The 144179-nt window shown below is 42.4% G+C and overlaps 1 protein-coding gene across 1 annotated transcript; it reads left to right on the forward strand.

Moving 5' to 3' along the window:
- Positions 1–56810: 56810 nt before the first annotated feature.
- Positions 56811–117888, forward strand: LOC147425856 (protein TIC 20-I, chloroplastic-like). Its single transcript, XM_086498710.1, has 2 exons — positions 56811–57010; positions 116912–117888. The coding sequence occupies exons 1-2, from the start codon at positions 56875–56877 to the stop codon at positions 117550–117552; spliced, it is 777 nt and encodes a 258-aa protein (XP_086354836.1). The 5' UTR covers positions 56811–56874; the 3' UTR covers positions 117553–117888.
- Positions 117889–144179: the final 26291 nt, after the last annotated feature.

Here is a 144179-nt window from a genome sequence, read left to right on the forward strand (position 1 = left end):
TGCAGTAGCTAGATCGGAGCTAAAAAAACCCCAACCAATCCTCAAATGTTGTCTCACTTTACTCTGTCGGAAAAAACCAGTACCCCATTAATCAGTATTCGTGTCCAGATGTAGCAAATGTTGAGAACGGCCATGCTATCAAGCCAAACCATCATACTCACACACACATACACACACTCACATACATACAAAAACTTATGCAAGGGTGAAGTCCTGCAGCGGCTAAAAACAGAGCCACTTATACCATTCTGTAGCTACCCCCCGATTTATGCAATCATTCCCTTCACTAATATAGTCAACAGAAAAATTACAACCAGTCCTCGCTGTTTATGCACAAGCTATCCTAAGGCCAAACATAATGCCGAGGCCTAGCAAATCTTACTATGTACAGTGGTTATACACTATTTAGACTTTCAATAGAAACAAACGAAAGCTTGGTACACCACAGTACCTGAGATGTTTGAGCGGCAAGCTCCATAGCTTTAGAAACTTCAAGCAGTAACTACACAGAGAAGAACAAAAAAACTAATCCCAGGCTAAGTGAAGGCCAAGGTGTGCCCTCACCTTAGTTTATATAGGTTGGTTTGCACACATCCAGAGCAACCGAAATGAAAGGGCCAAGCCGCCCACTACTGTGTGAGCACCTCTCATGTCAGCAGATACCATCGCCTGGGGAGAGAGGGGGGGGGGGGGGGGGGGGGGGGGTGTTCATGGTCCGCGGGTGGAAGGGGCCGCCTTCCCCATATGATTATGGCAGAATATTTCCATGCCCTTTTACAAGGCACTTACAATTATTGTACAAGGACATTGTCCCATTACAAGGCAGGTTTTTTATACCAGCACAACAAGAAGCCCTATCATGCCAATAGGGGGAGGGGAAAAACTATAGGGGGAAAAAAAATTGACTTGTAGTAAGCATTCTCTAGTACCTTTGTGTGTGTGTGTGTGTGTGTGTGTGTGTGTGTGTGTGTGTGTGTGTGTGTGTGTGTGTGTGTGTGTGTGTGTGTGTGTGTGTGTGTGTGTGTGTGTGTGTGTGTGTGAGAGAGAGAGAGAGAGAGAGAGAGAGATTTAAACTAATGCTCATAATTTGTTATTTCTGTTCTCTCTCTCAAAGAGATTTAAACTCACTTCATAATTTGTTATTTGCTATTCTTTCTTATAGAGATTTAAACTCTCATAATCTGTTATTTGCTAATGCTCATAATTTGTTATTTCTATTCTCTCTCTCAAAGAGATTTAAACTAACGTCCATAATTTGTTATTTACTATTCTTTCTTATAGAGATTTAAACTCTCATAATCTATTATTTGCTACTCTCTCTCTCTCTCTCTCTCTCTCTCTCTCTCACACACACACACACACACACACACACACCCCCCAAAAGTGTTGCAATGAATGCTCCAATGTGAGCGCTTTGCTGGGCATGGGCGGTCACCACATTTGTGATAAAGAGGCCATGTTTTTATATCCAAGTAAGCTTTTGATGGTGTGTATCGTGTCAATGCAAAGGGGCTAATGCATGTTAGTTCTCTATGCTCTCACTTTACACCATTCCAATAAGTTCAATGCAAAAAAAGAAAAACATGTCTTCTTATTTTCATAAGAACCACTATGAAACTTGTCAACTATGCTCTTTAATAGTAAAGAAAGAAGATGTGCAAGAAAAAATGGTATTTTTAGAGGGTTGCATGCTCTTAGGTACTATATTGTCAATATCTATGAATAGCATATTGTTTTATATGATTCATATCTCAATGGTAGAGTTTAGTGTTCTACTCTTTTTGGCTTTCTAAAAGAAACCCTTACTGTTGTGTTGGGTTAGGAAGACTTTCGTTGTTTTCTGTGTATGATGGAGACTTACCTTCATTTCACAGCCTGAGATGTCTTTACTTTTCTTGTATTCTATTGTTTTACAATGCTAAAGTGAAGTTTTACCTTGCATAGTTTTAGTAAATTTTACACGCACACACACACACACATATATATGTTTTTTTTTTCATTCTATTGTTTTAGAATGCTAAAGTGAAGCTTCACTTTGCATAATTCTAATAAATTTTATACACACAAATATGTTAATTAGTTCTTTTTATTTCATCTTTCATTTCACACCTTCACATGGCTTTTTACATTTCTTGCATTTTATAGCTTGATTCCAGTCAGTGTTAACGTTTGAGAAAGTCTCTTTTATTAAGAGACTGTTGATTGAGTTTCCTCCTCACAAAGAAGAAAACCAAAAATACTAGCAGAAATTTTGAGATTTGCAAAATTTTGGACGACTTTCTCACATGTTTTATCGGTTTTTCTTCGGTTTACTATGGTTTGCAGCTAGCTAGTCTCGATTTTCAATTGGCTCAAGACTAAGTTGAAGCAATCCTTTCCCAAACACTGATACCCAGTTAATTCAACCTAACAATTTTATCACTTTCTTATCGTTTTTGTTAGCTGTCGTGACCCTTTCACTTGTTTAGGGATGCAATAAGTCACAACCTATGATCCTTTGTGAAACATCTAGATCCCAGATCCCAGATTCCCACCAGTTTATCTGATTCACACATGTTATTGCAATGCCAAGAATATTCTAAACCTTCCTCACACTATATACATCTTGATCTCAATATCGCAGCTTTGATAAGCAACAAACACAAACTTTATCAGGCTTGCCACTATTGCTCCTTCGTGAATTTGTCTTTGCCACATTCCATTTGATGGATTGTACTCAATCTTTATGGCTATATGGACGTGCACATCCACGCTTTGCTACAATTTAGTTTATTTTGATTATAAATTAAACTACCACAAACCTGCTTTTCCATATGTTTTCCCTCTTATGCCTGCATCAACATGCATTGGCCTCACTATTGGCTTGAATATGTCACCATGCCTCGCATGGACCCCTTACATATTGTCATAACCAATAGTGACATCCTTCTTATTTTTTCACATATTGACATAGTGCCATATGAGGTATCTTTTTGGTTAGCTCCCTACCGTATCTAATCCCTTATCCCTTTTACTCAGTTCCCTTTTATACATACATGATCTTACTATTATCTTCGAGTTATCTTCCCCTTTCTTGAGATAGTACCTAGGTGTAGGCACCAAACTTGGTTTTTCACTTTTTAGTTTGTAAACAATTCCAAGTTCTTCAAAAGACACCTCAAATCCCAACGGAGTCTAACCTCGCTCTTCATCACATGAGTTTTTTTTATTTTAGGGCTTTCTATACCAATAGGGCCTGATCTTTCTATCGTGGTAACACATAGACATTTGCATATCTTGCTTCCACTTCTAAGTAGGTGTCTATTTGCTTGGAAAGGTAACATAATTGGTTTCATTTTTCCTTATGAACTAAGTAGTTTTCATAATATTTCTATATTTTTCAAAACCTTGAGCTTACGCGTTCCAATGGAAGATATGTTGTGAGTGTGTAGGAAGGACCTCCTCCGCTCCTAACGTCCATCACGTACCTGAGCAAGGCACAAGAAGAGTAGCCACCAATGACACCAATTATGTGGCAGGGAGCTGAGAAATGAAAGGTCGAAAAGCATAGTCGCAAGCCTATTTTCCAACTTCATTCTCCCTAACCAATAGCAGCATGGGAATAGCGGAGACATTCGTCTCGATTGTCGATGCCCGTGAGGTTCTACATTCCTAAAAAAAGTGGTGCTTCACCCACGCCTGCGCGTGGGTGAAGCGCGTGCAAGAGAGAGAGAGAGAGAGAGAGAGAGAGAGAGAGAGAGAGAGAGAGAGAGAGAGAGCACTTTTTGATGCCTGGAAGGCTTCAGTGCTCGAGGATTTCTCAAGCTCAATAAAGAAGTAGTATAGATATCAAAGTATTGAATTTGAGGGTTGGAGTTACTTTATGGCCTTCAAAAGGAAAAGTAGAGTAACCATTTAAGTGACACATGGATGCCTCTAGGGCTCTCTCTCTCTCTCTCTCTCTCTCTCTCTCTCTCTCTCTCTCTCTCTCTCTAACACACACATACCAGTGCCCCATGAAAGGGTGTAGCAGATTTTCATTAGGTGTGCTCGAGTGGTGAGAGAGTGATCGTGGATGTACTGGGAATTCAACTTTTCTACGTCTATCATGCTCTTCTATTTTGGGGCTATTTTAGATTCCCAATAATTGAAATAAGCTAGGTTTAGTGTATTTTTGCCACTAAAATTGCAAATTTATGGCTAGATTTTAAGCTTGCCAATGAAGAAAATTGACAAAATTTTGCAAGTCTTTATTCTTATTTCAACCCCCCCCCCCCCCCCCCCCCCCCCCCCCCCCCCCCCCCCCCCTTGTGTGTGTGTGTGTGTGTGTGTGTGTGTGTGTGTGTGTGTGTGCGTGTGCGCACCCCCCTCTGTGTGTGTGTGTGTGTGTGCGTGTGCGTGCGCGCACGCACACACTGTCCCACATAAGGTGTAGGTAGTGCCAATCGACTCCGAGATCTTCGACTCTGACCCTTTGTGCAAAGCTACAACATGCAATGTGCACATTCTCGGGACTAGAAGGAAAATTATACATGAAGGTGCTAGGTGCGATATTTTACCTCAATATTATACAATGTGTGAAATCTTTGAAAGCTCTATATTTTTTGAAGCTCAAGTATAAATTTCAAGGCTAGAAAGGAAAAGGAAGTTCTTTATGCTTTGCACAATCTAGTCCGGGCACATCCCAATGGGATCGACATTGAGGGTCATTTGATCATCGAATTTGGATTATCGAGTAAATTTAAGATTGTCTCTCACCTTGCACATCAAAGCCACGACCTGCCCTATTCAAGGCATGGGTTCTAACCACCATGCTCACATGCTTTCATTGAAGATCATGGTACTCCTATACATTACATTGTAAGTGCAGACTGATTTGTAAATTTGGGTGCCAATCGCATGGTCTACAATGCATGTGTGTCATGATCTATCACCTCCACCCTTGATCTTATTTAACCACGCCCATGCCATTTAGTGCTCGGTGTTTTTTACGGCCTTCAAAATGCGAAGTAGAGCCACCATTACAAAAACGAAAGTAATCACTCTTCAAAATTGAAGGTTGGACTGAAACTCCATGGCCTTGCTAAAGAGTTTAAATAATATAAATATAGATATAGTACTAAGTATTGTGACTTTTTGACAGAACTGAGATGTCAAAACCAAGTCTTTTCATTTTCTACCATCGCAGTACTTGCTACTTATCCTTCACTTTTACATTTCAAACCAAATGTTTCTTAAAGTTCTTGAAATGAAGGAGAGAGTGACACATGGATGCCCTTTCGTTCCTTGAAAATTTTCAGCTCAATTATATATAGTATAGATATAGATTGGACTCATCTTTTCATGCCATATGATATGATGTGAAGCATTGAAATTTTCTTTGGATTTCGTTACCTTAGTCTCATAGCCTTACACAACTTGCCTTGACTACGGATTGATTTTATTGCCCTTACATGACTTGACTTACTTAGGATTTGATTGTTTTGTAATGCCAACAAGATTCATGAACGGTCACCTTGTTAAAAGGGTGGGTTCTTGACTTTGCCTTTAAGATCTATCTCCTAAAATTTCATTCACTTTCTAGTTGTCTAAGTAGTACTAGTATGTGACCCGCACTTGTCGTGGCTACATGTGCGTCAATTGAAGCAACCATTATTCCCTCCCTTCACATGGAGGAAAAATGTTGACAAATGCCTATGATTCTCATGTAAGATTTTATAGCTCTTTAATACACTTGTGCATCAACCACCGCTATAACTACTTTCTAGATGACAATGTATGACAACACACAAGGTCTAAGTGCCACCCTCCACATTCACATCTATAAAGCACAAATCTATCTTTTGGATCAACAATATGTCTACCTTTTTGAGTGTAAGATTGAACAACTACTGAAGTGTAGTTATTCTCCATATTCTTGTGGATTGACCAAGGACAAATCTCCTTCTAGTTGGTCATGCCAAGCTCCAACATACTCCTCCTAATCATGGCAAGTGTGTCGCTCCCCCCTACCCGCACACCCCCCCCCATTGTCTCTGTGTGTGTGTGTGTGTGTGTGTGTGTGTGTGTGTGTGTGTGTGTGTGTGTGTGTGTGTGTGTGCGCGCGTGCGTGCGTGCGTGTGTGTGTTGAGTTCAAGAATTATGAAGTCAATTTGAGGTCTCTTGGGAATGAATTAAGTAATGGGCTCCTTTCACATGATGTCTTGTCTTAACATCCTATGTTACTCTCTAAGGAGGCAGCAAATTTGCGATTAGGCTAGAGACATCCCCCTCATACAATTGATATTGGACCCTGGTGAGTGGTAGTGGCCCTCTAAATAGAATAATAGAGAGCTGGTATCCTTCTTTGGATATAGTGTTTGCATTGAATGGCGAATTCTTTAGATGCATTACCATTCCCTCTCACCATCCTTACCAATCAAGGTATTGGTCATGATAACAACTCTCCCATGCTTCTCTCGTGTAGTTTTGGTCTTGCATTTGGGACATCATAGTCAACTAAATCATCAACTGCTATTTGTTGGCACTTAGGATGCATGTACCAGCCATGACCCAACATGCCAACATTACACCACATAATAGTAGAAGAAACTTTGCCATTGGTATGCACAACTGATTTTGTGAGCAGTGTGTCATTTGCTTCTTCTCAAAGGCAATATTCATGATGGGTTTCTGACATGGGGCTGATTGCATGGCTATAGCAACTTTGTCTCTAAATTTCAAAATTTACAGGTTGGATGGCACTCATCTAGCTAGCATGTACACTTGCATCTACCAAGACTCGTTGCATAGATGTTGAGGTCTCTTGCAATTGACCATAAGCAGGTTAGTAACATAAGGTGCATGTTGTTTGTTTGTGTACATTTGGGCACAATTGGCACCTTAAAATGTGAGGGCAATGAAAGCAAAAACGTTCACTCAATCTTTGCAAGAGTTTTGGGCATCATGTTAAAAGAAAGGGCGTCCTGCAAAACACACACACACACATACGTACACACATGGAGCACACATGCACGTTCTTCTTTGAGAGAGAAGACTGTATTCAACCATTCACATGCTTTCCCTTACCCATATTTTATACCATAGCAGCCATTTGGCTTAGCTCCCACTCCCTTAAATGTGAGACAGGGCATTGAGGCACTCCATGGAGGAGAGTCTCTTTTTGTACCCATCCCTTAACAATTTGAGAGTGCGATCATAATACCCTACATGAGTGCTCAGCTTCTAATCACATCCAACTTGCTTTACCCACATTTTAGCCCATACCATCGCCTACATACGTTTCTCTCCTAGCCACCTTATGGATTCAACTTGTCAGTGGTGGCCACCCTTATATCCATAGTCTTCAAGCATGTTACATGTTGTATTCGATCCCAAAGGTCAATCTGACCTTTAAGGATTCCCTCTCTCTCTCTCTCTCTCTCTCTCTCTCTCTCTCTCTCTCTCTCTCTCTCCCCCCTAACTTGCTATGCAACATGATGACTTGTTGCCAACAATGTTTGGATTGGATAAGGTTTGCCTAAACTTAATAGCTGCGAGTCGAGATTAGTCGGCGGTCTCAAGATTAACGGGTCTCAAACCAGAAGGAAGAAAAACATCTCTCTCTCTCTCTCTCTCTCTCTCTCTCTCTCTCTCTCTCTCTCTCTCTCTCTCTCTCTCTCTCGCTCTGGTTGCATGTCTAGTTTGTAGTATTAAAATGAAGCATGTGAGAGGCTAAGAGCCTAGTCGCGTGTACCAACGAGCCTACTTTTTGCCCGATCACGAGGCGGCTCTTCTCTCTCTACCTATCTAATCGTTGTAGTTAAGAGCCCGGGCATAGCCTTTCACATGGTTGACTTTTGAGGCCCTCTTGGTTAGCAGGAACCTGCTCAATATCTATCTCATCACTCAGTCAAATCAAACATTTATCTTTAAAGCCACCGATTTTCTTGACTTGCAAACAAAGCTGGAAGGCTATTTAGCCGTTCCAAAGTGACCAGGCTCTAAATGTAAGTAAAATGACATGGAGGTAGTCCTACAATGGAGGCACATGCATGGAAGCAACCCTAAATAAAAGACCGGAGTCGTCATTTATAGGGGGAGGCAAAGGGCTCACATTAGATATGCAACACCAAGGAATATCCAAATGAGCAAAGGATTGCTAACTCCAAGACCAATGCCAATACCCTCAACAGGCAATGATCATCCTCTAATGCAATCACATCAATGTTTTGGAAAAATCATTTTTCAAACATACAAAATTGCTGCTTTAATTTTCCAAGAGGAAATTTAGAAAATTAGGTTTATTTTGTAGGTTTTTACACTATTTTTCTCTATTTTAGGGCAGAATTTTTCCTTTTCACCTTGCCCTCAACCGGCATTTTTGAAATTGAAATAGCAGGATATTAAGCTGAGACACATTTTTCCCAAACATTGAATCGAAGACCCACCTTGCACGACCGTTGTCGTGAGCACTGTAGCAGCAGGCAATGCCACCTATCCCCTTGCAGAACCCCTTTTTTCTTGCCTATGTCAGGAGTTCAAGATGTGAAAACTTGGGAAAGCTAAAAATCTTGGATGGTCACGTTGGAGCTCTCAACATTGTAGCATCTGCTGACTGGCCTAAAAAAGACGAAGAAGGTGTGGAGACGGATGTGGGACTCTCTCTCTCTCTCTCTCTCTCTCTCTCTCTCTCTCTCTCTCTCTCTCTCTCTCTCGGTGTGGAGGGCCACAGCTAGGCAAAAATGGAGCTCGTTGGGATCAAGGGTGGCGGACATGTAGTGGTAGAGGAGTAGGTGGCTCAGCAAGTGCTTGTGGCGAGTGGGACATGTATTGGATCCAGACTCTTGGCCTCCTGGTCAATAGAGGATTGAGGTTGTATAAGGGTGTGTGGATCAACTGTTGGCAGCCTGGGGTGTTGATAGAGGAGACTACATGTGGTGGGTTGTATTCATGATCAAGATTGGTTTGGGGGGGGGGGGGGGGGAGGCATTCTCTGTCAAGCACTTAAGCCAATCAATGGCACTCTCTCTCTCTCTCTCTCTCTCTCTCTCTCTCTCTCTCTCTCATAGAAATAGACACACATACTCCTCAGCAAGACTGAATGGGATCTCTCTCTCTCTCTCTCTCTCTCTCTCTCTCTCTCTCTCTCTCTCTCTCTCTCTCTCTCTCTCTCCTTCCTACTCCTACTCCTACAACACATAGGATGATGCCGTAGAAAATGAAACATGATCTCTGTCTCAGGCCTGCGGTATGCTGCACCTCTCTCTCTCTCTCTCTCTCTCTCTCTCTCTCTCTCTCTCTCTCTCTCACACACACACACACACACACACACACACGTGCGCGCACGTGTGCATGTACGTTTGAGACGTACCAACTTATTCATGCATGGCATAGCTCGTTGCTCGCTATTTTTCCAAGCTGCGAAATAGAGACACCCTTTACAAAAACAAAAGTAATCACCTTTCAAACTTGAAGGCTGGAGTCAAACTCCATGGCCTTGCTAAAGAGTTTAAATAATATAAATATATATATAGTACTAAGTATTGTGACTTTTTTTTATAGAACTGAGAAGTCAATACTAAGTCTTTTCATTTTCTACCATTAGAGTACTTGCTACTTACCCTTCACTTTTGCATTTCAAACCAAATGTTTCTTAACGTTCTTGAAATGAAGGACAGAGTAACACATGGATGCCCTCTGCTTCCTTGAAAATTTTAAGCTCAATTATATATAGTAAGAAGACTAACCTTGGCAAAGAAGCGAGGGGATGGCATAACTGCTTTTGTAGTGGTGATTTTTTTATTGTGATTTTTTCAAACCTTGATTTTCAAGGTAAAAATTGGGCATTTTAGTTATAAATTTTGATAAATACCTTAAGTTTTGGCAAATCTTAGCTTTTACATTAGTTTTTCCTTAACAAATAAGCCCAGCAAATTGCTTTTTTCAAGCAATCAAAAGGGGGTCATAATATGTTCGACATTTGCATATAAAGCACTGAACGATTGAAATCTTCTTTGGTATTTAGTTTGTAAACGGGTCCTTTCATTCATGAGTCTGTTATGCTCCTATTCATTTTTTTTTGGCTTTCTAAAAGAAGCCATAAAGGAGGGCTAAATTAGGCATACTTCAATGTTTTCAGTGATGATGATTGAAACTTACCTTTTTTTTCTTCTTCTTTTTGCAAAACTTACAATTGTGAGTGGATTATATTAACACAACCAAAATTATAATTTTTTGTCATGCTTGAAACGAGCCATGACATCATACCGGACATAGCAACATCGGCTGACAGGGGAGCCATCCCAAGGAAAGGAAGGAGTCTGCCTCTTCACCCAAGTATGTTAGTCAAGGTCTTCTTCCATTCACCAGAACTCGTTTGCTTCTCAATTGCGATGATCGCCCCCCTACTTTCTTGGATTCTCTCTGCGAATTTAGCTGTTATAATGGTGTTCTCAAAGATGCAAGAGTTTCTTCCAAGAATTTTAAAGTCATGATTGAAACTTACCTTAAATGTTACTTCGGTTTTTAAATATTCAATGGATCTTTTTATTTCACCTTTCATTTCACATCCTCACATGGCTTGATTTCTCTTCCATTCTATTCTTTTAGAATGCTAGAGTGGAGATTTTAAGACCTTGCATGATTCTAGTAAATTCTATACATACATTTACATACACACACAGAGATATATATTTATATTTATATATATATACACACACATATATAAAGATTAATCATATATATATATATATATATATATATATATATATATATACATATGAGCAAACCATGGTAAAGGGAAGAAAAACCGATGAAATATGTGAGAACTTAGTTCAAAAATCCACAAATTTTATTATCGGTTCGCTTCTTTGTAAGAAGGAAACTCGATCGCTTAATAAAAGAGACATTCTTGAACAATGCTCCACCTTATTTAATTCTAGTTAAACTCAATGTAATGATTTTATCACTTTCTTAATGTTTTAGAAAGCCACCATGACCCTTTCACTTGTTTTAAGAGAGATACCTACAACTTTGAAATTACAATGCAAACACCCAACCCCCCAACCCCCGTATGCTGGAGGCAGCCAAACCCCTTAAGGTGGAGTCATCCCGGTCGGATAGTGTAGCTCAATTGGAAGAGTCATAACCTATGAAATCAAAATGGTGGTGGGTTCAACAACTCTTGACTACTTGAAGACATCTTTTAGCCCTTAGGAGCGTTTCCCATGTGGTTTGGCCAATCAATAATTCATCTTTGATATATCAATGGAGCACAATTCTTCCAAATATTGAAACCCGTCATATCCAAGTAATGATTTATATAACTTAATCAATGGTCAAATTATTGTGAGATGCTGCTTTGAAATAGGTCTACTAAAACAAATTCTAACTTTTCCACGTCCTAAAACATCATGAAACCATTGTAGTAAGACTTTTTTTTTTCCAAAGATTCCTTTCAAGGAAAGTATCTCATTTTATGAGGTGTGTAATTTAATACAATGTGTAAATTTCCCTTTTGAAATGTGTGTGTAGATCAAAAAAAAATCTAGAGCAGAATGAACTAGTATGCCTTGATTGCCAAGCTGTGGTGGAGAAGGCATAAAGTAGGAGAAGGCATAAAGTTGGAGAGTGCCAGAATGAGTTCTGATATGTATAGTTCATAAGTTATTGAGAAGCAATAGCAAGGAATACTATTAATTTGTGCTGAAGGCAAGGTGTAGCATTTCTACATGTAAGTTTGTTGTAAAATATATAAGTTGTTGCTACATGGTTTGTTTCTTATTAGTTGATCATTTTTTGTAGAAGTATTAGACATGGGGTTGTTGGAATGGATTGTCTATTTCTCTTGATGTTATTGCAAGACATTTAGGTAATGTGGACGGACTAGTATCTTGATCAGTCATTGAGCTGCAGTACATGTAGCGGTTGAATCCTAAAATTTGAAAGCTGAATGATGTTCTTGTAGAGAAAATTGAACATAAGCTAAACATGATATAACTTTAAGAAAAAAATTACCGAACATAAGCTAAACAGAGCATAACTTTAAAAAAGTCTCACAGATAATAGAGAAACATAACATAAAAATTATCACAGATGTTAGAGGAAAAGACTCTTGAGAAGTAATTTAATATAGAAGAGAAAAGTGAATGAGAGTTGGTACCCTAAAACAAAGATAAATTTCATTGCACGCTATATTTTTCTACGGTGTTTTAAGTAATAGTATTTCTTGCAGTTTGGAGGATGTCCCTTCAAATTATTGTATCCTTTGGTGGACATTGCATCTTGAGTAATTATCTCTTGTGCTTCCAGTGCAATAGCAGTGCTCCTATCGTGTGTATTGTGCAGTACATGAAACTCGAAGTTTTGACAAAATGGGGGAAAGGACGACACATCATGTTCCATCCGTTTTGGTGGATTTGTCATGTGTGCTCTTTTTCTAGCTTCAAAATCGGATGTCATGCCTATGTAAACACGGTCATTGATTTTGCACCTAATAGAGTAAACTATGTAGTTCTCTTCGTCTGTCGTTGTCTTTTGGGAGTTGGAGCAGCGTCGAAATGTGTTGCTTCCTCTTGTGAAGTTGTTATGTTGTTGGGGATCTCCTTGTTGGTTTCGTTGTCGATATCCTACACTGAAGTGATGTGCTCAATTAGTATGTAATCAGATAATTATATTCTATAAGGGGTGCATATGGTTACCATATAGCGGTTCAAGCTTTTGAAATGGATCAGTTGTCTCAGCAAACTGGGCATCAAAAAGGTCTCTATTAAAATGCCATGTGAATTTCTCATCAGTCAAGATTGCTCTCTAGTTCCCTTTGAATTCATTCCCAAACTCTTTGACCATGTTGGAAAGTGCCTGGCTTGCTGTATTCTTGTCGAGAACGACCAATTTGTCAAGGGCAATTTTGTAACTGTAGTGCAGCATCTCGATTGCGTAGGTGCTGATTCCAACAATCTTTGTGTTCAGTATTTCTTGGGCTTCTGTGTCTAGCAGTAGTTTGTTTGACTCATCAAAGTCAATGCCCAACGATAGCAGTATCTCTTTTTGTAACCCTGTAGAAAAAAAAGATAGATGTTGTAGAAGCAACCAAATTTGTAAATGTTTAGTTTTTGCAATACAAGAATATGAAGAGCTCAAAGTACCTGTTGCCAATCTTTAGCTCGTTATTTCTATATTATTTGTTTCGATTGCTTCATTTATTGATGTAGGAGTGGAGGAGCTGAGTCGTGCAGAACCCTTTCAATGAATGAACTCGGGGCCTCGCCAGCCATATTTGCTAGTCGCATTTGATTTGAAGATGGATATATAGAATAATTGTTTTTTGGTTTTGAGGTAGCTGCGATGTTGATGAATTTATCAAATATCTGAATGATAGAGAAAGAGGAATATGATGGTTGAGTTTTCTATATATTGAATGGCATAAAATGTAGCTACAAAATAGATTAGTTCAAGGAATGGTTACTTGATCGGTGTCCATGAGGAGATGCTGGAGGTTGTTACTTGCCGTGAAGGAAATCTGCAATCAAGAAAACTGCCGTCAAAGAATTGATTGTGTAGTCCATGCACCTTACGAGATGAAAGACTGAAAGAATTAGAGGGCTTGTTTGTGAAAATAAGCGAGGAAATGTCTAACCATTGGGGGAGTGTTCTACTGGCCGGCCAGAACATCCTTGGGGTTGGGATGTTCAATATTTTGAGATGGCGTCTTTCTATCACACGAGAGAACATGACGTATGCCAATCCTAGGGCGAAAGCTTTTTTTATAATTAGGATGGCTTTCTTTGATATCGTAGCTCCTTGAGATTTGTGTCCAATGATTGCGTACGCGAGTGACAAAGGGAATGTGTTTTTGTGGAACCATTTGCAATTGATTGCTCTTGTAGCATGTTTAGTCCTTCGTATTGTCATGGTGGTATCAGTGGAAAGTAACATGACTTCTATAGCAGCAATTTGACCAGTACAGCCGTATGAATAGGAAAGTGTACAACAAGTGGATCCATTCGCGGCATCTATAGCCAAGTTAATGTTTTCTGTAATCATACATCTAGCCCCAATTGCAGTATTGTCCATCTCATGGAATGCCTTGTCTTAGAGCCATTCCTACAGGAATGGTTCGTCAAGAGCATTGGTCTTCAGTGGAATGGTTACAATATTGGATGCTGAGAAGGAATTTTGCAGAATCAAGTTGTTGTACTTACATGTGTCCTCCCTATGAGTACATATCAGTGTAGTAGCATCATCAATTACTCTTAGGAGTTCAGTTTCATTAATTACACATTGTGAAAGCGTTTCTGCTATCTTTTGTTCTGTTGGTTGCTTGACATGGATCGTATCCAAGAATTGGACGTAAGCAGGGTCTGCAGCATGGCGAACTGAGAAGGTCATGTTGTGGGTAGTGGTTGCAGCGATGTAAGCTGAGTTTTGTGTGTTGAAAACATGGCATAATGGCTCCTGGTGATGGCAGACTGGAGGAAGTTGCGCCAAATCGCCAAAAAGCAAGATGAGCTTCTGACTGAATGGGTCAAGGAGTGTTCCGTTGCTGATGTTAACTATCTGGAAAACGACCATATTGAAGATTGTACTCGTTAGCATTGATATCTCATCTATGATGATGGCGTTGGCACCATGTATATTGTTCTGTTGGTTGCTTGACATGGATCGTATCCAAGAATTGGACGTAAGCAGGGTCTGCAGCATGGCGAACTGAGAAGGTCATGTTGTTGGTAGTGGTTGCAACGATGTAAGCTAAGTTTTGTATGTTGCAAACATGGCATAATGGCTCCTAGTGATGGCAGACTGGAGGAAGTTGCACCAAATCGCCAAAAAGCAAGATGAGCTTCTCACTGAATGGGTCAAGGAGTGTTTCGTTGCTAATGTTAACTATCTGGCAAACGACCATATTGAAGATTGTACTCGTTAGCATTGATATCTCGTCTATGATGATGGCGTTGGCACCATGTATAGCGATAATTTTTTCATATGTGGGATGAATTGCTTGTGGAAAATGATGTTTGCAACAAGGAATCTTGAATTGATAGTGGAATGTAGTTGCAAGGCTGCTAAGGTAGGCAGCCACTGCTCCAGTTGATGCAGTCAGGATAACGGTCTTATTATTCTTTATGAAGCTTGAGGTGAAGAATTTTGTGAGGAATGTTTTTCCACATCCTGGAATGCCTGTAATGACATGGAGGCCATTACTTAGGCATGATATATGATTGAATATTTCTTGCTATTGAGAGGTCAGAACTGCATTGTTGGTCTCAGCGAACTCTTGCAGTAGCTTTAGCATTCTAGCACGACTTTGAGATACTCCTGGTTTGACTGTGTCATTCACTATACAAGTGAGTGGATCTTCACGATTGAGGATGAACTTTTGTTTTATGAGGTTTAAAGTGTGTCATGTATTCTCAGAGACGAGCATATTGCGTTGGGTGTGCTCATTTATGTACATCTCCAAGTCTTTATCATCAAGAATGATCCGACGGATTTTGCACTCCAGGAAGTAAGAAGAGGGTGTGTTGGTTGGTGATAGAAGTTCCATCTCATTCGTGAAGGGAAGTTTTTGCAACAAGACATTGAAGAAGAATCCCTCTGTTTGATGGCCAGGATCATATTCTGTAAATCTGACGAGGCATTCTTTTTGTATGATTTTGTTGTTGTACGCATCACAAAAACTCACTACAGGAGTATGTTCGTGTGGCTTTAGAATTTTGTATCTTCTATGGTAGTCATACAATGTAATCTTTTCAAAATGAAGGGGCCTTGCACAATATAAATCAATTGGATGCATGACTATAGTCTGGCTACGAGATAGCAACCTTTGCCGTAGTGATGGTGGAGAGGAGTCGATGTATTCAACCCGTTCACTCCTTGTGATGATTGGAATCTTCAAACAGTTGATTGCTGCCTCTGTTACAGATATTGGCTTTGATAATAGAGAGGTTGCAATTAGTTGAAGCTTTACTTTATCCAAGCCGTGAAGTCCTGCATCATCTATGGAGAGGTTCAGTTTTCCAAGGGCTTCTGGTTTCATTGCATATTTGAGAAGGTAATGCGATATAGATGAATTTGTGACTCTTTGAATATTCATGTGTAACTTCCATAGGAGCAAGATTGTGGGATGGTACGGGACAACATTTCGATGGTCATACCCAGGACGGTAGTAAAGCCATCTAGCGGTATAGGCATCCACAGTTAAAGTCGTGATGTATTGTGGTTCGAACGGGAAGCCATATTTGCACACTCTAGCTGATCCCATAACTCTGCAAGAGTCTCTGCATCTGTGTATCTGTTTTGTGGTAGCGAGGTTCCGCAGCTCGGTGGTGAAGATGTCGTGTGATTCTGCTGGTCTGTATGCAAGAATCTCGTTTGTAACTCGGCACAAATCTTCGTTAGAGATCCACAGTATGACATGTGCATGCAGTGAGCCTCGATTTTGCACTTCGTAGGCACCATGTGATGCTCTACATGGCCAAGTATGCTGCTTCCATTGATGATGTATTTATTCAGGAAAGCGTGCAAGCGAAGGTGAAATAGTGTTGCACAATCTACATGGCAATCATTCCACTTGAATTCTTGGTTGTAGCCTTGAGCAAGTTTTTCAATTGTGATGACTTCTTGCCATCTTGTTTGGGAAACCTCATCAGCAGAAGGCGAATGTCAAGAACAGATGTGGTAGTCCCCATGTGTCCACCATTGTTATGAGGTCTCTCAAGTTTCGTCAATGCCATGGTGGAGTACGTGGCATTGTGGCTTGGAGATTGTATCGAATAATATGATTTATTTCATCATGTGTAGATGCCGCAGTGTGTGCTTGTTTGTAGTTATCAATATCCCTTTGTGAAAATGTACTATTTGTGGAGTTTTCAATTATGATAGCTTGTTTCAATTGGTACATCATGAGCAAATATGGCTAGTACAATGTGTACACAGAGAAGGAAGTTCCGATTCTCATTCTAATGTATTCACTAAAGTCGAATTCTCCTTGGTAGTTTCTTTTTCCTGTGGAAAAGAGGAAAGGAAATATCCCTGATTCTAATGTAATATCCTGCACTTCAGATTCATGAGCCGGAAGTCCATTATATTGAAAGCTGGCTATCCGCTCACTTAGATAAGAGGTATCGCATAATTGTATGGAACCAAACTCATGTTTGTCTTTAGCAGTAAATGCAGTTCTATTTGTTTGTGCTGAACAAATTTTGCAATATGATAATTTCATGCTGTGCTTCTTCTTGTTGCATAAGTTCAAATGGATTGTTCTCTGAGTGGTCCCTTACCCGATATTCTGTATAGTTGTTGCTGATAGAATACAAATAGATGTCCCTTTGTTTGGCTGCTCAGCGATGCACCGGTACCTCTGGAGAATTGGATTATTCTTTATGTTGTATGCTAGCACTGCTGCTAGCGGCGTGTTTGCAAGTAACGAGGTTGGCCGAGACATGTTTTGCTTTGTCGACCAGCAGATTAGTGGATTGTCGAGTACCAACCTTCTATCAAGCAGGCCTTTTGCAACCACAGTTGTTGTTTTTGTGATGTTGATTGTGACATCGATGACGCTAAGGAGTTGCACAATTAGTTGATTTGTGTTTAGGAATATGGCTTGTATGTAGTCAGGTTGCAAGATGACAACGATGCTTGCTCTTGAACTTTTCAGGCAAGCAAAACAACAAGTCCAATTCATTTTGAGATTATGCATTGCAGTTGTTTGCAATAAGGTTGCGTTTGCTAGCTTCGTGAGTGTGGTATCAAGACCATCGTTCTTGGTTTTTTTTTTTATAGATTGCAAATGCCACACCTTCCGCAGATGGAAATGTTGTGAGCTGTGATGTTGCATTCCTCTTGCCAAGCCTCATAAATATGGTGCACAACCATGAAGAAGCAACAGGACAGAGTAGGACTTTTCGTCTATTCATAGTTTGAAAAGTGGCATATTCCCGGCGTCTTTTGCGGGTAGCACGTAGCGTAGTAGCGATTGCCATTGAGAAGGCCTACACTTAAATGCAATTGTGAACACAACAGATATAAATTAGCCCGATTCAAATTAGAAGGGACTAATATAATGAAATTGGACGACAAAAAAAAAAGTAGAAGGGATGAATATAATGGAAGTAGGCAACAAATCAATGTTCAAAGAACTATTGCAAACCATAATAGAACTTTTAGCTAATACTGAAGAAGGGCATGCTAATGTTGGAGACAAGTTGGAAGAAAAAAATAGAATCTCTATAAATAAAAAGAGCTTGGCAATTGCGATAAATTTTCTAGGCTCGGTGGAAAAAAGAAATACACATTTCAGAGATGGGACGCAAGCATTGTTCGGAGTGCATATGCAGATGTTCCAGATCTTTATCTAAATCAGCGAGTGTTTTTCTTTCAGACGGATTCTCCAAAAGGTAGGTATTGTTGATTATTTTCTGTATGGCTTCAACTTCGATAGCAGTGCTTGTTTGCATCAAGTCAATTTTGTAATACACACAAAATTCTTTGCAAAAAATACCGAGCTGATTGATTACCCATGCAAGTGCATATACATCGGTTGATTTGCTCCAAGGGCATGTAGATCTGGTATTCAATAGTTCAGCTGCTCGCCAAGGCCTTTTGGCATGCTCTTTTGGCTTGCGAATATTTGTTGGTCTTCTCTCATACGGTGGTCGAAGGGCAAGACCCCAATCTATAATGCCTACTCTTGGTATTCCCTCTCTAGTGAAGTCTAGCATAATGTTCCAAGGGTGAAGGTCATTGTGAATAGCTCCATTGTCATGTGCAAATGCCAAAGCTTTTATTAGTGCATGAATCAAAGATGAAGCATGAGTGATGATAAGCCTGCATTGCTGCAACACCAGTTCAGTTGGTTTTTTGTGTTTTTGATCATCCATGGCAAGTACAATTTCATTGATGCTTCCAGAAGGTGTAGGCACACACTCCATCAAATCGCCAAGGGAAGATCCATTGAAATAAGGAAATATAAGGTGATTGAATTGTATGTGCAAGAGCACGCAGAATCCCTCGGTGATTGAGGTCAACATTGCTCTCGATTGCGAATGATTTGAATTGTTGTTTGGCTTGACCTTTGAATTCCTTACAGCAGTACACATTGTTGGACGGAAGGAAAGAAATCCCTTCCATCTTGCATTCATAAGTGTCTCCATATGACCCAGATCCTAGTTTCCTTCCTTGTTTTATAGACTCAAATGGAATGCCCAAGGTGACAAAGCAAATTGAGTTGAATATAGTTTTCTGAATGTGCAAACTAGACATCGATCCTCTGGTATCTCGAAGGGTCTCCTTCCGCAATTTCTTATTGAATATGTTCTGTGTGTCAATATTCCTTGCACAAGTGGATTTTTCTTTTTCAACCTTCCAGCAGTTATACCAATGTTGTAATTTCTCCATTTGTATGTCCTCTGGTAAGTCAGCTCGCAGGTCGATAGCACATTTTGGCATGTCTTCAAAAATACTAAAGAGAAGGTGTTGCACGTCACTAATATCTGTACCCTCAAACTTCAACGTTGTTGAGCGGACCACTTTAGAGAGCAAGGCTTGCAAGCGTTGCTCATCTCGCAAGGTTGTTGTTATCTCGTCCAATGTGAGGGCATCCCCTACATGCACTAATTGTGTGCGTAATCTCTTTTTCAATTGCACTGCTTGTTCGGGAAGCATTTTACCTACAACCATTGAAATGACATTATGATGTATTGGCGAGAGCAGTTATCGCTTCACAGCTCAAAAGGGGGGCTAGATTTCTTGCAACAATGACAAGTATTGTATGGACAAGGAGGAGGGAATGGAAATCAATAAATTAGTGTATATAAATAAATTTTGTAAATGACATCAAATAGTTGATAAAGCAGTGCAATATGTTTGGTCAAGATCCATGCTCGTAACCTAGGATGGGCCCTCCACGTACAAACTAATAGGAAGTACAATTGTTTCACATTGGATGGCCTGCTAAGGGTAACAACTAATGGGAATTGTGCTCCTACAATGTCACAACGATATGGGGGGTCAAAATGATAGCCAATTTTGCAGTACAAGATCCGTTCTGGATGGGAGACAACGACATTTGCAATCGAGAGGATGATTGGTATCGAAGTAATCATGCTTTTGGTATGTGATAAGTTTTACAGTTCAAGACTGCGACGTACACAAATGAGAGATGACGACATTTGCAATCGATAAGACAGTTGATGTCGAAGTCATCAGGCTTTTGGAGTGTCATATAGGTCTCTATATTTACGCCACAATAGAAGTAAACTCAATTTTACAGTTTAAGACGGGGCGTGCACAAATGAGATGATGACTATAGTGTGTGAATGGGAGAGCATGACATTTATAATCGAGAGGACGATTGATGTTGAAGTGATCAGGCTTTTGGAGAGTCATACAGTGAGTGCTTCACATCTACCCAACAACAGAAGTAAAATTCAGTTTTCTTCTTAATACCCTAAATTCATATGTACACCAAAAAAAAAATTCAGTTTTCTTCTTAATACCCTAAATTGATATGTACACAAAAAAAACGATCTCTAAACTTCGAACCATAAATTGATGATACTAAACAATATACTAGCAATCAATTGATCCCTAGATTTTCAACAACAACATCATAGTATTGCATAATAGATGAGCAACCTTGATCACTAAATCACCAATAAAGAAGGCAATGCAGAAGTTTTACGTTAATTGACAGCATGGAATTATTTGTTGCAGTAAACCGTACAATACAGCAACATGCACGTGCAAAATGCTAGTGTTTTTTGTGCAAACATTGTGCACAGAATGCTGGTGTGTTGTGGAAAAAAAAACCATACATAAGTATGGTGTGGAGTTGGCACAATTCTCCACATTTTTTATAATACCGTAAGGAATGTGCCTTCCCCCGCCACTTTTATCCCCTCCAGTGTTGAGGGGAACTTATGCTTTTCCTCTAGTGTTAGAGGGGCTAGTTTTTCTTAGTAAAATCTTGTTTTTATAAAAATGACGATAATTTGTTAGCTTTGCTTTCCTACGTTTGATTCAAGGAACAAGCATGCATGCAGTACTGTCGATATGCAGCGTACAAAAATTTGAAGTACGGATTCTATTAAACAACTTTTTTAACACTAGGTTGGTAATGGGACACTTTTATGTCCTGGGACACTTTTATGTCCTGTTAAGTGACCATTTTCCTTGAATTATGTCAAGAGTTTCAAAATGGATTTTGAGGTGCTATCTGTCTAGAAAGTTGTCTCATGAGCTAAAAAAAACTCGACATTTTTTTGCAATATCAATTCCATCTTTAACCTTGTCCTTGCACAACATTTCACAACCTAAACTGTGTGAAAAAACGGGTCCTGTTTTTGGCTTTTTTCAACTTTTTGCAACTATACCACTCTAGAATTCATGTTTGTGAGGTCTATAATGCTAGAGAACTATCTTTAGTAGTCCTCAACATGTCCTGATACTTCTAGAGATAAATAAATGTTAAAGTTGTAAGTTATGACCAAATTACAAAAATTGTGAAATCCTGTTTTTTAGCCAATTTTAGCTCTTCTATGATTTTTTTGGTGGCTTTCATGATATTCAAATGCAGTTTTGATTTTCTATGTCGCATATTGTAACATAAAGCTAATATTCCTTGAGTTTTGGGGCACCTAATACCTTATTTTGCATAGTAGACAACGATGGTTGATTTTTTCGATTATAGAAGAAAACAAAACATTCTAGTATATCAAGTATAGCTTTTTCCATATTGTTAGTTTCTTGTGACAACTACATGCATTTTGTAGGTAGTAACCATATCTAGTCATAAGGATCAAATTTGGCTAGATATTGAATAGTTTCTATGGGATTCTACAACTCATAATGTTGAACCCAGTTTTTTCATGTTTGTTGTACTTAGCACTTCATCTTTGTCCCCAAGATTCCCCTTGGTAAGAGATGTATTATTCTTTTGACATGCTCCATGGCTCCTTATGAACCTAAAGGACAATAGGGAACTACGAAATCATGCATATATTATTTGTATTGAGCGTGGCTATAGAAACTTTGATGATAGGTTTGCAGAATGGTAAAAATTCAACTTTTTTGTACCTATTTCTTTTGGCAAAACAAAAAATACTGAGTGAGAAGCAATCATATGTTCAGATCACCAACCCATTGAAGTTAACTAGGGAATTTATCTCAAGTCGTACAAAAATCCCTAATCTTATTTTTATGCAACAAAACATAAGAAATGACTGTTTTGATGAAAATGTACTCGTCCATCAACTTTGGAGGCTTGGTGTGACCAAAAGATGAGAAATTTTACAAGTTTCTTATTTTTTCCATGTGTAGTAGTCCTTGAACTATAACCGCATGAAAGGATTTTACAAAATGAGTGGATCTACTATGGTTTTGGAGGTTTTTTTCAAAACCCTAAAAGGACACTTTTATGTCCTGTTAGGTTACCAACCTAGTGTTAAAGGAAAAACCCAAACATTGGCTTAGACAAACCGCACCACGTTTGGCATACATATCGACCAAGGCATTGCTAATCAAAACAATTTTTTGCAATATGATCGTAAATTTTATGATGTCTCTTTCTCTCTCTCTCTCTCTCTCTCTCTCTCTCTCAAATTTCAAGGTTTCCACCACCAATCCCCCCACTTTGATATCAATTGAAGAGCACGCCAATGCAAAAGAAGCTGTATAGTGTGGGTGCGTGTGCAGTGAGTGTATAGAACGTGTGTGGGTGGCTCACTACTAAATGAGTGAAACCCCTTATGCTTTTATGTAGAAATAATAAGGTCATTTGTCAATGAGTTAGTGAGTAGTTGGACACCAAACATCCAGCCTCAAGACAAGGCACATGCCGCCTTTACCCAAATACTTATTGGCATAGCTCTTAAGTAAATCCAAAACAATGGAGTTAACAATTTCACTTTGTCCGTGGGTGATAAGCAGAGGAAATTTTTAACCTTGTACTTAATTTTCAAACAATCCTCTTTAGAAGAGACTTGTCATAGATGGGTTTCTATCAAAGACAATTGATTTTGTCATGTCATGATACTCTTGTTGACAGGAGTGAAATGTGCTTGTATGAAAACAAAGTCAAACTCTTCCATGGAGTCTCGGATATGGCCAATGGTAATAGAAGACATGTTTGCTTCCCTCCATCATATTTCACTTTTTGGCACCTGATGCATGTGTAGCATAATCATGATTTTTTTTTTATATTGATGACGAGTAAAAATGTGTCTCTATAGCATGAGTGGTAACCCCTATTCCATAGTGTTCTGTATGAGTCTTACCAAATGGTGATCTAAGCAAGGCAAAAACCAAGCAACTTGCTTCCAAACATAAAGCCATGAAAGAAAGGAGGGAGAAAGAGATAGATACATAGGTAGAGAGACTTCATCCAAGTTTGCAATAAGTTTAGGCACATGCCAACCCTTGCTTTGTGGTACCTCCAAACAAAACAAAACACCTATGTAAACATAATCACAAAACAACCATGCACCCAACATGGTCAATGTGTAGTCTCAGTCTATTCAAAAAAGCATACTAAATTTAGGTTTGTCTAGGTTCATATCTATCATGAACAAAAATAGTATGCCATGCAACACCAATCTTGTACATCATAATCAAATGGAAGAGGCCAAAGGGTGGAGACTAAGAACTTCTTCATCCATAGTTTTTGTCTCTACTACAACCTCCTCTCAAAAAACATAGAATGCAATTTGAAGATTGGCCTTTGTTGGGGCACGAGTCTCATCAAGGTCAAGGATGAAATCCTAATCTAACTTTATGCCCTGCATTTATTTCTCTTACATGTTAGAACTTTTGTTAGCTCGGTTTCCAACAAAGATAACTTATTTGATTGCTTTTTCAAGCATACTTGTGGATCTTGAGGCAAGCCTTCTACATTTCCTTGGGATGAAGGACTTGTAAGGAGAAAAATTTAGATATTCATCACCACATCCAATCAAGTAATTTCTTAACTAAGAGATGAGTATGAGGCTTGAGCAAAAGTGGATTTTATAAACAAGACATATAAATATTCATACTCAAGTCTATGGAGCTTTACATTCGACAAATAAACGGTGACTCAAACACAAAAACAAAGATCGATAAATCTGTATAATGAAATTCTCTCAATGGATACCTTTAAGTCCTTTACAATCCCATTCTTGAACTATTTGGTGAAAGCATTGCAAACGTGGTAGATAGCTTGCACTTTTGGAATTATTATGTGAATGTTCTATACTATCAAACGACTACAAAGACAAAAGCATGGTCATCTAAGTGAAGAATTTATCAAAAACATATTATTATCAAACTAGTTGCTGACACTACCCAATCAATTTGTGCTCATAACTGAACATACTAGAGAAGTTTTATAATAAACAATTTATAATCCAACCAAAGATTATAAAGTGGAAGGTTGTTCTGCCTTAAGTATTATGTAGCACCATGTTATGCTATATGAAGAATCCTTGCTCCTCATGCTATAAAAACTCTCCTCTATTCCTCAAGCTACACAAAAGGTCCTCCTCATTTAAGTTATCAAGCTACAAAAAATCTGTAGTCTTCTTGTATTCTTTCGTACATATTTAAAAGTAACACTACAATGATTATAGATGGGAAAAGGCGAATTAAATGTAAAGGGAGTAGAATCATATAGAATCATAAATCATTCGTGTAGCACCATGTTATGCTATATGAAGAATCCCTGCTCCTCATGCTACAAAAACTCTCCTCTATTCCTCAAGCTACACAAAAGGTCCCCTCTCATTTAATTTATCAAGCTACAACAAATCTGTAGTCTTCTTGTATCCTTTCATACATATTTAAAAGGAACACTACAATGATTATAGATGGGAAAAGGCGAATTAAATGTAAAGGGAGTAGAATCATATAGAATCATAAATCATTGGCAATATCAATTGCATTTCTAAATAAATATTCCATAAGCTCTTCATGTCCAAACTATTATCATGAGTAATTTAAAATAAAACCAATCTTGTAAAAAAATTATGACATCACTCCGATTTAGGTTTAGAGACCAAACATAACCATCCTATTTTTTAAATGATATCTAACTTCAACTTATTTGTCTTATTGATGTACCTTTTGTCTCCTCTTAGCATTACTTTAGCCATCTGCATTGGTGTATAATTGCTATGGATGCGAACCTTATAGAATGTCTTTCAAATTTAGAAAGTGTGTAATTACCATGGAAGGAAATTACATCACACAACCACATTCAGTCTGATAAAAAAGATCTTGAACATCAACATACATTACCTCTTTTTTTTTCCTCTCCTAGCCCCACATGTCTTGAATGGCAACAAGATGCATTTCTACACTCCTACCTTACTCCTTTGAGGCATCAACAATGAACTAAAAGCCTAGTCAGTTTGAGCATTTATTTGGGTGCATAAAGACCCAAATTTGATACTTTTAAGCCATGTTCTAAGCAAAACATGTATGCAATAGGAAAGTCTACTATGTTGAACACCATAATACTTAAAGCTTGGAGAAAAGAGAAAAGACTGATCAAAGATACTGTCTTACTTAAGGGTTCTCTTTCTATCTTTCTAGGGGATTTTTCACTTGATTTGGCATTAAATGAATCCATATGTGTCGGTATGGATGGCTACGGGCAGTGTAAATCCATAGCTAAATGAAATACAACTCTCTCTCTCCCTCTCTCTCTCTCTCTCTCTCTCTCTCTCTCACACACACACACACACACACACACATAATCAATGATCATGTAGAGTAGACAATCCTTTGGGGGTCTTGCTACCCATCATGAAGGAACTAATTGGCTCCTCTACTCTCATGACAATTGCGACTAGCCATTTGCATTTCCACGGATGGCTATACACAGCTACCAATGGGTCAAAGGGGAGCCATTAAGTATTCAAAATCACAAGTGGAGATTCAAACCCAGCAACACAAAAACACCCAAATCATTCAATGTGCTTCATGTAGAGGCATTAAAGATAGTAGATGATGAGGCAAAAAGATAGTAGCAAGTTGGCTTATATGACTGCTGCAAAGTTGAGGTAGATCAAAAGACGACAACAAGAAGTTGTAAGTTTGTTGGGAAGAGCTTAAGGTGTGCTTCTATATTGGGTTGATGGCTAGCTCACTAACACTAACCTTGGGCTGCAACACTCAAGGGTTGGTTCATGCCAATTAGGAGGAGGTCGTATGGAGCACTACATGCTTAATCTTAGAAACAATGATATGATTGGGGCAAAGAGGTCGACTGCTCCGTCAATTGACAAATCAAAGCTTAAATACAACACTTGATCGTTTCCAATTATTTTGTTGAGGGGGAAGCCTTTATTGAAGGAACCATGTTTTGGAGCTACACAAGGCTTGTTAACCATGGTGAGGACAAGGAGGTGAAGCAGTTGCACTTAGCAATGTCAGCTCTACTTATTGTGGTCACTATAGATGGTGGACAGACATCAATGAACCAACGAGAAGACCTGAAGTAGTAGTAGCCAAACTCCAATCAATTCAAACTCTCTCTCTCTCTCTCTCTCTCTCTCTCTCTCTCTCTCTCTCTCTCTCTCTCTCTCTCTCTCTCTCTCTCTCTCTCTCTCTCTCTCTCTCTCTCTCTCTCTCTCTCTCTCTCTCTCTCTGTGTGTGTGTGTGTGTGTGTGTGTGTGTGCGTGTGTGCGTGTGTGCGTGTGTGCGTGTGTGTGTGTGTGTGTGTGTGTGGCCAGGGTGGCATGCCTCTGTCAAGGCATAATAGTCCTCTACTATCTTTTGCTTGATCAAATTCGAGGGAAGCAAGGACCTAAAGTTGTCTTGGTGGTCATAATGAAATTGGTTCCTTGTAGTCCATATGAACCACAATATCCAACATCTAAACAATGTTGCACGGCTAGGTCTTGGGACATAAAAGTACCAAATGTGACTGTATACATAGACATCTTGCAATCCACTTTACATTGCCATAGAGGGAGAATGAAATGCCACTAGTCCTTGGCACTTCTCCAATTCCAAAAGACATGCTTCACATTTTCAAAACCTTTACACCTGCTACATTTACCATCACATATATTCTTGTTTAGCAGCATGAAACCCATAGGTAAGGCACCAACAATACATCTCCGCAGAAAATGTTGGTGTTTAAAGGAGCAATTCATAGGCCATACATTTGCCAATACATGACACCACCAATCCTCTTACCTGACCATGTTCCATTGCTTACTACATCTAGCAGTCAAATCGTACTTGTGAAGCAATAATCGATAAAATTTGTTGGTCGAAGCCTTCCACCAAAGACCTTGAAAATTGGGCAATTTCCAATCTTGGTGTTTGTCCGCTTGCGTTGTGTTGAGGGCAACTTGGAGATGATTAGCAGTAGCTCCCAGAGTGTGTCAGGCCACCCTGTAACCCATTGACAACTTGTACAACCTGCTAGCTATAGAACATGAGAGGAAGTCCCTCTTAAAGTATATCGTGAATCTCCTGAACTCCTTTTCTATGCAACATATCTAAATCTACCATTCCAAAGTAGACAAGCGCCAATCTATTTCCATGCAACAATCAACAATTGAGCAACAAGAGATTCTACATTTGATGGTGCATGAGAAAATAGTTTGGACCATTTATCCAGTAGCCAATAACCATGATATACAACTACAACTTCCTCTACAAAGTGTCAAATGCATTCAGACCAAAATGAGTTACCCACAAAAAAAGAGTTCAACGGTGTACATCTTCTCGCAACAGTATGAGCCTAAAGCTGCAAGATTCCCACGGCACTAGCATTGATAGGCTGACACATTGCATCCCGGCAAATGAAAGCACAGGGTTTGGTAGATGAGTCCTAATAAAATCTAACCAATAGAGAAATAAATGCTTGAAAGTGGGTTTTCTTCCAATCCAACAAAAGCAGTTAGTACATAATGTAAGGAATGAATATTGCTTGTATAATTCTGAGCCTTGTGTGAATTGGCAATTCATCACAATGCCATTTTGCCAAGTTCTGATGCAGCTTGTTCATTATCCGCACAATTTTAGAGACCTCTAAACCCAAATGGGTAACCTAGATACCTAAATAAAAGATCTTTAGGTAGTCTTTCCCCAACCCAAATCAAGGAATCAAAACTTTCAATAGATATGTCAATCAAAAGAGATTTATGTACATTCACATTCATCCCAGGTGCAAGAGAAAACTAAGAAAAATAGCTCATACATTTCATAACATTCACATTCAAAGCTTTCAAAAAATGTTTGTGTCGTCTGCAAAGCCCAAGCCCATGAGTTTCCCGCTACCCAATTTAAGCCCCACCAGGCAACCAATTGCTACTTGGGCATGTAAAAAACTAAACAAGGGATGTGTAGTGACAGCAAAAAAGAGGGGACTTAGTGGACAGACTTGCCTTACTGACATGGCTATATGCATTGCCTGAGAAAGCCTACCATTGAACAAAATAGAGGAAGCACCTCCAGCTCCTAACATGTGAATGCATTCAAATATTCTAGGCCCAAAGCCCAAGGATCTCTCTCTCTCTCTCTCTCTCTCTCTCTCTCTCTCTCTCTCTCTCTCTCTCTCTCTCTCTCTCTCTCCGTGTGTGTGTGTGTGTGTGTGTGTGTGTGTGTGTGTGTGTGTGTGTGTGTGTGTGTGTGTGTGTGTGTGTGTGTGTGTGTGTGTGTGTGTGTGATGACCCTTGTATGCAGTGTTTGTCACAGCTTGGTTACTGTTGCCTTGCTAGAAGATAAGGAGAGTGAGACTTGAGAAGGCACCAAGTGGGAGTCTAGAGTCAAGAATGTATCATGCATGGTTATCACTATAAGAATGTAAGAATATTAAAGCAGTATGATTGGAGCTGAGACACACTTTTCCCAAACACTATAAGATACCTAGACTACCATTCTAAATGCAAGGGATACAAACTTTAAGGGCACTTTGCAACAACTAGGTGCATAGTCTTCAAATGGTATGAACATGGTTTAGCCAAGGCAAAGCTTGATCAACATTTATTTCTTCATTTCTCATTGTCACAATATGAGAGGCAAAATCCTCTATTTCTTGACAATGCAACCCCACAATCAGCATTGCTACTCTGAGGACAACTCCTCACATTCTAACTTACGCTCACTGGTTATCTTTGATGTATAAAGCATGTGCTCTCTCTCTCTCTCTCTCTCTCTCTCTCTCTCTCTCTCTCTCTCTCTCTCTCTCTCTAGATAGTTCAAATTAACTCATTTCAATATCAAGTTAACAATTATTGCAACTTTTTTTGCATAGGCTTCTCTTTGGAATTTTTAATATATAACCATAGAATCAATTTATTGGTTGGTTCTCTCTCCAAGGAGTAATGCTTTGTTCCTACCTATGGTAAGGAATTTATTTTGTGCATATGATTAGTTGCATCTTTGTATTCCATTGGAGAGGCATCTAAAATCAATAAAAGAGCTCCAAAGTGGAGCTACTTGGGTAGAGCCATGGCGTTTACCAATCCTATGACAATTTTAGATTGTAAGAACAAAATCCATAACATGCTCTTAAAAGTGCTTTGTTTGGACTCTCAAGCTCATGAGTTCATACATTAGGCTACTTTGGCAGAGGGTGAGTTGTTTTAAGGCTTTAATTTTTTTTTAAAGACTTTCCTATACACAAATTATCTTTAAAGCCTACCACTATTGTAGACTAGTGGCTTAATTTACTGTGATGTGGTTAGACAAATGTTTCTCGAGTTTGCATAAGCTCAAAAAAGTTCACTTGGGAGTGTCGGTTTCCTCTTTTTCATAAGGAGAAGATGTGATTTTTGCATTATTTTCTCGGGTAGAGCTTGTGTAGCACATACTCTATTGCCATGGGAAAAAAATTCCTTCTTTTGTGTGAATTGATCTTGTGCTCTTCCATTGGTCAACGATGGCATAACATCAACATATTTGGATCTAGAACATATTGATCCATCATTATGGTAAGATCATTGTGATATGCAATAGATACAATATTAACTTTAATTTTACGAGAAAGTGCATTTTCCTACTTGATTGTGCTTGCTAGGAATGTGAGCAATATGAAATTGCAAAAGGATTTTCTCACCTCATTTTTTTTGTTGGATAGTTTTGTTTGAGTCATGAAGTATTTGATACTCTAATGGTTTGTCCAAATTACTATTGAAGTACACAAAATATAATACTTCCATGAACTAAGAGAATGCATTACTGCAATAATTTCTTTTTCATATATGCCAAGAATACACTCATCTTTATGAAGATGGAAACTTTCATAGGGTATAGCATGGATCTCTTGAAGTAGGAAAACACCTAAACAATCTCCACCACACAATGGATCCCAAAGGCTTGGAGATATCATGTAGTATTAACACAGGCTGATTAGTAAGATTTTACTTGAGATTATTAGAGGCTTCTTGTTCTCTCTATGTCCATTGTACTTAACCTTTTCTTGGTTAAAATCTTGTGAAGGTCTTGCTAGTGCTAAACACTTCTCTATAAATATCATACAATAGGAGCACATACTGAAGAAAATTTGAAGCTCATAGGAATTCTTTGAAATAGGCCACTCTTCTATGATTTTCTCTCTATAGAAGGGTTGACCGATAAGATTGAGTTAGGTCTTCGAGCGAGCTCAACGAAGCGAGCTTTTTTTGTTTTTTTTTTGGAGTTCCACCTTCCCTACGTCCCCTTCCTCCTCTTGCAGCCCATGTGCTTCCTCTTCTTCCCTTCCTCCTACTCCTCAGCCTCCTCCTCCAAAATCCTTCCTCTCCTCCAACTCCTCTCTCCATCTACTCCTCTAACCACCTTCCCTTCCTCCAGTTCCTCCTCAGAAACCACCATCCCTTTCCTAAAGTCCTCCTATCTCCTACTCCCTTCTTCCTCTCTCTTTTCTTAGTCACTTTATAACCTCCCTCTCTCTCTCTCTCTCTCTCTCTCTCTCTCTCTCTCTCTCTCTCTCTCTCTCGTGATGTCTTCCTCTCTGCGTGTGTCTCTCTCTCACCCGCCACCCCTCTCTCTCGTTGTCTCCCCCTCCCCCCCCCCCCCCCCCCCTCTCTCCTCCTCTCTCCTCTCTCTCTCTCTCTCTCTCTCTCTCTCTCTCTCTCTCTCTCTCTCTCTCTCTCTCTCTCTCTCCCCCCCCCCCCCCCCCCCCCGCCTTCCCTCCCTTCCTGGAGTGAGCTCCACCCCTCTCTCCCCCATGTCTTCCTCTCTCTCTCTCTCTCTCTCTCTCTCTCTCTCTCTCTCTCTCTCTCTCTCTCTCTCACACACACACACACACACTGTGGTACTTAAGTTATAGGTTTTGGGATTTTTTTCACCTTCTCACCATGGGACTAGGCCCGTATCTATTATCTACAAATAGGGTTTCACTTAAAGGGTTTTTACTACCCTATTACCATCTACTTGCCGTGATGGCGCAGTGGCTCTCTCTGCAAAACGTAGGTGGCCTCACCATCGTGTAATGCTGTCGATTCACTCATGGCAATTGTACTCATGACCAGGATCTGCTGGCGGGCCGACTCCATCCTTCCTCTACATAAAGAGGTGAGGGCACTTCTCAAGCCCTCACTTAGCTTTGCTTGGTTGTTACTATGCCTAGTGTAAACTCTGTTTGTCTTGACATTGAAGCATGGAACTCACCGCTTCTAATACACAGGTCTGCTCTCTTGGCCTCTTTGGTTTTCGTTGCAGTTTTTTTTTAAAAGAGTTGGCTACTCTGCTTGACTATCATAACTCTTTCGTTGCAAACCGATTGTTTTACTGTAGAACTAGTATGGCATTATCAGCTTCATGCAATGGCTCAGTTTTTACTCAGCATGGTAATGGTTGTTAGAAATTGGATGGTCGGTAAGTATTGTCACTTTACATCCACTGGTAGTTGAAAATGAAACCTGGGGTTGTTGCCGCTTGGCTTGGCTTGGCCTAGGTTACACTTGTTTTAACCTATTGTGCACTTATATTGACAGTTTCTTCAATTAGGACTGAAGGGGTGTTTGCCTCGGGTGCTAACCAATGTTGTTCTGCTTCATTACTTGACTAGCTTGAATGAGGTAATACAATATTTGCATGGGCAGGTGTAGTTTGGGATTGGCTTGATACTGTTGCATAAGCATGGCTTCACAGATCACTATCAATTAAAAGCCTGGTAAGACCTATCGGGTGGGCTAAGTATTTATAAGGACTGCTTTTTTGACTTACTACGCACTGTTTATTATGGTTTGTGGGGATGGTTGCCTCGCTTGCATACTAATGCTGTACCAACTCATTAACTAGGTAGTTTAGATGAGATAGAGCAGTACTTTTGTGCATTCATTTGGCGGGTGTAATTTCTTAAACAATAAGTAAGTTTTTTTTGGATGCCCCTATCGCTTAAAAAAACCTTATTCATGCCAATGAACCTCTACCAATAGAGGTAAGTATACACTGGGGGACCTTTTGTTTTTAAACTCAGTACTAACTACAACGCAGTCATAAACAAGGTGGACTGCATTATTTTGTGCACCATAATATGTGGGTATATGGTATGATATCTGCCTCTTGGCTTGGCATAGGAGTAATATGGTGCCGGGTGTCTTCTTGTTTTAGAATCGGTACTGGTTACAATGAACGCTCTGTTCTGGCATATGGTAAAATTTGGGAGGCTTGGCCTGCCGGCTGCATATGGATATTGGATTGTTTTTTAGTTATTTGGTTTTGGATTTTGGTTTGAATGCTTACGGATAGTGGGCCTATTTCGTTACTGATTGTCTTGTTAAGGTATTATAGTACTTTTTGCAATCACAAAGACAGATAAAGTTGGAAACTAAAACCATAAGGGCACTTATTTCTCTAAACTTCATGGTTTGAATTGAGGACTGACTTAATACTGCAAGGGCTCCTTGCTACTTGTTATGCTAAAGATATATAAGGTAAGTGATATACAAACTAAGGGAAGTTTTGGATTCCATGTACCATGATGGGCATAAACTTTATTTGACCTAACAAACATAAACAAGCTTGATACTTTTTTGAACTATAAAGGGAATTTTCTAAAGCTTCTTTTATAGATTGATATGGTGGAGTTTCATTAATCTAGAAAGATATTTTAAAAAACCGATAAAGATGTTGATGGGGGATTAAGACACTTGGATTAGAAGGGGTGGTGGCCTTCTAATCAGAATAATATTTTTTGCTAGAAACTTGAGTGTATAAAAAAGAGAGAAGAAGAACACTTTTTACACATAAATTACTTTGGACTAATCTTGTAAAGGTTAGAGAAAAGTTTGTAAGATGGACATGAATAACAACTGGTATAGTCCATTGATACCTGTAAAACACATCCAAGGCTAACAAACCTGTTGTGTTGTTTGGATGGATGCAGGTAAGGACTCTATCTTTTTTTAACTTTGGCAACTTGACCTACACTAGATGGAACACTCACTTATGATTTGGGAAGTTCTTTTACTATTTGTATATTGGAAGGGCACCTCTTCCCTACAAACATTGTTCTTAAATAATTCTAATACTGAGTTGTTTATGTACCTAGCTATTCTTTGTTCCATTGCCAGCTCTCTTTTGAATGTAAAAGTTCAATTATGTCTTATTATCTAAGATTAAACCGCTACACACACAAGGACGAGAGGGAAGGGTGGCAAGGGTAGAGAGAGAGAGAGAGAGAGAGAGACAGAGAGAGAAAGAGAGGGTGGAGAGAGCTATTTAAAAAAAAACAAAGCACTAGCAGTATCTTTAGTGCCTCCCTTTTTTTGTAAAAGAGGGAGAGAGGGGGAGAAAAAGAGAGAGTGATAGTGGGAGGGGAAGAGAGAGGGGGGGGCGATTGGGAGGGAGAGAGAGATAAAGAGAAGAGGGGTGGCAGGTGGAGAGAGAGTAGGAGAATGGGAGAGAGAAAGAGAGGGAGCGTGGGGGGGGGGGGGGGGGGGGGGGGGGGGGGGTTGTACAAGGTGAGCCCGTCTTTCTTTATAAAAAAAACAATACACCTTCACCTCTCTCCCTCACAATTTTGTCGCCCCCTTTTCTTTTTCGCTCTCTCTCTCTCTCTCTCCCTCTCTCCCCTTATCAATCTCTCTCCCATTGCATCTTCCTTTTTCCTTTCTCTGCCTCCTGTCACACTGTCGGTTGAGTCCCTCCAATCCCAATGAGAAATGAAATGAAATGCTATGTTAATTATCTTCAAAAGGCCAAAATGACCCATGCGACCAAATTGATACATTCTTGGTGGATCTAATACAATATCTAGGTACAAAATAAAATGAGAGAGAAGGAGAGAGAGAGAGAGAGAAGGGGGGAGAGGGGTCCGCAAGGGAAGGGAAGGGTTGGGCGGGCGAAGGGGGGGGGGGGGGAATTTGTGAGAGGGGGAGAGTGGAGTGTAGGTTCTTTTTTTTCTTTTTAAGGGAAAGAAAGGGAGTGCAAGGGGTGCTTAGGCCAAAAAAAATTTTTTAAAAATTCATCCAAAGCAATAGCGATATAGCTAGCATCCAAAGCAATAGCTATATCGCTATTGCTTTGGATGACTTTTTTTTAAAAAAAAATTTGCCTAAGCACCCTTGCACTTCCTTTCTTTCCCTTAAAAAGAAAAAAAAGAAACTACGCTCCACTCTCCCCCTCTCACCCCTCCCTTGCCCCCCCCACCCTACCCCCTCCCCCCTCTCTCTCTCTCCCTATCTCTCTCTCCCCCTTTCACTGCAAGTTCGAGAGTCTGAGTACCACACACTTCGTGCTCAGCTTTTGGTCACATGCAAACTTACTTACTTCACATTTTCAGCCATGACCTAGACCTACACACTTTCCTCTCCCAGCCATAGTGTGGGCTCTCCATTGCGACTCTCATCACCACAATTTTGGACCATCAACAATCACTCATCAGCGACACAAATACTACATCACATGTAACTTTGGTCCCATATGTCATATTTGACGTCCGAGGATGATAATAAAATCTATCTATCTACCTCTCCCTCCCCCGTTGGCCCCTCCCTTCCCTCTCTCTCTCTCTCTCTTCCCCCCTCTTTCTCTCTCTTTCTCTCTCATTTTCCTTTGTACCCATGCATTGTATTAGATCCACCAAGACTGTATCAGTTTGGTCTCATAGGTCATTTTTACCTTATGAAAATTCTTAATATAGCATTTCATTCCTTAATATAACAATTTATTCCATTTCGTTTCATTTCTCTCTAGGGTTGGAGGGACTCGAGGGGTGGTGTGGTGGGAGTAAAGAGAGAGAAAGGGAATAGGGGGTGGGGAGAGGGGTGGCAAGTGGAGGGGAAGAGAGAGAGAGAGAGAGAGAGAGAGAGAGAGGAAGGGATAGGGAGAGCAGGATAGGAGGACATATATATATATATATATATATAGAGAGAGAGAGAGAGAGAGAGAGAGAGGGAGGGGAAGGATCGGAGCTAGGGAAGAAGTAGGGGTGGACGTAGAGCAAGAGGTGGGGGCCAGAGAGAGGTAAGAGGTGGGCTAGAGAGAGAGAGAGAGAGAGAGAGAACAGGGGACAAGAGAGGGAATGGGTTGGAGGGATCATGAGAGGGAGAAAAGGGGAGCGGTGAGAGGGTATGAAAAAAAAAAAAAACAAAGGCACTAGCAAAATCGCTAATATTTTTGGGTTTTTTAGAGAGACAAAGAGAGGAGAATTTTAACGTTATAGAAAAGTAGAGAGAGAGAGAGAGAGAGAGAGAGAGAGAGAGAGGAGATCCTTGGCTACTCCACTAAAGGGAGGGGTGTTGGGATTAAAGCCCAAGTGGCCTCTTATACAAATATGGCCGGCCGTCCGCTTAACTCGCTTATCACTAACTCTTTGTATATACTCACTTATACTTGTGTAAATAATAAGATTTGGGTGATAACCCTTCAACGAATTCTTTGTGTACTGTGTAAGCTCTTTGTCTGTGTATCTGTGTGTGTGTGTGTGTGTGTGTGTGTCCGCCCCACGACTTAAATTGGTATCAAAGCAAGGTTCAGTGCGTTTTTGCGTAATCGCACGCGCGCACTTTTTAGGCAGATTTTGGATTCGAAGCTTGGAAATTCACACTCGGCGCTCCGAGAGTATTTCCAATATGTGACCTGAAGTTTTACCCCCCTTTCGAAGCTGTTTATGCCCTCGGAATTTTGTTCTGAGCACTACATCAAAAGATAGGTTTCAGCCGCAAAGAAACCCGTCTTGTGTAGATTGGCAAGCAGGAGGTGGTCGGCATCAATATCGGCATCGACATACATCACTCATTAGTCTTCAAAGCATCATCTACAGACCAGGTACACATATATATCATCATATATATATATTGCAGTCTGCATTGCTACTTCTTGTGCTTGCCAAGTTCCAGGGGAGGTGTGGCCATACGACGGCTTGACACCATGAGCATGTATTGCAGATTGATGTACTGTGATTGTGGGTCTGCTAGTCATGAGTCATGCTAGCAGATAGACCGCCGCAGCGGTCATAGGACAGTGATTGGTCTATTGTAGAATGTATGCTAGTTCTGGGCAGTTTGTTGAGCCATCTGAGAGGTTCGTGTGTGAGGTTTTTTGAAGCCAAGCACTGGGGGCTGGGTTACCCAATGTGAAGTGGATTAGGTTGTTGGAGTTCCCCTCTACACGCATCCTCTTCGGCGAATTTTATCCCATAGGATGTATGACTTTGTGTAGACATTGGATTGCATCTTATGCGTCAGGCCGTTGAGGCATTGTTCAGGGTTCAGTCTTGAGACAGATACAGGTTCTGTGATCGCCCAGACAGGAGACAATGTATGCTTACAGGATAGCATATTAGAGAGATTTTTAGATTTGTCACTAGTCAGCTATTTATGGTTGTTTTTGAGCTATCTTTTGGTTTCCAGAGCTCAGTTTACAGGGGAGACTCTGTCAAAAAATTTCAAAATACTGACAGTTCTTGAGAAGAGGTGTTCAGCTTGTTGTTTACAGCTTGTTTATTGTGTACAAAGGCCAGTTTACAGGGGAAAATCTACCGGATTTTTCCCAGGAGTAAACAATTTGGCAAACATGGCATCTTCTCAAAGTGAGACTCTTTACAGCATAAAGAAGCTGGATGGCACAAACTTTCCATTCTGGAAGAAGCAGATTTGGCAGGTTTTGGTGCAGAAAAAACAAGTGAATCCACTGAAGCTCAAAGGGGAGAGACCAGAAGGTATAGCTGAAGATGAGTGGGAAGAGCTTGACGAGTTAGCTTGTTCCACAATCATGTTGAAGCTGGCAGAAAATGTTTACTTCAACGTAGCAGAAGAGACTACAGCGTATGGCAAAAGCTATGTGGTATGTACGAGAAACAAAGTGCTGCTTCTCATATTTACTGGCTCAAGAAATTGGTGGATTTGCAGATGAAGGAAGGGATAGCCATGTCAAATCATCTCAATGAATTTCACACAATTTTCAGTCAGTTAACAGCACAGGAGATAGTCTTTCCAGATTTAGTGAAGGCTATGTTTCTCTTAATCACTTTGCCAGACAGTTGGGATACTTTTCGCACGGCATTAAGTAATTATGTTGCACCAGAGGGTCTTACAAGTGCCAATGTAGAAGACATCTTGCTTACATAGGAAGTGAACAGGAAGAACATTGACAAAGGCAAAGGCAATAGTGCTTTGCTTGTTTGAGGGAGACAACAGTTCAAAGAGAAGAAGGGTAAGAAGGCACAAAACAGAAGTAAGTCTCGTGACTCTAAGTCAAATGATGACATTGACTGCTATCATTGTGGCAAGAAGGGTCACATGAGAAAGGACTGTACAAAATGGAAACAAGAAAATGGCAAAGCTAAGAATTCTGAGCAAGATGATAAGAAGAAGAGTTCAGTGAAGATTGAAGAAGTGAATGTCACAGGATCTGGTTCAGACAGTGATTCCGGAATTGTAGCTAGTGACATCTTTCTCACAATTAGCTGTGATTCTGCTTTCTTGACTGTAGAAGATGGTTATGCCATGAGTGATTGGATTATCGACTCTGGGGTATCTCTACATGTCTCTCCTTACAAAGAGTGGTTTACATCATATGTGGCTACTAAGGATTATGTCAGACTTGGCAATGAGCAGGTTTGTGACGTACTTGGAGTGGGAGATGTGCAATTAAAATTTCAGAATGGTTCTTCTTTATTGCTCAAGAATGTCAAACATGTTCCAAAAATTCGAAAGAGCTTGATCAATACAGGGAAGTTGGATGATGCGGGTTATGTGACAGTTTTTGGGAACAGCGCTTAGAAGATCTCCAAAGGTTTGATGACCGTAGCACATGGCAGCAAGTCAGGAACTCTGTACACTTTACATGTTTCAGAGGTTAAAAACCATGTAATTAATGTGATTGAGCAGCCAAATGTGTCACTGTGGCATCATAGGCTGGGACATATGTCAAAAAGAGGAATGGAAATACTTTCTCGTTATTGTTATTTGCCTGGCTTTTCATTTCAAGATTTCGAGTTTTGTGAGCATTGTGTTTATGGTAAGCAAACACAGGAACCACACAGATCAAAGAGGAATCGTAGGGACGAACGGTTAGCTCTTGTGCACAGTGATCTATGCGGACCAATGCCTAGTTTGTCACTAGGGGGAGCAGCGTACTTTTGTACATTCATAGATGACTATTCTCGCAAAGTATGGGTTTATTTTGTGAAGCACAAGGATGAGGTGCCCAAGGTCTTTAAGACATTCTTGCAACTTGTGGAGAATCAGAGTGGTCAGAAGCTAAAGTGCTTGAGAACTGCTAATGGTGGAGAGTACGTTTCCAAAGCTTTTCAAGACTTTTGCGAAGCAAAAGGGATTAAGCAGGAACTTACTGCACCATATAATCCTTCACAGAACGGGGTTGCAGAACGTATGAATAAACCATTGTCAGATGCATGTTGTCAAATGCTGAGTTGTCTGATGGATTTTGGGCGGAAGCAGTGGCTACAGCAGTCCATTTGATCAACAGATTTCCTAGTAGAGTTCTAGGGAGGGAAGCAGTGGCCGAGATGCTATGGACAGGAAAGGTTCCTTCATATAAGCATCTCAGGATCTTTGGTTGTGAGGCTTATAGCCATATTTCTAAGGATTTGAGGAATAAGTTAGAACCAAAGAGCAGAAAGTGTATATTTCTTGGCTACGGAGAATCGAGCAAGATGGGTTATCGGCTTTGGGATCCTGAGTCCAAAAAAGTTATTCGTAGAAATGATGTGCATTTCAATGAAGCCAAGTTTCACGCTAAGCCAGAGAAGACAAAGGAAATCAGAAGAGTTGTCTTCAGGGAAGATGGACCTAGTGCTAGCACATCAAGACAGCATGGTCAGGCTCAGGAACAGCCTATAGTGGCTAGAGAGGCAGAATCAGTTGTGGTGACACGTTCTGAGCGTGTCTCCAAACCACCTAATCGTTATGTGCCACCTCTAAATTATGTCATGCTCACGGATTGCGGAGAATCATCTTGTTACAAGGAGGCATTACAAGTGGTTGACTCGAAAAAATGCCAGTTGGCCATGCAATCAGAGATGACGGCTCTGCATAAGAATCAAATGTGGGATTTGGTTCAATTGCCAGAGGGCAAGAAAGCTCTACCTTGTAAGTGGGTTTACAGGTATAAGCTTACTCCTCATGATGGACAACCAAAATACAAAGCACAGTTGGTTGCTAAGGGTTTTAAGCAAGAACACGGAATAGATTTTGATGAAGTCTTTTCACCAGTTGTCAAGATGACAACATTGAGAAGTGTACTTGCTTTGGTTGCCAAACATGATCTGCATTTACATTAGATGGATGTGAAAACGGCATTTCTTCATGGAGATTGCCATGAGGAGGTTTATATGCAGCAGCCAGAAGGGTATGTTAAAAAAGACAAAGAGAAATTGGTATGTCGTTTGAGAAAGAGTCTCCATGGCTTGAAACAGGCACCAAGAGAATGGTACAAGAAGTTTCACCAATTTATGCTTTCTCAAGGATACAAGAGAAGTGAGACAGATCATTGCCTGTATACTCGACAAGCTAAGGATGGTAGCTTGATAATCCTCATCTTGTATGTGGATGACATGCTACTTGCTGGTAGACAAATGGCAGAAATTTTAGCTCTTAAGTAAAAAATGGTAAAGGTTTTTGACATGAAAGACATGGGTGAGGCAAGTCATATACTAGGTATGCGTATCGAGCCAGATAGGTCAAAGATGCTTTACTTATCTCAGGAAGAGTATATTGACAAGGTGTTGCAACGTTTCCATATGTACAGGGGAAAGGCATCGATGACACCATTGCCGTCATATGTGAAACTAAGCAACCAATATTGCCCACAGTCTGAGGTGGAAAAGGTTGAAATGGATACGGTGTCGTATGCGTCTGCATGTGAGAGTTTGATGTATGCAATGATTGCTACACGTCTGGATATTGCATTTGCAGTGGGAGTGGTTAGAAGATATATGTCAAATCCCGACAAGAAACATTGGGAGGCAGTGAAAAGTATCATGAGATACTTATAACATACAAAGAGTATGCGCATATGCTATGGTAGTCAGGATTTGAGTTTCAGAGGATACACTGACTCAGATTATGCTGGAGACTTGGATAAGATAAGATCTACATCAGGCTATGTCTTTACATTGGCTGGAGGTGCCATATCATAGCGATCTCGATTACAAGATTTTATTACACAGTCTACTACAGAAGCTGAGTATGTTGCAGTAAATGAGGCATGCAAAGAAGCTATTTGGCTCGGTAGATTGGTAGCAGACTTGGGAATCAAAGTAGATATGCCAGAGTTATATTGTGATAGTCAAAGTGCTATACAATTGGCAAATAATCCAGTGTTCCATTCGAAGACTAAGCATATTGATGTGAAATATCACTTCATTAGGGAAGTACTTCAAGACAAGCAGATACAACTGATGAAGATCCACACCAAGGACAATCTTGCCGATCTACTCACAAAGGGACTTCCAGGAGAGGGCTTTGTGCAGTGTCGTGAGTCATTGAGCATTGGATAGACGGCAGCCATGTAAATCTTTGTACATTTATGTTCATAGATTTATAGTTACTTAAAGTGCCACATTGGACTTTAAGTGGAAGGTTGTTGGGATTAAAGCCCAAGTGGCCTCTTATACGGATATGGCCGGCTCGCTTAACTCGCTTATCACTAACTCTTTGTATATACTCACTTATACTTGTATGAATAATAAGATGTGGGTGATAACCCTTCAACGAATTCTCTGCGTACTGTGTAAGCTCTATGTCTGTGTGTGTGTGTGTGTGTGTGTGTGTGTGTGTGTGTGTGTGTGTGTGTGTGTGTGTGTGTGTGTGTGTGTGTGAGTCGATCTAAGCTCCGCTCCGCGACTTCAAGGGGCAGCAATGGGCGGTGGTGGTAGGAGTAGGGGTGGCACATGGTGGTAGTAAGTTAGCACCACTAACCACCATTGGTGGGCTAGGGTGGTGGGTGGTGATGGTTGCTAAGGGGCAACAATGGGAGGTAGTGGTGGTGGGATGAAAAAAAAAAGGCTTGCTTCGTTGAGCTCGCTCCTTAACCGTCCCCGATAAGATTTTGCTTGAGATTATTAAAGGCTTCTTGTTCTCTCTATGTCCATAGTACTTAACCTTTTCTTGGTTAAATCATGTGAAGGTCTTGCTAGTGCGAAAAACTTCTCTATAAATCTCCTATAATAGGAGCACATATACCAAGGAAACTTTGAAGCTCATGGAGATTCTTTGGAATAAGCCACTCCTCCATGATTTTCCATTAATGTGGATCCATCCAATATACCATATTTAGAGATGATATGACCCAAGTCTTGTATCCCTTACAAGAAAAATTCACTTTTCTTGCCACTTAAAACTTATGATCATGAAATTCTTGAAAAATTTTCCCTTAGATGATCTTATGCTCTTCAAGAGTCTTTCAATAGATTATGATGTCATCACTGTTTTGTAAGCTCAATGCGTACAAAATATTTTATCCATCATTCAGATGTAGCTCTTTCTCTCAGATGTCTCTCCCTTTTCCCCCCCTTTTTTTTATCACCCAATGTGGTCTCAAGTAGCTGAGAACCGCCTCAAAATAGTACATCAAACATAGTAAACAATAGTACTACTCGTGTTTCACATACTATGAATAGATTGCCTTGCTGACGGGCTTGTCGATGGTGCTCACCTCATCCTCGACCTCGTCATGAGAAAATCCAAATTACAACAAAGGATTTGATAAAATCTTGTGACATCAATCTAAAGGATGAAGTAAGCCCCCATTTCAATGGTTTGTTGTACATCTGAATGATTTATGTGAATATTCAAGAGCATATGTATGCAACACAACCATACCCACAAGCAAAGCATCCAATAAATGTTTTAGCCAAAACACCACATCCACATGTTGCCTCTAAGGTGTTGTCAATTGATTACAAAGCCTTACTCAAGCTAATCTTCTCATCCCCCTTCTGTACACCAATCTCACCTTACACACAATTCTCTTTTGATTGCAAGATGGATTGTGAACTACAAGAGCATATCTACGATGACATCAAAGCTCCATTGGACAAGCTATTGGTGCATTTTGCCAAAAATGTTATTGTGTCTTACTCTTCGTCCGAAAATATCCTTGCCGTGACAAAAGAAAAAATAAAAGCATCATATAGCTATGATTATGCAGTTTCCAAAGGGCTAACTGCAGTGGTAGAGGGTTCCAATGGCATTGTAGATGCTTCCACTACTACATCATGCGAGGGAGAGATCTGCGCACATGTGACTAGGTACTTATAGGGATGGGATCGAAGCGAGCTTTTTGAGCGAGCTTTGAAGAGAGCTTTTTTAAGCCTTTTCTTAAACCCTTTTTTTGTGAAAATGCTTCCTTAAGAGAGTACCAGACGGAGCCTTCTAGGGGGAGTTTTTTGTGTTATTATTTCATTTTTTGAGAGCCTCAAACAATGTAATAAATATTTTAGCTTTAAAAATTGAATGCTCTCTCTCTCTCTCTCTCTCTCTCTCTCTCTCTCTCTCTCTCTCTCTCTCTCTCTCTCTCTCTCTCTCTCTCTCTCTCTCTCTTTTCCCTATATCACATGGTGACAAATCAACTCGCTCAAAACACATCTATATTATCATGTAACACAATGTCAGCCTGATTATTGCAACTCTATGTCCGACCATTCTCTCCATAATCCCTCTACATCATGCCCTCTATCAAGGGCAAATAGACTTTCTATAGAAGATACCATTTAATTGAAATTTTTGCATATACAAGCAACCAACAACACAATAAACATATAATTTTTTTTTATTTTCTCAGAAAGGAATTAGAATATAAAATGAATTTCAGAGGGCAAGGAGATTCTTGGGATACAATAAGGACACTTCACTCTTTGTTTAAGTGGTACGACGATAATTGAACACTCAAAGTAGATCCTCAGGTGTTAGCTTGCTCTAATGGATAAACATGTTATCGTTCACATCTAAGCCAAAGTAGCGAAGGAAGAGAAAGTAAATATGCTTTCATGCCATGTACGGTTTGCCCTGTGCCACTCGATCTACAAAGTCTCCACATGTACACACCACACTACTTGCAATATGAACTTCATACAACTCTCCTTGGAGGTGTGAATTGGTTGTTTCAACCACGAATTTTTTCATGCATTTTTGTCTTAACAATAGTATGGTGCACAATTTGAGCTTCCATGGTGACTGTTAGAGAGAGAGAGAGAGAGAGAGAGAGAGAGAGAGAGAGAGAGAGATTGATATAAATTTCTTTGAGAAGAGTGATGTAAGGGTCGACTACCTGAACTGGTGCAAATAGATGATACACTTTGATGAATTGGTATAACAAGTGCACACAACTAGATAGGCATAAATTTAGAAAAAAATGGTTTGTAACCAAAGAGGGGGAGAATCAATATTATGACGAGAGCTAATCGAGAGAGCTTTATAGAATTATTATTTAGATTGAGCTTTTTGGAGAGAAATTTTTTGAGTCAAGAATATGGGAAGGGCTACTCGAGAGAGATTTACATCATTATTGTCTAGAGCGAGCTTTTTGGAGTAGTTTAGCATTCGGTTCAATATCTTAAAAAAGCTCTCTTTGAAGCTCGCTCGGTACCTCAACTTGGTACTTCTCACCCTGAAACAATACAAGTAAGAAACATGTATCATTTGCTCGAGCCACTTGAGGATATATTTCAGGTGCTTCTTCTAGCTAGCACTAGAAAGGGCTACCACACTGGTATTCTTCCAATCATGTTGGGTGATAGACCTAGTCTAGCAACACTCCACATTGGTAGGCAAGTTTTGAGAAGAGAGACAAGTCGAAAAGGTTTCTTGAAAATACTCATGAACTGTGGTACTTGAACAATTTGTTCCACAGCTGTGAGAGCTCATAGTTGTCCCATTGTCCCAATTTCCAAATTCCCAACCCCATTCATTTATTTTTCAATGGGCTTGAAAATTAAACTTTTTTCCTAACCCAAGAAAATAAAGCACACTTAAAAACTCTTTTGTTCTTTATGTTGAAATTTGAAGCATTTGTTGGTATTGACACTAAAACTTGTGAAATTTTGTTGGATTTCTTCAAGGCAAGCTTGGAATCTAGCCGGTATTTACAAGGGGGGAGGGGGGGGGGGACACCATGATGCAAGGCTATTTGGATGAAGTAGAGCATTATATGAGTAATATAACAACACTATAAAGTTCCAAGTGAATCTCATGTTTTGTCAGGACAGGCTTTGCTAGAAAGGCCTTGGAGCAGTCGAGGAAACTTAGTGTCATAGCTATGCAAAACTAGGCAGGTGGAACCATGTCTGAGGTACTTTAGTTGTGTGGAGTTCTGGAGGACCATGTCAAAAGCACAGTTTCAAGAAACTCTCCCTTATATTCTACAAAACTTTTGACTATAGAGAAGCAGATATTGCCACATGTCATCTGTCATATCTAGCAACAACTATTCTACCCAATTCACCTTTTTCTTGGGGTCTAATCAAATGGGCGCACACTCATAGGTGTCAAGGGTGAGCAAAGATAGACTTGGACGTGTTCAACTTGCCATATAAGTTAAAGAGTTTTAATGCCTATTCAAATGGGTGCAATCGCTCATAGATGTTAGGGGTATTTTGGTCAGTGGTTGCAAAAAGATCTCATATCTAGTCTTAAGTGTCACCAAACTACATTTTGTTGTCATATTACCAAACTCTTAGAATAATTTTCACACAAAACAGCTAGAAGAATGTTAGAAAAATATTTAGTATGGGGTGAATGTTGCATCTAATAACTGCAACAAAGAGCACTTATAAAGAGACATTGAGGTTTCATGACTCATACTCACAAAGAGCTCAATCACATCTTGTGCCATTTTCAATATATATGTTTTAGATCCTATCAATTGGTGGCAGGTCTTGATCCTTGCTTAGTTTCCCTCGAAGGTGTGGGCTGAAAAAAATCTTTTTCGAGCGTGGCCTGGTTTGGAGTAGTGTCGCAAGGCTCACACATCTCGGTTGAAGTGCTCCGCACTTTACATTATGATTTCATTGGAGCTCAAACCTCATTGTCCATCGTGAAGTTGTGGTGAGGATTCGAATTGTGAAGTTAGAACCAAGGCAAAAGGAAGTTAGGAATGGATCTTGATCAACTTCCAAAAGGCCTTTTGAAATCATAAACACGTCATAATGATATATTTGCTTACGAGATGATAAAATTGTGGGAAGTGGGATTTGGCTCCAATTGGATATCCTACAGCAGGACTCAGGAGTTGAGAGATAGGTAGGTTGTTGCAGGTTGTAGCTTTTCCAGCGACAACTCCTGGTTGACTCTTGAGGAGTGGTGTTGTGCACACCAGAATTGCAGCATTTTTAGCTCATTAGAATGTGATTTGAAACTAATATGCAAGGTCCAGCATGGAGCGAGCACTCAACATATATTACGAGTCAGCTCAGGCGACCCTACGAGCACTTGCAATCCCCATATCTACTACGACCTTGATACAACAAGAGAGGAAAAGAGCAAAGAATAGCCATGCCTTTTGATGTCCACTTCTACTCGCACATAAGAGAACAACTTTGACTCCATTTTGGTGCATTGCAAGCGGCAGCATGGAAAATCTCTCTCTCTCTCTCTCTCTCTCTCTCTCTCTCTCTCTCTCTCTCTCTCTCTCTCTCTCTCTCTCTCTCTCTCTCTCTCTCTCTCTCTCTCTCTCTCTCTCTCTCTCTCTCTCTCTCTCTCTCTCTCGCGTCAAGTGGGCGCTAAGAGGTAGCAATGCTTTGTTTCCTTGTACTATTACTCGCCATCTTCGTCTTTGCCTTCTTTGCCCCGAACCCTATAGGTCCAACTCCTATTTTTTAAAGCATGGTACTCCCCTCTTCATTCAATCTTGATCTAAGAGGACAAATTGTACATGTGATTCCTCGAAAACTTGTTTAAAAAATCAAGGAGGAGCTGCTTACTAAGTGCCTTGTGTGGGTAGAATTTGTGGATCTTCCCTCTTTCCTTTGGCCCTATTTACCTGATTTGACTGCTTCTCTAGGCAAGCTTTTGTTTTACCCCACCCTTCATTGTCCTAATCGCAACAAAGCTTGCATTTTGTGTCAGACAAACCAAAGATTCCATGAAACCCTAGAGATTAGGTTGGGCAATTGGTTATCTATCTTAAATGGGGCACACCTACTTGGGTCTTGCTAACATTGTGGTCTTCTTGGCCACTTTTTGAAGAACTTCTCCACTGTTACTTTTTCTCCAGGAGAGCTTATTCTTACATATCCACGTAGTAAAAACCTCATTCGAAAGTAATATTTTTTTGGGAACTCCAATCTGGTCATGAGAAAACCTTTGTCTCCACTCCTTCTAATACACCCTCTTATGCTCTATTTCCTAAAAACCCTAATCCTCCTACCAAGTTAGGTTAGGATGAGGGAAAGAGATCTATTGATTCTCAAGGATTTACCCCATCTAGGAAGACCTTTAGGGTTAAACCCTCTGCCTTTGACTAAGATAATGATAATCACTATGATGCCCTTCTACAGGACATGCCCTCCCCCAAAACTATGGCAATTGTGGACTCCATTATAGAAGAGCATGAATCTATTAAAAAAACTCAAGTAGATCGGCCTAAGATACAACTTGAAGTGAACATGGTTGAGGTGGACAGTGATCAAGATACTCAAATTATTCAAAATACTCCTCAATGAAGCTTTTTACTTTTAATACTAAAGGGCTTAACCATCCCGCTAGGTTATTTTCCTTCCATCAATGGCTTCATTCATCTGATGTTGATGTCTGTTGCATTCAAGAGCATAAGATGCATGTTAGAGCCTCTATAACCTATTTCTAAAGAGGGTATTTGTGCTTTTATGAAGGACATGCTGGTGGGTACTTTGCTACAATGACTTATATTAAAGATTCCTTTAATCATCAATGGCTCATGGACCACAAATCTAACCATGCTTATGTGTTTTTGATCGAGTCTCCTTGGGGACCTCTACATGTAATTAATCGTTATGTTGACAACAACCCTAGAAAGCGCATTGGACTTTGGAATTGGCTCTCCTCCCTGGATATTCATTCGCTCGGGCCTAGTTTTGGGTGGCTCTAATATGGTATGCTCGGCATGTGATACTACTTCTCCTAGTATTGACATCCCCAAGTCTGAGAGAGACACTTGGGATGCATTCATCTCCGAGCATAATCTTACAACTCATTTTCACTAGTAGATTAAGGTATACATGTCATTCTTGGGTGCCAAGAATGTATTTTGGAGTCATGTCTTTTTTGTTCCACCTGCTATGCTTTTGGGAAAAAAAGCTTTCCTACTTTTTTAAAAAGGAGTCTACGCTATTGAACAAGTTATGGACTCTGACAATTAGTTAGTGACCTCTATGATTGCCAAGAATCAGTTTCAATGTGGACACGGCCTGTGTATTGCATGGAATCTCCTTCCAGCTCATGCACACAAATTTTCCATCTCTTGCAACACAAACACAATTGACAAGCATAAAGATCGGCAACTTCCTCGGAACACAGGACCCTAGTGACAACTTAAAACTATTGAGATGTATGAGGTACTTGTGTCTCCCTCCTTGATTGCTGATAAATGTATTCGCATTTGGGGCATACATAGGCTGTTCATTGGTGGATTTTGAGATTGCATAGAATTTGGCCTTTGCCTATCTCTTTCAAGCATAAATTTTTCTTGTGGAGACTTACTATTGGAGCTTTAGCTTTACTCATAGGGAAGATTCTTGCCAAGAAGCAAATCACAGATGGGACATGTACATATTGTGGGAAGCTTGAAACTAGTAAACGCCTGTTTTGGAACTGTGCAGATGTTGCTCAATGGTGGAACGGATTCAAAATGAGTGACATCTGAATGACTCTAGGCAAAACTGCATAGCTGGGTCCTACGAGAACTCGAAACCAAATGTAAAGTGAAATTTGGTGATGTGAATTTGCCATATCTTCATTTGGTTTCTTTACTTCATTTGGTCCCTTAGAAACTCTGCAAAATTTGATCATTCTATTAGTTTCAGACATTCATTGTCATGGCAAGTGATTGTAGACAAAGTTTGTGAGGATGTTATGGCCTTGGGAAAGGACATGGCCCTCAATATAAGAGGATCCTACAAAGGATTTGATATGTAATACATGTAGATTTATTAAATAAAAAAAGATAGATAGAGAGAGAGAGAGAGAGGGGGGGGGGGGGGGGGGGAGAGAAAATGAAAAAAAAATCTCGCTCCAAAAACTCGCTCCGTATCAATCCCAAAAGCTTATCGAGAAAGCTATGAAATGTAAGCAAAAAGAGGAAAAAAACACACTCCAAAGTTGCTGTATCAATCCCCGAGCATCCTCATGCTTTAGAGAGAAGTCTTCCTAATGAACATATCCTTGGGTGTGAACATGTAGTTTATCGAGAAGAGAAATAACTTGAGCTTCTTGTCCTTCAAACTGCTTCTTTGGAGGCTCCCAGCTCAGAAAAGGGAATACCTACTTGATAGCCATATCTAGGGAGATGAAGAGTGGGTAGAACCAAGATCAAATAGAATGAGGATATCTTGATCCTAAATCTTGCCCCATTGCATAACATAATGGAGCTCCTTGTTGTTGACCTGAGATGTTATGTGTGAGAACTTGAATGGCTTGGGGATTGTCCTTTTTGGTTTGTTTTTTAGGGCAATCACAGTAACTATGACCAATTTCCATGCATTAAAAACACTTACGCTCCTTCTTGTACCTTTCAAGCTCCGTAGAAGAGAGTTAATTTCTACCTTTGTAAACTCCCTTCTTCTTCTTCTTATGGTTTTTGGATTTGGATGGATTTCTCTCCTCCTTGATATTTATCCACCTTCTCAAAAAGCTTGTGAGCATTTTTCCAGAAGGAGGAAGACTTTGGAGGTATACATAGTGTACTGAATCACCGGTGATATAGTCTTTGGCCTCTACGCTTTGATATATTTCCTCATACCCTTAGGAAGTCCTGCACTTTTTTTAAATTTTTTTTTTTTTTGTAGACAATGGCTTTGAGATGCAAATCTTAAAACTTGTCCATAAACTTTGAATAGACTCACCTCTCTCCAACTTGCGACTTCTCAAAAAAATTAGGAGGTCATTTGTCGCTTGCTTCGTGAGAAATTAGGATAGGATAACAAGTCAACACTCCCTTCAAGTCTTTGGTGCTTCTCCGAGACTAGCCCACCATTACCTGTTAATCATCTAGAGGTACATAGCTACATGGTGTTGCTTGGACCACTTCATGAAATTCTCTCCACCAAAAGCCGCATCATATTGCTGAATAAAATTCATCAATCCATAAATATTACCATAGATTCCATCAAAAGAAAGAAAAGAGATGTTCTATGCCTTCTTTAAATGTTTGCATACTATGGGCTCTCTTCAATGAAAGGTGAGAATGATGGTGTCCTCTCTTCCTCTTACCTTTAGAGACATGATCTCTGTTACCATATACATGTGGTAGTGATGTGTGTGAACACACTAGGACCGCCGGGGCATTTTTTCCCTCTTTAGGAGGTTTTTTCCCCCGTGCATTGTATATACGCCCATCACTCTAGGGCTATCTATCTTTCCATTGCACACTAAGTAACACACTCTCTATTGTGTGCCTTGAGCTTCCTTCGTCTTCTCCAAGCTGTGTGTGTTTCTCTGCAACCCTAATTCCAACAATTGGTATCAGAGCAGGTCACGTCCTCCCGGGCTTAGTCGCCAGCTGCTCCAGCACACGCCTGCTCACTTTCTCCAATTTCAGTGAGCTTTGGCGAGCGTTCGCAGGTCGACAAATATTTTGGGAGAGCTCAAAGAGCTTGGTCTGCCCAGAATTTTGATTTGGGCTCATTTCGGCCTCCGTTTCCACTACAGGCAGTACTGCACAGGCTATTTCGTCATTTTGTGCAGATTTTTTGTCAGTGCCGTTTTCTGCATAACAAGTGCCTTATAGTCTTCTACGGTTTGTGCTATATAGCACAAGTTGTTCCCACTCCATTTCTCCTATTTTCGGGCAGTTTTCACATCAGGTGCAGCATTTACCATGGCTGACAACAACAACACAGATGTGTTCAAGATGTTTGCTGCTGAGGACAGGTTGGATGGGGACAACTACCCTATGTGGGCTTATATGATGCAACATGTTCTTGTGTCAAAAGGTGTCTAGAACATTGTGCAGGGCATTGATGTACGTCCTGGTTCTGAAGATGTAGGCGATGTTGAGGATGTTGCAGGTCTTGCTGCAAGGATTGTAGCTGTTAGAGCTGTTTTGCCTACGGCAGAACAAGCTCGTTGGGATGTTAAGGATGCGCAGGCTCATGCATTGATTGCGTTGTCTGTGAAGCGCACCATTATTCCTCACATCCGTTCAGCAAAATTTGCAAAACAGGCTTGGGATATTCTAGCAGGTCTTTATGCAAGCCGCAATGAGGCTAAAATTGCTTTGCTGCGTAAAGAGCTAGAGTCGAAGATTATGCATGAGGAAGATGATATGGACACTTTCCTTGCTAGTGTCAAGGATATCAATGAGCAACTCATTTCTGCAGGTGAAGTCATTTCGGACAGTTCCCTTGTGCAGACTGTTCTTGATGCCTTACCAGATTCCTACCAGACTTTTGCTAGTACTTGGAGACTGATGACCCAAGGAAATCCTGAAGTTGTCAAGTTTGATGCATTATGCACATTGCTGTTGCAAGAGTCACTTTCTAGAAAAAACAGGACTAGGCAGCGTGCAGTTGAACAGGCTTTTATTGCTTCTCAAAGAAAGGGTGGTAACAGTAATGCAGCCACTTCTTATGGTTCTGCTGCGAGTGGCAAAAATTCTGTTCCTAATGCTTCTGCTGGCAGCACTTCGTTTGGCAATTCTGGTGATAAGGGCAAAAAGAAGATGCGTTGCCATTATTATAAAGCCAATGATCACTTGATCAAGTCATGTCCTAAGTTGAAGGCCAAAGAGGCTAAGAAGAAAGAGGGTGGTTCCACTGCAAATGCTGGATCCACTACAAATGCAGCCATTGTTGAGTCTTCTGTGAAAGGAGATTGTGATGCTGATGTTGATGCAGAATGGGCTTTTAGCGCAGAGTGCACTTACAATCCTGCTGTCCATGATGCATGCTTGTCAGTTGCTGCAGATTCACATGTGTGGTATTTCGACAGTGGTGCTACAAAGCACATTACCTCACATCGTGAATTGTTTACCTCTCTCGAGTCTGTCCCTCATGGGAATTCAATCACTTGTGCCAACAACGCCTCTTATCCAGTTCAGGGAGTTGGAAAGATAGTGCTCACTGCTGCTAATGGCAGTTCCTTCACACTTGTTGATGCACTTTATGTACCTGGGATCAAGAAGAATCTCTTGTCTGTATCCGCACTTGCTAGACTTGGACTTGTAGTCAAATTTGTGGATGACAGATGTATAGTTCATGATCTCAGTTTTGGTGATGAAATTGTTGCATATGGGCTTTTGTGCCGTGGGCTGTATAAGCTCACTTTGTATGACAAGTGTGGACAAAATTTTGCAAATGCTGTTGTAGATTCAAGGGCTATATCAGATGCAAAACTTTGGCATGCACGTTTTGGTCATCTGAATTTTGCCAGTTTGCTGCGTTTGCAGAAATCTGATATGGTTGCTTCTTTGCCGCCTCTTGAAGCACCTGTCAAACATGTTTGTGAAGGCTGTATTCTGGGTAAAATGCAGCGTTCTAAGTTTCCAAAGGATGGTTCAGTTAGGGCCACATGCAGGTTGCAGCTTGTGCATAGTGATGTTTGTGGGCCCATGCAAACTCCGTCCTTGGGCAATTACCTGTACTTCGTGACTTTCATTGATGATTACTCCAGGCATGCATGGGTATTTCCGCTTAAACCGAAGTCCGAAGTTTTTATGTGCTTCAAACAATTTTTGGCTATGGCTGAAAATGTCTCAAAATGTACTATGGGCACCCTCCGTTCCGATCGAGGGGGGGAGTATATGTCTCATGAATTTAATGCATTTCTGGCTAGTCGTGGGATAAAACACCAATGTACAGTGCCTTATACACCTCAGCAAAATGGTGTTGCTGAGAGGAAAAACAGGTCACTAACGGAAATGGCACGATGTATGGTCAAAAGTCAAGCTTTGCCGCATTCTTTTTGGCTTGAGGCCATCATGTGTGCCACTTATGTACTTAACAGGTGTCCTACGAAAGCTTTGCAGTCTATTACTCCATATGAAGCATGGCATGATAGAAAACCTTCTATTGAGCACATGCGTGTTTTTGGCTGTTTGGCATATGCTTTGGTGCCACAAGTGCAGCGCAGAAAATTGGATGATAAGGCTGTCAAATGTATTTTTGTTGGTTATAGTGCTGAAAGCAAAGGTTACAGGTTGTATCATCCGCAAACAAAACGTATTCTGGTTTCACGGGATGTAGTGTTTGTGGAAGACTCTGTTCAGCCCTTGCTGTCATGTACTAGAGACAGTAATGTAAGCTCACAGGACATTTATGACACTTTGTTGCCTCTTTTCAGTGGTGGAAATACGAATGTAAGTTCCAATGAGGCAAATGTACAGCCTATGGGGGTTTTTGAAAATGTTTTAGAACAGCCTATTACTGATGCAGATGTACATGATGTACTTGATGAGGAAAGGGCTGAAAATGAGCAGGCTAGAGGTATGCCAAAATGGCTGGTGCACACTTTGCGTGACAGTAAATTGGATGCACCTTTATCTAGTCGTACTCGTTCAGGCTCTCGCCATGCATCTTATGCATCAGATTGTTATGCTTTGGCTGTGTCTAGTTTACATGATGTTGAGGAGCCTCTGTCTTTTGATGAAGCACAGAATTCAGAAAATTGGATTGCTGCCATGAAATCAGAATATGATGCACTTATAGAGAATGACACATGGACTTTATGTGATTTGCCTCCTAGCAAAAAGGCCATTGGTACGAAGTGGGTTTACAAGTTGAAACGCAAGCCGGATGGTGAGATCGATCGCCATAAGGCTCGACTTGTTGCAAAGGGTTATGCACAACAAAAAGGCATAGATTATGAAGAGACTTTTGCTCCCACTTGTCGTATGACTACTGTGCGTTTTCTATGTGCATTGGCAGCTCATTTTGGTTGGGATGTACATCAATCAGACATTGTTACTGCTTTCTTGAATGGTGACATATTTGAGGAAGTTTATGTAACGCAGCCTCGCGGTTTTGTCATAAAAGGACAAGAGGACAAAGTGTGCAAATGTAAGAAGGCTTTGTATGGGTTGAAGCAATCTCCTCGTGCTTGGTATGAGAAAGCTGACACTCATTTGGTTAAACGAGGCTTTCGTAACAGTCCAACAGAAAGCACATTGTATGTAAAGCGTGAGGATGATGTATTTCTCATTGTGGTTCTTTATGTTGATGATTTGCTGATCACTGGACCAAATGAAAGACATATTGCTGAATTTAAGGCTGATTTGAATGCTACTTTCAAGATGAAAGATTTGGGGCTGTTGCATCATTACTTGGGTATACAGTTTAAGCAGTGTGATGGTGGTATTTCCTTGTGTCAGAAAAGTTACATAGAGACATTGCTATGTAAGTTTGGACTTGAGGATTGCAAACCTATTGCCACTCCCATGGAAACAGGTTTGAAGTTGAGTCTACATGATGCTGGCGATCCTGCTGATGTCACTCTTTACCAAACTGCTGTTGGCTGCCTCATTTATGTATGCAACACGAGGCCAGATATTCAGTTTGCAGTCTCGCAGGTCAGCAGATTTATGCATAGCCCAGGGTCTAAGCATTGGCAGGCTGTCAAGAGGATTTTCCGCTACCTTAGTGGCACTTTACATCTTGGCTTGTTTTATCCCAAGGGGGGATCATTGCCGCCAGACTTACATGCTTTTTCGGATTCAGATTGGGCTGGTTGTTTTGACACGGGAGTGTCCACAAGTGGTTTTTGTTTCATGCTTGGCAGTTCATGTATATCATGGTTGAGCAAGAAGCAACCTACTGTGGCCACTTCGAGTTGTGAGGCTGAGTACAGGGCAGTCTTCACAGCTACGGTTGAGTGTGTATGGCTCAGACGCCTTATGGCTGACTTGGGTGTTGGACAGGACACTGCCAACACTATCTACACTGGCAGTCAAAGCGCATTGGCAGTTGCGAGGAACCCAATTTTTCGTGCTCGCACAAAGCACATTGAGGTGCATTACCACTATGTCAGGGAGAGGCTCTCAGCAGGAGAGATTAGCTTGGCTTATGTGCCAACACAAGACAACCTTGCAGATCTTTTCACAAAGGCATTGTCTCGTGAGAAGCTTGAAGCTTTCCGCAAAGCTTTGGGCTTACTCCCCTTTGTGGACTGATCCTGTCCTCAGGGCATGGCACTTCCCTTTACTCATGTGCCAGCTCTCATTCACCGCATCACTCCAGGGGGGATTTGTTACCATATACATGTGGTAGTGATGTGTGTGAACACACTAGGACTGCCGGGGCATTTTTTCCCTCTTTAGGAGGTTTTTTCCCCCGTGCATTGTATATACGCCCATCACTCTAGGGCTATCTATCTTTCCATTGCACACTAAGTAACACACTCTCTATTGTGTGCCTTGAGCTTCCTTCGTCTTCTCCAAGCTGTGTGTGTTTCTCTGCAACCCTAATTCCAACAATCTCTTCACTCACGGGAAGATTTCTTTGATGAGTTAGAAGAGGGAGAAGTGTTAAATTTAGTAGCATCTCAAGTGAATAGGCCAATATTTATTTTTTCTTTAGGTATTTATTTTACTTATTTGTCAAAGTCTGGGTAGGGCAATTCATTGAGGTGGGTATATAAACAATCCATTGCCCCCGTTGTATTATCATTGATTATTCATTGCCAAGGTTGGTTGGTTCAAAAATCTCTCTCTCTCTCTCTCTCTCTCTCTCTCTCTCTCTCTCTCTCTCTCTCTCTCTCATTCTCTCCTTGGTTTGGACGCTTCCGCATTGTTGACTTTGACATGGTATCAGAGCCTTGGTGGAGCAACTAGCACATTGAGAAGAAGCGGAGAGAAACTATGAAGATCCCCTCCCCTTGCTAGCTGCACCACTCACTTCCCTATTGCACCTTGCATTTCAAAACGTTGGGGCTTGGTGGTGCTTTGCTATTTGTCCTCTCGCCACCTTGTCGATGGACGCATCACTAGCTGATGGCAAAGTTTTAAAACACTAACGTCGCTAGTGCCTGGCAGGCAACTTTCGACGGCAAAGGTGTCACCCCTCCTCCGTCTGCGTTTTGAAACATTGAGCCTCTTGCTTGCGTTTTTCCTCTCCTAGCGAAAATGTGTTGAAATACCACCCTCTGTAAATCTTGACAATGATGCCCCCCTGACAGTAACATTGACATACCTGGCCCCGGGTCCTTTATTCACATAGCGTTTTGAAATGCTATGAGCTCTCCTCTTCATGGCATTATCAACTCTATTACATGCAGCAGGACTACATCCATGAGGTGATGCACTTTGCCTTCTATTTGAGTGGGAAGACTCTCAAGAGAGATTTTCCCTCTCTCTTGAATAGTCTTCGATAAATTGGCAATTGCTTCCTCTGGAATAGTCTCCATCATTGGCACTTGTCCTACAAGAGAAATTAAACTGTTAGACTATAATTGCGACGACTAGTCACAAATTAGGGGGCTTCGTAGAGTGACACACTATCTTGAATATTAGCATTTATGCTATTGCCTTGGTAGACATCTCTGAGCATAACCAACATTGACATACATACTGACCAATGTGTTCCCCAAATATATGGTTTTTTGAAGTGCCCCACTATCCCTTGGTAGGAATATCTAAACCTAACCTAAGATCAATGCATTCTATCTTCTTATGCCTTAACAATTGCACCGCACTCAACATACATACTGACCAACATGTTCCCCAAGTATGTGGCTTTCTAAAGTAACACACTATCTCGAATGTTAACATGTGTGCTACTATAGTGGTACAAATCTAAGCATAACCAGTGACTCACTATCTCGATTGTTCGCAAGAGGGAAACTTCTTGTGCACTTTTTCCATGAGAAGGAGAACACAATTGGAATGCATGATTGCAAATTGGGAGGTGCCCTGTCCTTGCATCCGTCAAAATTAGCACATACCTTTCTTGTGCAAGTCCTTGCTTTACATCGCCCTCTAGACTCTCTCTGTGTGGACCACAAGGAGCATTGCTAGCAAAGTTCACTTTAACATTGCAACATGTTACCCTATATCAAGAAGCGCACGATGGATTAGTGGTAGGGCCTTGGACTCCCGCTGTAGAGATGCTAGGTTCATGTATTGGCAGTTGATTGTGAGCTCTGCTTTTGTTTATACTCTATTTAACACATTGCTCAATGATTCTGAGTGGCGCTCCCACCTGATAGTAGTGTCAAATAGTTTGAAAGAACATTGATTTCGTCATGTGGGCATATTCTACAAGGTGTATCCAATGGTCCACAATTTCTCAGAACAACGTTGTCCAGAATTTGTTCTCGAGGGTTCCAAAAGTTTACTAATACAAACGGGCGAATTAGAGCTTCAATCGATTTTGGCTTGAAGGAGATGGCGGGCCTGATCTCCTGTAGTCCAAGCGTGTCCCTGTGCCCAACGAGCTATGCGACTCCTTCTCCCGCCCGCAGGCTTCCGCGGGCCTTTCTTTCATTCGAACCTTTCGTGGGTCGGCCAGCAGTGACGGAGGGTGAGTGCTATTTTCTTCGTATGTCTAGGACGGAGATGTAAGCAGCATAGTGAATGCTAGGATTAACAGCGCCTCTGTCGTCCTCTCTGTGATTTCTAAGACGTCTTGTGGCATATCCACATGGTCTGGGCTTTCACATGCTGCTCTTAAAATTTCTGGTTCAATGCTCGGGTAGTGTTAAGAATGGATCATTGGCATTGCTGCTCTTAGTGAATCGTTTTATATTAGTAGCTACCCGGTTTTAGCTGACGAGCTTGATCAGTGTATGTTTGCTTTTTAGGGGGAGAGATTTTTTAAGCTGTAGAAACTGTATTTTTGTCTAGACTTGGGTGTGAGGTTTTTTGCGGACTTGATACTTTTTGTTTACGTCCTTTTTGCACCTCTAGAATTTTCTGTTCTCATTTCTGTCTTGATGTTAGGTTTCAGGTAGACTTTTAAGGCTTTCTCGCAAAGAACTATCTTTATTGATCATTGCAGATTTAGCAATGCTTACCTTTAGTATGTTGTTGGCTATCTTCTCCTAGCTTAAAGTCTGTTCAGTGCAAATGATCAATGAATTTCCACCTCTACGACTCTTTACATATTTTAGGCTTTGTGTACATTTTCAAAGAAAACTTTGGGGTGTTCATTGAAAGTGCTATCTTTTGGAGCTTTCCAAACTTACAATGATATCAAAGTAAACTTTTGGGGGTTTCATTGAAAGGGCTAGAGTGCTTCGTTAGCCGTGTTCACATTGAATTGAGTACAGGAGTGGAAAATGTATGTACCGGTTCAATACTTCTCGAATGAAAAAAGCTCGACAATTTTCATTTATTGATGCTAGTAGGTGATACAATTTTTGAAAAGAAAAGGCAAAGGAGAATCAAGCGAGTTGCGACCTACAGTGGTGGGCGAGTTGCATGCGGAGCAGGTTTTCAGCTCTTTGCACAAACTGGCGGTGGTAGGTACAAACGATGGAAGCGTCTGTCACGTGGTTGATGAATATTCTGTAAGCGTCACGGTTTTGTGGCCATAGGGCGGTTGAGGGCATGCAGTTAAATTCGCAAGGAGGTGCGAACCTCTCTCTCTCTCTCTCTCTCTCTCTCTCTCTCTTTATCCCATTTGTGGATATTACGTCTCTCTCTCTCTCTCTCACATAATGTGGAAACACATACTTATAAAGTGTGCATTTCCCTCTCTCACGAATTCTCTCACTCTCCATCTCAAACATGAAGAAGCAAAATGGCAAAGACGACCCTATGGAGGATGCCATTCAAAAATGCAAAGAAGAAATGAGCGAGACCATTAATAAAATCAATTGCAACCTCCTAGGCTCCTCGAAGAACGCGTGTCGGTCCAAGAAACATAGTCACATGGGGACATGGCGGGTCTCGGGGACGGGGACGTGGCAAAACAGGGGACGGAGATGGACAGGGGACGCGCTTTAAAAAACACTAGTTCTTTGCAAATATATTGAGACAACACTAAGAGCACAAGATTGCAAAGAAAAAGTGGGTTCTGCACTCCTATTACATAATACCAGAATATAACATGCGGTAAGGGCGTGCATGGTGCGGTGTGCGCGACACCGCGCATGTTAGTGTGGTGATCAATCATCAATCATCCTCGTCAAAGGACAAAACATAATGATGTATAAGTGAAGAGTGGATAAGTAGAGTTTAGCATATATGGGACTCAAAAAGGGAAGGACTTTAGTCGAGAGTCAAGACTCAAGACTCAAGAGGTCTACATGTTGACCCATGGTGCCAATTGAATGACAACTAGCTCTGCATAGTCCATTTGCTTCAAAAGATCATCCTCAAGTGTTGTTGTCTCAATCTCTCCCTTTGTATCTATCTCTGTCTTTGGGATAGGATCATCCTTTGCAAGTGTCCACTCCGCGAAATCATCACTTTGGTCTGACTTGGAAAGCATCTTCAAATTTGATGAGAGATATATGAGATCATTGGCTCTTTGCACATCAAGACGATTCCTCTTCTTTGAGGCAACATGAGCATACACACTCCAAAGTTGCTCCAAGAAACTCGAAGTGCATGCTTGGTTAAGAATGCGAATAGCCAAATCCTATAAACCGCCCAATCCCGCCCCAAACTCCTCCCACCAAAGAGCACTACCCATCTCAGAGCGAGATGCTTGTGCATTAGGCATGTGACAAATTTCTCCCTTTCCGTTCCTGTAGACATTGATTTGCATCCGAATCTCGATCCTTTCCTTTGGGTCAGGCACAAGGCGTGCAAGGATGGTTTGTCAAGCATTCATCACCTCTTTGTCCTTCCATTGGTTCCCTTGTTGGAATTGTGGATCCACTACATAAGCGACCACATGAAGAGGAGAATGGTAGGCATTCCACCTTGACACATAATTCTTGGATCTCCTCATACCTACGTTATCGAGATTCAAAACAAACTCAAGAGAGTAAACTTGTTAAGCATAGGGAAAACTTAAAAGTGACTCATGCGACGTGAATACCTATCGGGGCCGGTCACAAGTTTTTCAAGAGAGGCAATCATGGTGTCCATACCCGCATATATCTGCCGATGCAAGGTTTCATGGAATCCAACACTCGCAGGAGGTAAATGATAGGCTTCACCATTTTGGAGATTGTCTTTACTTCCTCCCACCATTCCGATATGTCGGCCCGTGCTCGGCATGCCACTTTATTGACACTTTTTGACTTGGGCATTGCCATGAACTCATTACTAATAAAGAGTCCCCTCAATGCCCCACTACACACACTCAAGCGATGGAATATAATGAAGTTGAAGGTGAAGCGAGTCTCTGAGTATTTGAGAAGAGCTAGCTTTGACCTCTTTGAAAATTCAGCCCTCACCTATTTAGAAAAATCAAGTTTCAACATTCAAAACAAGAATTGGCCTTCCATATTGAAACTAGATTCGAATTGAAATGAGATTGGTTAAAACTTAATGGTTACCTTTTGATGATTATTGACAAAAGTCACCATTGTATTCGCATGCTCAATGACGGGGGAAATCCATTCCAAGGCGCCTATATCTTTGAGAAGATTGTTGAGGCAATGGGCCATGCAACATGTGACCGTGGTTTTTGGATAAAGGGATTCGATGATGGCTGTGGCGGCGCGATTGCTATTTTCTCTGTCGTTGACGATGGCAATGACATCATGCTTTCCCACCTTCTCAATGGTAAGCGCCCACTCCAATGCAAGTACTTGCGCACTCTTCCCGATCCCCGATGTATCATGGGAGTCAATGAAATACATCTTCCTCTGAGAATATGCCACCACGCCATGAATGGAGCGGCGACGGGTATCACTCTACCCATCCACAATGAGGGATATCCCATTCTTCTTCCATGAAGTGGATGCACATGCCGCCTCGACCATCTTCTTCTCCCTATCAAGAAGAGTGGTGCGCAAGCTCTCCGAAAAGGGAGGGACATATTTTGGTATAAACTCTCCGATCTTCTGTGTTAGATGACACATCTAACCCTATGTGCACGTGGACAAGCTACAACATGACCAGGGTTCAGTTCAGTTAAGTCAGTCTAGAATAGGAAGTGATTTGGCACTTTTGTGAGTCTTCGCAGATCGTGCATGTCCAGACACTTAGAGTAGATGCATATCCTCTGGTTGCACACAGCATGATCATTAGCATTATTATCAGAATCCATTAGGAGCAATTTCCAACGCACAGAACCTATTTTTCCTATTTTTGACATTTTTCACTTATTTATTAAGTGACTTTTGTTGGGAAATTGGGTAGAGCAAATTCCATAAGATAATATATAAGGAAACCCACAGCAGAAGAGGCAGCAGGAGCACTTGCTCAACAGGAAACTTCTCAAGCAAGAACCATCAAAGCTTGGCGTTTTCCAGCAAGAAGCCCAACGTTTTGAAGGCCCCCCACTTCAACGTTTTTCAAGCACCATAGCCACCGTTTCCAGCCCATAACTTGGCGATTTTTAGCAGCCTTAGACAACGCTTCTGCAACCCTCTGCACCAATGTTTTCCAACAAGCCATCGATCGTTTTTAAGAGACTGCAGACCAGACTGCAGACCATCATTTTTTCAGCCATAAAAACCAGCAATTAAAGCCAGCAATTCAACGTTTTGGACAACAAGAATCAGCGTTTCCAACAGCATGAAATCAGTGTTTTTCAACAGCATGAACATCAACAGATCTCGCACCCCCAACAATTAGTATTTCGAGCCGTCGTCGTCGTCATCGTCGTCACCGTCGTCTATAGACTTAAAACTCACATTGCATCTTAGTCTTGCAATTGCATCAGCATCTTGTACCAGATTGTGCAATCAATAGCATAGACTTCTCTCGCCAACGAGAGAGGGGCCCTTGGAGGAGGGTTTGACAACTTGTTCTGGTGTTGTATTCTTCTCTCTCTATCTCTCAGTCTCATGCACCTTCAGTGTTCACCACTTTGTTTGTGTCCATTGCACTCTCTCATTAAAGGAATGGAAGGCTCTCCCTTCCCTAAGTAAAAGGAACCTTGAGCACAGTTCGGAGCACTCAGCTTGAGCAAAGTTCAACATTCACTTCCGCTGCACCTTACATTGGTATCAGAGCTTTTGCAGTGTTTCGTATCACTCAAGGAAAGAACCACAAGAACCACATAATTTTTTTTGCTTGTTGCGGTCGCACGTAATAAAGTCCTCTTGGACGTATCGATTCCTTATCGTGTTTTTGAAGAGCGACAGGAAACTTAAGAAAGAAGGGCTTGTCCAGCCTCCCCTTGTGCCTCTTTTCACTCATTGAGAGCGGACCGTGCACTTAGCGGCCTGCCAATCGACGTGAAGCGGGAAAAAGCAACCTTGGTGTGAGCGCAAAGCCGCTAAGGGGTGAACCCGCGGAAAAGAGCAGAACTCGGGTGAAGAGAAGATCCTTCTCTAACACAGATTGCAAGCGAAAGAAGAACCTCAAGAACCCAAGAACCTCAAGATCCCCAAGAACCTCAAGACCCTCAAAAACCCAGGACCCACAAGAACCAAAGTTCCTCGTGAACTTAAGAACCCAAGACTTCAGTGGATGGTCATCACCCGAAGCGGAATGGATACTTCGCATGGAGGTGGTGAGCATGGGAGTGGCGAAGAAGAGTTTTTTCCACCAGGAGGTTTTTCCGACCCTCCCCCTTCCCCATCTACGCAAAGGATTGCACTAACTCCTATGGAGGCTTTCGACAAGACGATGATGGATAGGAAGTTAGAACACGAAGCAAGAAAAGCAGAGAGAAAGACAAAATTTGATCGTGAACACGAAGAAAGAAAAGCAGAAATGGATCGCAGACACGAAGAAAGAATGGCAGCCATAGAGTGTGAGCACAACGAAAGGAAAGCCGCATTGTTCCTACTATTTTCTAATGTGCAGGCGCAACTTAAAGAGATTCAGGGGAAGGAGACTCTCTCAGTCTCTTCTTTTCCAAAGCATGACACACGCATGATAATGACAAGCATGATGATTTGCATGATCAAGATGTGATTTCTCACAAGCATGATGATTTGCATAAAGATGATGTGATTGTTCACAAGGATAATGTGTTAGTTGATACTTTCTCTTGTGAAGCTAACCTCATTGCAGATTCAATCCAACACGACGAACCGATCTTGGCTCTCGAGCTTGGGTCCAAAGAACCCTCACAGGAAGTATTTTGTGTACGAATGATTAGTCAGCACGCATTGTTCGAGTGTTCCATTCGTGATCGTTTCCTGTATTTTAATCAACGTTTTTATGTGATCCCTTTTCATAGGCATGACATATCGTTCGATGAGCACGATTCACTCATGAATGAGCACGGATGTATGCGGATTTCTCATGAAAAGCTGTAAAGTATGCATTCAAGGAAGTCACATTCCATGTCTCTTCCTTGGTATGACACAGTCGTAGAAAGAGCACAAGAAAGATTGAGCATCAAGCATCGGCGTGTCCATTGTGATTTGCCACAGTTGATTGATTTAGATCATAAAGAAAAGATTTGATCTCATTGTTTGCGTGTGTTTGAAGAACGGTTTGGCACTCCGTCACTTTGTTCATCTGCATTGCATGCACAGTTTTTTCAAAGGAATAGTATTTTTCCAGTCACTTTTTATGGAATGGGTATTTTCATGTTTTTGTGTTGGAAGTGGTTTCATACATTATCATCCTTGGAATTTCTTGAAGAAGGTAGACGCATGACTATAGATGTCACAAAACGGGAGCGTACACGAGCACTTAGAAATCTGAAAATTATAATACTTTGCAAAAGGGAGAGAAGGGAGAAGATCGACACAGTATTGGGGACCAGAAGATGGGCTGGTCCCCCCCCGTTAAGAGTATTCTATTATTCAGGGAGAATTCTTATACAAGCACGAGAACCCGAGGAAACCCCTCCGTTCTGTAATCTTAGACCCGAAGGTCGTGCTTTCCCGTAAAGGGCTTGGGCACAAGGTCGTTCCTTCCCGTAAGGGACTTAGGCGCGAAGCCGTACTTTCCCGTAAGGGACTTAGGCGTGAAGCCGTACTTCCCGTGAAGGGCCTTCCCGTAAGACGGGAGATTCCTGCAAAACAAACCACACAGAGCAACAATTCTCAATGCGTATCAACACCTTATACCTGTCGCTTCTTGCTCGGAGAATCGACCTCCGTACTCAGTCGTCACACGAACACTTGCAATTTCCGTCGCCAGGCTCTGCTCCAAAATCCTAGCGCTAGTGCTTTTTTGCTGCTTCCTGCTTGTCAAAAACTGAACGCTTGTTGCCTTTTTATAGGGCCTAGCACCCGGTGGGAATAGAACCGAAAAAAAGCAGAACTTGGGCGCCCTAGAGAGAGGAGAGAGAGAGATCGTTGGTGCTGGCGCGTTTTAGAGAGAGGAGAGAGAAATCGCAGATTCAGCCCATGCGTAGGTTTTTAGCGCTGGTTTTTGATAGCCTTGCTTTATTTTACTAATATAAGGGCGGGTCACTTTTAGCTGGTCACTTAAAAGTGACCGGCCACTTAATAAAATAAAGTGCGAACCTGTTCAAACTTTAAAAACTCAGTTAGTGAAAACAATGCTACACGAACACATTCCAGGCGTCCCCGGGTGCAGGACACGGCACAGATGCAATGCCGACACAGACTCCTCGCGGGAAAGCATTTGCCCTCCCGCGAATGTTCCTGCTTTTCGTAAAAAGCTTCATTGAACCCATCTTTATTCTTGTGCTTGCGTTCTTACGCGTATTTTCTTACTCAGTTCGGACTTCCTCCTTAGCCTACGGGATGCCCCCTTACTGATGCACCTGTCACCCATCATGTGACGCATTAGGGGCACTCGTAACCCGGCCCTTTCTACCGAACTTACGAAAACTCCTTCGCGATGTTTACCGTCACCCATCAAATGACACATCAGAGTTGTCCGTTCTTGATGGCAGTTCCTGTAGCTACAATCTTTTAACAGTTCTTAGTGCACACAATAAAATATCCTAAAAAAGAGATTAATCATTAAAAATAAGAAAATTGTCCAATTAGCAACATCCCTCTGGCTTCTAAACAGTTGACCTCAACTGGAGTGCTTGGACATATACCTCTAGTGTCTCGGGATAAGCTGCTAATTCCTCCTGCGTCATCCATTGAGCATCTAGATTCGAATAGTTCTTAAACTTAACCAAATACTTCCGTGTTATCTTTCCGGATTTGAGAGGCCGCTCCTGATGACTTACTATCTGCTCCGGTTGGAGTATTTTTTCTGTTTCCTCAACCTCAGGAGGTTCCTTAGCACTAGGCTGGCTCGGAGGCGGTCCCACATACGCCCAGAGTAAACTGACATGGAAAGCATTATGGATCTTCCAATTAGGCGGTAGCTCTAATCGAAAAGTGACATCATTCACTCGCTCAGTGATCTTAAACGGCCCATAATAACGGGTAGAAAGTTTTACCACTTTCCCCTTATGAGACGCTTGTTTCTTAAGTCTTGTCTTCTCAAACTTGAGTAAGACTAATTGTCCGACTGTTAAGTCTAGATTCCTTCTGTGCTCGTCTGCAGCTTTCTTATGCTTTTCCTGAGAGCGTAGAATAGCTCTCCTAACTTGCCCGTAGGCGGTGTCCAAATCCCGGACAAATTCATCTGCTGCAAAGATCTTATCCTTAGTTAAAAGGATTGGTGGAAGCAAAGGCTTACCATAGAGAATCTCAAAAGGTGCTTTTCCCGTTGATGAGTGTATGGTATTGTTATACGCATACTCGACAAGAGGCAAATATTTCTCCCAGTCAGATTGCCGATCTGACACATAAGCTTTTAACATATCCAATACTGTGGAATTCGCTATTTCACTTTGTCCGTCTGTTTGAAGATGGTATGCATATGAAAAATTTAGCTTCGTACCAAGATTATCCATCAAGGCACGCCAAAAATTTCCTGTCATGCGAGGATCTCGATCACTCACAATAGACTTAGGCATTCCATGATGCTTAAAGATCTGTGCTAGAAAGACCCTAGCCATATGATTTGCTTTGATTGTTTTCTTGACTGGTATAAAGTGTGCTTGCTTGCTAAACCTGTCCACAATGGTCCAGATCGCGTCATTTCCAGTCTGAGTTCTAGGGAGGTCCATGATAAAGTCCATGGCAATACTTTCCCAAGGTCCATTAGGCATAGGCAAAGGTTGTAGCAACCCAGGCGTCTTATGCCGATCATACTTCACTTTTTGGCAAACCAAGCATTCCCTGACATACTTATCAACGTCTGCTTTAAGGCTAGGCCAAAAGAAATATCTTTCCATTGCTAAGCTCGTAGGGAGAATACCCCGATGTCCCGCATAAGGCGAAGCATGTGCTTTATCCATGATCTTCTTTCTTAATGGTTCCGCCACACATATGGCCTGATGGTGGTAGAGATAACCGTCCCGAATGGAATAGGGAAACTCATTCCACGATGTAGCTTTCCCCAAATGGTGGAGAAGTCTGGATCATTCGGATACAAATCTGGTAGTGCTTCTAAGTCTTGGTGATACACCGAAGTGATAGCGTTCACCCTTGGCCGCCTAGACAATGCGTTCGCCACCACATTCTTACTCCCAGCCGTGTGAAGGATCTGGAAGTGAAACATAGACAAAAAGTTTGCCCATCTCATCTGCTTTTCAGATAGTTTCTTTTGCGTAAGAAAATACCGCAAACTCTGGTGATCAGTCTTGATCACAAAATCCGCTCCTAGAAGATAGTGCTTCCAATTGGATAAGGCGTGAATCACAGCCATGAGTTCCTTTTCGTAGATTGATGCATGCAACTCTGCATCCTTAAGCCGTCGGCTTTCGTAGGCCACTGCATGGCCTTCTTGGTTTAACACTACTCCGATGCAATCGCCTGAAGCATCGCAGTGAACCTCAAATGGTTTCCTTAAGTCAGACACGATCAAAATAGGTCCATGGCTTAGCAACTGGAGCCGATCAAAAGCTCCTTGTTGCGATCTGAAAGGAATCTTCTTCTTTGTCAAATCATGAAGTGGTCCTGCTACATGAGCAAATATTCGGACAAACCTTCGATAATACGAACATAATCCCAGGAAGCTACGTACATCATGTACCGTAGTTGGAATAGGCCAATCTTCTACCACTCGGATCTTGGCAGGATCCATACTCACTTGATTGTGAGAGACTATATGACCGAGATAGTGTATCTCTGAGAGAAAGAACTCGCTCTTCTTTGCATTCACATGCAACTCATGCTTTCGCAATTCTTGAAACACTAAGTCCACGTGCTTCCGATGTTCCTCTTCCGACTTAGAGAAGATAAGTATGTCGTCAAAGAATACTCCTGTAAAAGCTCGATACGGGCTGAAAATGCGGTCCATCATGCGATTGAACGTCGTAGGAGCATTGGTCAAGCCGAAAGGCATTACCAAAAATTCATATAGTCCAAAGGTTGTGCGGAAAGCAGTCTTATGGACATCCTTAGGGGCGATTCGTATCTGATGATACCCACTCTTTAAGTCTATGCGACTAAAGACACTTGCACCCTGCAACTTATCAAGTATATCATCAATCCGAGGGATCGGAAAGCAATTCTTGATTGTGATCTTGTTTAAAGACCTATGGTCTATGCACATTCGAAACGTGCCGTCTTTCTTCTGCACCAGTAGAACTGGAGAGCAGTAGGGTGAAGCACTTGGCCGTACTAACCCTTTCTCTAGAAGCTCGTTGACTTGCTTCAAAATTTCCTCTTGCTGAGCAAGACTTACCCGATAAGGGGGTTGATTGGGAGGCGAGCTACCCGGTATGAGATCTATGCGGTGATCTTCCGGGCGTACCGGAGGGAGTTCATCAGGAAGTGTTTCCGTGAAACAATCTTTGTACTTTTCAATAAATTGAAGACGCTTAATTTCCAGACTAGAGAGAGAGTCCCTACTAGTTTTATCCTTCTCACGTGCAAAAATCAAGTAAGCAGAAACACACTTCTTCATTTCTTTCTTAATGGAGATATGGCTTACAATTGGGAACTGCCAATCTCCTGCATCAACATGAATCTTTATTTTCTTACCCCCATGATCAAAAGTGAGGGTCTTTTCCACATAATCGGGAGTAGGTGTCATGTGGAAGTGCCATGGCATACCCAAGATGATATCACATCCCTCGATGGGTGCCATCAAAAATGATTCGCGGTCCTTGTACTCGCCAATCCGAAGATTGAGCTGTCCTTGCACGGGAGTTGCATTGGTTGTCAACCCCTCGAATGCCGATCCGGATGTAACCGGTGTGCCAAGCTGAGCCGGTGTGAGGCACAATCGTTCCGCAGTATCCAGGGAGATGAAGTTATCCGTGGATCTTGGATCATAAAGAATCAGTACTCGCTGGTTGTTCAAAGACCCCCAGCCCTTCAGAAGTTGACGCTTCCCTTTCTCCGTTTCTGTGTTTCCTTGAACATCTGGAATTGAGTTCGAGCTTGGCGGTGCGGGTTCCTTCCTTGCTTTCTCTTGCCTCGTAGAGGCTTGTTCTTGCCGTTGCTGCTTTAGCGGGCAATCCGGTTTCATATGTCCTTTCTCGCCACAGTAAAAGCATCTTCCTTCCTCTCTGAAAGTTTGAAGTTGAGTAGGAGAAAGATACTTAGTTCGCTTGCCATTGCCCTCTAGCTTCTGAGAGTGATCATCGTCCCTAGATGGAGGATATTTTCTTCCTTGGCTCCCATGGTCATCGTAGACCCCTCTTTGTCTTGCACGGTAAGTGCTATGCTCCATTTTTCTGGGCGTCCCAGTTGAGTGCAAATCCTCAGCAATGATTGCTGACTCCATCATCCTTTGAAGAGTATCATGCGGATACACCTTCATATTCTTTCGAAGCTGCGGTTGGAGACCCGCTTCGAACTTTCTCCTCTTTGTCTTGCACGGTAAGTGCTATGCTCCATTTTTCTGGGCGTCCCAGTTGAGTGCAAATCCTCAGCAATGATTGCTGACTCCATCATCCTTTGAAGAGTATCATGCGGATACACCTTCATATTCTTTCGAAGCTGCGGTTGGAGACCCGCTTCGAACTTTCTTTTCTTTTCCTCATCGGCAATCTTCATGAAGGGAGTGACCTTCAGAAGAACCGACCAATACTTGTCCACATAAGTCGTTACTCTTTCATGTTCCTTCTGGGCAAGCCAGTCCCATTCCTTCCGTATGTCCTGCTCGAAGTGAGGTGGAAGAAATTGTTCATAAAATTCAGATTTGAAACTCTCCCAAGTTCTGGCCTGAGAACCTTCCAGAATCTTGGCTAACCACCAATTACTTGCCGTTTCCTTGATGTGCATCCCCACATGGCGTAAATTTGGATCTTTTTGTGAAGTGCCCATTGGTAAAGGCAACTTCAAACTGTCTGATGAAGGACAGTGCTTTGGAGATGTCTCTCTGTCCGTTGTAGGTTTCGAACTTGATGTCCTTGTCGCCCGATTTGAAGACTCTCATGCGATGTTGAGACTTGCGACCATGCTTCTTGAATCGAGGCTTATCTCTAGGTTGATGTAGGGTAGTAGCAGTAGTAGCGGCTTCCTTCTTCTGACGAGATGATCGAGAAGTAGAAGTATAATATGGAGAGTAAGATGGAGATGAGATAGAGATGTCCTTGCTCTCGTCTAGCAGAGAGAGTGCTTTTTCCTGGCCTTTCCTTGAAGTAGGCCGTTCATTCCGATCCGAAGATCCTTTGTGCACCTCGGCACGTTCTTCTTCTCTTGCCTCCTGTGGTCTCACGCCAACAGTGTTGTTTGGATGCTTGGCTGCAGTTCCATTCGTTTTCTTCATTCCGCCCAAAAGCTTTTGGACGTCCGACAACAATAAGATTTGTTGCAAATCCGCAAGCTGAGCTTGCACTTGTTGAAGCTCCTCTTCAACGCTTCTCCCTTGGCCCGACATGGTTCTTCCCGGAATTGTCCTTCTTTGCAGAGAAAGAGAGGAGTCCGAGCTCTGATACCACTGTCACAAAACGGGAGCGTACACGAGCACTTAGAAATCTAAAAATTATAATACTTTGCAAAAGGGAGAGAAGGGAGAAGATCGACACAGTATTGGGGACCAGAAGATGGGCTGGTCCCCCCCGTTAAGAGTATTCTTTTATCCAGGGAGAATTCTTATACAAGCACGAGAACCCGAGGAAACCCCTCTGTTCTGTAATCTTAGACCCGAAGGTCGTGCTTTCCCGTAAAGGGCTTGGGCACAAGGTCGTTCCTTCCCGTAAGGGACTTAGGCGCGAAGCTGTACTTTCCCGTAAGGGACTTAGACGTGAAGCCGTACTTCCTGTGACGGGCCTTCCCGTAAGACGGGAGATTCCTGCAGAACAAACCACACAGAGCAACAATTCTCAATGCGTATCAACACCTTATACCTATCGCTTCTTGCTCGGAGAATCGACCTGCGTACTCAGTTGTCACGCGAACACTTGCAATTTCCGTCGCCAGGCTCTGCTTCAAAATCCTAGCGCTAGTGCTTTTTTGCTGCTTCCGGCTTGTCAAAAACTGAACGCTTGTTGCCTTTTTATAGGGCCTGGCACCCGGCGGGAATAGAACCGAAAAAAAGCAGAACTTGGGCGCCCTAGAGAGAGGAGAGAGAGAGATTGTTGGTGCTGGCGCTTTTTAGAGAGAGGAGAGAGAGAAATCACAGATTCAGCCCATGTGTAGGTTTTTAGCGCTGGTTTTTGATAGCCTTGCTTTATTTTATTAATATAAGGGCTGGTCACTTAAAAGTGACCGGCCACTTAATAAAATAAAGTGCGAACCTGTTCAAACTTTAAAAACTCACTTAGTTAGTGAAAACAATGCTACACGAACACATTCCAGGCGTCCTCGGGTGCAGGACACGGCACAGATGCAATGCAGACACAGACTCCTCGCGGGAAAGCATCTGCCCTCTCGCGAATGTTCTTGCTTTTCGTAAAAAGCTTCATTGAACCCATCTTTATTCTTGTGCTTGCGTTCTTACGCGTATTTTCTTACTCAGTTCGGATTTCCTCCTTAGCCTACGGGATGCCCCCTTACTGATGCACCCGTCACCCATCATGTGACGCATTAGGGGCACTCGTAACCCGGCCCTTTCCACCGAACTTACTGAAACTCCTTTGCGATGTTTACTGTCACCCATCAAATGACACATCAGAGTTGTCCGTTCTTGATGGCAGTTCCTGTAGCTACAATCTTTTAACAGTTCTTTGTGCACACAATAAAATATCCTAAAAAAGAGATTAATCATTAAAAATAAGAAAATAGTCCAATTAGCGAACAATAAACGAAGTTGAAGCATGGAAGGAGCCACAGATGACTTTGTGTCGCTTTCGGCGCGGCCCAAAGAAGCAAGCGTTGCAGACCTTTATGAAGTTCAAGTATTATACGATCCACACATTAGAGTGGCCCGCCGAAGAGTCCTTTCCAGGATTCCAAAAGTTGTTGGCGATCTCCCTCGACGCCATACAGCTTGGTACCAGTACCTCACTTTCAAAAGGAGGGGATGTCACGTGACACATCGAGTTCTATGTGCATGTGGACAAGCTACAACATGACCAAGGTTCAGTTCAATCAAGTCTGTTTAGAATAGGAAGTGATTTGGCACTTTGTGAGTCTGTTCGCAGACCGTGCATGTCCAGACACTTAAGAGTAGATGCATATTGTCTGGTTGCACACAACATGATCATCAGCATTACCATCAGAATCCATCAGGAACAATTTCCAGTGCATAGAACCTATTTTCCCTATTTTTGACATTTTTCACTTATTTATTAAGTGACTTTTGTCGGGAAACTGGGTAGGGCAAATTCCATAAGATAATATATAAGGAAACCAAGGCGAGCATTTCACAACAGAAGAGGCAGCAGGAGCACTTGCTCTCAAGCAAGAACCATCAAAGCCTGGCGGTTTTAAGTAAGAAGCCCATCGTTTTGAAGGCCCTCCACTTCAGCGTTTTTCAAGCACCATAGCCAGCGTTTCCAGCCCATAACTTGGCAAATTTTAGTAGCCTTAGACAACGCTTTTGCAGCCCTCTGCACCAAGGTTTTCCAGCCAGCCATCTAATGTTTTTAAGAGACAGCAGACCAACGTTTTTTCAGCCATAAAAACAAGCAATTAAAGCCAACAGTTCAACGTTTTGGACAACAACAATCGGTGTTTCCAGTAGCATGAAATCATCATTTTTCAGCAACATGAACAACAGCAGATCTCGCACCCCCAGCAATTAGTATTTCCAGCCGTCGTCGTCGTCGTTTCGTCATCAGCGTCGTCTACAAACTTAGACTCACATTGCATCATAGCCTGCATCTTGTACCAGATTGTGCAATCAATAGCATAGACTTCTCTCGCCAACGAGAGGGGCCCTTGGAGGAGGGTTTGACAACTTGTTATGGTGTCGTATTCTTCTCTCTCTATCTCTCAGTCTCATGCACCTTCATTCACAGTGTTCACCACTTTGTTTGTGTCCATTGCACTCTCTCACTGAAGGAACAGAAGGCTCTCCCTTCCCTAAGCAAAAGGAACCTTGAGCATAGATCGGAGCACTCATCTTGAGCAAAGTTCAACATTCACTTCCACTGAATCTTACATTCTGTGCCATTTCTTTAAAATATGGAGACCTTTTGTGAAAAAGAAAGTGTACATTAGTGATATACATTGTACAAACTAAAGATTAAAGCTTAAGCCTTATAAGTTATAGTCTATAGAGCTTACCGTGCTGTATTTAAAGCAATATGGTCTTGGTAGAAAAATCTTGCTACAGTGACACCTACCTTCTCTCTCAAGGCCGGTTTCCAACTCTCTCCAAGAATTGCTCGCCGCTTGGGTGGACGAGAATGAGGGAAAGATGATGAAGGGTTGGTAGAGAGTGGAGGTGGGCGGTCGCCGTCAGTGCCGGTTGATGCACAAAATGATGCCGAAGAAGGAGATGCTGATGCTCGGATGAAAGCCGTCGTGGCCTTCTCCCTTGGATTCATTGTGCGACGCTTGGTATGATTCTTCTTGGCTTCTTTGACATCCTCGAGAGTCTTCTCAAGGTTTAGGAGCTTTTGCTTCTCCTCTTCCGAGACGGTTTGCGGGCAAAATTGAACTTGATGCCCTTTTTCGTGAAGGAAGTGGACGCGCACCTTCCTCAAGGAACCGTTGCGCTCTTAGCCAAAACGGTAGCACTTACATGGCTTGCTTCCACCTGCAACACCGGACTTGGGAGCAATTACCTCATTCCACCATGTCCATGTGAAGTCCGCGGAGAAAGGAGGCTTGCCAACTTCCAAGGCCCAAGTTGCCACAATGCTCCTTGAGTGGGTGCCAAGGCTCGGGTGCCCTTAAATAGGAAGCCCCTCCCCCCAAGACTGGCCGTTTGAGTTTGAGTTTGAAATTCAAAAAACTGCCGCCCTTGCCCGTCTCGCCCCTTGCCCGCATCCCATGCTATCCCGTCACCGAGGACGTGCGTCCCGTCCCTGTCCCTTGTGAGGAACGCGCTTGCGTTGCAAAAATGCGCGTCCCTCGTCACGTCCGGCAGTTTAGAGCGGCGTCTCCACGTCCCCTGTTTCTATGCCCAGAAAGCACAATAAACACACTTGAGAGTCGGGTGACGGCCCAAGATGAGGAGATAGTGTTACTCAAGAAGGAACTTGCAGAGATGAGATCACTACACGCACTTGAAGAAGGCAAGCTTCAACCCTTAATAGTTGACGAACTCAACACAATTTAAGAACAAATACAGGCCATCAAAGATGGGGAGAAGCAACACAAAGCAATGACGACTTCGTGGACGGATGTTATTACAAAGACCCAATTGAAAGCTGATGAGGCCGAGAAATGGATCGAGATCGCAAAGCAAGGAAAAGGTAAGGAGACAACCCCCACACCCACCGTCATTAACTCGACACTCAAAGAGGAGCAAAGGAGGTGTGTCTCGGCTTTATATGTAAGGATTTGTGGCCTCAAAGACCAAGATAATGTTGATGAAGAAGTAAAAGAACTCATGACCATGATGGGCGTCAATGAGCCGAAGCATACAAAAGCTTGGAGAGTGGGCAATAAGAAAGTGGAAGCAATGGGGAAACCTCAAAAGAAAGGGCACTTATCTTGCGTCTTCCCTCCATGGAAGCGAAGGACTTTTTGAAGATCTTGAAGAAGGGGGCCAACTTGCAGATGTCGGTGGAGGGGCGTCAACCCTAAGAAGAACAAGTAACAGAAGAAGTCCTACCAACTTATGGGGACCCCGTCCAATGGGGCCCCAAGTGACATAAAGGATTAAAATAAAGCAGGATCCACACACACAAGAAAAATTGATGACGTAGCAGATTTTCAAAAATTGCGCTGGCATGATGACGTGGGAGGATGTACGGATTTTCACGTTTTGCGCTTGCTTAATACGTGGCAGCTGTACGGATTTTCGTAAATTACGCTGGCACCTTTTGGCTTTGCTTTTGGACCAGAAGCTTTTGAGTTTTGAAGGCTTTTCAGGCCAAGGTTTAAATATGAGGTTAGGGCTCATTCTCTGGCATGCTTCCTGGAGAAGGTGCAGAGTCTGGAGTATCGGCTTGTACTTTGATAATGCAATATAAAGAAATACCGAAAGGGGTGCCAAGGTTTGGATACTCTCCGGGGTGGAATTCCGCCACTCCGTGTCGCGTGTCGTCTCTCTTTCTCTTTCTCTCTCTCTCAGTTCAGTTGTTAATGAAGTGCTAAAAGTCTGTTCAGTCTGTTCTTTTCTATTGGCACGTGGTGCCCGTCTTGTGATAGTGGTATCAGAGCATCAAGCGTGTGCTTTTCTAAAAGCATACCGGTCCTACAAAAGAGCAGACAAAGCTATTGTTTGAGGTATCTTTGCCCTCCAACCCAGACTTAATAGCCACCACCATTACTTCATTGCGCATCGGGCGCGCTCCCGTCTTCACCGCTCATGTCTTACAGGGCATAAGCCAATTAAGATCACTTGCAAGAGAAGGATCCATATTTGTTTCACGTCACTGTTTTTTCTCAAAAGCAGTGCCATGCAGGTGTTGATGTCTGCAACTACCAAGCAACATACTCCAAGTACTAGTCAAGCTTTCAAGAATTTTTTTTGCCCGAAGTTATATGGTTTCTGACATCTTCCTTCAGAGTGCAACTTCTGGCAGAGTGGGGTATCTTGAAATGCTTGCCATGGAAACCCTAGCAGATTATAACTTGAAATTCTCATCTCTCAGTAGATGTCTTCACGATCAGATGACCTTGGAGGTCCAGTACGATTGCTATCTTGGGACTACCATCGCCGCCAAAGAAACATTGTTTGTCCAAGAGCTGATGGACCATGCTGTGCTCGGCTACGACCTTACGGAATGAACCTAACCCTAATTTTTGGTGCAAGTTCCAGGATGGAAAGTCGGTCGACTTTTCGAGCTCGACTGATGTCAAGATTGCTTTTTAAGTTTGAAATCTGTTTGAGAACTTTGTTTGGTGATTCTGTTTGGAATTTGTTTGAAATGGATGGTATCTGTTTTGAACTTGTCTTGGTGTCGATTTGAAATGTTTGACTCTGGTTTTGATATTGGTTTCAATGATTGGTGATTTTACTCCCGGGTGGAGTAGTGAGAAATGCTGTTTGAGAATGCTTGTTCATACTCATGGCCCGGACCCTTGTGGTTATTTGCGGGGGGAGTATTGAATAATTGAAAAGTGTTGTTTTTAATCATGGCCCGGACCCTTGTGGTTATTTACGGGGGGAGTATTGTTGTTGTTACTCATGGCCCGGACCTGGATAGTTATGCGGGAGGAGTATTAAGAAGTCTGAGCAGTGGTTACTCTCAGCACCTCCAAACGATGCAGGCTGCGGTTGTTGGGTCTAAAGGCCCTCTTATAGCCTCTCTTACTCATTTTATTCATTCTTTTATACTTGGGTGTGTTGACACCCAAAGGCCATTTAAATGGTCACAAGTTTGTACCCTTAATAATAAAACATAGGGCTTTTAGTTGTGTGCCCAAGAAACACAATTGAAATCGTACGCTCTCTCTCCCTCTCTCTCTGCAACTGCGCTCACACTCTCTCTTTGCCCGTGTGGTCTGCTACACCCATCGCCAGCCCGTCTATCACTTAAAACTGGTATCAGAGCCAAGTTCTCTACTTCCGCACGCATTCCCTCGCGAGAAATCTTCATTTTCTCTCTCCTGCACAGTTTTCTCTCTCTAAAAACAGCAAGCGCAGGTGTTTTCTCTCTCCTCCCCGGGCTCAGGGAAGACAATACCTCAGCCCACAAGTGCTTGTATGCTGAAAACAGGTCATTTCGGGCTGTTTCTCTTCAAAAACAGGTTTTTTCTGTTAATTACAGCAAGCACAAGTGTTACAGGTACATTTGGGACACTTTGGGCAACACCAATCCACCCGGAGAATTGGGGATTTTGCCCTATTTGCTGAAATTTCAGTAAATTTCAGCAAATTGTCACTTTAAACTTGGGGGTTTTGCACATTAGTGCAAGATTATTCAAGTCTACGCCTACAGGTGTAATTACAGGAGAAATTCTCGGGGATTCGAGTTGAGAAATTGAGGGCTTTTGCTGATTTTTCAGAAATTTCAGCAAATTGTGCAGTAACTTTTGGGGCTTTTGCAAATGTGATGCAATTCTGGACATTTTGTGTCATGTATTGCAATTTGTGGTACAATTGAGCAGAGTTTGAGACCTCTCTCACATATACAGGAGGTTTATGTGACAATAAACACATGTATTTACTTGTGGATGCTTCCCATTGAGTCTATGTATTGCTGAAAATACATTTTGCAACACCTTTTACCTTAGTTGCAGGTTTGAGGTTGTTGGAAATGCACTTTGGTTTTACTGTTGAAGTGGGAGCATTCATGCACAGGATGTATGCTTCATGTGTGTGCTGAAATTTCAGTATTTACTACTGAAATTATCTCTTTTACTGTTGTACACTTTGGATAAAGTGTTTGTAACCCAGTGTTACGTTTCCTTGCACTTCTATAGGGTTCTCTGAGACTGTAAGAGGCTAAAATTGCAACTTGCAGCCTGCTGTTATAAAATTACAGCAGTGAATTTTTGGTCTATTTTGCATCGAAATGGCTTCCAATGCATCTACAAGTAGCAGTGAGTCAAAGTCTTTGATGGAAATCAAAAGATTTTGATGGCAGTGGCTTTGATTTGTGGAAGGAAAGAATGCAAGGCATTCTATTCCTTAAAGATTGTGAAGATGCATTGCTCGCAGCAAAACCTGAAAACTTGTCAGATGCAGATTGGGCTCTTAATCAAATGGATGTGATCATTGCTTTCTTACATGGTGACTTGGATGAGGAGCTGTATATGCTGTAGCCTGAGGGCTTTGTCATTCCAGGGAAAGAGCATTTGGTATGCAAACTAAAACGCAGCTTGTATGGGCTGAAACAAGCTCCTAGACAGTGGTACAAAAAGTTTGATACTTTTATGCTCAATCATGGTTTCAAACGCAGTCAAGCAGATCACTGTCTTTACACTAAAAAGGCTCCTAATGGTAGTCTTATTGTGCTAGTCCTATATGTGGATGACATGTTGATTGCTGGCAAGCATAAGGAGACTTTGAATGCTTTGAAAAAGGAGCTGAATTCAGCTTTCTCGATGAAAGATTTGGATGTAGCTGAACATATTTTGGGTATGCGTATTAGGAGGGATAGAAAGAAGCGTCTTTTATTCCTTTCTCAAGACAAGTACATCAAGAAAGTACTTGAGAGATTTAATATGGCTGATGCTAAGCCTCTTGGTGTGCCCTTACCTACGAACACAAAGCTTAGCAAGCTAGATTGCCCAAAAGATGATATAGCTGCTCATGCTATGAAAGCATTCCTTATGCTTCAGCTTGTGGTTCATTGATGTATGCCATGGTTGCTACACGACCAGACATTGCTTATGCAGTGGGAGTTGTTAGTAGGTTCATGTCTAATCCTGGCAAACCACATTGGGAGGTAGTGAAGAGTATATTCAGGTACTTAAAAGGTACACTGGACACATGTATATGTTATGGCAAGGGTACACTATCATTGCGGGGATTCTGTGATTCTGACATGGCAGGTGATCTTGACACTAGAAAGTCTACCAGTGGGTATGTATTCACACTTGCTGGAGGTGCTATTTCATGGTGTTCAAGGCTACAGAAGATTGTGGCACTGAGCACTACAGAGGCTGAATATATTTCAGCCACAGAGGCTTCTAAGGAAGCTATTTGGCTTGGTAGGTTGGTCAGAGACTTTGGTCTTCTTGCATATGCTCCAGTGCTTGGTTGTGATAGTCAGAGTGCTGTATGCCTGGCTAAGAATGCCATGTTCCATGCTCGTACCAAACACATTGATGTGCGGTACCATTTTATACGACAGGTATTGGATGATGGCCTTGTCACACTGACAAAGGTCAAGACACATGATAACCCTGCAGATGTTCTCACTAAGTGTCTTGCTAAGACACAACATCAGCATTGCTTACACTTAGTGGGAGTTACTTAAAGGTACCACATCGGGCCTTTAAGTGGGAGGTTGTTGGGTCTAAAGGCCCGCCGCCCTCTTATAGCCTCTCTTACTCATTTTATTCATTCTTTTATACTTGGGTGTGTTCACACCCAAAGGCCATTTAAATGGTCACAAGTTTGTACCCTTAATAATAAAACATAGGGCTTTTAGTTGTGTGCCCAAGAAACACAATTAAAATCGTACGCGCTCTCTCCCTCTCTCTCTGCAACAGTGCTTGCACTCTCTCTTTGCTCGTGTGGTCTACTACACCCATCGCCAGCCCCTCTATCACTTCAGGGGTCTGGGGGGCGTTTGGTTGTAAAAGGCCTCTATATCTCCCGGCCCGGACCTTTTTAGGTTATGCGGGAGGAGTGATGAGGGAGTCGTTGAATATCTTTCGGCCCGGACCTTGTTAGGTTATGCGAGAGGAGTGTTCATCGGCGACTTTATGTTTCTATGTCTTGTAACATGCATATGTGAGTATTTGTGTTGTATTGTGATGTGCCAACCACTAAATATTCCTAATTGGATGAGATTGCTTGGGTATGTAATTTTAGTGTATCAAGACACCCATGGAAGATCAGTACAGTCTGGGTATGATGGCTAATTTTACTACGCCGGAATATCAAGATTTTCATTTGGACGAAAGGAGAAGCTAACTCCTTGATGTAAAGAGCAGAAAGGAGAAGGTAACTCCTTAATAAAAAGAGCAAACTGATTGTCCCTCGGAAATTTTTGAGCTAACTTGAGTTGTTTTGCAGATATGCTATAATCGTGGACGATTACTCTCTTTCAAGAAGGGGAGATGTAACAAATTGCTGACGTGTCAAAGCCCTGAAGAAGGGGGGCAACTTGCAGATGTCGGCCGAGGGGCCTAAACCCTAAGAAGAACAAGTAACAGAAGAAGAAGTCCTACCAACTTATGGGGACCCCGTTTGATGGGGCCCCAAGTGACATTAAGGATTAAAATAAAGCAGGACCCACACACACAAGAAAAATTGATGATGTGGCAGATTTTTGAAAATTGCGTTGACATGATGATGTGGCAGGCTGTACGGATTTCTGCGTTTTGCGTTGGTTGATGATGTGGCAGCTGTACGGATTTTCGTAAATTACACTTGTAGCTTTTTGGCTTTGCTTTTGGACCAGAAGCTTTTGAGTTTTGAAGGCTTTTCACTGTAACTGCTTTTCAGGCCAAGGGCCTTTAAATATGAGGTTAGGGCTCATTCTCTGGCATGCTTCTTGGAGAAGGTGCAGAGTTTGGAGTACCGGCTTGTACTTTGATGATGCAATATAAAGAAATACCGAAAGGGGCGCCAAGGTTTGGGGCCAATACTCTCTGGGGTGGAATTCCGCGACTCCGTGTCGCATGTCGTCTCTCTTGTTAATGAAGTGCTAAAAGTCTGTTCAGTCTGTTCTTTTCTATTGGCACGTGGTGCCCGTCTTGTGACAAGAGACCAACTCTTAAGAAGACGGGCATCTCTCTTGGAGATGACCTCACGCTCTCGCAGATCGCTCATATGCAGGAAGTAATACCGGATATTAGAGCAGCAAGGGAAAAAGCTAAGATTGCTTTTTACCGAGATGGAAGAGTGGTGATATTGGAATAGATGGCTGGGAAGGTTGCCGGTTAGAGGCTCTTGCACTTTTTTGTGCCGGAGGAGGGGGTACCACTCGGGGCATCAAAGGAAGTAACATGTAGTTCTGAAATTGTTGGAAACTTTGCAGCATCGAAAGATTTGATCGTGGATGCCGCGAAAGTATGTCGCGAAGCTCAGATTGCTTTTTACCGAGATGGAAGAATGGTGATATTGGAATAGATGGCTGGGAAGGTTGCCGGTTAGAGGCTCTTGCACTTTTTTGTGCCGGAGGAGGGGGTACCACTTGGGGCATCAAAGGAAGTAACATGTAGTTCTGAAATTGTTGGAAACTTTGCAGCATTGAAAGATTTTATCGTGGATGCCGTGAAAGTATGTCGTGAAGCTCGTCGAGAAGAAACTGCAGGTACTTTGTCGAATCTATAAACGCCATGATGCTGTGTATGTTCTTGGTAGGACCATTACGCTTTGAGAAAAGCACACAAGTGGTGCTCTGATACCAGTGAAATGGGAAGGCACCACGTGCCAATTGAACAGAACAAACAAAACAAACTTTTAAGTATCTCAATAACAACTGATTTGAGAGAGAGAGAGAGAGAGAGAGAGAGAGAGAGAGAGAGAGAGAGAGAGAGAGAGAGAGAGAGAGAGAGAGAGAGAGAGAGAGAGAGAGAGAGAGACGCGGAGTCACCCAAGAGAGCACTGGCTCCAAACCCTCGTGTCCCTTTTGGTACGTCTTTATATTGCTTCAACCTCGTACGACGTTTTGGCTCTTCTTTGCATTTGCCCGTGGTAGAATGCTAGAGAGAAAGCCCATAGTTGATATATAAAGGCCCTATGCCCATCCAAAAGTAGTACATGAAACGCATACAGTTTAAAAGCACTTGATTTCAAAAGCTGCCAACGCTAAACTGAATCGGTACGCCTGCCACCTCTGCAATTTACAACGCAAAACGCTACAGTCTGTATAGTGCCACATGGCTTGTCAACGCAATTCACGAAGCGTCCATACAACTATTGCCACATCATCAGGATTTACGCAAGCCTTGTGTGTGTGTGTTGCTTTATTTTAATGTCCTTAGGCCCTAAGAACTTGCGCCCCATCGGACGGGGTCCCATAAGTTGGTAAAAACTCCTTTAATAATTTGCCTCACTTGACGAGAATGTGTAAGTTGGCGAGAACTTTTGCTTCTTTTACTAATTCTAGGGTTCAGGCCCCTTGGCCAGGATATGCAGGTTGGCTCAGGTCTTCAGTGGCTTGACATGCATTAGTTTGTGACAAGAATCTTTGATCTTGAGGTTGTGAGAGTTTTGATTCTGGCTCATAACTGCAAATAACTTGAGAGAGAGAGAGAGAGAGAGAGAGAGAGAGAGAGAGAGAGAGAGAGAGAGAGAGAGAGAGAGAGAGAGAGAGAGAGAGAGAGTCGACATGGCATGGCGTATTTCGCGCCTAGATGCATGGGCCCCAAAAGTTGCTGCTTTGCAAAGTACAATATGTGAGGGTCCTCCTCTCAGTGCTTCCAAGCTAATTTGAGTAGAGAGGAGGCCCTAGGCACACTTATAAAGGTCCTTAGAGCCGAGTCCCGCTAGAGGTTTATAATTTTAGTGGTATTTATTTAATATTATTATGTAGTGGGCACATGCTTACCTTTTTGTTTTAGTACATTCAAGGGGACACGTTCCTTAATGCTAGGAGTGTCCTTAATATTGATCTTTACCCCTCCATTGGGAGTATCAACAAATGAAAAAGAGCCTATTACTTTTCCACCTACCTCAAATCAAGGGAAAGGTATTTGACATATAGTGCAACCAATGAGGTTAAAGCATTTTTTAAGTGTTAAACAATGTGGGACTTCTTTTCCAAAAAGCATAGGATTCATCCTACTAACCTCACTAAAAGATAGCGGGACTCAGCTCTTAGCCAAACTCAATAGCAATTGCAATGAAAATGCAGTTCTAAAAGCTCATGCCCCAAAAGCAAGATCGAATTCTCTAAAACCTACGAGCCGAGTTGTGTACGCTTACTGATTACTTTCCTTTTCTTGTAATCTTGGACTTGTTCGAGAATGAATATCTCTTCCGTCTCTTCCATTGGGTTCGTTGGGCTCGTTGTCCACTCGCACTTCACCTTTGAAAGGTCTCAATAGTCTCACATGAAATGCATCGTGAATCTTCCAAGTAGCTGGTAACCTGAGTTTGAAGGATATATCATTTATCTTTTCTTAGATTTGGAAAGGTCCATAGTATTGCATACTTAGCTTTGGAAAAAGCCTCTCCTACCCTTCTGCTTTTATAGCACCCAATCATCTTTCTTCAGCTGCAAGTTAGGTCGATGCTTATCAGTTGCCTTCTTATGCCATGCTTGAGACTTCTCCAAGGCAAAAGTAGTGTCTAGATCTTGTGTATATTGGTTTGCTTAAAAAAAAGAATGGGTGGAACCTTTCTGACACCCTCGATAATCTCAAATGGTGCCTTCCCCATAGACGTGTGAACTGCATTGTTGTAAGCAAACTCCACCAAGGGCAAAAACTTCTCCCACTGAGTCTTCTGATTAGAGATGTAGGATTTTAACAAGTCTTTGAGATGTGTTATTCTTTTTAGTTTAAAGTTGAGTACTTGTTTCAAGTTTTAGCCAAGTAAGCTGCTTCAACTTATTTTGCGTGTCACAAAATGATGACGTGGCACGATCACTTGCAGACAAAGCAGGATGACGTGGCAGAAAACTGTACGGACAGGCAGACCTCGATTTTATGTTGACAGATGCCACGTGGTAGCAGTACGGATTTTCACATAACGCGTTGGCATGTTGACGTGGCTGCTGTATGGAATTCCGCAAATTGCGCTGATTGCTTTTGGCAATTTTTGGGACCAATTGCTTTTGGGAACCCGTTGCTTTTGAGTTTAGAAGCTTTTAGGGCTCTGCTTTTGGGTCATCCCTTGTAAGAATAAATAGACCCAAGGGGCCTCAGTCTTCAAGGCATCTGGACGCAGAGGACACCTCGGGTGTTGTCCTTTGCTCAAGCATTAATATAAAAGAAATACCGAAAGGGGCACGAGTCTTTGGGGCCAATTTCTTTGGGCACGGAACTACGTTGGGCCGTGTCCACTCAAATTGAACTGTGATTTTAGTGTGAGGTATTTTAAAGCGATTCTCTCTCGTGTGTCGTGCCAGATTCTTTGACTTGGGGTGTCCGAGTTTGTGACAGTGTATGTCTTTTCTAGGATTAAGTCTTTGAGATGTCTATTCCTTTTTAGTTCAAAGTTATGTACTTGTTTCAAGTTTTAGCCAAGTAAGTTGCTTCAACTTATTTTGTGTATGTCTTTTCTAAATTTTTTTTAAAAAAAAAAGAAAATTTTGGTTTGTTTTATCTAGTCTTTTCTAATAGCAAACAAAGTGTTTTTTTTTCCCCTCGTGTCTCTTGCTTTTGTAGTTTTATGAGTGTTTTATCCCCTCTTATAATTCGTGAGTTCAGACTATTGTGAATTTATGAAGGCATGTAGACTTTTAACACTCTCGCCAGGTTTTCTAAAGTGTTCGTATAGCATATGCGTCGGGAAAGTCACTTATTGTGTGGGGATGTTGTTTGTGAAGCCTTTTAGTACAGTTATGTTGTCGAAATTGAGCCAAAACAGGTCATTTTCAACCCGGATTATGCGAGAGTACCCGTAGGATATTGTAGGTTTTATTTCCTCTTTGAATACAATAAAGAAATACCGAAAGGGGCGCCGGGCCTATAAGGTATTGGCGTTTGCTTGGTAGCACTCTAGCTTCCAAGCCGTGTGTATTTGAAGTGTCTATTCCTGTTACAAGTTTTTAGTTGCAAAGTTTCTCTGTGTTCTAAAGTCTAAAGTAAAGTTTTGGGTGAAAGCCAAAGTCTACCGCCATACGGGCCGGTTTCATGGTTCCGTTGCCGGGACAGAATCACTTTTTCCTCAAGAAGCGAGCCTTGGTTGGTTTTTGGCGAAGACACAGAGTACAGGAACGTTGGATTACACTATGGCCGACAAACGGAAAGGCATTATGGACGAGGGTTTCTCTTCACACAACAGGCAGGCAATTTCTACAGTGTTTGAGGTTGGCGAGAGTTCACGGTGAATGCTCCACCAGTGCAGGGTTTTATGATTGGGCAACTTGAAGATGATGTGTTCAGGACTCAGTTGGTTGCCACTGTGAATGTGTTTCTCGACTGGTGTAGAACCCAAGGTTTATGGAGTTTTTGCAAGCGCCACCAATGCTATAGCAGACAAGGCAACTCATGCAACCAGTAGAGCTCGATGAGGCTCAAGCCCAGGTACTTCATGCGTCCCAATAGGATATGGAGTACTCGCATGTTGCGGAGTCAGGGGCTCCAAGACAGGTTCCTTCCGTCCATGAACAGGTGGTTAGGACGCCAATTCCACAGGTTTTTCTAGTTCAGCCCGCCACCTTTTAGAGTCCACATGTTGTATTAAATTGACAGGGAACCAGTTTCCAGGCAATGCATCAGGTTATTCCACCACCCACGGTTGGGTCGGGGGTGGATCTGTGTTCCCAAGTATGGCTAGTTATGTGCCTGGAACCCAGCATTATATGTTAGGAATAGTGTTTGGGGGTATGCAAGGCATGATGCCAAACCCCCTGTATGGTAATATCGGCATGGAGCAAGGCTTTCAGAGCAATCAGGGCCAGTTTGGGGTGCCACAGGGCAGTTTTGGCATGGCTGGTTTTTTTGGACAGCAGCTAGATATGGCACTTATGACGCAAAATGTCAATGGCCAACGAATGCTGATGATCCCTAGTAGAGTGCCCATGTTGCAGACAATTCCTTTTGATAGTCTGGGGGCATTTGAAAAGCCAAAAGCTTACAAAGAAGGTGGTGCCGTTGCTCTTTAAAACAAACTTGTGAAGCGGGGATCTCTATCTGAAAGTATAGATTTAGGCATATCATGTAATTTGAAAATCTGTGAGACAAACAGCTTAGCCAAATGGTTGTTTTTTATTGTCTTCTTTATCGGAATAAAGTGAGTTTGTTTACTGAAGCGGTGTCCAGATGCCATCATGCCCATTGAGAGTCTTTGGAAGGTCGAAAATAAAGTCCATCGCTATACTCTCCCAAGGTCGCTTGTGTTGGAATTAGGGTTGTAGAGAAACGCACACAGCTTGAGAAGACGAAGGAAGCTCAAGGTACACAATAGAGAGTGTGTTACTTAGTGTGCATGGAAAGATAGATAGCCCTAGAGTGATGGGCGTATATACAATGCTCGGGGGAAAAAACCTCCTAAAGAGGGAAAAAATGCCCTGGCGGTCCTAGTGTGTTCACACACATCACTACCACATGTATATGGTAACAAATCGCCCCTGGAGTGATGCGGTGAACAAGAGCTGGCACATGAGTAAAGGGAAGTGCCATGCCCTGAGGACATGATCAATCCACAAAGGGGAGTAAGCCCAAAGCTTTGCGGAAAGCTTCAAGCTTCTCACGAGACAATGCCTTTGTGAAAAGATCTGCAAGGTTGTGCTGTGTTGGCACATAAGCCAAGCTGATCCCTCCTGCTGAGAGCCTCTCCCAAGCCTACATAGGGTAGTTGTCCCCATCCAACCAGTCCTCAGCAGCAAACATCTTGAACACATTTGTGTTGTTGTCAGCCATGGTAAATGTTGCACTTGATGTGAAAACTGCCCGAAAATAGGAGAAACGAAGCGGGAACAACACGTGCTATATAGCACAAACCGTACAAGACTATGAGGCACCTGTTATGCAGAAAACGGCACTGACAAAAATTCTGCACAAAATGACGAAATAGCTTGTGCAGTACTGTCTGTAGTGGAAACAGAGGCTGAAATGAGCCCGAATAAAAAATCTGAGCAGACTGAGCTCTACGAGTTCTCCCGAAATTTTTGTCGACCTGCGAACGCTTGCCAAAGCTCACTGAAATCGGAGAAAGTGAGCAGGCGTGTGCTGGAGCAGCTGGCGACTAAGCTCGGGAGGACGCAACCTGCTCTGATACCAATTGTTGGAATTAGGGTTGTAGAGAAGCGCACACAGCTTGGAGAAGACGAAGGAAGCTCAAGGCACACAATAGAGAGTGTGTTACTTAGTGTGCAATGGAAAGATAGATAGCCCTAGAGTGATGGGCGTATATACAATGCTCAGGGGAAAAACCTCCTAAAGAGGGAAAAAATGCCCTAGCGGTCCTAGTGTGTTCACACACATCACTACCACATGTATATGGTAACAGCTTGGGATTGGGTAAAGGTTGTAGTAAACCAGGTGTCTTGTGTCTGTCAAAACTTGACCTTGTGACATACTAAACAACTTCAAACAAACAGCCTTGGCCAATATAATTTTTTTCCCACACCTTTCAAGGTCCTCTGCCAAGCAAAAGGTGGATTATGGCACTCTGTCAAGACTTTGTTCCTCAATCCCTGAGTATGAAACAACATTTTCTTACGTGCTAAATGACCTTCTTGTAGAGCATAGCTTGCAAGTGTCTCCCCACCCTGTAACCAATCAAAGATGTCTGGGAAATTTGGATTTGTGGCTTACTGAGCAATCATATTCTCGAAGTTCTGATGGTGTATTATCGAAATAGCTGATACCTGTGGCTCGAGACAAGGCATCTTCCACAGAGTTATTCTTTCTCGTAACGTGGACTATCTGAAAATGAAACTGCGACAAAATGTTAGCTCATCTCATCTGCTTATTCGAAAGTTGTTTCTGAGACAAGAAATATCTCAAACTCTGGTAATCTATGCAACCCGCTTTGGTCGCAAGAACATTCTACTATCCTAAACTTCAAGTCTGTCCCCAGATTGCGTCCACGCGCGTCATGTAAACCTCAAATTGTTTCTCAAATCCGGTAGAATCAACACCAAACCTCTTACGAGTCTTGAATGTGGCAGTTTCCGATGGTCCCCAAGCAAAGGAAACTCGTTTCTGAGTCAAAGTGTTTATATCTCCACAAACTTTCAAATGAACCGCCTGTAGTACGAACATAAGCCCTAAAAGCTACGAACTTCGTGTATATTTTTCAAATCCGGCAAATCGCTAAAAGTTTCGACTATGGCCAGGTCCATCTTTGCATCCTATGAAGTCGCAAAAAGTGTATCTTTGGCAAGAAAAACTTGATCTTTTTCCCTTTAGCACCAATCTATGTTGCCGTAATGCCTGAAAAACCTGTAATAGATGGTGTTTGTGCTCTGCTTCACTCTTGGAGAATACAACGTTTGTCCAAAAAGATGCCCACAAATGACATGTACTCCTTGAAAACCTTGTCCATCATCCTGTTGTACATTGCAAGAGCATTTGTGAGACCAAAAAGCATCACCAAATACTCCTTCAATTTGAAGGACGTCATGAACACGGCCGTGTATAAGGAGCGATCTTGATATAATAATAGCCACTTTTTAGGTTGATTCCGCTAAAGCATGTAGAACCCTCTAACCTGTCTAGTATATCATCGATATTATGTATTGGAAACCTGTTCTTGATGGTGATTTTGTTGAGATCTCTATAGTCAATGCACATTCTTGAAGATCATACAAGCACTACTGGCGAACAATAAGGTGATGTATGTCACCAGTGTGTGACTACTATCTATCCTTTTTGTTGATTTCTTTCTTATTATCTATTTACTTTCACTTTTTCGAAACACCCCTCGGGAAATCTAACTGCCCTGCATTGCATAGCTAGTGTGGAACTATCCAGAGGGAGTCCAGGCCTGAGGGCAAGAGAGCACTAAGGTTGGACAAGGACTATGGTTAGCCAAAGTGGGGTCATTGACTAGCCAAAGTGGAATCCTTTGCTACAGAGGCTACATTTCAGTTGTGGATGTGGCCACAGTGTACAAAGGGGGTCGGATGACCTAGAAAGATACAATAGTAGCATCTCCTAAAATTTAGGGAACTGCTATTTTGGGACCTGAAAATGTGTTGACGTCATTATCTCCGGAATGACAAGGGGAACATTTTCTTACTCTGTCGTGAAGTCAACTGGGCAACCGGTTGGGATATTTTTAGGCGGCAACCCCGAAACGGGAAAATGCTTATAAATGTGCCAAGTGGCACCTTCTGGTGCACTTGCCTCATGCAACAAGAAGTGGCGCTGAATTTTAAGCTGGGAGAGGCTCAGTTTCAGTTTTGTCACAGGTTAAGAGCTACGGAGTGCTTGCTTTCCCTCTTATGCACAGTGCGGTGCGAGGAGTGATGCCCTGCACGCTACGCACTGCCCTCTCTCTCCCCTTTGGCAGTATGTTATGCCCCTCTAGTGGGCTCTTCACTTGACCAATGTACAGTTGTGTGGGTTCATGTGCGATTGCTGAGGCAAGAGCCTCTTGCACAGGTACTGGATTAGCTAGCGGCTAATCCCCCCCACAGGTACAGGTGAATTCGGAGAGGTTTCACGCCAGAAATCTCGTCCGATTCAAAGGGCAAGTAGCCCTAAAGGTGCGGGAGCTCGAGGAGTTGCTACGGATGCGACCGGCACGCGAAACGGAGCCCAAAGCAGTAAATTACAGCCTGCTGTGTATTTTTGCAGGTTTAGGGTTTTGGCCCTAAACGGACCCTAATACCCCCAGGAGGTTTGGGGACGCAAGGGGACTGCTGTACAGGTGATCTGGCGCATTTTCAGGGCTGAAAACAGAGAATTCAGCGTGCTGCAGATTCTCGCCAGGTTTTGCAAAGTGCCCGTATGCGTCGGGAAGGTCGGCCAATGCGTGGGAATATTGACTATGAAGGGTTCTAGTACAGTTATGTTGCCGAAATCGGGCCAGGAACAGTGTTTGGGGGTGCTCAAACGATGATGCCTAACCCCATGTACAATGTCATGGGTATGCAACCAGGATTTCAGAGCACTCAGGGCCAATTTGGGATGCCACAAGCAAATTTTGGTATGGCTGGAATTACAAATCAACAGCCAAATATGGCATTTTCAGGTCAAGTTAATAGCGGCCAAGGAACACAGATGAACCCTAATAGTGTTCCCCTGTTTCAGTCACTTCCATATGACAATTTAACGCCACTGGAGAGGCCAACTCCGTACAAAGAAGGTGGCAAAGGTGTATCTTTCACGACCTTTACAGGGTTTGATGACAGGAAGAAGGCTCTCTCATTCCTCCAGCAGTTTGACAAGGCCTATGCAGGGGGAAACTTTACAGAGGCTTCAAAGGTTCGCAAGGCAGCCACTTTCTTGACAGGGAATGCGGGACAATGGTGGACAACTTTATTGCTTCAAGGGCAAGCTCCGTCCACATGGATTTACTTTAAGCAGATTTTTGCAGCAGCATGGTTATCTGATGACTTTGAAGCAGATGTCATGACAGAATGGCACCAGCTAAATGCTGCCACTTGCAGAAATCTGGATGATTACAATCGGAAGTTTTGGAAAGCTCTACTTCCAGTAACTTCCTATAGGTTTGTGCCATTGACGGAACAGATTGAAAAATACTGTTGTGGCCTACCCAAAGGATTGAGAAAATACTGCACGAAGACAAAAGTCACTACTTTGACGCAGCTCATCGAGGTAGCAAACACTGGCAATGGTTTGCTCCAGGGAGAAGATTGTGAATTTAACACTGGCGTCAAGGCAGGATCAGGCAAGAAAAATTCAGCCAAGAAGCACGTTCCCAATGAGGCTCCTAAAGGGACTCAAGAGTCAGCCAACGCAGGGAAAGATAAAGCTACGGCTGAATCAGAAAAAGGACCAGCAAAGAAATGGAAAAGACGTTTTCCTCGCAAGTCAGAAGAGCAAAAGAAGGTCCTGAGGACAGAGAACAAATGCTTTATATGTGAGCAGCCTGGCCACATTGCTTACAATTGTCCTACAAAGAAAAGGCCAGCTGATTCTGAAGACAAGGAAGACGAGAAAGGAAAGAAGCCCATGGCTGATCTAGTGCCAGATATGGTGGGCGACAAGCCAAATTCAGATGCAAATGAGCTTTGCAGAGCATGGGGAAAGGTCAGGGATCAAACAGTGCTTATCTTCTTTGATCCAGGTGCCAAAGCCAACTTCATTTCCCGAGAATTGGCTTCAATGGTGGGAATTAGACCTGAAGAGATGGGGTATACAGTAGAGGCAGGTTTGGCATGTCCTGGCCATACAGAGGCTGTGACACCCATCATTGGAAAGTTGCGTCTACATATCCAGTCCTATGTAGATGCTGAAGAAGTTTACATCATGCCACTGGCCGGATGTGATATGTTGTTAGGTATTCCTTGGTTGTTTCGTGTACAGGGAATCATGGATGCCTACAACAAAAAGATCACTGTACAGAGCAGGGGAAAGACTCACATTCTGGATGTAAAGCTTAAAGGGGAGTCTATTCCTACTGTATTAGCTTCTGCTATTACTTCTGTAATGAAAAAGCATCTTTTTGCGTACTTGGTTTTTGCACGTGAAGTGTGAGATTGTGATGAATCAAATTTATCTGTGCTAGATAAAGAAAGGTCAATGTTTTTACAACAGTATAGTGACCGTTTTTCCGATTCATTACCGTCTCAATGACCGCCAGAGAGACCCGAGGACCATGCGATAGATTTGGTGCCAGGCAGTAGCCCACCAAATAAGCCTCCGCAGAGGGTTAGTGCGGCTCAACAGAAAGAGATAATGAGCCAAGTACAGGAGTTGTTAGAAAAGGGGCTGATTCAGCCCAGTTCATCTCCATTCTGTTCTCCAGTGTTGTTGGTGCAGAAAAAGGATGGCTCATGGCGTATGTGCATCGACTATCGTGCACTGAACAAAAATACAATCAAGAATAGGTTCCCTATACCTAGAATTGATGATATTATGGACAAATTAGAAGGAGCAGCTATGTTTAGCAGGATAGATCTAAAGAGTGGGTACCATCAGATCCGCATTAGATCAGAGGATGTGCACAAGACTGCTTTTAGAACGACGTTTGGCCTTTACGAATTTTGTGAGGTCCCCACCCCGTCGTCTCAACAACGGATCTGATGGTAAACCTGGTGGCCACTAGATCTATAGCGGAAGCAAACAAAGTGGTCTGGGTTCATCTAGCGGACGAACTCTCATCACAAAGTGAATTGAGTTCGAGCTTACTAGCAAGGAGATCTAGCTCCACCTTGCAGGGGAAGCGTGATTTAACCTATGTAGCGATCCTAAGACCCACCTTCCAAGAGGAGAGAAACCTCGAGTGCCTTTTTCCCCATGTTTCTGAGGCACGTACTCTCGAGATTTCACCGCTCTAGGGGCAATGAGTATTACTAACATCGAAGTAAGCACAATGGGGACAGAGAGTTCCCGACCAATCGGGACCACCCATCTCGTAGGCATTGGCAACCTGAGCCAAGCCCCCACTTTCCACCCCCACACTCACACTTCCTTGTGTGACCTAATTACTACCACAAAGGTTGTTCAACATAAAGATTCCTTGGTTAATTCCGAATCACATTGTTCGTTAATACAGCCCTTCAAGCAGTATTGCAAACAACACCAAGACAGAATTCTAGTAAAAATTCTACTCAAACTTATTCATAAAAATTCCAATGTTCTGGAGGTACAACATCCCCTCTCCAGCGAGAGTTTACTCCTCCCGTTGTCGCCTAGCTGCCCATACAACTAGGTATGTCCACCGCATAGAAAGCACGTCATGGACATTCCCACCGCTTAACCAGCAGACGTGTGTTCCCACCGCTTAACCAGCAGTCGTGGGTATCCACCGCTTAACCAGCAGTCGTGGATTCAAGAGCCCTTAACCAGGAACTCTGCCCCCTGTGATCAGGAGGGGGTTCATGACTAATTCAACATTGGAAATAGAATAAACATACCGAGCTAAATTTTCCCTAGCAGACATTCTTTCCTATTGCAAACAGCATTCCCATCAAAAATTACCTTTCTACTTTAGAACTTAATGTACAATGCTTTCAATGCCGAGGTTTCCGTCGGATTTCTCCAACATGTTTGGGGATATGAGCATTCCTAACTAACGTATGCAATGTTAGTTTAAACAACTTGAATAAAAATATGATCTACCTCTTCCCCTTCTTCATCAATGGCCCGTGAGATGGCCGGTATTTGTTCCTCCATGGGAGCCTTCCCCTTCCCGTTGACATTGCTCGTTCCTGCCTCGCGATCGTGGGCACCACCGAAGCGAGTCCTCTTAACCGGGGCCATTTCTCACTACTTTAAATGATTAGCTTGGAGAAAGAGCTAAGGTTCGCAAGCATCATAACAGTCCAATGGGTAGATTAGTGACATTAATTAATCCCTCCTATATGATAGATCTAGATTTTTCATAAAGCAATCATTAAGGATGGCACATAATCCTATGGGAACCGGCTCTAAAGATAATTACTCGGCTTACATGATTAAGAATAATAGGATTTCACTAATGGAATTATCAGAGAGATGAATTAAGTATGATTAATCTCTTTCCTAGCAATTAGAGGGTGCAGAATCACCGCATGCATAGGTGTGAGAAAAACCACCTCTTAGAGACTTAATGACAGATTAATCTTACCTTAATTATATCTTAATGCATAACAGAGATGGATCTAAATCAGTTACAATATTAATGCGTGATAGAAAGAGTGATTCTCATCAATCTACACAATTCCCAGCTTATCGATTAATTTCTATGCTACCTAGAGAGAGAAAATTTTAATAATCGTGCACTAATCATTAATTAAGAGTGATGAATGGCTGATAATTCAGCTATGGGATGATGATTACATAATAGAATATGGTTAAGGAGAATTTAGAGAGTGATTATAGAGAATTACGACTAGGAATAAGCATAATAGACGAGAAATTTAGATGGTAATGAAAAGGATTTGCAGAAAGCATTAATTAAACCGTGGTTACCGTGCTTAAGGATTGATAATCCTCTCGATTCTCTGATCTAATCGAGCTTCTTGAGGCGAGAATTCGACAGCACCTCTCTCCTTGATTCTCCTTCAAAAGGTGTGTGTTCTGGCAGCACCATCCCAGAGTGTGTGTAGGTGTGTGAGTGTGTGCACTGTGTGTGTGTGTGAGCATATGTGTGTGTGTGTGTGTGTGTGCAAGTCTTTAAATAGGCCTCCTCAAGCTGAAAATCGATTTGTGCTGCTATAAGCATCTGAGTGAGCACTCAATCTCTGCATTGGCAAGTTCAGTTCCCCTACCCACCAAGCGTCAGGTTGGCTTAGTTAACTGGTTCTCACACTTAGTTGCAAGCTTGGAAACTTCCCAAAGACTCCCACAAGGCAAGAGGACGCCCCCTAGCTGCTAAAGCTGAGCTGGAGTGGGCTGAAACCTGTTCCCACACAGCCTTGGGTCCCCGGTACCTCCCCGGACAATTTTATGAAAAATTGGTTTTATGCTAAAACGGGCCATACGAGTCGGATTTTGATACCGTAAATTGCTATACTGAGCTCTAACTAAGGCGTACTGGACCGAGTACTTGCCATATTTAGCAGCCCTCGGGGTCCAGAAATGCATTTTTTTCAAATTCAGGGTATGGGTGCAGTTATTCGAAACGGTCAAAACTAGACGGGTCGGGTGACCAAAAACTTACTATATTTGGAAAATTTTCACAAAAATTATTTTAATTCACATTTCGAAGCTTTATGACATTTTAAACATCATGGCACTGACAGAATTCGGAAAACTGCTAAAAATAGTAACTTTTTTCCATTATGATCATTTCATGGTACAAGGGTGCTCTTTTTGGTTGGGGTCAGAGACCTTACAAATTTTTAGTGATGCCCTTTGGTCTCACAAATGTTCCAACTACGTTCAATAGGATGATGGACAGAATTTTCCGTCCACACCAGCAGTTTGTTGGTACATTCTTTGATGACATGATAGTCTACTCAAAGAATGAAGAGGAGCATAGGCATCACTTGGCCATTGTGTTCAAAGAGCTACGCAGTCATAGGTTGCTCATCAATGCAAAGAAAAGTGAGTTTTTTCTGGAAGAGATTCACTTTCTGGGACACATTGTCTCAAAGGATGGTGTCAGAATGGATCCTGCAAAAGTTGAAGCGATCAAGTCATGGCCAAATTAGAAGACGGTGCATGATGTCCGAAGCTTTTTGGGACTATGCTCCTATTACAGAAGGTTTATCCGAAATTTCGCTGAGATTGCTTCACCTTTACATGCTCTTCAAAAGAAGGCAGTCACCTTTAGATGGACACAAAAAGAGATTTCAGCTTTTAATCTCTTAAAGGAAAAGATGACTTCAGATCCAGTCATTGTGTTGCCAGATCTTAGAAAGTCATTTGTGGTCCAGTGTGATGCCTGCGGTAGTAGCATTGGTGCAGTGCTAATGCAAGATGGCAGGGTAGTAGCCTATGAGAGCAGAATTTTGCAAGGGCCAGAGATGACCATGCAGGTCTATGAGAAAGAGTTACTGGCTGTGATTCATGCGCTCTTAAGTTGGAAACACTACTTGCTAGGTGCAGACTTTGTTGTCCAAACGGACCATCAGACCTTGCGGTACTTCTTGACACAGACAAAGTTATCTGAGAAGCATATGCGATGGGCAAATATCTTGTCCATGTTCCATTTTCAGATTGTGGATGTGGAAGGCAAGAAGAACGTTGTGGCTGATGCCTTGTCAAGGAAGCCACAAATTTCAGCTGTGTCGATTCCTTATCATCATGCACTTGATGATATGAGAGAACAGTATGAAAATGATGAAGATTTTGCAAGGGTCTTTGAGCAGCTAATGCAAGGACAACGTCATGAACACTATCTTCTTAAAGACGGGTTCATGATGATGCATGGAAGATTGTGTGTCACAAAGCCATTGCGACGCAAAGTTATGGAAGAGAGTCATGTCCCACCGTATGCAGGGCATCGTGGTATTGATGCTACAGTTAAAGCGGTTGAGAGTCGAGACATTCTTCTACTGGCCTACATTGAGAAGAGATGTGGATGCCTTTGTGCGAGAATGCCTAATATGCCAAAAGGTCAAGTTTGACAGGCAAAAGGCACCAGGGTTATTGCAAACACTACCTATTGCAGATAAACCATGGGAAAGTATTGCTATGGATTTTATCTTTGATCTTCCCAGAACGCAGACAGGAAACGATGGTATTTGGACCATTATTTGCAGATTCAGCAAACAGGCTCATTTTATTCCTGTCAAGAAGAAGATAAAGCCAGATCAGATGGCACGCTTGTTTATGAGCAATATTTTCAAGTATCATGGCATGCCACAGTCGATTGTTAGCGATCGTGATGCACGCATGACAAGTTTGTTCTGGAGAGGTTTGTTTGAGAATATGGGCACCACGCTCAAATTCTCTTCGTCATTTCATCCTCAAACAGATGGGCAGTCAGAAGAGGCAAATTCTACTGTCCTAGATCTGCTGAAGTGTTATGTGTCAGAGCATAAAGGAAAGTGGGAGCAGTATTTGCCATTGGTGGAGTATGCATACAATAATACAGTGCATTCATGAACTGGCAAGGCACCCTTTGAGATAATTGAAGGTGGCAAGAAAGTTCCTCCCATACTGCATACAAAGGACAAGATATTTGAAGCAGATAAGTATGTTCAGGACATGGATGAAATGTACAAGAAGGTCAAAGTGGCCTTAGAAAGGACTCAGGCAAAGCAAAAGAAAGCAGCTGATCGTCACCGTCGTGAAGTGGTATATTCACTTGGTGATTGGGTGCTTTTACGCTTTGAAAAGGCAAGGTTAAAGAAGATGAAGGGCAAGGAAAGACTGTTTCCAAAGCTCAGCATGCGTTACTATGGGCCTTTTCAAGTATGCGACATAATCAGTGATGTTGCATATAGGCTGAAATTGCCTGACAGTTGGAAGATTCACAATGCGTTTCATGTGAGTCTTCTCAGACCCTATGTGGGTGATGTGCCAGAAGATATGCCAGCTGAAGATCAGCCGGAAGTCGAGGAACTTGACGAGATCTTGGTCCCTGAACAGATTTTGGCACACAAAGAAAGGATAGTGAAAGGCAAGGTTGCTAGGCGTTACTTGGTAAAGTTCAGAAACTATCCACCAATGGATGCTAAGTGGATGGAAGAAGGTGAACTTGCAGAGTCACCAACTGTGTTATCACTTTACTTGGAAGCCTTCGGTTTGCAACCTACCTTGACCCCATGAGTTTCAAAGCTAAATGGATTGTCAGTGTGACAATGGCTTCTGAAACAAATGATGTACATGGTATTTAAAGTGAGCTCAAATCAAATACCTGTTACATGAATGTTAGAGCTGTACAGATTGTCAGTTTGGCAATTGCTCTTATGGAATGTCCAAATGTTTGGTTAGTGCTATAGAAGTGAGTATTTCTTGTCAGTTTGTCAAGGATACAGTGATTGCTTCTATTGAAGAGTACATGTGTAACTGCATTCTTAAACTGTCGGTTTGGGTATGCTCGAAAGTGTTACGGGATCCAACGTGTACTATATAAGACAGTGGCAAAATGTGCAGCTACCATTTTGTCATTGGAAAGTTAGTGACTCAAAGCAATGGCAGAGTGCGCAGCTACCACTATGTCATTGGGACAGGATTCACACGCAGGCAATACATGAGTCGACGAGGTGTTGAGTACACCAGGATTGACAATGAGCCTGTATGTGTCGTATATGTGTCGACAGGTGTTGAATACATCAGTGTTGACAGTAAGCATGTACGACATAGATGCAAACGAGGACGTTTGAGATTTCAAGAGGGGGGTATGTCACCAGTGTGTGACTACTATCTATCCTTTTTGTTGATTTCTTTCTTATTATCTATTTACTTTCACTTTTTGGAAACACCGCTAACTGCCCTGCATTGCATAGCTAGTGTGGAACTGTCCAGAGGGAGTCCAGGCCTGAGGGCAAGAGAGCACTAAGGTTGGACAAGGACTATGGTTAGCCAAGTGGGGTCATTGACTAGCCAAAGTGGAATCCTTTGCTACAGAGGCTACATTTCAGTTCTGGATGTGGCCGCAGTGTACAAAGAGGGTTGGATGACCTAGAAAGATACAATGGCAGCATCTCCTAAAATTTAGGGAACTGCTATTTTGGGACGTGAAAATGTGTTGACGTCATTATCTCCGGAATGACAAGGGGAACATTTTCTTAGTCTGCCGTGAAGTCAACTGGGCAACCGGTTGGGATATTTTTAGACGGCAACCCCGAAACGGGAAAATGCTTATAAATGTGCCAAGTGGCACATTCTGGTGCACTTGCCTCATGCAACAAGAAGTGGCGCTGCTCATTTTCAGTTTTGTCACAGGTTAAGAGCTATGGAGTGATTGCTTTCCCTCTTATGCACAGTGCGGTGCCAGGAGTGATGCCCTGCACGCTACGCACTGCCCTCTCTCTCCCCTTTGGCAGTATGTTATGCCCCTCTAGTGGGCTCTTCACTTGACCAATGTACAGTTGTGTGGGTTCATGCGCGATTGCCGAGGCAAGAGCCTCTTGCACAGGTACTGGATTAGCTAGCGGCTAATCCCCCTCGCAGGTACAGGTGAATTCGGAGAGGTTTCACGCCAGAAATCTCGTCCGATTCAAAGGGCAAGTAGGAATCGGACGAGATTTCTGGCGTGAAACCTCTCCGAATTCACCTGTACTTGCGGGGGGATTAGCCGCTAGCTAATCCAGTACCTGTGCAAGAGGCTCTTGCCTCGGCAATCGCGCATGAACCCACACAACTGTACATTGGTCAAATGAAGAGCCCACTAGAGGGGCATAACATACTGCCAAAGGGGAGAGAGAGGGCAGTGCGTAGCGTGCAGGGCATCACTCCTGGCACCGCACTGTGCATAAGAGGGAAAGCAAGCACTCCATAGCTCTTAACCTGTGACAAAACTGAAAATGAGCCTCTCCTCCTCCTAAATTCAGCGCCACTTCTTGTTGCATGAGGCAAGTGCACCAGAAGGTGCCACTTGGCACATTTATAAGCATTTTCCTGTTTCGGGGTTGCCGCCTAAAAATATCCCAACCGGTTGCCCAGTTGACTTCACGGCAGAGTAAGAAAATGTTCCCCTTGTCATTCCGGAGGTAATGACGTCAACACATTTTCATGTCCCAAAATAGCAGTTCCCTAAATTTTAGGAGATACTGCCATTGTATCTTTCTAGGTCATCCGACCCTCTTTGTACACTGCGGCCACATCCAAAACTGAAATGTAGCCTCTGTAGCAAAGGATTCCACTTTGGCTAGTCAATGACCCCACTTGGCTAACCATAGTCCTTGTCCAACCTTAGTGCTCTCTTGCCCTCAAGCCTGGACTCCCTCTGGACAGTTCCGCACTAGCTATGCAATGCAGGGCAGTTAGATTTCCCGAGGGGTGTTTCCAAAAAGTGAAAGTAAATAGATAATAAGAAAGAAATCAACAAAAAGGATAGATAGTAGTCACACACTGGTGACAATGGACACTGTGCATGCAAGTGTACGAGATTGAGAGATAGAGAGAGAAGAGAGATACGACACTAGAGACGTTGTAAAACCCTCCTCTGAAGGCCCCACTCTGGTCGGCGAGAGTGGTCTACTTATGATTGCACAATCTGGTACAATGGTGATGCATGAGACTGATGCAAGTCTAGGCTATGTCGACGATGACGACGGGATGACGAAAGGGCTGAAATCTGCAATTTTTCCTACTGCTGTCCAAAAAACGCTATGGGCTGAAATCTGCAAATCTTGTATCTGCTGAATTCTGACTCTATGTCGATGACGATATTGCTGACGACGATGCGACGACGATGCGCTGAAAACGCAGATGCTGAAATCTGCGTTTCCCGGGCTGAAACTGTAAACCTGGCGGAAATTGACCGTGTGGCAAGGAACTGCTGCGGGAAGGTGAGATCTGCGAGGTTCGGGACTTGATCTGCGGGTACTAACTGCTGAAAACTGAAAACGCTGATGTTCCTTGACTTTCCGTCGCGGTGAATCTGCAAAACGCTAGTGTGTGTAGCAGATGCAAAAACGCTAGGGCTGAAAATCTGTGCTTCTGTCGCCGTGGCTCTGCAAATGCAAAAACTCTAGGCTAATCTGAGGTGCTACTGTTGCCAGGATCTGCAAAGGGAAAACGCTGGCTGATCTGAGGTGAAAACGCTAGGTAATGCTGGATCTGCAAAACGCTAGGTCTCCTGGGGGGGGGGGGGGGGGGGGGCGGGGGGTGTGCTGAGAAGTTGCCTGTTGAGTGTGGAGCTCCTGCTGCCTCTTCTGCCAATTAGTGCTAACTTTGGTTTGCTTATATATTTTCTTAGCAAAATTGCCCTACCTACTTTTGTTGGAAAGTCACTTAAATTAATAAGTGAAAAATCCCAAAAATAGGGAAAATAGGCTAAAATCACTGGAAAATTCCCCTCATGGAATCTGATGGGAGTATTGATGATCATACTGTGTGCAACCAGAGAATATGCATCTATACTAAGTGACTGGGCATGCACGGTCTACGAATAGACTCACAAAAGTGCCAGATCACTTCTAATCTAGACTTGATTGGACTGACTGGACCCTGATCATGCTGTAGCTTGTCCACGGACACATAGGGTTAGATGTGTCATGTGACATCCCCTCCTTTTCAAAGTGAGGTACTGGTACCGAACTGTATGGCGTCGAGGGAGATCGCCAATAATATCCGGAATCCCGGAAGGGACTCTTCGCTGGCCCACTCTGATGTGTGGGTCTTGCGGTACTTGAACTTCATAAAGGTCTGCAATGCTTGCTTCTTTGGGTCGAGCCGAAAGACACAAAGTCTTCTGTGGCTCCTTCGATGCTTCAACTTCGTTGGGAGTCATGCTTCCTTCTTCTTCAAGAATCTCCATGGCTGAAAATTCCTGAAACCATTTCCAACACAAAACCATGAACATACCTATTTTATGTAAAGTGACTGGAAAAAATCTTGTCTTTCTCAAAGATTGTGCATGTAATGTAAATGAACCAATAGACGGAATGCCAACGCGTTCACCACATACACACAAACAATGAGATCGAATCTTTCTCTTTTGATCTAAAGCAATCAACTTTGGTAATTCACAACGGAAATGCCCATGCTTGGTGCTCATACTGTCATGTGCTCTTTCTACAACTGTGTCATGCCAAGGAAGAGACATGGAAATTGACTTCCTTACATACTTTTCAGCTTTTCATGAACAATCTGTATACATTCGTGCTCATTCATGAGTGAAACGTGCTCAACGTACAATATGTCATGCCTAGTAAAAGGGATCACAGAAAGACGTTGACGAAAATACAGGAAACGATCACGAATGAAACACTCGTACAATGCGTGCGTATGAATCATGCAAACAGGATCTAGGCTCGAGAGCCAAGATCGGTTCTTCCTGAGGGGGTTCTTTGGACCTAGGCTCGAGAGCCAAGATCGGTTCTTCGTGACTGATCGAATCTGCAATGAGGTTAGCTTCACTAGAGAAAGTATCAACTAACACATCGTCCTTGTGAACAATCACATCATCTTCATGCAACTTATCATGCTTGTGAGAAATCACATCTTGATCATCATGCAAATCATCATGCTTGTGAGAAATCACATCTTGATCATTATGCAAATCATCATGCTTGTGAGAAATCACATCTTGATCATGCAAATCATCATGCTTGTCATTGTCATCCAAATCATCATGCTCATCATTATCATTCAAATCATCGTGCTTATCTATCATGATGCAAATCCTGTGTGTCATGCTTGGGAGAAGAAGGGAGTGAGAGAGGCTCCTTTTCCTGATTCTGTGCAAAGTACGCCTGCACTTGAGAAAAAAGTCGCCACAACTCTTTCATGTGTTGGTCGCCCTTCTCTTGTCTTTCGTTGTTCTCACGATCAAATTTGGCTTGCTTTTCTTTGGCTTCCAAGCGTGGTTGCTCGCTCTCACGCTTTATGGTTGCCATTCTTTCTTGGTATTTGCGCTCTATGGTTGCTATTCTTTCTTCGCTTTCTAACTTCCTTTCCATCATCCTCTTGTCGAAAGCCCCCATAGGAGTTAGTGCAATCCTTGTCGTAGATGGGGAAGAGGGAGGGTCGGAAAAACCTCCTGGTGGGAAAATTCTTCTTCGCCTCTCTCATGCTCATCACCTCTAAGCGAAGTATCCATTCCGGTTCGAGTGATGACCATTCTGAAGTCGTGGGTTCTTGTGGGTTCTTGGGGTCTTGGGTTCTTAAGTCCACGAGGAACTTGGGTTCTTGAGGGTCTTGGGTTCTTAAGTCCACGAGGAACTTGGGTTCTTGGGGGTCTTGGTTCTTGGGTTCTTGAGATTCTTGAGGTTCTTGAGGTTTTCTTTTGCTTGCAAACCGCGTTTGAGAAGGATCTTCTCTTCACCTGAGTTCTACTCCTTTCCGCGGGCGCACCCCTTGGCGGCCTTGCGCTCACAGCAAGGTTGCTTCTTCCCACCTCACGTTGATCATAGAAACAAGGGACGGGAGGACGCGGCCCATTTATGTGGGGACGGGACGGGGGACGCCGGGACGGAGACGGGGACACGTTTTTGGGACGTGGGGACGTCCCTCACAGGGGACGGGTCCCGAGACGCGGGATCCCGGTGACATCGCCGGATGGGACGCGGGCAAGGGGCGGACTGCAGCCAACGTGGAGCGGGATATTCAAAATTCAAACACAGTTTAAGCGCCCACTTTTTGGGGGGTTTTCCAAATTTCAAAAGCACCCTATTGGGGGGACTTTCAAATTTCAAAAGCCCACTTTTGGGGAGCCTTTCAAATTTCAAATTTCAAAGTGTTTTTTAAAGTGCGTCCCTTGTCGCGTCCCCCGTCCCCTGTTTTGCCTGTCCCCGGGACCCGCCACCTCCCCGAGACCCATCGCCGTCCCCATGTGACTATGCCATCGATTGGCCGGCCGCTAAGTGCACGGTCTGCTCTCAATGAGTGAAAAGAGGCACAAGGGGAGGTTGGACAAGCCCTTCTTTCTTGGGTTTCCTGTCACTCTTCAAAAACACGATTAGGAATCGACACGCCCAAGCGAACTTGGGTTCGTGCGACCGCAACAAGCAAAAAAAATTATTGTGATTCTTGTGGTTCTTTCCTTGAGTGATACAGAACACTGCCAAAGCTCAAATACCAATGTTAGGTGCAGCGGAATGAATGTTTGCGCTTTGCTCAAGATGAGTGATCCGAATTGTGCTCAAGGATCCTTTTGTTCTTATGGAAGGGAGAGCCTTCCGTTCTTAATGAGAGAATGCTATGATCACAAACAAAGTGAATGGACACTGTGCGTGCAAGTGTATGAGACTAAGAGATAGAGAGAGAAGAGAGATACGACACCAGAGACGTTGTAAAACCCTCCTCCGAAGGCCCCACTCTCGTCGGCGAGAGTGGTCTACTTATGATTGCACAATCTGGTACAATGGTGATGCATGAGACTGATGCAAGTCTAGGCTATGTCGACGATGACGACGGTGATGACGAAGTCGACCTAAGGGCTGAAATCTGCAATTCTTCCTACTGCTGTCCAAAAACGCTATGGGCTGAAATCTGCAAATCTTGTATCTGCTGAATTCTGACTCTATGTCGATGACGACGCGCTGAAAACGCAGATGCTGAAATCTGCGTTTTCCGGGCTGAAACTGTAAACCTGGCGGAAACTGACCGTGCGGCGAGGAACTGCTGCGGGAAGGTGAGATCTGCGAGGTTCGGGACTTGATTTGCGGGTACTAACTGCTGAAAACTGAAAACGCTGATGTTCCTTGACTTTCCGTCGCGGTGAATCTGCAAAACGCTAGGGTGTGTAGCAGACGCAAAAACGCTAGTGCTGAAAATCTGTGCTTCTGTCGCCGTGGCTCTGCAAATACAAAAACGCTAGGCTGATCTGAGGTGCTGCTGTTTCCGGGATCTGCAAAGGCAAAACGTTGGCTGATCTGAGGTGAAAACGCTAGGTGATGCTGGATCTGCAAAACGCTAGGTCTCCTGGGGGGGGGGGGTCTGTTGAGAAGTTGCCTGTTGAGCGTGGAGCTCTTGCTGCCTCTTCTGCCAGTTAGTGCTAACTTTGGTTTGCTTATATATTTTCTTAGCAAAAAATTGCCCTACCTACTGTCACAAGGCGAGCACCACGTGCCAATAGAAAAGAACAGACTGAACAGACTTTTAGCACTTCAATAACAACTCAACTGAAATAGAGAGAGACGATACGCGACACGGAGTGGCGGAATTCCACCCCAGAGACTATTGGCCCCAAACCTTGGTGCCCCTTTCGGTATTTCTTTATATTGCATCAACACAGTACAAGCCGGTACTCCAGACTCTGCACCTTCTCCAGGAAGCATGCCAGAGAATGAGCCCTAACCGCATATTTAAAGGCCCATGGCCTAAAAAGCAATTACAGTGAAAAGCCTTTAAAACTCAAAAGCTTCTGGTCCAAAAGCAAAGCCAAAAAGATGCCAGCGTAAATCATGGAAATCCGTACAGTCTGCCACGTCATCAGCCAACGCAAAACGTGGAAATCTGCCCTTAGGGTTAGAGTTAGGGTTTTTGGCAGCAAAATTAGGGTTTGCAGGTTTTAGGGTTAGGGTTTCCAGAATTAGGGTTTCAGCAGTTAGGGTTTTTGGCAGAAATTAGGGTTAGGGTTTCTGCTCCCGGGCAACCACATCATTACTTTGTGACACTTCTTCTGTTACTTGTTCTTCTTAGGGTTTAGGCCGCTCGGTGGTAGCTCCGTTCTTCAGTAGGTCGACACGTCAGTAGTTGGTTACATCTCTCCTTGTTGAAAGAGAGTAATCGTCCTTGATTACAGCATATCTGCAAAACAACTCAAGTTAGCTCAAAAATTTCCGAGGGACAATCAATTTGCTCTTTTTATTAAGGAGTTAGCTTCTCCTTTCTGCTCTCTTGATCAAGGAGTTAGCTTCTCCTTTCGGCTGTTTTGATCAAGGAGTTAGCTTCTCCTTTCATCCAGATCGGAACTCTTGATATTCTGGTGTAGTAAAATTAGCCATCACACCCAGACCGTACTGATCTTCCACGGGTATCTTGATGCACTAAAATTACATACCCAAGCAATCTCATCCAATTAGGAATGTTCAATAGTTGGCACATCACAATGCAACACAAATGCTCACATATGCATGTTACAAGACATAGAAACATAAAGCCGCCGATGAACACTTCTCCCGCATAACCTAACAAGGTCCGGGCCCGGATATTCAATGACTCCCTCATCACTCCTCCCACATAACCTAAAAAGGTCTGGGCCGGGAGATATAGAGGCCTTTTACAACCAAACGCCCCCCCAACCGCAGCCTGCGTCGTTTGGAGGTGCTGAGAGTAACGACTGCTCAGACTTCTTAATACTCCTCCCGCATAACCATCCAGGTCCGGGCCGGGAGTCACAACAACAATTATTTTACAAGCATACAACCAAACGCTCCCCAGGCATCGGCCTGCGTCGTTCGGAGGTTTTCAAACATACAACGAAACGCTCCCCAAGCATCGGCCTCCGTCGTTCCGAGGTTCAAACAATACCAAAATAGTATTTCTCACTTCTCCACCGGGAGTAAAATCACCAATCATTGAAACCAGTATCAAACCAGAGTACAATTCAAATCGGCACCAAAACAGGTTCAAAACAGATACCAACCATTTCAAACAAATTCCAAACAAGATCAAACAGAACTCAAACTTAAAAAGCAATCTCGACATTGGTCGAGCTCGAAAAGTTGACTGACTTTCCATCTTAAAACCTGCACCAAGAAGTAGGGTTAGGTTCCTTCCATGAGGTCGTAGCCGAGCACAGCATGGTCCGTCAGCTCTTGGACAAACAATGTTGCTTTGGCGGCGATGGTAGTCCCAAGATAGCAATCGCACTAAACCTCCAAGGTCATCTGCTCGTGAAGAGACATATACTGAGAGATGTCGAGAAATTTCAAGTCATAATCTGCTAGGGTTTTCATGGCAAGCATTTTAGGATACCCCACTCTGCGAGAAGTTGCACTCTGAAGGAAGATGTTAGAAACCATATAACTTCAGGCAAAATTTTTCTTGAAAGCTTGCCAAGTACTTGGAGTATGCTGCTTGGTAGCTGTAGACATCAACATCTGCATGGCACTGCTTCTGAGAAAAAAGTGTGACTTGAAACAAAATCTGGATCCTTCTCTTTCAAGTGATCTTAATTGGCTTATGCCCTGTAAGACATGAACGGTGAAGACCGGAGCGCACCCGATGCGCGATGAAGTAAGGGTGGGAGTGGCTAATAAGTCCGGATTGGAGGGAGAAGATACCTCGAAATAAAATTCCAATAGCTTTGTCTGCTCTTTTGTAGGACCGATATGCTTTCAGAAAAGCACACGCCTGATGCTCTGATACCACTGTCACAAGGCGGGCACCACGTGCCAATAGAAAAGAACAGACTGAACAGACTTTTAGCACTTCAATAACAACTCAACTGAAATAGAGAGAGACGACACGCGACACGGAGTGGCGGAATTCCACCCCAGAGACTATTGGCCCCAAACCTTGGCGCCCCTTTCGGTATTTCTTTATATTGCATCAACATAGTACAAGCCGACACTCCAGACTCTGCACCTTCTCCAGGAAGCATGCCAGAGAATGAGCCCTAACCTCATATTTAAAGGCCCATGGCCTAAAAAGCAATTACAGTGAAAAGCCTTTAAAACTCAAAAGCTTTTGGTCCAAAAGCAAAGCCAAAAAGATGCCAGCGTAAATCACGGAAATCCGTACAGCCTGCCACGTCATCAGCCAGTGCAAAACACGGAAATCTGCCCTTAGGGTTAGAGTTAGGCTTTTTGCAAGTTTAGAGTTTTTGTCAGCAAAATTAGGGTTTGCAGGTTTTAGGGTTAGGGTTTCCAGAATTAGGGTTTCAGCAGTTAGGGTTTCTGGCAGAAATTAGGGTTAGGGTTTCTGCTCCCGGGCAACCACGTCATTACTTTGTGACACTTCTTCTGTTACTTGTTCTTCTTAGGGTTTAGGCCCCTCCGCCGGTAGCTCCGTTCTTCAGTAGGTCGACATGTCAGCAGTTTGTTACACCTACTTTTGTTGGAAAGTCACTTAAATTAATAAGTGAAAAGTGCCAAAAATAGGGAAAATAGGCTAAAATCACTGGAAAATTTCCCTGATGGAATCTGATGAATTCTGATGGGAATACTGATGATCATGCTGTGTGCAACCAGAGGATATGCATCTATACTAAGTGACTGGGCATGCACGGTCTATGAATAGACTCACAAAAGTGCCAGATCACTTCTAATCTAGACTTGACTGGATTGATTGGACCCTGATCATGCTGTAGCTTGTCCACGGACACATGTGACATAGGGTTGGATGTGTCACGTGACACCAGGTTTACACTAGCTGGACAATATTGCAGGCGCCCATCTTGATATCTGGAGTAACACTTCCCCCATTATTTTTAATTGCTGTCCTCAACAATATCCTTGGTTATAAAACCGAGAAAGCGAGTCGAACGTAATGGGTGGTGTCTTCCAAGTTAGGGACTTGCTCAGTAGGAATCACTAAGTCATCTTGCCCTAGCCGTTTCTTTTAAGCGGCTTACGTGGAACACATGATGTACAGCAATGCCTTGAGGCACTTATCTTCTTTGTGATCTGAAATGGACCACAAAAATGAGAAGATATCTTCGAACATAGGCCAGTTCGAATCGTTTCGGAATCCTTCGGTACTTTGTAAGGTACACCCAGATGCCGTCCTGGAGTTTCGGGGCTGTTGATGCCGATTGGTATAAAAAGTGGCACGATTTTGTGCCATCTTAATGCTCTCTTTTGCGATCTGGAGCATTTCTTGCATATCATGTAAGAAATCGGCTATCGATCGCATCTTGATGCCCTTGAATTTGTGCTGTTCTAAGCTAACTCAATCTGTGGGAGATAATGTTCCCAATAAGAGTGTCGCCGAGAGACATAGGTTCGTAGCGTGTCCTTCATAGTTTGATTTTTGCGTTCAGTCTGTCCATTAGTTTCAGGATGGTCGGAGGACGACATGTAGAGACGGGTCTCCAATTTTTGGAAGACTGTTTGCCAAAAATTGCCTGTGAATTTTGGATCCGATCACTGACAATTTTGTCGGGCAAACCATATAATTTGTATAAATGTTCCACAAAGAGTTGAGCTAATTCGTGGCTCTTTACGGTGGAATGTGTAGGGATAAGTCGCGCCATTTTGGTGAGTCGATCGACGACGACCCAAATGGCATGCCCACGGCTGATTCGGGGTAATCCAACTACAAAATCCATAGAAATGCTTGTCCATGTGCTATCGGGAATTTGCAAAGCATGTAATAACCCAACGCGTTTTGTCGCTCAGCTTTGTTGAGTTGACATTGCGCTCATTCCCGCACATACTTTTCAAGAAAAGCTTTCATGTGCGGCCTATAAATATACCGGCCAATGAAGGCCAAAGTACGGTGTATGCTAGGGTGTCTAGCACATGGTGCATCATGACACTTGAACAAAATTTGCTTGCGGATATCCTCATCAACGGGCACATACACTCTGCCTCGCTTTAAAAGTAATCCATTACGAATGGAATACTTCTCCGCTACCTTTCTCTCCGTAGCCAGCTTAGAGGCGTCAAGTGAGGATCGTTTTGGCAACGTCAAAATTTCAGTACTAAGGGCATCAACTACCATATTGGTAGCTCCCTTACAATAGCAGATCTCGAAGTCGAACTCCTGCATGAGTTCAACCCACCTTGTCTTTTGACCACGAAGGTCGGGCTGATTACAAAGATATTTCAAAGAATGGTGGTCCGTGCATACCATGAAGCGGACATGAAAGAGGTACTGGCGCCAAACTTTCAAGGCATAATGACTACCAACAATTCCTTCTCTTGTGTGGAATAGCGTGTTTGCACATCTGTGAGCTTACGGCTCTCAAAAGCTACAGGTTGTTGATCCTAATTTAGGACAGCGCCCATTGCATAATCGTTTGCATCCGTTTCCGGTTTGTTCGGATCCACTATTTGCAACATCGGTGCAGCAGTAACAAGCCGCTTCAACGTCTGAAAACATTGATCGAGCTTATCGGTCCATCTAATCGACGGACTAACACTACGCTTTTTGCTTCGAACGCCCTTTAGGGGAGGAGTAAGGGGTCGGCAATACGAGCGTAGTCCTTGATAAACTTCTGAAAGAAGGCAGTAAAACCCAAAATTTTTATTTTTACTCGCCCAATCGTGCGAAGAATGGGCTAGTCCAGCACATCACGTATCTTTTTAGGGTAATGCGAATGCATTTGACCAAGATGACGTGACCCAGGTACAGCAGTTCTGTGCGCAAAAATTCGCCCTTGCTTTGCTTCCATACAACCCTCAAAACACGCTAGACGAGCGAATGTGTTGCAGATGCTCCTTGAGTGTTTTGCTGCACATTAAGATATCGTAGAGGAACACAACAACCCACTTTTCCAAATATCGACGAAAGAGATCATTCATCATTTGTTGGAAAGTGGCAGGAGCATTGGTCACAACCCAAAGGGTATAACCAAAAATTGGTAATGTCCATACCGTGTGCGAAACGCGGTTTTCGGGACATCATGCGGATGTATTCGTATCTGATGGTATGTCACGAGGACGTGGCAATTGCAACCTCGAGGTATTGGTTTCTTTCCAATGATTTTTGTTTAATTTTTGGGACCCTCTTTTTGAAGTTGCAAATGGTCGGACATTGTATGGCCAGTGTGAAACAATAGTTTCACCCGCAGATGGGAAGTTGGTTGGCACTGGAATTCCAGTAGTACAAGGGTGTCTAGGCTCAATTCAAAGTCATTTAGGCCCCTCGCTACACTGATAAGTTGGTGGGTACTAGGAAATTAACTCAAAAGAGGCATAAGGGACACATGGCGGCTCCAGATGCATCTGCCAGAAGCATCAGCAAGAGGGGGTGCCCATTTCAATAGAGGGGGCTGATTTGACTTGATAAGTGACTACAGAGTGTGGGTGTAGGTCTCATAGCTTTAATGGAAAGCTTGCCTTCTCCCTTGCTCTATGTGCGCGATGATTCCTCTCTTGCGTATCTTTCTCCCTCCCCTTTGCACATATGGTAATGCGCGAAGATTCTTTGATAGAATTTTTTTGAAAAATTTAGAAGCGGCATCTTGCTCTGTCTCCTCTTTGGTAGGACCGATAGGCTTTCAGAAAGGTACACGCTTGAAATTCTGATACCAATGTAATCACTTCCGACGAGGGATCGGACGGAGACACAACGATAACGGCAATCAACACACTTGGCAACACTTTTAGTACTTCAAAACGACTTGAAACCAGACGAGAGAAGACGACACGACTCGGCGAAGTTCTAAGGCTAGACGTGTTGGCCCCAAAGAGTGGCGCCCCTTTCAGTATTTCTCTTTTATTGATTTGACAAGATACAACTCCCGAGGGTCCGAGACTCTCCGAGACTCTGCATCCAGATGTACTCAAAAGAGTGGCCTGTGGGCACTTAAAAACTTACAAGGGTGGCCAAAAGCAGAGCCCCAAAAGCATTAAGGCCAAAAGTGCTTAAACTGAAAAGCATCTGCACTCAAAAGCTAGCGCTGAAACTTGTCCAAACCAGCCAGCTTAAAATTGCGGAATTCCGTACAGAAGTGCCACGTGATCAGCTCCTTACGCAATCTTTGCGGGTATCCATACAATTGCTGCCGCGTCATCAACTTGTCACACTAGTCACCCTAGCTCTTATGCATGCAGCACCAGTCTGGGCACCGGGTCTTACAGGAGCTTGGTGGACTGAGAGGCCACAAATCATTATGCTATTCTGATGGATATGCAGAAAACCCTCAGTGCCACATGATGTCATTAGAGCAGAGCTAGCCGCACCACTCATGCCAGTGGAGGCTCTTTTTCAGACTGTATGTTTTATCCAGAGTACGACAGCTCCCCCTGACAGATTATTATATCGAGCTGTGGAGGCATCCCAACAGTTGGCAGAGATTGGAGACGGTGGATCATGGTATGCACAGATGACACATTGGTTTAGCACACAACTTGGATATCAAGTAGCTACCACCCTTTCAGTACAACCTGGACTCATCATTCATCCGCCTCTCCCATGAGGAGAGGAATCGAGTCCTCCGATAGGAATCTTGGCAGCTATATATCATGGAGACATGGATCACATCGAGATAGCCTCTTCCATCGAAGATGCTGTACTACAAGGATCATTTCATGACCATCTTGAAGGACGGCTTCATTCAGAGGCCTAGATACATGGATATCTACATGTCACGCCAGAGTAGCCATCGGGCAGCTCAGAGTTTCATCACATAGATTAGAGATTCATGACCATCTTGCAGGATGGCTTCATTCAGATGCCTAGATACATGGGTGTCTACATGTCCCCCAGTGCCAGTGTAACCATCGGGCAGCTCAATGTTTCATCACATAGATCAGAGATAGAGACAGGGCGAGCATCTCACACTCCCAGAGCGTAGCAGATCTGAAGAGTTTGCAAAGCAAGGATAGAGAGCGAGGAGCACTATGTTTGCAGGTGCCGAGCTTACCATGACATACGGCGTCGCTACGCTGCCTTATTTACAGGACAGCCCACACTTAAGAGAGCTCATGACTAGCAGGCAGATGAGGCTTGAGCTCCGATCCAGGAGACGTCCTAGAGCGATGCATTGTGCTCGATGGGCACACCAAAGAGAGATTCACCAGATTCGGAGACGGCATGAGCAAGCCAGACAGAGAGAGATACAAGGAGCATTCTTTGACCCTGCTGCTATACTACAGGGGCTTTTCCTACCTTGGTCCTTATCCACCTATGCATTGTATACTACGCCCCCAGTTTGGGACCAGATGGAGCTTATCATGGTTGTACTCCCTGAGCATATAGTTTCTTCACATCCACTAGAAATAGAGCTCCATCCCCTCCTTATACATGCTCACTCCACCTTCGATGAGATGATCGTAGCCACCTCTAGCAGTTTGTATCAATTTTTTTTCAGCACTTTTGTATATGGTTTTGTCTCATAGCTCGACTTTGGCCTCATGAAGACGTAATAAAGCTCTCTCTCTCTCTCTCTCTCTCTCTCTCTCTCTCTCTCTCTCTCTCTCTCTCTCTCTCTCTCTCTCTCTCTCTCTCTCTCTCGCGCGCGCGCTTTCCCCTGCTCCCGCGCTTCCCCGCGCCGCCCCCCCTGCCGCTTCCCCTGCTCCCCTGCTGCTCCCGCGCTTCCCTTGCGCTGCTGCTCCCCGCACCTCCCGCACACTGTTGCACCTTTGCAAACCCGCGCACGCCCGTCCCCCGCTTGCTCGCGCCCTGCTCCTGCGCCGCCGCCTTCCCCCCCCCCCCCCCCCCCCCCCCCCCCCCCAATTGCCTTGGCAACCCGCCCCCCACCCCTTCCTCTATGCGTAACATGTCCCCCAAGGTTTCCTACACGTAGCATGTCCCCCAAGGTTTCCTACGCGTAGGAGGTAAACTTCTTTCGTTAACGCGTAGGATGCCCCCTCCTCCTTCTACGCGTAGGAGGTAATTTTTATTTATTTATTTTTTGTTTTGTTTTTTTGACCCCGCCCCCACCCTCGCCCTCGCCCTCGCCCCCGCCCCCACCACTTTGCAACCTTCGGGCCTCATAGGTCATTATGGCCTTTTGAAGACTTTAATATAACATTTCATTTCATTTCTAACATACTTTAGCCCCCCTCCCCCTCCCCCTCCCCCTCCCCCCACCCCCCCCTCCTTCAGTTTTGTTTTCGAGACACACACATACACAAACACACACACAACTGAGCATATTGAGGGCACCTGGCCACACCGCCTCGCGCTCCACCACTCGTCGTGATCTCCGCCAGTGTGGGTGCACACGTACATCCAGTGACTCCCAGCCGCGTCCACTGCTAGGGTGGGTGCACACGTACACCTAACTCCCTTGCGGACGGCGATCAAACATGAGGAAGATGAACGATAAAGCCGACCCCCTAGAGGATGCCATTCAAAAATGCAAAGAGGAGATGACGGAGATGATGACCAAGATGAACCGCAACCTCTGGGGCACAATAAACATACTCGAAGGACGCGTGCTGATCCAAGAGAGCAAGATAAGCACGCTGGAAGACCGAGTGACGACCCAAGAGGAAGAGATCGCATCACTCAAGAAAGAGCTCGCCGAAGCACGATCAAGAAACACACTGGAAGAGGGCGAACTGCAACCCTCAGTAATCGAAGAAATCAACACGATCAAGGAGCAAGTACGGGCCATCAAAGAAGGAGAAGAGAAGCATAAAGAAATGACGACTTCTTGGGTGGATATTCTTACCAAAACTCAACAGAAGGCGGACGAAGCCGAGAAATGGATCAAGGTGGCCAAGAAAGGAAAAGGCAAGGAGATAACGCCCACGCCCACACCCAACAACATCATTAATCAGACACTAGAGGAGGAGCAAAGGAGAAGGGTGGGCACTTTACATGTGAGAATTTGCGGTCTTAAAGACAAAGGCAATGTGGACGAAGAAGTAAAAGAACTCACAGCCTTGATGGGGATTCATGAGCCGACGCACACAAGGGCATGGAGAGTGGGCAACATAAAGAAAAATGGAAGCAGTGGAGAAACCTCAAAAGAAAGAGCACTCATCATCCGTTTTCCCTCCATGGAAGCAAAGACGTTATTCTTGAAGAAAAGACCAACTCTTAAAGAGACTGGCATCTTTCTCGGGGATGATCTCACCCTCTCGCAGATCGCTCATATGCAGGAAGTAATGCCGGAGATTAGAGCGGCAAGGGACAAAGGCAAGATCGCTTTTTACCGAGACGGAAAAGTGGTAATACTAGAACGACGCTCCACATGACAGTGCGAGACTTATGGGACCACACTCAAAGTAGCTGCCTGGAACTGCAATGGATCTATGCGTCTTGATGTGGGTGCCTTTGAGGATAGCTTTACTGGAAGAGACATCATCTTTTACTCTGAGACACACCAGGCCCCAGGGCAATCCATGCCTCACATCAGTGGATACAGGTGGGAGACGGCCTACAGACAGGAGACACGCTCAGAGCACAGAGGGCGGGGCTCGAGGAGAGTGGCAGTGTTATTTAGAGAGGATCTGCAGCGACTGATACATATAGCCTGCAGGGACAAGCAGGCTAGGTACATGTGGGTGAGACTGAAAGCAGAGACAGACAGATACATGTAGCTATTTGCTACTGTCCCCCGAGTACATCAGTTTATGCATCACCGAGAGGACAGTCCCCTTCCTCTATTTTGGATGATGACATATGGGAGTTCTCTAGGGACGGTGACATTATCATCCTAGGGGACTTCAATGCTAGGACTGCCCATCACCAGGCAATGTTTTATGATACTTCAGAGGAGATGCTAAGAGAGCTAGATGTTGCAGAGATGGGCCTTTCCAGACTATCACACGATGTGGAATGTACTAAGTATGGGCGACACCTCATAGACATGGGCACTACACATGGATTGGCCATCTTGAACGGCCTACAGAGATTTCCTACTTCGGGAGGTTTTACATGCTTCCCACACAGACATGGAGCCAGCACAGTGGACTATGTCATGGCACAACCGAATCTCATCTCTAGTATCCAGGATCTCACAGTTGAGCCCAGACCGATCGGGGTGGCAGTGGATCATGCTCTGGTGTCGATGACCATCTCCTTCCAGTTCAGTGTAGCACACAGGCCACGAGTAGCAATCCCTACTCGCTACACATTCACACGGGAGACGGATTCTGTATACATGGACAGAATCTACAGACGCCTATGCACTGAGGACCCGGGGCGACCTCTGGAAGAGCTAACTACTATACTGACACGGACATTACATGAGGCAGCAGCAGAAGCATACCCACACACCCAGCCTGAGCAGAGTCGCCGATCAGGGAGCATGCCTCAGAACAGTTGGTACGATGAGGAGTGCCGCCAGACTAGAGCCAGACTTCAGAGGGAGGTGCTGTCGGGGGACGTCACTCACAGACAGTCACAGATTGACTTCCGACGCCTGGTGCGGCGGAAGAAGAGGGCTTTTTTGGCTCGACTCGAGTAGGATCTATATCAGCTATTCTTGTGTCAGGACTCGCGTGAGGCGTGGCGGCTCTTTCATGAGGAGTCCCCCCCCCCCCCCCCCCCCCCCCCCCCCCCCCCCATGCTATTTCCTCCACAGAGACCTGGGGGCAGTACGCATCATCTTTGTACACAGTACCTGGACAACCGGCCCTCCCCAACCCCCCCGATCCATGCCCACACGCATGTGTCTTTTTCACCGCTGAGATGGTGAAGAAAGCTATTGACAGGATGAAGACTAGGAGAGCATATGATCATGATGGCCTAGTCGCTGAGCATTTCATGCATGCCAAAGACCTACTAGCAGAGCTTCTAGCAATTATGTTTAACCGGGCCATGTGTGAGGGCCTACCAGACTCTTGGAGCCTATCTACGATCGTACCTATCTTCAAATTAGGAGACCCCATGGAGCTTGGGAATTATCGCACTATTATGATTGGGCACACACTGGCAGGGTTGTATGCATCCATTCTGGAGCAACAGCTGAGTAGATGGGCAAAGAGGGAAGGGATACGTGCAACTGGGCAGGCAGGATTTAGGAGAGGCTTCTCTACTCTTGACCCTATCCTAACACTCAGGGCCATCATCGAAGAAGGCAGATCTCATGGGAGACGGATCTATTGTAGCTTTGTGGACTTCCGCAAAGCTTTCGACACGGTCCCCAGAGCTAGACTGATGCGCAGACTACAGGAAATGGGAGTACCCACAAAACTCATTTGGGGGATCATGGCATTGTACAGATCAGTAGTAGGGCATGTACGCACCCCGGAGGGACTTTCTACACCGGTTCACTCCACTATTGGGGTGAAGCAAGGCTGCCCGCTCTCTCCTACTCTTTTCGGTATGTATGTGGATGAGGTTTCTGACTACATTGACAACGATGGGGATAAAGGTGCTCAGTTGGCAGGGTCATGGATTCCACTTTTGTTATATGCTGATGACATAGTGTTGATCTCCGAATCCCCAGATGGAATGCAACGTCAATTGGATGCTTTGCATATGTTTGCCCACGAAAGTGGTTTGTCTGTCAACCTGGGTAAAACCAAGGTTATGGTGTTTAATACCACCCCACAGTGGATCAGGAGGTCAGCACCTACATTCACATACGGCCAGGAGACGGTGGAGTACACAGACGCTTACACTTACCTTGGAGTGGTTTTTAGCGGACCTGCATTCTCACTCAGAAGAGCAGCAGAGACCAGACTTACTAGAGCCCACGCAGCATTGGGTAGATTGGAGAGGATGTGTTTGCAGGTTCAGTTTCAGGAGCCCCGGACAAAGCTCTGGCTCTATGACACCTTGGTGGCTTCAACACTGCTCTATGGAACCGAGTTATGGGGACCTTCATTGGATCACCACGGGAGTCCGGGTCGCTCAGACGGATAGGGGAACATGGAGAAACCTCTCGTCTCTATGATCTCGCGGCTCATTAGAGCCAAGGCATCAGTACCACGGGCCATTATCCGAGCAGAGCTAGCGGCCCCCCCACTTGTGGTGGAGGCGCTCACCAGATCAGTCTCCTTCATAAACCGCACATGGGTACTTCGTAGAGACAGATATGCTCGCATAGCACTTGAATCCTCTCGACAGCTAGCCATACAAGGAGATACAACATGCTGGTATGGGGAGATGACATCATGGTTTCAGCATAGACAGGTTGCCACCATTCCAGTACTCATTGGATGCACCATCTCTCACTCTTACATAGTCAGAGATCACCAAGCTCATCCGCCAAGACCTGACCTAGCTAGACACCAGGAGGACATGGATACAACCAGTACAGGAATTGGGCACGAAGATGGCTTTCTACAGAGACCACCTCCTCCAGCTTACGGAAGATGGTTTTGTGGCGAGACCCAGATACATGGATACCCACTTGTCTGATGGGATACGATGTGCTATCGGCCAGTTACGCACATCTTCTCACCAGTTGCGGATTGAGACTGGGAGATACAGCGGGGTACCAGCAGAGGACAGGACATGCCCCTTATGTAACATGGAACCTGAGACAGAGCTACACTATACATGCCGCTGCCCCGTCTACTACGAGATACGAGGCCGCTTCCATTGCTTGTTCAGAGAGGGTTTTTGGACCGCTCTCAAGAGTCATGGGATACGAAGATCAGAGATGCCTGGGTTTGTTCTTGCTCGAGCTGCGCAGACACAAAGATAGCCTGATGAATGGCGAGGCTAGCCAGTCTCAAAGACGGATCACAGACTTCTTCAGAGCAGACACGGGACAACCGCAAGAGCCACTCCCACAGCAGAGCTCCCCCCCGTCTCACACCAGAGGCACATTGATTGACTGAGCGATTGAACTGGGGAAATCCAGGCGCCCGCGACTGCGAAGAACTACACAGCATCGACGAAGGCTACGACAGAAAATTCGGAGCACGTTGGCCAGGCATACACGACGCCCGGTCAGACTACTTACCATGGAGGAAATTGATGAGATTCGCCAACGACCGATGCTAGATCTCTTGTGATTCAGCTATCCCAACAAGCCGCCCATTATTCTGCTTAGTTTTTTGCTTGACTCTCATAGACCAACTAAGGACCCCATAGTATATATCTTTGTTTTGTACTGTTGTGTTAGGTTATTTTGCTACTCTGACTCTGTATCAGATCCACCACTTTGTAACTTTCGGGTCTCATAGGTCATTGTGGCCTTTTGAAGACGTTAATATAACATTTCATTTCATTTCATTTCTCTCTCTCTCTCTCTCTCTCTCTCTGTGGCTTCTACCTAAGTAATAGATTCTATTTATTTGAGTTGTTCTCATATTGCTATGTGCTCCAGTTTGTGACATTCTACCTCTGTTACAGGTGAAGGTGGGATTATTTAGATATACATCGTGTATGTTCATTTGTGTCTGCCTGCTGGGCGGAGGTGCTGTTCTCTCTTTACATCTGCACTTTGTGCATTGGGTTGGTTTGCTTTCTTGCTGCAAAGATGTAACATGTGACTTTGTTGGTTCTTTAGAGTACATGCTGAACTTGGAATAATGCTAAACAAACCTACAACTAGTCTTGGGCGCTATTGGTGTGAGTAGGGATGTCGTAACTGTTATACAATTTATGCATGATAAAGGTGATGCTTCACTCTTATTATTTGAACTTTGGACAAGCAGGTGAAATTAAGGTCCCACGTTTTCAAGTTTAGCTTATATTAGCTCTTTTGGGTTCGAAATTTAGGAATTAGATTTTTGCATTGTCTTGTGCTTGTTGTGCTCTTATTCAAAGTTTGACTCAAGAGTCTCTCATTATTTTACCCCATCTCCTTTGTCTTAATCACTATTAGTTAACTGTTGTTTTGTTTTAATCTACATGTTTGTAAACAAATAAGCTGATTTTTAAATAAGTCGTGCTTCATTGTGTCTTGATTTTGTGCGTGTGTGTTAGCTCCTGTTTGGTTTGTAAGTTCAGGCTCTTCAAGGTATATAAATTGCTATATTTCAGATTTTCTGCTCCAGAAGTGGGTCTGTAGCTTTGGCAAATTTGAAATGGTTCAATTGTTAAAAGCTTTGTCCGGGTGATTTTTGCAGTTTCCAGACTGGCATCATCTTCTGCAACCTTCGTTGAAGGAGAGGATTTTGGAGGACTATACAGACATCTACAGTTTGGTCAGATCAAGACCTCGAGCAAGTCATGCAGTCCAAGAGCAGCTGCAGAGGACGTGCCAACCTTCAAAGGCTATCCTCCAATGACGAAAAGACCAAGGTGGTGGTGGAGAGTTCTAGCTTGCATTCCATACCTGATGCCTCTCAGTGAGACGTGGATGTATGCAGAAACTGCATACAGCTTGCATTCATTCCTTGAAGACTATGAATTTTCCACATACCCTTTTCTGGTGTTCATTGGAAAGCTTCCATCATGGTTTCTACTCGCTTACTTCTTTGGCGCTTATCTTGGAATTGTCCGCAACAATCGCTGGCCACATTTCTTCAGGTTCCATGTTGTCACAGGGATGCTTCTTGAGATTCTCGTCCAAGTGATTGGGACAGTGAATGACTGGGTTCCACAGTCATTGTATTGGGGGAAGTTTGGAGCACATTATTGGTTGGCTCTTTCTTTTGCCTTCTTCTTTATAGTGATAGAGTGCATACGGTGTGCATTGAGGGGCATGTATGCTGATGTGCCATTTTTATCTGATGCCTCCTACATGCAAATACCTTATGACACTTGAATGCGACCTTTGAGCCAGGTGGTCACCAAGATATGACAGTGCTAACCAAAATGTGCTGCTAGTGGCAAATGTTATAGGGACAGGTACTTGAGGAGGTTGATGGTATCAGGCTATGTAAAAGTTTGTTATAATTTGTAGAATTGGCTTTAGAATCAATACAGCTTTATAGAGAGTGAATTACTCTGAACTGCCGACTACGTCTTATCACAGCAAATCAATTGTACTGCCTGCATGTACCTGCAGGACCTATGTGCGTGCTAGCACTTTGGGCGGCACTGAGCTGGGTCAAATGTAGATTTTTTTTTGCGAAATGTCAGATCAGTGTTGGTGGATAAACCAGTCGACATTTAACCAATCTCTTGTAAATTGTAGGTGGCTGCGTTCCTATTTGTTGTTAGCACTAGATACTACTTCCTCAGCCAGCCTTATCACCGCTTATTGTTGTTTTTGTGGCTACCCCAAATACGGAGATCTTGGAACAGGGTTGTAAGTGCATCTTTTGTGGCCAATTTTTCTGAAAGTTGTCTTGGGGTCCATAACTTCACTGTTATCTTTACTTCGAGCAATGAACCATTCAAGGTTAATTTGTTTTTCGCTAATCCTTCGATGTGTATTATAGTTCTTGGCTTTCTAGAACCAATGTCTTATCATTTTGGAGTTAAGAAATACCTCTCTTTTACTTGGTGTTCTAGTTTAAGTTCACCTAATTTGTATGAAGAGATCTCTGGGTCCAGTAATATGGAAACAGTATGTGTAGTGGACCGTGGTAGGCAGAAAAAGAAACGTGTGTATCCTAGCATATGCAGCAATTGCATCTGACACATTCGTTAAATGATTCCTGCCAATGTGATTTCGCGTCGATATTTCCACATACGAAACATGGAGTCTGTTTTCAGTGGCCTTAAGAATGAACGATCAGCACTGATTGTGGCAGGCTTTCAACCTTAAGCTTTTAAGGTATGATTGGACTGATGTTGCTATAGTGAACATTGGAGTAGCCACATTGACCCGACTCCTGGAGGAAGAAGCGCCTAAGCTTCTTTTTCTTTCTACTGGTTGCTGCCAGTTTGATTTTTCTACAGATCTCTAGGATGTTTGCATCCATTTTACTTACGGTGTCACAAGGCTGAATTGCTTACAAGCTGTTGGAGTGGACTCCACAGTTGGTTTGATGTGAAAACATTATGTAAACATATGTGACGTAGATAATGACTATCAATGAGGTTTTTGCTGCTCTAACTTTGCCCCCACCTGCCATGTGGTCAGATGAACATATATACGTTGACATGGAACAATGGTTGCATGCACTTAATACAAGCTCATCGCCAATCAGGCTTGAATAGTGGTACTCAAATCATGTATATGCTGTACAAGGCTTTGTAGCCTTGGCATTAACCAAGACTTAGGTTGTCCTGGAGCCTCCTAGTTTTCGTTCCTTTCTTTTAGCGATGTTAGCTCCTTCCAAAATGGTATAAATATTAATGAAGTTGAACACTTTTCCAAATTTTATGTGGACCAAACTACATCTCAAGAAATGTGGTCTTATGAAAAGAGGTTGTTCAATGTCCTTTGATGTGGACCAGAGTCGAATATCTTTTGTGAAAGTGAATGGTAATTTGCAGATGGGTTATGACCTCTTTGAACGTTGTTTTGACCATGAATTTCCACATTGTTTGGCAGAATTGCTTGGCCAAGACATAGAAATGTAACTTCCATAGATCGTTTGCTCTTTTCTTGGTGAGCTAAGATTATGTAAATTTAGGCAAGACATCAAAAGGTAGGTAGTGATGCAATGGAACAAAGAAGTTTTAATATTGTGTGACGAAAATTCGAAAAACAAGAAAGTTCGAAGCCAAGGGGAAGAAAGAGATGGCTAAGGTGAGCACATTCTACATATTCAATTTCAAGGAGCATAGCATAGTGAGCACAATCTGTCCAATGTTTACTTTTTTACAGAAATTGAGGTGATCTAACATTTGTTTTAATGCTCTTTGCAAGATTAAAAATCAGCATGTATCTCAACAATACAGGGTGTAAAAATGTCAAAAATTGCCAAAAGATTGCAGCTAAACAAATTTGCCAAAAAGCTAGAAGCACAAGCAATCAGTCATCACACCTGCCCAAGGAACAAAGGGGGAAAAAAAAAGACCACAATGGGTCAATGGGTAAGCATGTGGATAAATTTATCAAACAACAAGATTACAAAACATTTAATTGATGAGCAAGGTGTAAGGAGATATGATTGTTGTGCCCATCTTGGTCAAATACGAGTGAATGACGCTCCATAAACATTGCAACTACGAAAAATGGACCATCACTTGCAAAGCGTGTCTACAAAGCCAATCCACAATTAAAAGAATCAAAGAGAGGATCCAAGCGTTAACAAAACCCCTAAATACTTAAATTCCAATCTAAGTTCATTGACTCTATGATGTTGAAGTGGTCAAATGAGCATGTGTAGATCTCCTCAAAATGCTTTGAGCATTCTTTTTGTGTGTGGGAAGTACTCTTGTGCTGTTGAAAGACTTCCAATGGCAGGTGGATACCTTGTAGATCAAGCCACCATGGACAATGATATATATCAATGGTAGACAATGCATAAACTAGGTTTACAAATGTTTGCAAATGGTGCATTCAGAGAGAGAGAGCAAGATAAAGGGGAAGACCGACAACATTGTGTAGGCGGAGCATAAGCTTGCTATCACAACAACTATAGAGTGTAGCTCCTATATTCTTAAATAGGCAAAATGGATGGTTTGTCATAAGGTTAATGTGAATTGCATAGTTGGCTACAATGCAACCATGTACAATGGCCTTTGTGCGCAACAACGTAAAGGAAAGTGTGCCCTTTAACACTAGTCTGGTAACCTAATAGGACATCAAAGTGTCCTTTCAAGGTTTTGAAAAAAATTTCCAAAACCATAGTAGATCCACTCATTTTGAAAAATCCTTTCATGAGTCTATAGTTCAAAGACTATTAGATATGGTAAAAATGAGAAATTTGTAAAATTTCTCATGTCTTGGTCACAACAAGCCTCCAAAGTTGATTGACTAGTGCATTTTGCCCAAAACAACCATTGCTTACGGTTGATTGCATACAAATAAGAGTCGGGATTTCTGTAGGACATGAGATAAAATTCCCTGTTAACTTCAATGGGTTGGTGATCAAAATATATGGTTACTTTTGCCTCACTATTTTTTTGGGGGCAAAAAAAAAGGTATAAAAAAGTTGCATTTTTGCCATTCTGCGGACCTATCATCAAAGTTTCTATAGTCATGCTCAATATAGATACTATATGCATGTTTTCTTAGTTCCCTTTGAGCCTTTTGATCCAAAAGGATCCATGAAACATGTCAAAAGAATAATGGATCTCTTACTAAGTGGAACCTTGGATGAAGTGCTAAATACAACAAACATGACAAAACTAGGTTTAGCATTATGACCTCTAGAATCCTATAGAAACTACTCAATATCTAGCCAAATTTATAGTTTATAATTAGATATGGTTACTACCTACAAAATAGACACAATTGGCTTAGGGAACTAGCAATATTGAGAAAGCTACACTTGCTACACTAAAATGTATCGTATTCTTCAGCAATGGAAAAACTTAACCATCATCATATACTATGCTATATAGCATATTAGGTCCCCCAAAACTCAAGAAAGAGTAGCTTTATGTTATACATGCCAATTACACAATCAAAATTGCATTTGGATATCAAGAAAGCCACCAAAAAAATCATAAAAGTGCTAATTTTGGCCAAAAAACCGGATTAGGCAATTCTTGTAATTTTTTCATAACTTTTAATTTTAACACTTAATTCTCCCTAGAAGCGTCAAAACATATTGAGAACTATAAAGGCTTATCCTCTAGCAATCCAAATCTCACAAACATGAAGTTTAGAGTGGTATAGTTGCAAAAAATTGAAAAAAGCCAAAAATAAGAAAACACAGTTTAGGTTCAAAAATGTTGTGTCAGAGTAAGGTTAATGATGAGATCAATATTCCAAAAAAAAAATCAAGCTTTTTTCAGCTCATAAAGCAACTTTGTGGATATATAGTACCTAGAAATTCATTTTCATACTCTTCAAATAATCCAAGCAAAATGGTCACTTAACAGGACACAAAAGTGTCCAAGGATATAAAAGTGTCCTGTTACCATTCTAGTGTTAAGTAAGTTATGGACCTTATAGACAACGTAAGTTATGGACCTTATAACACTTTATCATAATGCAAAACAACACTAATTAATGCTTCTTGCTAGGACTCACGATAAATTTTAGATGACGACTTCTATTGTAAAATGTTATGAATGCATGAGTCCCAATCGTGGCCTAAATCAAAGAGCCAATTTGACCATCTCAACACTTTCAAGCTTCCTCATCAAGTTTAAGATATCCTCTTGGCTAAGCTTCATGTTATGGACAATGGAGTAGAAATTAGCCTTCCCCCTCCAATTGAAATGCTTCAATACCATTGCCATCCTTGGCGTTGCCTTGCAAGAAAAAGGGTTGGCCTATTATTCCCTTTATTCATTAGGGTTATTTTTGACTTCAATTCTAGCAACCCAATCTCACATAAATTATTTTTGATTACTGCCAGTACTACCTTATAATTTAATGCCAAAGCTACCTTTGCTGAACAAGTTTGAGATAGAATCTGGTGGAGCAATGTCTTGCAATCACAACATGTAGCTCCTTTATTTTGAACACGTTTTGATAAGAATCATCAAACCATGGTTGGTCATATACCTAGTGGGAGCTAGGCGAATGGGCACATATTTGGTAGCCTTTATTTTCCACTTCTTTGTAGCTTTCTTCCTCGATTCATTCATCACCTAATATGTTTTGTCAATTTTCATCTCCATATCATTCTTGAATAGTAGCCATATTGTTATGTGATTAGAAGAAAAAAACTAGCTCTCCTTGCCACACCAGTACTAAATCTCCGCAATTCCTTCTCTACCCAAGATTTCTCTCATCATCCACTTATGAGGTCTTTCCTAATTCTTTAAGCTTTCTTATGAAACATAGGCAAAAAAATTCATCCTGAAAATATAAAGTGAATGAGATTAGCATATATATGATTAAGAATAAAAAAGACAATAGTAGAGCTCAATGCTTCTTACTTGTTCAGACTGGTTAAGAAGAAAAGGAGACCCTCCTTGTTATGGTTGTTGTACTCAATATGAGTGCTCATTAGAATGTTTCAAATATTTATATGGTATGACAATGACATCGAAAAAAGTAGGGATAAAGTAGAGGAAAAATCATGAACAATCATTTTGCGGATGCATGTTTTTCCCATCCAAGAGGTAAACCATTTACATCAAAGGTATGGCCCCCAAATATGCTTCTTTGAGTTGACTCTCAAACTTTTCACTCATGCTCCTACAGTTTCATTCCATGAGTGCACCTTCTTATTTGCTTTCAATACCCTTCTATTTTGTGGAAAATCCTAGAAAGAGACCTCTTGGTGAATTAATGCTACAAATAGCCTCATTGCATCACATCTGACAGATTGAAATGTAAGGAGGCTAGGTTCGAAGGAAACCCTTATCCTCTCCAAAAAGGGTTGAGTAAGAGGTTACATTTCTTATTATTTCCTCCCTATAGAGCTGAAGCTTGTCCATCCAATATGTTTTGGTGTGGTACGATGAGGTGGAACCCTCCTTGTTCCATGCGTTCTATCTAAATGCTCATAACTTCACCGTCTTGTCTCTCCTTATCCTCATTGTCAATACTTCGACATTGGTTCTCAGTGCCCCCTTATCAAAGACCCCCCCCCCACCCCCCATTATCCTCCCTCTCTTCAACTTCAAAGGAGTAATCCGCTTGCTCATCATGAAGCATTCCAACGTCCACACTCATGTTAGGGTGCTCACATTAGCTTATCTCTAGTTAATACTAATTATTTAGGAGAAATTTGGTCTATGCTATGAGTTTGCACACTAGTATTGTTTAACAAGGAAGTACATGCCTTCATATGCTATAATCTTTCTTGTTAGGTTACAAATGAGGAATCAAGGGATTGTTTCCTCTCATAGGTTGAGGAGATTATTTTAGTGAGGAGTTTGCTAATAAGGAGATCTAGCCTTGTTCTCAATTGCCTAAATAGATTTAGTCTTTTATTGTCTACCAAATTAATTATATTGCTTACAAACTTATTAGGGTTTTGACTAAGCTACTATTGATGCACACATGCCCACATGTTGGACCTGTACACAAATTGTATTTTTACAAGAAAAACAAGTTGTTGCATATAATAAATATTGGCTTACTATGATTGTAGTGGATGTTCCTTCATCAAAATTTTATTATTGTTCTTAGTTCACTCTAATTTTTGTGATGGTACAACATTGCAAGATGGTGCATAGATAAGAGTGGTCGTCTATAAAGTACTTGAAACTAGGAAAACCACTTTAGATGCAAGTTTAGAGGTGGGAGAGAGATAAATGTAGCAAGGTATAACAAAATGCTTGCAAATATTCATATAACATTGCAAAAATATATAGCCAAGCTAAAGATAAAGGGCATATCATTGGGATTAGGCATATGATCTTGACCTTCAACTAGAATGATAGCTAGGATTTCATGTAGCCTCAAACATGAGCATCATGTGAGTGATTTATGAGGCATTTTGAAAACAAGAAAAGTGTGTAAATCAGACATGAGAGCCATGTTTCTATGCCTATAGGCCTAAAAGAATCTTTGTAATCTCATTATGAATGATGCGTTGAATGCATAATCAAGTGATTAGAACTTGATTCTACATTCTCTCTCTCTCTCTCTCTCTCTCTCTCTCTCTCTCTCTCTCTCTCTCTCTCACACACACACACACACACACACACACACACACACACACACACACACACACACACACACACACACACACACACACACACACACACACACACACACACACACACACATTGTAAGATCCCCAAGTTTTGGGTCTCTTTTAAAAATAGCAAAAGTAGATTCCAATGTTCACTTCTTAAACTTTCTGGTCCAGAATGCTTGTTGGGCAATGTTTGTAAGATTTTAAAATGAAAAGAAAGATCGTTTTCACGTGTCAATAGGTTGAACAAACGTTTGGTTCAGTTTTGAAAAAAAAATATTATATTTAGTTTTTTATAAAACTTTTTGTGCTTTTTGATGCTTTTTTTGTGAAAAGCATAGCCGGATCCTTAATCTACAATTCGTAGGAATGCTATGGTTCACCAAACAAGAAAGCAAATCCTTGTTTTTAGAAAAGACTCCCAAAAGCATGCCTCTTTTCTTGGCAGAGAGGGGGCACCCTGTCTCAACTTGGGGAGCAATCCAGCCTGGCAGGAAGCCTATAAAAAGGCCCCTACTGCTCAGTTTTTAGTGTTGACAGTTCCATTGACTACCGCATGGCTATATGCACGTATTAGACGGAGTGGTGCAAGATCTCCATCACCATCTATGAGCTTCTCTCTCATTCACAAGAAGAAGAAGAAGAACACTTTCTCTCTACTTGCTTACTATATTCTCCTCTTTTCATGGTGTATGCGCTCTTCATTTACTTTGCGACAAAAATCTCTATAGCTATCATCATCACTCTCTTGTGGCAAATCAAGAAGCTTTCCGACCATCGGTAATCACTTCTCAATTACAATAAGAAGCTTTAAAATCCATAGTCATAATCTCTTTCTCTCTCTACGTTTCTGAGTAACTAATCTTTCGGTGGTTGCTTTTTCGTATACATAAGTATGTATGGGCTTACTGTGGTTGCTTTTTCGTATACATAAGTATGTATGGGCTTACTAGATGTATACAAGATTGCTCTCTCTACTGTCTTTCTGAGTAATTATCCTCTTGGTGGTTGCTTTTTTGTATATGTAGGCATGTACAGGATTACTGGATGTGTACAAGGATGATCCAACCATGCATGTTTGCATGTTGATTTATACACATGATGTGTTTATGTTCACGTAGGTAGATAAAAAGTGCGCTTTTTTTTCACGTCATGTAGGTAGTAGGGACACTGTTTTGATCATATCTCCTAAATTGTGCACGAGTAAAGAGTTATGGCCAAAACACACTTTGTTGCCCACTACATTGTCAATATTTTGGACCCCAGGCTCTCTAGAGAACCACCATATAGATTCATCGGATAAAGAAACCCACTAAACCAAATCAAAAACTTTATTCAAATTATCGATAAATGTATTTAGATCATCGATATCATTTTTCGTGAGTTCCAGTTATTAACCGTTCCTTGTAGGGAGTTACCTACGCATGTAGGAGTGCATTGGTCTGAGGTCAAAAATACTTTCTTTTTCATATCATGCATGCGTCGAAACACAAGAAAAAGTTTTTTTTGCATATATGTGATGTTATGTCATATGCTTGACCAAAGTGGTGGGGCTATTTTGCATGATGATTGGATTGATTTGATGATGTAATATGATGTATGGAACCTCATGAATGGACGTGGATGTCTCATGTGCATACATATATTGCTTTCTACTCTTCTAGGTCAAAACTAGCTTTATGTGCTAGGAGGGTGAGGTGCAGTCATAGTGCATCACTTATACATGGTTAGACATAATCAAATGGGATTTTGAATTCATGTTTAGTTGTTGGTAAAACTTATTTTATGCATTAAAAAAGTCAATTCTTAAGAGCCATGTGTGATGGCTTGGTTAGTTGCAGTGTATAGTCAAAATTCCGAGTATGGGAGTTCTTTCAGTAAGGACTATGGTTTGGTAAAGGACTGATATACCTCATGGATTATGATTGTGGTTCTGATGGTGGAACACGGTGTGGCTTTTGGATCATTTTTGTTGGTTATGGTTCTGCTGTCAAAACGCTACCAAAATTTTTACAACCATGTTATGTGTTAAATGGATGTGCATCACCCTGAGTTGGGTGGAGTGCTCATCATATTGGATTATGGTTTACTATTTTGGATTGGTTTATGAATTGGTTTGATGGTTTTATGTAAGGGTAGAGGCCCTATACAATCTGACTACTTGGAAAGGATCGTTTGTGCATATGCAAGTTGCCATTTTGACTGGACTCATTTGTTATGTTTCTCATGACAGTGTCGCTACAAGAGTGGGATCATCTACATCGCTTAGCCTTAGATGAAAGGGTCAATGAATTGGGGTTTTGTTGGATCGAGGGTGTTGCTTAGAAGTTCTTCTTTTACCTACACGGCTAACACGTCGAGGATCTTGCCTTGGCTTTGCCTAAACACCCGATGTTAGGCGTTACGCCTAAACTAGTATGGTTGGTATTTATTTCCTACCAATTGTTGTTGGTATTTGGAATCCTCTCAGAGCTTGGCTTCATGGAGGGAGGCGAAGCGGCTTCAACTTATGTCTAGCTCACTTTAATTGGAGGTGTTCTGGCTCGCTCCCTCCATCCGTAGTAGGAGTGGAAGTGGATGGGTAGACCGGTCAATCCCTACATAGGCTCTGGATCTTCTACTAGTCATTTATATATTGAATTTATGGTATACATAGATTTTGTACTTGCATTAATTCATAGGTGTCTGTTTCATTTAGATGCGGCATTTAAAGACTCTCTTTTATCATTCTCATGTGTTTTTGTGCACTCTATTTGACCCTCCACTCTTCTCTCTCTCTCTCTCTCTCTCTCTCTCTCTCTCTCTCTCTCTCTCTCTCCCCGCAATGTGGTGTACACATATATTCACCCTCCACTTGGTAATTTTTCTTTAGTACGCTTTCATCCATACCACACATTTACGTATAGCACTAGTCGCTAGGTACCTCAGGATGCAACCCGAATCATGGCTTAAACTCCATGCTAGGTTAGGCGGTGAGAATTCCTTCCCTATGGAAACGCTTTGCAACTTTGATGTATATTGAAATTGTGTAAAAGTGTAAATTGTATAATTTTTCCATAGACCCTTGGGGAGGGGTATCTCCCTCTCCCTCTCTCTCTCTCTCTCTCTCTCTCTCTCACACACACACACACACACACACACACACACACACACACACACACACACACACACACACACACACAAACTGTCATAATAATCAATATCTAATTCTCCTAAATAATTTTCTCGTGTTAAACTGATCATTTAATATGGGGAAGTGCCAGGGGAGAAAAAGCTAGAATATTGGTTAAGCTAGTAGACCGGCCACAGTAGGGATCCAAAGGAGCAAAAATAGGGATCCAAAGGGGGGGCTATCTGTAAAAGAGCCATGTGAAACAATGGGCTTAAAAGACCTTAAGGTTCAGCCCATTAAGACTTCCAAAATGCTAAGGTTCCAAAATTCAAAGGTTGTGTCCAAAGGTCAAACATTGGGGAATTGGATGCTTTGTGTGTGTCCCAAAAGTCTTTGGCAATCCCATATAGGAGGGGGCGAGCCTTGCAAGTAGGGGATGAGAGAGAAACTCACATACACACACACAAGCTCCCTTTACACAATGGGAATGAGGGACACATGTCAGCTCCCTAGCCCAGATGCCCACAAGGTGTACCCAATTCCTATTGGATGGCCTTGGAGGTGGACCAATGAGAATTAGGCTAGAGTAAATCTAGTTTAATTAATTAAAAATACTTAACAAAAGAACCAATAAGAATTAAGCTCTCTAGAAGACTATTGGACAATCTCCCAAGGGGACTGATGAGCATTCAACAGCCTTGAATGTCTTGCCTGATTCCTATTGGCCAGGAGGCAAAGGGGTCCAATGAGAGTTTAGTTGAATTAAATAATTACCTAAAGCCCTCACAAAAGGGGAAAGGGGGACACATGTCAGAAGGCTATCACTTATGCTGCTTAATTACCATTGACTAAGCCTGGGGAGGTCCAATAGGATGCTAGAAAGAGCAAAAAGCAGGAGGGGTCGACCAAGAGAGGGAGGGGGCTGATTTTTGCAAGGAATTATCACACACACACACTCACACAATCTCATGTGTGAAGTAAAGAAGACTCTCTCTCCTTCTCAAGATTTAATGGAAAACTTATCACCTACTCCAAGCTTGTGAGAAGGGAGGCCTACACCAACAACTCTTGGCTTTGTGATGCAAATCCAACCAAGAGCCAAGCTTCAATGCATGCTCATCTCCTCTACCATGCTAATTACTAAGATAAGCTATGCTAATATGAGTGATTATGTGAGGACATGTACATCTTTCTCGTAAGAATACTCCTTCCTCTCAATCTACTCTCATACCCAGCTAGCTCTCACCATCTTCGAAGGTGTGTGAGGTCTTGGGTTTGAGACCGTGAGGGAATTGATGTTGTGTTTGATAAGTGTTTTGCGTAGTGCATGAAGTTTCCATCTTCATTGCACTAGCTAGTATTGAAGGAACACAAGAAATTGTATTGTAAAATGTCTCTCTTGATGGGAGAAACCATAATACAAAGCCTTTTGGAGGGGGGACCGGCTCCATGCAAATCGGGTCCTCAACTGTTGTTAGTTGCTTAATTTCTCTCTCTTTTGAAGTATTGTTCATGCTATCTAACTAGGTGTTATGCTTTTTGTTGCTTTCTCCACCCAAGCACTCTTGTTAATCTCATTAGGAATCTATTCTAATGAAATGCTCACTATGTTCATACTATTTTCCGCTACACATAAGTTACTAGGTCATTAAATGTTACATTGGTATCAAAGCACAAGTTTTCTCGTTTCTTGCTCAAGAAGGTATGTCCTCAAGCTAGCTATAAATGGTTGGTACTATTAATTGTATGTGAGTAAGTAGAATAGGATTTTTTCAGCCTTGCAGTGCGCCTACCTTTGTGCAGTTAACGGGGCATCACCGTCGAGAGCTATGGTCTTAATAGTGGAGTCCTACTGGGCTTGCCTACGGCTTAACCACTATTGAGCTATTAGAAGCTCGACAGGAGCCGGTGCTGTTTTGGTGTTGAACGACCCTCTCTTCTATTCCTTGCAATTAATGGTATTCGAACCACGGGTACAATAGCTTGAGTGCTTTTTCTAAAGGGGTAAAGAGGAGTAGCAACTAGGGCTTGAAGTGCCAAAGTACACCTAAAAAGTTTACACCTAAAAGTTGTTAGAATGTCTGACAATAGTAAAGAGTGAAATTAATGTTGATAACTTTGATTTTGCTAATGAGCAAGCTACTAATGATGCCCCAATGCTTGTTAACTATCTTGTTTCTAGGCTTCAACAAGCCATGGGCAATCCATCCCTCCAAAGTGAAGTGCAACGACAGCTTCGTGCTCATGGGATTCTCCAAGCTCCCCACCATGACAAGAGAACACCTAGGAAGCCGCCTTGCGAGACTTCCAAAAGAGGCATCTCTCCGATTCGGGAAGAAGAAGAGGATCCCTATGAAGGGCTCAGAAATTTGCTCCTTAATGCGCATCTCCTTCTCAAAGGAGAATTCAAGAGCCTCCACCGAAGGAATGAGAAAGAAGTGAGTCTCCCGCCACCTCGGCGGAGATGGCTCCACGAAGATGGCGGGCTAAACGCTCTCCACCGCCTCCAAAACGGAGAAGACCATCGCATACTTCTCCACACCAGGGATGACAAAAAGCAAGAGAAGAAAAAGGCGAGAAAGAGGACACCCTCTTCTCCATCTTCTTCATCCTCTTCCTCTTATGAAAGTGATGGTGAAGACAAAGATGATCAAGGAAAGAAAAAGGCAAGAAAGAGGTCACCCTCTTCTCCATCTTCCTTAAATTCTTCATCTTCTGAAGAAAGTGATGGTGCAACCTTTGAACCATAAAAAATAAGAGCCATAGGAAATCCTATGCCGCGTGGAAGAGGTCGTCCAAGCTCAAGAAATTCAAAGAGGGAGGGAAGAGCATCTCTTTCCTTACCTATGATGACACTTTTGGTGCTACGGACAAAGTCTTTGCCTTTATCCAACAATTTGATGCGGCGTTCAGAGATGAGAGCTTCACGAAGTCCTCTAAGCTACACCATGTAGCTATGCACTTTCAAAAGTCTGCCAGACAATGGTGGTCTAGCCTACGGGCCAACGGTGAAGCTCCACGAACATGGAAAGCTTTAAGATCTTCCATTATGAAGCAGTTTTTGGCCACCGATGCCAAAGACAAAGTACTCACCGAATGGCGAAGCTTGAATCTCTCTCCCTATGAATCCATGCACAAATATGTAGACAAGTTTTGGGACCTATAACTCAAAGCCACTGTCTTCAAAAAGTTGGATTTTGGAGAGCAAAAGCAGCAATTTTGTGCGGGCTTAACCGAAGAAATGGCAGAGTATGTCAACTCCCAAAGGCCACGCACCATATCGGCAGTAATACATCATACTGTGGTGGCCTCTCGAATCAATTTCCAAACAGGGGCTAAGAGGAATTCTAAGCCCCCTGAAAACAAGGGTTCCAATGAGCCTAAGGGGAAGGACAATGTCCAAAAGTCTCCTAAGGGCAACTCCAACAAAGCTAAAGAGAAGGGAGTTTATAAAGGCAAAAATAAACTCTCTCCTGAAGAGCTTGAGCATTATCGCAAGGATAACCGATGTTTCAAGTGCGGTGAACAAGGGCATGCGTACCGCGCTTGTCTCCAAAAGAACAACCACCATGATCCTCCTAGAGATACCTTGGTCGAAATCCAAGAGGAGGAAACTCACCACAAAGGATCTCCTCTATGCCATGCTTGGGGAAAGGTAAGAGAACATGATGCTTTTATTCTCTTTGACCCCGATTCTACTCATAATTTTATATCTACAGAGTTGGTCACCAAACTAGGCATACAAACTTACGAGATGAGAGATGTCCTACCCACAGACGGTGCTTTCAAGGGGCAAGAAGTTTCAATCACTCCCTTAATCGGGAAATTGAGGCTCCATGTCCAAAGCTATGTGGACAAAGAGGACTTCTTTATCTCTCCTCTCAAGCATGAGGATGTAATCCTAGGGGCAACATGTTTGATCGCATGGCTGCCAATGTTAAATTCCCTGAAAGGAGAATCTCCTTTAAGTTCAAGAAAAAAGATATGTATATTGATGCTAAGGAAATGGGTAACACTATACCCATTGTACATACACAAGCTTTCAACAAGTCAATAAAGAGCTCTATTTCTGTGTACATGACTTTTGTTAAAGATTCTCAAAATGAACTTAATGTTTTAGCAAAAGAAAATATACGCAACCAAAAGGAATTAGAGTTATCCAATTTTCTCAAGGGGTTTCAAGATGTCTTTATTGACGACATCCCTTGTGAGCTACCTCCTAAATGAGGTAATGATGACCATGCAATTGAACTTCTTCCAGGAAGTTCACCGCCTAACAAACCTCCTTATAGAGTTTCTCAAGCTCAATAAGAGGAGATTATGCGGCAAGTGCATGAGTTAGTTGAGAAGGGCATGGTTAGGCCTAGCTCATCTCCATTTTGTTCTCCTGTGCTACTAGTGCAAAAGAAAGATAGCACATATCGCATGTGTGTCGACTATAGAGAACTCAATAGGATCACTATCAAGAATAGGTTTCCCATTCCACGGGTAGAAGACCTATTTGATAAGCTACAAGGGTCCACCTACTTCAATAGGATTGACCTAAAAAGTGGCTATCATCAAACAAGGATAGTTGATCAAGACATTGTAAAGATCACATTTCGTACTACGTTTGGTCTTTACGAATACATTGTCATGCCTTTTGGCTTGACCAATGCACCAGCCACATTCAACCGCTTGATGGAGAAGCTATTCAGGCCTCACCGAACCTTTACTGGAGTGTTCTTTGATGATATCATCATCTAGTCTAATTCATTAGACGAACATAAGCAACACCTCCAGGTAATATTTCAAGTTCTAAGAGAGAATAAACTTTATGTTAATCGAAAGAAAAGTGAATTTTTCTTACAAGAGATTCAATATTTAGTTCACGTTATCTCTCAAGATGGCATCCAAATGGATCCAACAAAGTTAGAGGTAATAAAAGGATGGACTAAACCAAGGAATCTTCATGAGTTAAGAAGCTTTATAGGTATGTGTGCATACTATAGACTCTTCATAGAAAAGTTCTCACTAATAGCAGGACCATTACATGACCTAACAAAGAAAAACGTTAGGTACATATGGTCTGCCAAGGAGAAAAATGCTTTCAAAAGGCTTAAAGAAAAGCTTATCTCTCAACCTGTGCTTATATTACCGGATCTCTCAAAGCCATTTGAGGTCCAATGTGACGCTTGTGGTGATTTCCTTGGAGCTGTTTTGCTCCAAGAAGGGCACGCCATAGGCTATGAAAGTCGAAGGCTCGACCCTGTTGAGCAAGCTCTAGGCATATATGAAAAGGAACTCCTTGCAATTCTACATGCCTTAGACTCATGGAAGCACTATTTATTGGGGACTCCTTTCATTCTGCGAATGGATCACCAAAGTCTTACGTACTTCATGACGCAGACCAAGCTCTCCGACAAACAAATGAGGTGGGCAATTTTTTTTTTGCAATTTCATTTTCATATTGCTCACATTGTTGGCAAGCATAATCAAGTAGCCGATGCACTCTCAAGACGGCCGAGAGTGAATGCGGTTTCCATAGCAACTCACAATGATCTATCTTCTATGATAGATGAGTATGCTATTGATCCAGATTTTAGAGATGTGATTTCAGCCCTTGCAATAGGGAAGAAAGAGGAACCATTTACTTTACAAGATGGTTATCTTCTCTATGGAAATAGACTATGTGTTACTAGCTCACTATGTGAGAAAGTAATATATGAATCTCATGCTCCTCCTTATGCAGGGCATAGAGGGATTCACTCTACCCTAAAGGGGATTGAAACATATTTCTATTGGCCTACCATGAAAGCAAACATACAAGAGTATGTTTCTAAATGTGTGGTATGCCAAAAGACAAAGTTTGATAGAGGGAAGCAACCTAGATTGCTTCAACCTTTGCCAATCCCTAATTCACCATGGGAGAGCATATCCATGGATTTTATCTTTGGACTGCCTAAGGGAATACGGGAATATGGACTATAGTAGACAGGTTCAGTAAACAAGCTCATTTTATACCTGTCAAAAAGACTATCAAAGCCCATCAAATGGCAACCCTCTTCATTTCACAAATCTTCAAGTACCATGGCTTGCCAATGTCCATAGTCTCGGATAGAGATCCTAGAATGACCAGTAACTTCTAGAAGGGTCTCTTTGAGAATTTAGAAACAAGGCTAAACTTCTCTTCGGCCTATCACCCGCAAACGGATGGCCAAAATGAAATAGCTAACCTAACAATTCTCAATCTACTAAAAGCCTATGTAACAGAAGTAGATCAAAGCTCCCAATGGGAGAAGTACTTACCCTTAGTGGAGTATGCCTACAATAACAATGTACATACTTCCACGGGAAAAGCACCTTTTGAGGTAATTGAGGGAAGATCAAAAAGTCCCTTGCTACTTAAGGTACACGGGAAGATCTTCGTTGTAGATGAGTACAGCCGAGACCTACAAGAATCTTTCCAAAAGATTAAGGATGCTATCTCTATCTCACAGCAAAGGCAAAAGGCTGCTGACAAGCACAAAAAAGAGCCCAAGCCTTTAAAGAAAATGATTGGGTCTTACTCAAATTTCCCATGGCTCGATTAAGGCACACGACAGACAAGAATCCTACGGGACACCAAAAGTACTATGCTAAGTTAGCAAAAAGGTACTATGGTCCCTTCTAGATTCTTCGGCCAACCAATGAGATGGCCTATCAACTCAAGTTGCCCAACCATTGGCTCATACACAATGCTTTCCATGTGAGCCTACTAAAGCCTTACAAAGGAGAGGCACCTCAAGAACCAACTATTGAAGACCCACCGGAGATCGAGGACCAAGAAGAGGTGCTGGAGCTCGAGTCCATTCTCCGACATGAAGACAAGGAACTAAGAGGCGGTAAGACTATCCGACAATATCTTATTAAGTTTAAGAATTATCCTTGTGAAGATGCTAGATGGATGCAAGGCATACAATTAAAGGATAACCTAAACCTTGTCAATGCTTATTAAGTTTAAGAATTATTCTTTTGAAGATGCTAGATGGATGCAAGGCATACAATTAAAGGATAACCTAAACTTTGTCAATGCTTACAATGCTTCCCTAGAGTAAGCAAATGTAAAAATATTAAAAATGAACAAAGTTTTTGTCTTATAAGACTCTCTTTTTCTTTATTGTGCACAAAAATGAAGTAGTATGCATGCTTAGATCAAGTTTGCAGAGACGACGTCTCCCGAACACCAAGTAGAGCTTGTCACTCTACTATGGAAGATGATAGGACTAATGTGCAGACATGCTTGCGGCAGCCTCAGGCTCTCAAGTGCCAAATGGACTAGTCATCCATTGTGGAATGATGTCGTAGTGTAACATAGGGATCCTCTACCCGCTAAGAAAAGGACTAATGAATATGCTTTATCTTCTCTACCCCATAGTCGAGGATGACTATGATTTCAAGAGAGAGGTAATGTCATAATAATCAATATCTAATTCTCCTAAATGATTTTTTCATGTTAAACTGATCATTTAATATGGGGAAGTGCCAGGGGAGAAAAAGCTAGAATATTGGTTAAGCTGGCAGATCGGCCACAGTAGGGATCCAAAGGAGGGAAAATAGGGATCCAAAGGGGGGGCCATCTGTAAAAGAGCCATGTGCAACAATGGGCTTAAAAGACCCTAAAGTTCAGCCCATTAAGACTTCCAAAATGCTAAGGTTCCAAAATTCAAAGGTTGTGTCCAAAGGTCAAACATTGGGGGAATTGGATGCTTTATGTGTGTCCCAAAAGTCTTTGGCAATCCCTACATAGCAGGGGCGAGCCTTGCAAGTAGGGGATGAGAGAGAAACTCACACACACACATAAGCTCCCTTTACACAAAGGGAATGAGGGACACATGTCAACTCCCTAGCCCAGATGCCCATAAGGTGTACCCAATTCCTATTGGATGACCTTGGAGGTGGACCAATGAGAATTAGGCTAGAGTAAATCTAGTTTAATTGATTTAAAATACTTAATAAAAGAACCAATAAGAATTAAGCTCTCTAGAAGACTATTGGACAATCTCCCAAGGAGACCAATGAGCATTCAACAACCCAATAGCTTGCATGATTCCTATTGTCCAGGAGGCAAAGGGGTCCAATGAGAGTTTAGTTGAATTAAATAATTACCTAAAGCTCTCACAAAAGGGGAAAGGGGGACACATGTCAGAAAGCTATCACTTATGTTGCTTAATTACCATTGGCTAAGCCTAGGGAGGTCCAATAGGATGCTAGCAAGAGAAAAAAGCAAGAGGGGTCGACCAAGAGAGGGAGGGGGCTGATTTTTGCAAGGCATTATCACACACACACTCACACAATCTCATGTGTGAAGTAAAGAAGACTCTCTCTCCTTCTCAAGATTTAATGGAAAGCTTATCACCTACTCCAAGCTTGTGAGAAGGGAGGCCTACACCAACAACTCTTGGCTTTGTGATGCAAATCCACCAACCAAGAGCCAAGCTTTAATGAATGCTCATCTCCTCTACCATGCTAATTACTAAGCTAAGCTATGCTAATATGAGTGATTATGTGAGGAGATGTACATCTTTCTCGTAAGAATACTCCTTCTTCCTCTCAATCTACTCTCATACCCCGCTAGCTCTCACCATCTTTGAAGGTGTGTGAGGTCTTGGGTTTGAGACCGTGAGGGAATTGATGTTGTGTTTGATAAGTGTTTTGCATAGTGCATGAAGTTTCCATCTTCATTGCACTAGCTAGTAATGAAGGAACACAAGAAATTGTATTGTAAAATGTCTCTCTCGATGGGAGAAACTATAATACAAAGCCTTCTGGAGGGGGGACCGGCTCCATGCAAATCGGGTCCTCAACTGTTGTCAGTTGCTTAATTTCTCTCTCTTTTGAAGTATTGTTCATGCTATCTAACTAGGTGTTATGCTTTTTGTTTCTTTCTCCACCCAAGCACTCTTGTTAATCTCATTAGGAATCTATTCTAATGAAATGCTCACTATGTTCATGCTACTTTCCGCTACACACAAGTTACTAGGCCATCACTCTGTATTACTAAAAAAGCTCCTAGCTTATTATGACATTTAAAAGGCCTCACTTTATTAAAAACCAGAGCATGGGACTTGACCCGTCCATTACACTGGAAATACGTGTTTATCTTTTGAGTGGTTTTCCACCCTATGGCATTACTGGCTGTGAAGGCTCTAAAGTTACCTCCCCTGCTCAATAGGCGACCGTGAAGGCGCTAGGGTTACCTCCCCTGCAACATGGGTGGCCTCGTTGTCTCCGAGGAAGAGTCGCTCCAGTCATACCGATCCTGCTCATCACAAAGGACTGACGACCCACATCCCTCCTCTATATAAAGAGGTGAGGGCGCACCTCTGCCCCTCACTTAGCATTGTTTGGTGTTCTGCTAAGATCTTGTTTCTTTTTTACACTAAATATGGAGCTCGCTACAATAGTAACTCAGGTTGGCCACTCTGCCTAGACATATTTCATTATAGGTTTTATAAAATAGAAACTAGGCATTTCTGTAATGATACTAGTTTTTGTTACTTTGGTATGCAATATAATGTTTGCTCTGAACTTGGTGATGGTCCCTGTTGGACTATGAGTATATATGGTATTGCAACATGTTTTTTTTCTTCCACTGGGTCTTTCGGGTTACTGTTTTACTCTACGGTTATGTGGTAAAATAAGGGGGCGTGTAATACCGAAAGTTGCCATCAATAATCTCTGGGTTTTTTTTATAGCCACTCTATGTTTACATTAGCTTTTGGAAACTATTTTATTGTCGTTGTACTAAAATTGGCATTACCTTGTGACTGAATGCCAAACTTACCTTGGTAGCTTGGAAAGCATCAGAATACTGCTCGATTTACCTATCACTGTTGCTTCTCTTTGAGAAGCCTGATTATTGGAGGGCTATGGATACTTACATGATTTAAAAGGTGTTTACTGCGCACTGGTTAGGATTGGGTGGATGATGATGTTTTTATGTCCTACTATACTCTGATTTTTTCACACACATCATTAGGGTATGGTATCCGGGTGCACATTATGGCAATTCTTGGCCTAGACATATTTCGTTGCAAGTTTTATAAAATAGAAAAGAGGAGAGGGGGAATCTCTATAAATAATGCTAGTTTTTGATATTGTGGGTCTGCATATAGTTTTCGCTCTGAAACCTGATGGTCCCTGTTGGACGATGAGTATATATGGTATTGCAGTATGGTACCTGGGTGCACACTATGGCAATTCTTGGCCTGTACTTTGGTATGGTTAGGATGAACAATATTGTTTTTCATTCACTAAACCAATTGTTACTCCAGTTATAGATTTGGTTATTGCTATGATGCTAGTACTTTAAAACATAATGTCCTTTTTTTGTGGAAAACCTCATAGATTCGGAATAAGGCCTGGTTTTTAGCAGATGCCCCTTGATACTTGGATGGCTTAAGTGCATTATATGTTAAATGATGTACAAAGTGAGCGATGATTTGGGGACCATTCACTATGATAGGTATCTAACTTAGTAGCAAGTTCAAACGAGATGGAGATATTTTTTAACTATAAATAAAACTTTTTTTGATATAGCTTTCATAAACTGGTAAAAACGAATAAAAAAAAGGGGAGATTCTGACACTTGGATTAGAAGGAGTGATGACCTTCTAATCAAAATGATACTCTTTTACTAAGGAACTTTGGAAAACAAGAGAAAATATTTGTTATAAAATAAAGATTTTGGACTTGTAAAGTTTTAAAAAATAGTTTGTAAGATGGACATGGATAACAAGTGGTATAGTCCATTGATACTTGTAAAACACATCCAAGGCTAACTAAATTGTTGTCTTGTTTGGATGGTTGCAGGTAAGGACTCTATCCTATCTTGGAAAAGATTTTTTTTGGCTTTGGTAAGTTTTCCGTCACACAGACACCTGCTGCAAGGAAAGTTCTTCTGTTATTTGTATACTGGAATGAGGCTTCATTCTCAGAAACATTGTACAAAGATAATTCTAAGGCTGAGTTGTTTTTGTACTTATTAGTTCCTCTTTTCTAAAGTCATTTGTTTTTTGAATATAAAAAGTTCAATCATGTCTTATTACTTATGATAGAACAGCTATACACACACTCACTCACTCACTCACTCTAGAGTGATAGCCCTGAAACTCAAGACCTATTGCTCTAGAGGAAAACGAGATAACCAATCTACCATATTGAGTTATGTGTTGGTTTCCTCTTCCTATTCTCTCTCTCTCTCTCTCTCTCTCTCTCTCTCTCTCTCTCTCACACACACACACACACACACACACACACACACACACACACACACACACACACACACACACACACACACACACACACACACACACACACACACACACACACACACACACACACACACACACGCACACGCACACGCACGCACGTGCGTGCGCACACACAAACACACTTGTCACTTTTTCAGTGGCTTACTTGCATACACACACACACACACACACACACACACACACACACACACAGAGGCCACTTTTTCAGTGGCTTACTTGCAGAATAATTTCCCTGACTACTTATGTACCCTCTAATGGTATAAACAATCTTATACCTCTATTGCACTTTCATTTTTTAGCCACCTACTAGGTTTATCACCTCTTTTTGTGCATATCAGGGGCTAATATCCTTATACCAGTGATCTTGGTAGTACACCCAATCTTTTCTCTCTCCCTTAGCTGATGACACTCCCCTTGAGATATTTTAATGAATGCATTTTTTTCCTCAAGTCCTAGATGCCTTGAGCTATGACTCATAAATGAATCCTGGCATGACATATCCCCTATAATAGAATGCTCATTTACACTTGCTGTGTTAGGTGGAACTCACTCCATTCAGGTAAAAAGGTTACATCCTTTTGGTCCTTGTCCCTTTCTATATATTCTTCAAGGCGTGAAACTTCTCCTACATAAATCTCCGAGGTACACCATATTGAAGTATACCTGGCGTGGCATTTATTTTTGCACATCTCCAATACAAGGTATCTGCCATTTGTATTCCTACTGAGCTGTCGACATGCTCTGCTAATCCTTAAAAAATACCTCTCTCTCCTCTCCTAGCCTTCGCGTGGGCTATGCTTAGCCAATATCTCTCTTTCTGGATCCCTTGTAGCAACAATCGTGTTGAATTGCAGTGCTTCACTCTTTAGCCTCTAGAAACTCATATCTCCTCCGGATCCCTGGCTAAAAGCTTTGAAGGGGATGGATGGTGATGGGTGCAGCTTGTTGCTATTTAAAGAAAGGTAAGGATAATTTTCCCTCACATAGCCTTGAATCTCATTTTCTCTATCATTCTGTGAGATAGGGTCATAGCGTGCTGGCTTGATGTTTTCAGCATGGAAATTATAGAGAAGGGTGAAGCTTCCCAGGTTGGTGCCGAAATTAGTGTGTCTTGTTAATTTTTTAATTGTGGCAGCTTTGATTTGGTATATTTTTGGCATTTAATTGGCTTATCAATGTTCTCCCCCAATGGCCTAACATCTGACATGTGGCAATTAGCCATACTGCTGGTTCTTTTTTGTTTAAAAAATTAAAACCATAACTGGTTTTGCATATGAATAAAATTCATTAAACCTTGTGCTTTCTGCCATAACTGGTTGATTTCAATAATGTGTCACTATTTTTTTGAGAAATGTTGCTTTGGAGAAACTCTTCTAGGCAATTTTTTTCTTAATAATGTCCGAATACTATTGGTTTCAATGGTGATGGAAAATCTTAGTATTGTGCTGGTTTTTTACTTAATGTGTTACAATGAACTTGGTTATGCTAGTTTTGACATTTTTCTTGCGATTGATTGAGCAATTTGTGCTCCTTCCCATTGGTCCTTCTCAAATTGTTGGTTGTTGAACTTTTGTATTATTTTTACAAGTTCACTTTGGATAATGAAGTTACATGCGATTATAGAGGATGTTGTGTATTCTCCCTCTTTCTTGTGAAGCTTGTATCTCTCTCGCAACATTGTAAGTTTCTTGCGATGAATCTATGTTTTTGTTGCGACTAGCCTCCTTCTAATTCTGCTCATAACTCACATTTCATGTATCAAAATTGCAGTTTATGTTGGGACATTATTGCTAAGCTAATAGGTGCATGCGGGGACCAAAAAGAGGTAGGTCAAATATGCCCTACAACTATTAATCACGATTTTGTCCAGTGGTCTTAAGCGGGATTTGAGAGCTTTGGCTTGTACCTTTAGGTGTTGCCAGTCCTATCTATAAGTTAGGTCAAATATGCCTTGCAACTATTAATCACGATTTTGGCCAGTGGTCTTAAGGGGGATTTGAGAGCTTGGGATTGTACCTTTCGGTGTTGCTAGTCCTATCTATAAGTTTGGTTGCGTTTGGACTCCATTTTCTTGGTGAAATGATGAGATTTTCTTTTGGTGTTGTAACTAGGTTTGGCTGCCTGACATGCAGCTGAGTGTTGTTTTGAGTTAGCCGGGATTGAATGTGTTTTCCAAGAGACTGACAATCTCTTGTAGCCTTCATGCACTAGTCAGATCAACTCCATCCCACGATATGACATTTATGTCCAACATAGTTTGTCTTGGCAAGCAAAGGGCCCAACAATTTGGCAACGTTTTTTAGGACGAGGTAATCTTAACCAGAGAAAACCTTAGAGTTCCGATAAAATTGTCCCAAGGACTTCCTCTACGTTTACCTAGAGTCAACAACCATCATTTAGAAACCGCACAATTGAGGTGGGTCGATTTCAGCTGTATAGAGGTGTCTTGGGAGTAATTGTGCTTTTCAAGGACCTTTTAGGCTTAGGTTAGGAAATGGTTGAGTGGTTGACACATTAGACTATGTCAGAGTCTGAAGGTTAACGATCATTTCATTACAAAAATAAGAAAACAAAACTCAGTGTTAGTGGACACTTTCCAGTACTTATTGTTGCCGATTTGACTAGGAGTAGGATAAGTACAAATCTAGGTGGAATTCGGACCTATCTCACCACATGAGGTGTCATCAATGAGCTATTTTGGGAGATTTTAGTAACATTAGGACCTGATCTTCTCACGTAAGATAGGGAAACCGAAAGGACCAGTAGTTCATACCACAATTGATCTTGGAAAATCCATGGGAAAGCTTTGGTAAGTAGAAAACCTACTTTAGGAGAAAATTTCAAAGTTTGTCCAAGACTTAGATTGATACCTCATTTGTGGTTTATTGCTTGTAAATTTGAATTTGTATGGACAAAAGCTTTTGAAATGATGTGTATGCAACTTGAATGAAGTCAAAGGTTTAGAAAAGCTTCTCTACAATCCAAAAGCTATTAATCGCGATTAATAACTTGGACCCCAAAAAGTGACTTCAACTCCACCGCTCAATTGGAAAGAAAAAAAACTTGGCCCAAGAAGGTGGAAAATGAACCAAACTTGGTGAAACTTAACAAGTGATTTTTAAAGGGGGAAAACATCCAATACAAGCCCAAAAGTGGGACAAATGTTTGATGTTGACTTCAGAACTATTAATCGTGATTAATAGCTCTCACTCCAGAAAGGCCAATTTTTGGAACATTTTCAATAGGGATTGGGTCTTTGGTAGTGGATGAATGCCTGGGCCAAATTTAAAGTGAATTGAATTAGTGTTGACCAAGATTTATAGCTGTGTGGTAATTGAATCTGCAAATCAGTGAAGCAAAGGAAAATCGGTGTAAAATTTATCCAAATTGGTTGAAAATTGGCTCAGAACTTATTGATAGTCACATAACACAAGGGAACCAACAAAAGTGGAAAGTAATAACTTTTTGACTCGGTAGCTATTAATCGTGATTAATACCTCCTGCTAGATCGAGAAGGAATCTTTCACAAATTCTAGTCACCAGTGTTAATAGACTGATCACACAAATAGCTTGGAAAATTTGGAGTCAATTGGACATTGTTGCTACTTGAAGTTCAGTTGTCAATAGGATTGAAATAAAAGTTTGCATTAAGAGTCCTTGTAAACCCATTAGATCGATCGACTAACTTCTATACTTCTGTTTTGAAAGGGGAGATTTGAAAGAACCGGAGAAATTGCCGCATTGCACTGATTGCAGTTGAAACGGGTTAGTATTGGTACGATGAGCTAGGTATTCCTTTCTATTGAGAAGCTCAAGTCTTTATGTACCTTAGGTCAGACGGTTTGTTGCAAATCAAGGCTATAATTGTGACACTGAGAGTAGAGTGTCCACAGAAGAAAGTTTGAACCAAGGGAGACCTTTAGAGACCATAGTGGAAGAAGTGGCAGACACTTACTCCGACTCAAGTTCCGAGATGTCTTCTTTTTCAACCCAATCAAGGACATCATTGAGATACAAGCATATTTTGACCTATTTCAAGACCAACAAGCACAATGCCCATATTTATCTAGATCCTAACAAGGATTATGTTGTGAGGGTAGATGACCATATTGTTGAGTTTTAAAAGGAAGTTAGGGCAAACAAGCAGGATACATTCTACATGGACCGAACAAAGTGCAATACCTCAAAATACAAAATCCAAATACTATAGACATATGTGAATTAGAGGTTGACACTTTGATTCCAAACATGACAGTAAAAGAAGGACCGCTAGAGGTGGAGTTAGAGGGATTTGATTTGATAGATACCAAACCTCTAAAGCGCATACCCACTGACAACCCAAAACTTGGAGTCTATTACTGGGAGGACAACAATGTCATGGATTTGGTTTGGACTGCTCATGCCAAACCAAGGCAAATTGACACCCTTGAAAATTGTGTATATTTTCAAGATCAAGGAGACGTGTTTAGTGGAACTTCTTGTCCACCTCTTTAGGGATTGTTATAACAACAATTTTGTTATGATGACTCTAAAAGGAGATTGAACATACCAAATACCACGGAACAATAACTAAAATCGAATAGAACATAGGGCCAAATGACAGAGCCTACGGTAGCATGGCCAATCAATGAGGAAGTGCACCAGAGGTAGTCACCTCAATGATGGAAATTGGGGGACACAGAAACCACCTTTAACCAGAGAAGAGCGAGTGGACCTATGATAAGGAGAGGTCCACATGAGTCACATCTACCAAGCAGCTGGTTTGAAGGCCTAATGGGAGAAACACCAGCTAGGAGAGCGGGTACTGAACACAACTGTAAAGTCAAACTAGTAGATTTCCAAAAATGGGTTAAAAATATAGTAGGTCAAGGGATCGGTAAGCTTCGAACAAGTTCTGAAGATGCCAACGAGAATTGACCGAAGGTCATTGCGACCTATGACGAGAGCTCGTGCATTTGCTAAGTGGGGTATAGACTTTGTGGGTCCAATACAACCACCAGCATACAAAACTCAAATGCAATATATTATTGTGGCCATGGATTACTTAACCAAATGGGCTGAGGCAAGATCCACTAGGAAGAACGATGCTAGAACCACAACTGCATTGTTGTATGAATGCATATTGACTAGGTATGGACTTCCTATTGAGCTTGTAAGTGATCGAGGATTGCATTTTCTCAATGAAGTAATAGAACACTTACCGAGTGAGTTTACGGTGATACATAACAAATCCACACCCTATTATCCTCGAGAAAATGGTCAAGAAGACCATACAAACAAGATCTTGAGCTCGGTGCTAACCAAGATTGTTAGTACAAGAAGGACTGACTGGGAAATGCATCTTCATTCACCCTTGTGGGCATATCAAGTTTCATCC

Source organism: Adiantum capillus-veneris, chromosome 24 (assembly GCF_014529385.1).
Source record: "Adiantum capillus-veneris isolate H3 chromosome 24, ASM1452938v2, whole genome shotgun sequence".
Classification (NCBI taxonomy): Eukaryota; Viridiplantae; Streptophyta; class Polypodiopsida; order Polypodiales; family Pteridaceae; genus Adiantum; species Adiantum capillus-veneris.

Excerpts from the sequence above, each read along its gene's own strand:
- LOC147425856 (XM_086498710.1), top strand. The coding sequence starts at position 56,875 with ATGGCGGGCCTGATCTCCTGTAGTCCAAGCGTGTCCCTGTGCCCAACG. Across the intron at positions 57,011-116,911 it reads TCGGCCAGCAGTGACGGAGG|TTTCCAGACTGGCATCATCT; the intron begins GTGAGTGCTATT and ends TGATTTTTGCAG.